This window comes from Hemibagrus wyckioides, linkage group LG27 (assembly GCF_019097595.1).
Source record: "Hemibagrus wyckioides isolate EC202008001 linkage group LG27, SWU_Hwy_1.0, whole genome shotgun sequence".
NCBI lineage: Eukaryota > Metazoa > Chordata > Actinopteri > Siluriformes > Bagridae > Hemibagrus > Hemibagrus wyckioides.
In genome coordinates this window covers 8,720,678-8,864,856 of record NC_080736.1, presented here as the reverse complement: position 1 = coordinate 8,864,856, position 144,179 = coordinate 8,720,678, and the positions used below count along the sequence as shown (strand labels likewise).

The 144,179-nt window shown below is 39.1% G+C and overlaps 1 long non-coding RNA gene across 3 annotated transcripts; it reads right to left on the bottom strand.

The window, feature by feature from the left end:
* Positions 1-56,598: 56,598 nt before the first annotated feature.
* On the bottom strand, positions 56,599-134,307 carry LOC131347860 (uncharacterized). 3 transcript variants are annotated; one of them, XR_009203843.1, is made up of 4 exons: positions 134,198-134,307; positions 70,256-70,440; positions 60,212-60,367; positions 56,599-59,625 (listed from the first exon to the last, which is right to left on the bottom strand). It is a non-coding gene; the product is annotated as an uncharacterized LOC131347860 (long non-coding RNA). The 3 variants fall into 3 exon arrangements; XR_009203841.1 differs by lacking the exon at positions 134,198-134,307 and adding an exon at positions 130,627-131,435; XR_009203842.1 differs by lacking the exons at positions 70,256-70,440; positions 134,198-134,307 and adding an exon at positions 62,325-63,642 and having other exon boundaries at positions 56,600-59,625.
* Positions 134,308-144,179: the final 9,872 nt, after the last annotated feature.

Sequence of the window (144,179 nt, the reverse complement as noted above, 5' to 3'; positions counted from 1 at the left end):
CAGCACAATGATTCAGCGTTGTGTAGAAAGACACAATTTACAGTATGTTACAGTATAGCTCTGATATTATATGTGAGGGTTAGGATAATCATAGGTTTTAGGTAATACCCTTGTTCTTATGTTATTGTTTTTATGTTAATCACTTACACATGGAGTTGTATGCAGATGCACCACAAAGACAGATTTAATAAATTGCAATTTTTATGTTTTCAGTAAAGTGATGGCTGGTCTCCAATGTAATGTACATGCTAACAGGAATGAATATGTTTTGTGGACACTGAGCAACATGAAATATAACGATGAACACATAAAGAGTGCATCAATAAATAAAAGATTGTTGCTGATGAAAGATTTCTGCAGTATAAAAATAATATATTTATTTGGAGCATGGTGTTCAGAGTGGTAATGGCCTAACCCTAACCTCACATCATTGATTATTTTCTTGTAAAAGAATGCAATGTATTGTTTGTCCATTACCTACATTTGTGATCAGATGCCTACAGACTATTTATTATCAACCCATCAAAATAGGGCATTGTCCAAAAAGTTCAGGGACACCTGATCATCACACTATTATGTGGAGCTTTATAAAACGTTGCTAAAATATTGGAACACCAGAATGTGTGCTGGATCATTATAATTTCCCTCCACTGAAACTAAGAAGCACAAACATGTTCCAGCATGAAGATGCCCCTTTGCACAAAGCAAGCTCCATGAAGACATGGTTGGCCAAATTTGGTGTAGAAAAGCTTGAGGAATGAAGCCCTGACCTCAGCCCCGGTGAACATCTTTGGGATGAACTGAAGCCCTGACTGCACTCCAGGTCTCCTCACCCAGCATCAGCCAGACCTCTCTAATGCTCTTGTAACTGAACGAGCACAAATCTCTTAGAAATGTAAATCCTTCCCAATAGACTGGAGGATATATTAACAGCAAAAGAGAACTAAATCTGGAGTGGGATGTTCAGAAAGCACATATGGCCGTGATGGTCAGGTGCCCACAAATGTCCATACTGTAAAGTATTTTGTAACCCAGTTTCAAAATTATTTTGAAAACCCGATTGTCCTGAGGCAAAACAAATCTGTGAAGATGCCAGATAGATTGGACCGTTAATGTGTATTTTTATGTAAAAAAACAAAACAGAAGGAATCCTGCTCCCAGATTAAACTATTGAGCTCTTTTTTTGGCAGTAAAGTAACACCGTAACAGACGCTTGTTCTGTGGGTGAGGCTGAAATTAATCTCCATCTCGTTGCCAAAACCGTGGGGACGAGGAAGAGCAGATTGTGCGCTGCTTAGCCTCCATTTATGATTACACCACTCTCTTTCTGGGTTTGGGATAACAGGGCAAGGCTGTGTTGGACTGAGATGTGTAGATGAAAGTTTAGAGCATACTGTATTTCAGATGAATTGAATTGGTACAGAAAGCCATATACACAAATCATTTACGAAACCAAAAATATCAGGGTACGACTTTAGGAGAGGATAAATAAACAATAAAAGATGTCTGTCTGTTATAGACAGAAAACAAAGCAAAACAAAAACAATCTCGCGGCATTAAAGTGGAGATGAGGTTTAGTGCATGCTCAGGTAGAGCACTCTGAGCAATCAGGTCCTTTATGAAGAAAAGTCGTGTACCTGCTGTAATTGTGGAATAACAAGAGAAACCTAGGGGGTGTAATTTGTCTTCCAGTGCATTAAGAAAGAAAAGGCGAAGAGGAAACAACATGTATTGCACTTTTCTTTAATGACCACCTCCATACCTCCCCTTCTCTCTCATTCCACTGGAGGAAGCAAACTTTGATCCTGGCTTCAGATTGCCTTGGTAAAAACATAAATTGCATTAAGAGCGAAAAGCATAAATTTTGCGATATGAAGCCGAGAGTTAATGAAGAAACAAGCCCATGATCAAGATTCGGGAAACCTCCATTAAATGACTTACGCATGAACTTTCATAGCTCTGGTGTTGGAATTCTAGCTTCTGATAATAAACGGCTGCTATTGAACACGCTCCCGGTAGAAAGGCTCGCTTTTTAAGCAGGAAATTCATATTCGATTCTTCCATATGAATTAGAAGAGGCCACGGATGAAGCTCATCAGAGCCTGCAGCACATGTATTATTAGCAATAATATAATTTCAGCTATTAGTCCTCCATCCTGAATATCCATCACCAACACCTCTGAGCTCCAAATTAATATTGTGTGTGAGAAAATAGAGTTGGACTTCTGACATATTTCTCGGCGAAGCTAGGACTAAGCAGGTCCATTTCCATCCAGATTATCCAGGGTGGTGTAGTAACATGGAGCAAATTAACATTCAACGGGAAGAGAAGGGGGAAAAAAAAAACGAATAAAAGAAAAGATTATGCATATCATACCTCCCTCCTGTTTTCTTGATTAATCTCAGTCGGGGTCAGTGTTTTATCAGAATAGGAAAATATTTTATGGAGAAAGCTCATGGCCTCCCTGCATGGCGTTCCCCGAGTTTGTGCCCTGCTTGTTTCTCGGAATGTTATCTGGCTGGTAAACATACAAGGATTATTTTCGACTGCAAGTGAATATGCAGTCGAAAAAGCCGGCACGGAAAAAAAAAAAAAACAACGCTGTTTGTGATGCACAATGTATACGTTCAGCAATTATACTACATGTCAACAGTAAATGGTGTCTGCATTCGCATCTAACAGCTAGAGCTTATGAATTAAACAACAGCTGTTCGTTGCTTCATATTCATCTGAATGGCTTGGTATTCATATTTTTTTGATAAAGTGTACCATCTAAAGTGAAATACTTTATGGCTGTACAAATATTTCCTGCAAAATAAATCTAAGTCTGGAATTATTGCCAACAACAATTTCTGCTTTCAGTTGAGAGTAATGTTATGTGTCCACTCGCCTATTTTGTAGTCTCATGCCGTTTCAAGGCCTCTATCAGTAGATGTTTCTTTTCTTTTTTTTTTTTTTTTTGGAGTTGGATCCCCTACATGAAGGGTTTGTCTGATTGGCTGGATTCAATCAGGTTTTCGCAGCATGGTTGTGTGGGCTAGCACCACAGCATCGCAAGTTGGAAGTGAACATTAAATATAATCTGACCAAGCATCCTTGTATTTAGCGAAAAATAAATAAAAAATGATAAATGTCATGTCAACATGCCACGCCTTTTCACAAACCTTATTTTTTTTGCTTTTTGTTTGTGTGCTTTTTTACTTTTTAATTAAATAATCAATTCAGTACCAAGAAATGTAAAAACCGGGTACAATGTGATCTAACCTCCGGCCCCAGGTGGACTATTACAGTCATAAGGAATTGAGAGACATTGCAAAGGATGTGGGAAAATATATAAACACTTCAACCATACATTAGAAAGACAAAACAAATGATTTGACAATTTGGAAAGCAACACTAAGGTCTTTGATCTTGAGTCTCTGATATCTTTGACTTGTACCATGTAGACAAGCTGTTGAGAGCACCACAGGAATTATATCCTGTAGATGTAAAGCCCATACACGTCTGCTCATTATATATAGAGGTTACAGCGAAAATCTTTTTTTTTTTTTTTTTTTGCAGCTGTGAAAGCAGCTAAAAGTACATTTCTCTGCTGTAAAAGACAGTGCCAGTCCAGATATGTTATTTAGGAAGAAAACAAACCAAGCCTTGATCATTTTTATTAGGTATTTAGGAGTATATGAAGTGGATGTTTGGTCAAATGCTGGTCAAATCAAGTTTATTTAGCATTTGAGCCGTGAGACTTAAAAAGTGCTTAAGGTGAGGTTCAAGTAAATTGAAGTAGAAGGTAAAAAACAGATACAGATGAACAAATAAGGAGATTTGGACCCTTGATTCTGTTTGATGGGATAAGCCCCAGATCTGTTGTGACTCTGATCAGGATAAAGTGGTTGAAGAGGAATGAATGAATGAATGAATTGGATGAATGAATGTATTGTATGTACAAACAGACATGTAAACAAACGAATAAGCCAATGAACAAATGAATTAATGAATGAATGGATGTACAAATGAATGAATGTTACTGACAATATGATTTTGGTATCCCTTCATCCCTTCATCTGCAAACAGCAACTATGCTGGAGAAAGTGACCCCTACTGAAGGGTGCAATTGTGGTTTTAGATGTCATTGGCTTGTTAAGGGTAGGTGTTTTACTTGGAATCCTCTCTGGAAACAACTCTTCTTGAAGGATTTACACATAGAGCCAAACCAAAGAAAAATCTAGAATATTTTTTCCTTTTTTTTTTTTGACAAGTACTATTCAACTGCTTTAGCTCTAACTATCTGAAACAGAGCAGTGTAAAAGTGCTGAATAATCCACTCTTACAAGCACCCTGGCAAAAACACGTCACATGACCTGAGCTCTGACCTCTGGAGGCGAAGATGAAAAGTCGGGAGTCTTGTGTTCTGAAAGAGGAAGCTGTTAAAATGGTAGCTAATGGCTGCTGCTGCTCGGTCATTTGGGAGCGCACTTGTTTTCATGTGGCCGCATGGCGACCTGCTCCTCTAGTGAAGAGTTAGTGCTCTTCCTTCATTCCCTCCTGATTATCTTGAAGCCTGTCTGCTTCGGAGAAGCTCGCCGACCCCCCTCACCCGGCCCCCTTCCTGCTCTTCCTCCTAATAGACACAAAGCACTCTGGTCAATAATGTTTTACTTGTCTGTCTTTCTCTCTGTGTCTCTCTTGCTTTCTCTCTGCAATCGGTTTGAGTGTGGTAGAGTCAGGAGGGAGGTTCACATCCGAAAGTTCAGCCAAATGTTATCAAACAGGGATGTTTCAGATGGAGAGGCCCTCAGGACCCCTTCCTTCTCTTCTTCTCTTTCTTTCTCTCCCTCTGCTTCTTAACCCTCCCCCTTTCCTGCATTTCAAACCTGTAGCCAATAACAGCCAAGTGTCTCTGATAACATCAACAGCTGTCAAAGACCCAAGCAACTGAGCTTGTCTCATAAACCTAAACACCTGTATTCTCTCAGTTCTTTGATTGTTATTCTGTCCTCTCTCTCTCTCTCTCTCTCTCACACACACACACACACTTTTTACTCTCTGGTCAATGTGATCACTCACATTGGTTTGATTTGAATGTCAAAAACAAGGAGATGTGGCAAGATGTGTGGAGCCTTTTGGAAGGGTGTGTGTGGGTGTATTGAGTGCATGCTGAAAGGGGGATGGGGAAAATATAAACGAAGAAAAAGGAAAACAGAGAAAAAGAAGGCATCTTATTAAGAAAAACAAAAAAAACAAAACCTCTGCCACTTTTTAAAACGCAGAGCCAAGAGACCAACTCGGGTTACAGTGTGGTATCCTCTTTGCGTGGGTTTCCTCTGGGTTCTTCGGTTTCCTCCCACCTCCCAAAACCATCCCAACATGTGATACGGTGGCTCTAAATTGTCTCTAGGTGTGAATGACATTAATTATGAATGTGTGTGAGTCCACAGAATGTAACTTTTACCAAAACGCATCTGTATAGAAATCCAGTCTAGAGCTCTAATTGTTAACAGTGGCAAAACTTTTTAAATATCATCTGATGTGAGTTTCCTCTGGGATCTCTGGTTTCCTCCCAACTCCTGGAAGTAGTTAACTGTCTACTCTAAACTGGCCCAAGCTGTGAATGAGTGTGTGCTTGGTGCCTGTAATAGGATTGGCATCCCATCTGGGGTAGATCCTGAGCAGGAAAAAAGAGTTTACTGAAAATGAAAGAATGAATGAAGTTGTGATCAAGTAGATCGCTGATATGCATTTTCTTTAAATGAACTACAATAATCTATAGATTATTTATTGCAACCTTTGATAGTATGGAAAATGGAGAATTGTTCGTAACCACACATGACAACACTTTCATGAATAAAGTAAAATAACCGTACATAAATATTTATAAAGGCTCAATCTGCCAGTGTTACAGTATATACTCACTTAAAGGTAATCATGTGACATTCTGTGAGTAGTGTAAATACTTCAAAAAATGTCAGCATGTGTGTATTTCTATGCCTTTTGTTTGGTTTCACGAATTATAAAATAGTCATGATAATGTCATGGATTTAAACATGCATATATTTATTTTTTTGTAGTCCATCAGTAGAATGAATTTAATGATAGTATTCCTGAGAATTTATTAAATCAACTTGCGCAACACCTTAATGACAGTAATGCATCTTTTCCTGACCCTAAATTAAAATTAGTTTGATGTTTGACACGTTAAATCATCGCCATTAGTTGTAATTACGTTCGAACATATTTCAACACAGAAAGTGTCATAACACAACCTTATGTCAACAAAAATCTGTCACTTGAAATCAAAATGAACAAAGCAGCTGATTTCTGTTGGGGGAAAAAAAAAAATGAGAGACTTAATTAATATTCATAAATGTAGGTTTATGTCAGGATTTCTGAAGGCCATGTGCAGGTTTTACATAGTTGTATGACTGCTCTCTTTACGTAATGTATTGGTAATTAATCAAGCAGTGCATCAAGTTTATTTCTTAAATATATATTAAATACAGTATTCATTTGTTGCTCATTTACTGAGAATAAAGAAGACACAAAAGGTGAAGCCCAGAAAAAGCTCAAACTGCATGCACAGAGACTTTAGACCAAATTAAGGTGTAGCTAATTAGAAGCCATAACAAAGCAGGAGATGTAAAGCAAGGTGATGATTAATTTGTCTAAATTAAGTACAATTTGTAAAAGTCCAGTAACATAAAGTTCTTTGCTTGGTTATGTTTCGTTTCACAGACCTGTTTCATGTTAACACTTTTGACCAACACCCTGGTGTCTGAAAAGACATGAGACACCTGGATTTCCCTTAAAGAACAGCCGCATAATTTGTCATTGTCACTACAAAGCACACCACAGACATCACATGGCCGATGACACAGACGCTCACATCCAGAAACCACCTGCACTCCCAATCATCATCATGCTAATTGTCATCATCTGTGTTTTAATTTGCACTTTGCAAAGTATATGTTATTTCCCTTACATTTCGGATGTATTGCTCTTATTAACCCAGATTTTAGAGTATTATCTCTGTTCGTAGGATTTCATTTGGATCCTGTTTAGAGCCTGTTTTGACCTTCTCATCTTTTAAGACCTCCGTTCTTTTAAGACTGACGTCTTTTGGATTGTTCACAAAGTCTAATTTCTCTCTCTCTCTCTCGCTCTCTCTTTTGGTTATGTGTTCCTATTAATTTTAACTGTTCCTAATTTTGTGACCTTTCGAATACTAATACACTCCTGCATTTGCATCCTACTTCAAAGTGTAACAGTTGTCCATTCATCTTTAAAAATTACACATTCATTAGCAATCTTGACAACAAGCCATGTCGTCAGATATGCTAATCGGACCAGAAAGAATCTAAATCTGGAACTGGAAAAAAAAAATCCTTTTATCCCCTTTAGAGATAAATGTATCTAGGTATATAGCTTGTCTCTGGTCTAATCAGATTCATACAGTTATGTAATCTACATAACTGCTTATGATTGGATAAGCTTTAAAAGAAGATCTGCCAAAGAAGCTCCAGAAAACTGGACTGCTGCGCTACAGCTATTTTTTTTTCTTCAAATGTTTATTGGCTCTGCTATCTGCTACAATGTTTTTTCTATCACTTCATCCACTGAAATATTTTTTTTGCTAGGTCTGTATCCGGATCGTGGTCTTTCAGTTTCAAATATCTAGTCTGTACAGTGTCTGGACAGTCTGGCGTATTAGGAAGGCGGACAGCTCTGATGTGTACATCCTCCCCTGCTCTGTGGTCATGTGGGTAGCAGGACCATGCCAGAGTATCCCACATCTCCCATCAGATTTTGAATCCTTCACTGGCTGCTGTTATTCTGCAGTACCATATCCATCATTGGGTCAATGAGGAGTAATGACTAAGCAACGCAATCTGCTTCGAGTTTGTGTTTGAGAAGAAACATGGCAGGTCACTATGAGACACATCTGGGCATGAGCTATAAGAGGATGGGTGGCTACTTTGGTAAGAGCTGACGTAAATGTCAGTCATCTCGTGTGAATATGAGGAGATGAAGGACGGTTTGCGACTGGAAGGGACTGCAGCAGAGACAGGAAGCTCTCAATCAGAGACGAGAGGAAGCATGGATACGTGTGTATGTGTGCGTGTGGGTGGATGCATGGTAGAGAGAGAGAGAGAGAGGTTGGAGGGAAAGGAAGTGTCATGTCTCTTCCTCCCTTAGTAGAGTAATGAGTATGTGTCTGGAGGGTTAGCTGCTCGTCCGTCTCTTGTTAGTCTGATTTATGTGTGAGGCACATTAATAGAAAAAATGGCATGCATGCAGAACTTGCACAGTGATAGAGAGATGAATATATATATATATATATATATATAGAGAGAGAGAGAGAGAGAGAGAGAGAGAGAGAGAGAGAGAGAGAAGAAGAAGAAGAAGAAGAAGAAGAAGAAGAAGAAGAAGAAGAAAGGAACAGAGAACAAGGGTGGAGACTGAGGTTGCCAAAAGAGACTATTACCACTCACACCATACCCTCAGTTCTGCCTCATTTAGGGTGCAGACATGTTCAGGGTACTTAAAAAATGTAGCCACAAAACCACCCAAAAGGTGTTTAAGCAACACGATGTGTCATTGTCTACTTGTAGTGAATTCGTACTGAAAATATCTCATTGCTTTGTGAGTTGTGAATGTGACATCATCCAAGTTTGAGCTTCACCACACATCAACTCAAAAGACCAAAGAAGAAAAAAAGGGAAGTCCAAAGGTCATCTTTACCTTGGTTGCAGTCATCAAAACCTTCATTAGATCAACGTCCACTTTGATAAGTGATGGCCTCAGCAGTCCTCGTTCCAATACTGAAGTGTTTTATTGCAATCAGCGGCCATGTCTGCTTGCACTGGGAAAATGTGGCAGAAATAATTATATAAAGGGATAGGGGGTCTGGATTGAAGTGTTCCTGTAAGAATTCCAGTGGTGTAAGCAATTTATTTCTTAACAGATAGTTCATATTGTTTAAGGCACACCGTATATCTGTCAGAGATGACACAAAATATGGCTTTAATACACCATCACACACAAAAGGGGGCATGAAAGAAATATTTCTAGCAGTCTATTCCTGAAAAAATCTAGGAAAAGCGGCGCTTTTTATTATCTCTTAAAGGGGAAACGGCAGATGAGTTTCCCAACAGGCCCCATTTTTCCCCCAGCCAGCTTTGTTTTTATGGTGTGTGTGTGCACATTGTCTAGAGCAAATACAATACAATGCAAACATGCAATCAAATTCGGAAGCGCTTAGGATTCCTCTTAAACGTTATGCTTTGACAAACCACCTTTTTTACCATTACCTTCAACTGATAGTGTGATAAATTTAATGGAAATGTAATGGGAGACAGAGAATTTGGGCTGGAGTTATTGGCAGCTTCAGGTTTGTGCTAAACAGCCAGACCCTTCTAAGCTAAAGGGAGATAAGAAGGAGGTGGGGAAAGGATTTCCTAATCCTGTCTCTATCCACTCCTGAAGAAATTCTGCCCACAATTCTGCCCCATCGGACAAACACTCTTGACCAATTCCTGCTGCTTCTGCAGGCATTTTGAACATAATCAATTTATTATATTCCGTGATGTTGTCTAAATAACTAAAGCTGGCTTTATACTGTATGATTTCAGGGTCCAAAAATCGCACATCGTAAAATAATTCTCTGGTTAAGATTTCTCAAATTAGTTTGATGTTCTCATGCATATAATACCATAAGTTGTATCAACGTCAGATGTGTTTGATTTTATTTATTATTTTTAATGAAGGTTTTCCCTGCTATTATGACACTTCTCTAATTAATAGGACAGCTTTGGATTTGGATGACACTAAAGTCACAGCTATAAATATAGCAGTGGGAATGGCAAAATGTAAATTAAACATGCTAACAAGCAGAAAAAAATATCTTATTACATCAGACTCACTTTGAATAATGTTTCTGTTTATGCGTCCACATTTTCTGTTCAATTTCAGATTACGTAAGCAGAACATATTCGATTTTTACTGTGTAAAACTGTGTAAACCTGCATTAGGTTGGTTCCATTTCCCAGAATATCATCAAATGAATAATTTAAACCACCGTGACCCTGACCAGGCTAAATCAGTTATGGAAGATGAATGCTGTAAATGTGTCCCACTATTCATACCTATTGCCCTCCCTTGTTAACGAACGTGACCGCCGACTCCCACCCGCATGAAGGTAAAACCCTAACCATTCATTTTTTGTCAGGTCCCGTAGGATCCCAGTCCTGATGCACACCTAGTATGGGAGCAGAAACTCACTCAGAATAATTGAAATTGAGAACTTATAAGAAGTACCAAGAAGGTAGAAATTCAGTTAGGTGTTTTTCCCCAAAATTCCATTCATTTATTTAATTTGTTATGTATATGCAATCAGCAACCAGTAGCTCCACCCACTCTTGATCTGTATGAAATCAAGAGAAAACCTAGATAGAATAGAATAGGATGGAATAGAATGTATAGAAGGAAAAAAGTCCAATTCATCTCATATAAATGAATTACTATTAAAAATCCAAACTCTAGCTCCACTTGTAACTTCTTATACACATTAACTCAAATTAATGGATATTGTTGTATTCAAACCTCATATCATGAAGCTTGTGTGACTATTGTGTTAACAAAAATGTTTAAAGACTGAGATTGTGATTCTCCATCAAGATCCCAATGAATGTCCATGTGACATGTTGCATTGATGTTCATCCATCCATCCATTTTCTATACCCGCTTTATTCCTAATTAGGGTCACAGGGATCTGCTGGAGCCCATCACAGCACACACTGGGCGAAAGGCAGGGGTACTCCCTGGACAGGTGCATTGATGTTCATGGGACATTAAAAATACCACTGTAGTGGATATGTCTACAGCAACAGCTTACTCACTCTAAAGGTTACTTCTTCTAAATACCAGAACAATAACCTAAATCAAAGGGCTGTATCTTTTTGGTTAAGCAGATCCTGGGCCCAGAGGGTTAACAGTAAAAGTCTTACTGAGTCAGCTACTGTTGCACTATTCTGTGTCATTGGGCTCCAAGATGAAAGCAAAATGACTGACAGATTTTTTTTCTCTTTTGTAAAATTCTCAGGTTTGTGCATAAAGAAGCCTGAGGGTGGCAGGAGTGGAGGTGCAGAGTAAACATTCACTAATTAGGAGCCCAGAATATCTCCTTTTAGCTCCACTTCTGAAGAGACAAAAATGACTCATTCTTTTGTCTTTTGTGCAACAGAGGCTAGGTAGGCCTGATTTCCAGCAGCAGTAATGTTAATTAATGGTGATTGCTGAGCCCCGACCATCCAGTAGCCATACAGATAAAAAAATAACTGCACCAAAGAGCCTAAGCACCTTCCAGACACAGAAGAACATCCTTATCTTGGGTCTCACCTTACAAAAGTACAGGAACAGTTCATGCTGCCTTAAAACAACAGATAGTATGATGATGTTTGTGATGTTAGTTTATTGACAGCTCTTAAAAGAATTAACGACGGCATGAATGTGTAAATAAAGGGATGACACGGACAGAGAACGCGCAGACACTTCCTGCTGCGGGGTTGCAGAAGGCACAAAAAAGGAAAAGCAAAACATAAAAGCAAACTCTGATAAATTCACTCTATATAAAGTGTGTATGTGTGTGTGTAAGAGCAGTGGGTGGTAGCTGGTGGCAGCATTGGCTGGTGTAAAACGGCGTGATTGTTTTAATGGTGGGGCGGGCCGTGGCTGGCTGTAATTAGCTTGCTGCAGGTTGCTAGGCCCAGCTCATTTGTGTCAGGCAGCGAGTAATTGTGTTGTAAAGTACGGGCCGGGTGAGTGATAGAGCGAGCTAGCTCCATGGCTGATTTGTGGGGCTGTGGCCTTGCTGTACACATTACTAAACCATCCTGATGTATTTATTTAGGCCATGCAAATATAAAAGGAAATCAAGAGAGGGGACAGTAAACGAGAGCGGGGAGGTTTAATTTATCCTTTGTGCACTGTGTGTATTTAAGTCAAGGTGTAGATAAATGTGTGGTTGTTTCTATCTATCTATCTATCTATCTATCTATCTATCTATCTATCTATCTATCTATCTATCTATCTATCTATCTATCTATCTATCTATCTATCTATCTATCTATCTATCTATCTATCTATCTATCTATCTATCAGATTGTGTATATCTACTGTATATCTGTATATATGAGTGGAGTAACACATGTTATACAGTTCAGTATATTAAATGCTTCTGTATTGTCTATTTTTCCTTCTTCCATATTAAATATCAACCAACGTCTTAACAATAGAGACGTCTAGTGTAATATTATAATGGTGGTAATGAGGGGATGGTGTCACTGCAAAGTTAAATAGCATTCTATAACAGTGTATCTGGGAGTGTGATATTATTCTCAACACACATATGCACAATATAATGCTGTGAAACATCAAAGTTCCTTTTTTAACTTGACTTGACAAAACAAAGTAGGTTGTCATATTATTGAGAAAGTGTGCAAAAGTTCTCTGTCCTGAAGACTTCCTGTGGGCAAAAAAAGACTCCTTCCTTTACTGTTAAATACATGTCTCCTTACTGAGAGCTTCAAGAACGATCAGGTTTTTTATTTGTTAATAATAACATGTCTATTTTTAAATCTTATTTTGTGAAGCATCCATCAGTCAGCGTGAATGAGTTGGCACTACAGGAATATAGTAACTGAACAAGCACATGAATATAAACCTGTGATTTGCCTGGCTGAAAGCACTATTGTCAGAGCTGCTGTTGTAGGAAATGAATCAACACCTTCTGATTAATCAGAAGTGGGTTTTCGACAACAGTGTGGTAGAAATGTAATTCCCTTAACCTTGTGACTGTAATGTTATTAAATACGGTATCTAGTACACATAGTTTCCATAAAGCAACACAAATATGTATGTAACCTACAAAAATATTAACATGTAACATCCTGCAAGAGTGAGTCAAAGGTAGTTTCATAGTTGAGAGTCAGCTGTAGTTATCCTTATCTGAAATCGTAAAGCTACAGTACTACAAACTACAGTGAAAATTTTTTCCATGTTCCATTTTTGTGAATTTCCAATAGAGTTTTACCTGTGTAAATGTGTCAGTGTGTGTGTGTGTGTGTGTGTGTGCGTGCAAGTTTGCTTCAGGGAAGAGTACTAGAGTGTTGGCTGTCTCCTGATGTGAGCTCTGTAAGAACAGGCACTGCAGGCACGCCTCCAGGCAACCCTCAGGGCCTTTGAGAGGGCAGGAAGACACTCATCTGTAACACACACACACACACAAAAGAATGAAACCGGCGTACTGATATTCAAAACAAATTTTTACAAATTTTAGCGCCATTCTGCAGAAGCACACACACAAACATAAATGCCTACTCACTGTATTCCTTCAGAAATAAGTAAATCATACACCTCACAGTCTCCCTCTGTTCTCCTCCTCTCCTTCTGTCTCTCTCTGAGACCACTTAATTCCTCCACATCCACTCCAAAAGTGGAACAGTACTTCAATCACAGATGGAAAAAAAAAGACAAAAGGATGTTAAAAACATACCTGGAGGTTAGTAAAGGCTGAATCAAAGCTGAACCCAAACTGAGGGGTAGCTATTAGCACTACATAAACCTTTATCATAAAATATTGTAGGCAGCATCTAATTACATGATGAAGTTGGCTGGGTGTATTTGTCTTCGTTTGACACAGTTTGGGGCAAAGCCAGTCATTATCACAGTCGGGGAGAGAAGCAGCGACGGCTTCGCATTTAAGACTGAAGGTGTCATTAGAGCTGTCTGTGACACAGCCGGAAATCTTCTCCATACCACAAACCCCCTGATAAAGCTTCACACTGCGGATAATCTGTATCGGCTCATGTGTCTGCTAACACAGACACACGCCTGCCTCTATATTTCTCTGAATTACAAAAGAACATAACATTACACCATGATATTAAGATCAATCGCTTTGAGCCAGTATGTAAATAAATAATAATACGCTTGTAGCTCTATCTAAATCCAAGCCATTTCATTAAAGATCTGTCATTTTTGCATTTTTACCATGCACATCAATTTTCAGATTAACTTCAAACAACTCCTTAATAGTCCATCACCAATCCTAAAACACATCCTCGGTTAATTTCAGGGATTTTGACCACCAGTTCATTAAAACTCCAGTCTTATGGCTTGAATCGGTGCAGATAAGACCAAAGCCCTGGCATCCAAAGGACTGGCAAAGCATTGCCTACCTGGATAGTATCCAAATCAAACAGCTGAAGGAGTTCAAGTATCTGGGGTCTCTGATCAGGAGAAGAAAGTGACATCCATCAGTGAGATTCACAGCAGGATCGGTCAGGCTGCCATGGCCTTCACAGAGCTCGAATTCTGCATGTGGAAGAAAACAAACATATCCATCGAGACCAAGATAAACCTCTTCTGAACACTAATCCTGACATACTGCTCAACGGATCTGAGAAACCGATGCTTCTCAATGTCAGACATGAATAAACCTGAGGTCTTCCAAATGTTGTTTACGACAAATCCTGGGAGTTTCCCTCCGTGATCGCCATTGAAACAAGACCATAAGTCAAAGATGTGAACAGCAGCTCAAGAAACCCCGAGATGAATAGTTCAGCCACATGTAAAGGATAAGTGACAACTGGCTCCCATACAGGCTTCCCTGAAGGCAGCCATCCACCCCAAAAACAGATGTGAACCAAACAAGTTGAAATGACCTGAGAGATCAGAGACTCAATCTCAAACAAACCAGGAATGTCACTCTTGTTTGACAAGCATGGAAAAGTGTTGTTCTTTATCCAACAGCAACACACTAGTTCTGAGGTTGCCCTCATCCAGACACTAGTAGGGACCAAAACAAATAGAAAATGATGAACAGTTGAATTTTGCTGGCATTAGAGTCTTTTGGGGGGGGCAGAAACAGTCGGCAGGCAGTCGGAGAAACAAGTCAAATGTAGGAATTAGGTAGTTGGCAAGACTATTGCAATAATACTGAGAGTTGTATATGTCTATGTATGGTGTGAGCAGGAAGTGATTGTAGAACATCTTTACTTTTCAGGACATAGTGACCCCTGTTGGAAGGGAGGGACATGGCCGGGGAGTTATTCCATAGAAGGTCACACTTGTTTGCACTTGGAACATTTTTCCCAATAGTGGAACAACAAATAGTGTTTTATTTTTATTTATTTGTATTCATTATTTCTATGATTACTGTACACTTCTGTCCTGCCTAATTTGCATAGGCCATATCAGGTTTCTCAAAGCTGTTGCTAATCTGGTCTACCCGCTAATGCTAGCAGTGTGTAAAGGAAGAACAGACCTCTGTATGACCCCCATTGCTGTTAGCTAAAACAGAATGTTAAAGCTTGATTTGATTTGCTTTCATAACAGTGATTTCCTCTGGTCAGCCTCTGCACAAACAGCCTATCCCACCGCTGCCTGAGGGCTTAATGGTAGAGCACGGAGGAGGATATATATCGCTCTGCCTTTTTCTTCCCTTTTCAGTCTGTCTCCCTTCCTCTCGATTTCCTTCTCAATTCATCTCAAATGACCCTTGTTTCTTTCCAATTCTTGTCTGCCATCCTGTTTCTTTTTTGCTTCTGTGTAGTCTGCCGGTAATCTGATGGAGTATGACATACTGTCACATAGACCAATCAGAGAGAGAGAGAGAGAGAGAGACATAAGGCTTATTGTGTCAAACATCTTAGCTGAAATTTTTGTCTTTCGTTTAACTCTATGTTCTCATTGCCGTTTCCATCTGTCTGCCACTAGCGCTAAGCAAAACAACACAAGCAAATGATCAAAACTTGCAGCTTTTTTGTCCATCTCTGTCTTTCTCTCTCTCCCTCTGTGCCTCTGTTTCTGTATTTCCCACTCAGCAGTGTAGAGCACTGGAACAAATCAAGGGCTCTTCCTCCTCATAAGACTTGAGTCTGCAAGTAAGCAGTGTGCAATTAACAATCAAACCAAGAGGAGACGATATAAATTCGATTTATCACCAGCCGCAGTCACTTTTACAGCTCTCCATAGCTCCTTCCCTAGCTGTTCTCCTCTGTCCCTATTTCTCATCACTCATCTGCTAACACACACACACACACACACACACTAGCAGCAATCCATTGTTCATACATTTTAAGACATTTTTTAAAAAAAAGGTAATGTAAATATCTGTTTCATTAACTGCCATTACAATGACATTCTGTGGGCATCAAATGATCAGTGGAAATGTATTCAAGATTACAACACAAGTCCAAAGACCCTTTCTTCAAGACACCAGCAAACACACGCACACACACACACAAAGAGTTAAGATAATTCGTTCACTTCTCTTCAGTAAGCACTTTATCCTGCTCAGGGTCACGATGGATCTGGAGCCTATCCCAGGAACAGTAGGCATGAGTTGGGAATACAATCTGGATGAGACACCCATCCAAGGCAGGGAGCCATGTGCCCACATATTCACACAAAACCCAGAGGAAACCCATGTGGACACAGGGGAAGCTGGAGCTGTGAGATGGCAACATTAGTACTATGCCAACCTGCCACACAGTTTGCCACCATATATTCCAAAATTCTATTCTAAATGACTGTTTAGTGACATAATTCAAACAACACATTGTTTCTGACATTACATTCAGGATATGGAAATATTAACCACAAACCAGAACACAACCTCTAAAATTTTAAGACCCAATGCACAACACTCAAGGTAGCTATGTAGCTTATTAGATAGCAAGCTAACATTCTAGCTAGCTAGTTTTGTTAGCTTGTAAGAATACATTAAATAGATTGCTAACTAGTGAGAAAGCTACCTATTTATTAAGCTAGCTACCTAGATAGCTTGCTATGTAGCAAGATAGGAGTAAGGTTATTAACAACTTAAAGTACAGTTACTAAGTACATTTATCTCTATATGAATGCTAGCTTACAATTTTTCCCTACACATATAAGTTTAACACAGATAACCTTGTACTTTTGCAGATTTTTGTAAACAATACACATTCAGAGTAGCTTTGTTGACGTAGTAATTTATTTTTTTTTTCTGCAATAGGGTGCTTTCATACTTTGGATTTTTTTTTTCCATTTCATGGGCTTTAATGTTTTATTATGCACAAATGTAATGAAATTTGGATTTGGAAGGTAGAAAGGTATGCAGATGCCACCTTAGACACTCTTATTAACATCAGGAAAGTCTCCACTTTTGAACTATATGTATTTAGGCATAAACAATGACACCTATGTCACTAGGTATCTGTTGACAAGGCCTGGAAGTGATACAATGTCAGTGCAGTTGCCCCTATGCCATGTTTATCTGTGTCCCCTGTTACCTGTCTGCGGGCCATGAATCGCTTTGGACAGTACCATTAAATGCCATGTCATTACCTGTTATGGAGTGATCCGCTCAGTCCAGCTGCCTCCTGCGACAGGTTTAGTGAACGAGCAGGATTGTGTTATTCGGTGAGTCTATGTGCAGGTGTATGTGTGTGCGCAGGTCTGTGTATATACTGGTCAAAGACCGGTACGAAAGACAGAATTGGCATTAAATTGTTGGGGAGTGCTGGATTGACTTTGACTGCTGCAGGAGAGGGCTGTTAGCGCGAGAAGGAGGTTGTGTTTGTCACTGAGCCGAGGGCAGACTGAGCTCTTCGGATAGGTGAAGACTCCCGGTGGGACATGCTGCCCGACTAGGCAAGCCAAGAAGGAGAGAGAGGCTAAATTGAAGGTTTATTTATCCAATTCGCTGTCAAGGTCGGTACATCGAAGAGAGCTGGCCTCTGCGTGTGCTCACCAAATGCCAAAAAAAAAAAAAAAAAAAAAAAAATCCAGCGAATTGTTAAGAGAAAGGAGAAGGCCCCAGAATCAATGACCTTTGTGCATCAGGCATCAACATGCCAGAGACTCTTAAGGCCATTCTTTAATGGCTATTACTGTTGCCTTTCAGAACGGAAGGAAACAAACAGTTTGCCCCTTGGTCAGCTGAAATAACACCCACACACACACCATCATACACTTACAGAAAGACACCACAAACTTATATAGCAGATTGACTGGGGCGAAAAAAAAAAACCCCATTCAATAACATTCTAATCATTATTCAACTGCATTCATTTACTTTTACTTTAATTACAGTTACGTGCGCATCCCTCGTTTCTTTTGTCAGATTTTTAAGCCTGAGACTATTTATAGAGCACGTGCATACAGTTCAACAGCGTTTGTCCCCTTGATTGCTGTTACCTGCTAATTGCAAAGGGAAACAGTGGGTTTGTGAGATAATCAGAGTGACATATGGCACACAGGTACTGTTTGTCTAAATTAATGAGAGATTAAAAGGAAGAAAGAAAAGAAAAAAAAAAAAAGAACAGCGTCACTAAGCTTCCTCCACATACATCCTTCAAATTGCATGCACGTAAATGTAATTAAACGGGTAATGTGTGTTAAAGTACAGAGCTTGTTTATAGTCATGAGCTTGGGCTTCAGTTGAGAAATTAACATGATATAATATGGTGAAAATGACAGACTGAGCCGTCGTCTGCGCAGAAACGTTTCAATTAACCTTGCCCTCAAAGTTCTCAGCTCTGAATTTCGGCTTGATGGCTTGATGTATGACATCGCCAGTGGTTTCCCCCTTTTTTTTTTTAACCACACGAAACACATTTCTGTATAATTCTGCGTCCTTGATCTTTGTTCCTCACGTCTTATTCAGCATGCTATGTAAAAATATCCAAGGTTCTTAAAGGGTCAGTTAGGAACAAAGCACCATGATGAATTTTACGGTCAAACAACACCTACAAATATACGAATTAAAGTAATGTAGTCTAATATTAGCTCGGTTAATATTTCATTGAAACATGAACATGCTGTTGTTCTCTAACATCAACGCACAAAATTCTCAGTGCATCTGTTGTCTCAGTCAAACGGAGGTATTGTGTCGGTGTTTTTTTTTTCTGCTTTTTCTCGCCATTCTAATTACTGTGCATGGTCGAGCCGACGCAGGTTTGATGGCAAGCTTAATTCTGTTTTTAGTGAGCAGACGGATGGAGCGCTCCTTCAGAGAGACCGCCTCGTCAAAGTTTCTGAGGGCCCTGTCAGCGTGAAAAGAACATGACCTTTAAGTTGTATCAGCATGTTTGCTGGTGCATACAAGGGAGTAGAGAGAAAAAATAAAAAAAAGGTTTCCACTACGTCACTATATTTAAGCACAGTTTCTAGCGTTCAAACGTTCATGCTGTGAATACTAACGCTCGAGTATTTTACAGCTTATTTTACATACTGTAACAGCAGTATCATAAGCCAAATCAGCTCAGATTCAGCTCCTATCTGAATTCAAAGCAGGACACAGTGTTTAAACAAGGCTCGGGTTTCTTCACCCCGGTATTTGGCTCGAATCTTAAAAGTGTGTCGGTCATGCAATCTCCATTTCTTAGATATTACACAGAAAGCCTGTGACTGAATCTGGCTCTTAATCACAGCCAGCGCATGAATCTACACTGGAGTTGATAGAAGCCAGAGACATCAGGATCAGACAAAGAGTAGCAGGAAGAGAAGATCAAGGTTTCTGGCCTTTCCTTTATAGGTTTATTAAACTTTTACATGATCTGTACTGCTGGCAAAGAAGCAACGGCATCAACAGCAAACCTTTCCATAAGGATCTGTCTCTTTTTTTTTCTGCCTGCAGGACAGAAGAGAGAACAAAAACAACAATAACAAGACAGAGCAAAGTGCTACCTCGATCTATTAGCTCTTATTATCTGAACGTATTGTATATACTGAATAATCCCTGTTGAGTGTGGGTATATACAGTGTGTAACTTTTCAGCATATGTCCTCCGCCTGGATACATTAGCATGCAGCACCCTGTAGCGTATCTGTTTCTGTGGGCCGTGGATTAGCCCGCTTTGCACTTTTATCAGCAGACTCAAAACTGCTGCTCAATGGATCGTTTCTTGCAGCTCATTTCCATTTTCTTACATGTATGTGCTAGGCAACGTCATGCTCAAGATGATCGGTGGAATGCTTTAGGAGACGTTCGGTTTCATTTATTTACTACATTTTTTTTTTATCTTTCCAACCTCTGAACATTTCAGATAGGCCTTATTAAACAAAAAAAAGTTATGCGCCATACTTAAACACCGTTTTTGTTGTATTTATTGTTATAAGTATCAAACAACTGAGAACGAATAATCCGATACACAAAAAAATTCATACAGATAAGGAAGTGAAGACCAAACATGAAAGAGAAGAAACAGGAAGTTACATTCACTGATGCCTCTATGTCCTCTACCATCTAGTATTTGAAATTTAACAGGGTATTATCTTCTCAGATGGAGCATTAATGTGTTTTTTACTAACTGTAAGTATAAGCAGTTTCCCAGGCGATGGCAAATGGCATCCAAGACATAATGTGACACCGCTAGCTTTAACAGAATACAGTGAATTTTTTAAATGTTAAAAAATAAATCACACAACGTGGGCTAATTTAAGACGTCTGTAAGATGTCTTGTCCACTGAGTTGTTATCAGCCATTTTTAATATATATTTTTCCTTATCTAGCATCACTGCCTTGTAGCTCCTCCCCTTTTCCTACATAAGTAAAGCTGTGACTATTGAGTACAAGTTTTTTTTTTTTTTTAGTATATAGTCCATCACTTGGATACTTAATGTGCACTTATTTTACACTACTTACACTATTTATACTACAAAATGAAATAAACTAGTGCATAAGAATGTGATTTAATACTCACCTATTGATAACTACTTGTATTTTTTGGATTGTTGGTTTAATGCAATGCTTGGGGTGGGTAAGATTCACACACACAGCATGTGTAAACACACACACACACAGTCTGAGTGCAGAGGTGGCCAGAGATGAAGCACAATCAGTGGACACTGTGTGGGTGTTGAGTGATGACCAAACAATAGCAGAGAATCAACTCACCATGAGACTCAATAAAGCAGCACAAGGTCACAGGAGCACTGTCCATCTGAACCTAGTCCTGTATGTGTGTCCTTGTGAGTGTGGGTGTGAGGCTGTGTGGGCCGTTATCACATACATAATACACTGCCAATCCATGTATCAGGATAAAAGCCATGAACTTTGCTCTTACAATGACCCTACACTTGAAACATCACACGGTCTGAAAGAAAGTCTAGATAGGTATAAATAATAGCCCAGGTCAATCGGTCAGTCCTGTGCATTTATTAAAAACACTCTTGATTATAATTATATTATTTTCAAAAGGTACATCTATGAAAACTAGCATTTGTGCTGCCAAAGGAATAGTTCAATCATATCGATCCATTCTTTTTCTCTGTGCCACTTATCCTACACAAGATACACAGAGAACCTGGATGTATCCCAGAGGACTAAGGATATCCAGGACAGGGAGCCAAAACATCACATAGCACAATTGCACACACTACAGACTAACAATTTTAGAGATCAGCCTAAAGGCATGTCTTTGGACTGGGGGGCAAAACTGGAGAGTCCAGAAGAAACCTCTGAAGCACAGGGAGAACATGTGAACATCATGCACACAGTACAGAACCGGGGCGCAACCCCCAAACCTGAAGGTGCGAGGCAAACATACTAAAATCTAAGTCACCTTATCCCCTGTAAAACCAAATATTACAATTGTTTTTACTGAAGCTATGGCTATTTTTGCTAGCAGTCTGCTGTTATAAAAGCTGCATCACTAAAAAAATGCATATGCTTGAATTGTGTATTACCATTATTGAGTATTGACTGAAAAAAAATACACAGTGATTCTTCCTGCTCCAGATTTTCTGTGTATGTGAACACTTAAGCATCACATCAATATGTGGTTCTTTTGAAGTTTATAAAGACATGGTTTGCCAAGGTTGAAGACTTACACATAGGCCTGACCTCAACACCTTTGAGATGAACTGGAGCACTGACTGCAGCCCAAACCTCCTACTACAACATCAGCACCCAAACTCACAAATGCTCTTCTTGTTGAATGAACACAACTGTCATGAAAATGGAAGGAACGCTGAATAAGAAGTACTGGAAAGCCTTCCCTGATAAGTGGAGGTTAATACGGGGGTAAAATCTACTATTAGATCTCCAAAGATTCAATTGGTGTGTTGGTCTGGTGTTCAAACTTTAGGTCATATTGTTTACTTTTGTCCAGTTTTATATCTAACTGTGTCCTACAGTGCTAGAAAATACATCAACAAGTCAATATAAGGTTACTTCATGGCTGAGGTAAATAAAAAAAAACATGTAAAAGAATAACATATACTGTTTATCTCACGTTAAAAAGACTAAAAAACTCAGCTTGAAGGAAGATTTGGAGTTACAGGTGTAACACCCTGAGAGGCTTTCAGGCAAATTGGTGGCCACCTACACCAGCTTTTATTACACCAGCTACACAGACCCGGCACTAGTTACTACACCGAGCCCTCATGCAGGTAATCAGACTAAACAAACTGCACCTGGACAAGCCTCATTATAACACCTCTGAATACCTCAGTCTGTGTGTATTATATACATCTGTACCATGTACCAGAGAGGCTGAACTGAGGAAGAAAAAAAGAACATTAAGAGAGAGAGAGAGAGAGAGAGAGAGAGAGAAAATTAAGAGGAAAGAAAGAAAGAAAGAAAGAAAGAAAGAAAGAAAGAAAGAAAGAAAGAAGAAAGGGAAAATTAAGAGAAAGAAAGAAAGAAAGGGAAATTTAAGAGAAAGAAATGGAAAACTAAAAGAAAGAAAGAAAGAAAGAGAAAATTAAGAGAAAGAAAGAAAGAAAGAAAGAAAGAAAGAAAGAAGGAAAATTAAGAGAAAGAAATGGAAAATTAAATGAAAGAGACAGACAGAAAGAAAGAAAGAAAGAAAGAAAGAAAGGGAAATTTAAGAGAAAGAAAGAAAGAAAGAAAGAAAGAAAGAAAGAAAGAAAGAGAAAATAAAGAGAAAGAAAGAAAGAAAGAAAAAATTAAGAGAAAGAAAGAAAGAAAGAAAGAAAGAAAGAAAGAAAGAAAGAGAAAATTAAGAGAAAGAAAGAGAAAATTAAGAGAAAGAAAGAAAGAAAGAAAGAAAGAAAGAGAAAATTAAGAGAAAGAAAGAGAAAATTAAGAGAAAGAAAGAAAGAAAGAAAGAAAGAGAAAATTAAGAGAAAGAAAGAGAAAATTAAGAGAAAGAAAGAAAGAAAGAAAGAAAGAAAGAAAGAAAGAAAGAAAGAAAGAAAGAAAGAAAGAGAAAATTAAGAGAAAGAAAGAAAGAAAGAAAGAAAGAAAGAAAGAAAGAAAGAAAGAGAAAATTAAGAGAAAGAAAGAAAGAAAGAAAGAGAAAATTAAGAGAAAGAAAGAACGAAAGAAAGAAAGAAAGAAAGAAAGAAAGAAAGAAAGAGAAAATTAAGAGAAAGAAAGAGAAAATTAAGAGAAAGAAAGAAAGAAAGAAAGAAAGAAAGAAAGAGAAAATTAAGAGAAAGAAAGAGAAAATTAAGAGAAAGAAAAAGAAAGAAAGAGAAAATTAAGAGAAAGAAAGAAAGAAAGAAAGAAAGAAAGAAAGAGAAAATTAAGAGAAAGAAAGAAAGAAAGAAAGAAAGAGAAAATTAAGAGAGAAAGAAAGAAAGAAAGAAAGAAAGAAAGAAAGAAAGAAAGAGAAAATTAAGAGAAAGAAAGAAAGAAAGAGAAAATTAAGAGAAAGAAAGAGAAAATTAAGAGAAAGAAAGAGAAAATTAAGAGAAAGAAAAAGAAAGAAAGAGAAAATTAAGAGAAAGAAAGAGAAAATTAAGAGAAAGAAAGAAAGAAAGAAAGAAAGAAAGAAAGAGAAAATTAAGAGAAAGAAAGAAAGAAAGAAAGAGAAAATTAAGAGAAAGAAAGAAAGAAAGAAAGAGAAAATTAAGAGAAAGAAAGAAAGAAAGAGAAAATTAAGAGAAAGAAAGAGAAAATTAAGAGAAAGAAAGAAAGAAAGAAAGAAAGAAAGAAAGAAAGAGAAAATTAAGAGAAAGAAAGAGAAAATTAAGAGAAAGAAAGAAAGAAAGAAAGAAAGAGAAAATTAAGAGAAAGAAAGAAAGAAAGAAAGAAAGAAAGAAAGAAAGAAAGGGAAAATTAAGAGAAAGAAAGAAAGAAAGAAAGAAAGAAAGAAAGAGAAAATTAAGAGAGAAAGAAAGAAAGAAAGAAAGAAAGAAAGAAAGAAAGAGAAAATTAAGAGAAAGAAAGAAAGAAAGGGAAAATTAAGAGAAAGAAAGAAAGAAAGAAAGAAAGAAAGAAAGAAAGAAAGAAAGAAAGGGAAAATTAAGAGAAAGAAAGAAAGAAAGAAAGAAAGAAAGAAAGAAAGAAAGAAAGAAAGGGACAATTAAGAGAAAGAAGGAAAGAAAGAGACAATTAAGAGAAAGAAAGAAAGAAAGAAAGGGAAAATTAAGAGAAAGAAAGAAAGAAAGGGAAAATTAAGAGAAAGAAAGAAAGAAAGAAAGAAAGAAAGAAAGAAAGAAAGAAAGGGAAATTTAAGAGAAAGAAATGGAAAATTAAAAGAGAAAGAAAGAAAGAAAGAAAGAAAGAAAGAAAGAAAGAAAGGGAAATTTAAGAGAAAGAAATGGAAAATTAAAAGAGAAGGAAAGAAAGAAAGAAAGAAAGAAAGAAAGAAAGAAAGAAAGAGAAAATTAAGAGAAAGAAAGAAAGAAAGAAAGAAAGAAAGAAAGAAAGGGACAATTAAGAGAAAGAAGGAAAGAAAGAGACAATTAAGAGAAAGAAAGAAAGAAAGAAAGAAAGGGAAAATTAAGAGAAAGAAAGAAAGAAAGAAAGAAAGAAAGAAAGAAAGAAAGAAAGAAAGAAAGAAAGAAAGAAGGGGAAAATAAATTGAAAGAAAAAAGAAGGGTAATCTGATATTGCGAAGTCCTTTACTTTAATTTCATTATTCTTTGGCCCTTTTCAGCAATTCCCTCCTCACTGAGCCACTCTTCGTGTTAAACCGAATATTTCTGAAACCGAATATATATATTTCTGAAAAATCCAAATGTCCAAATGTTAACTCTATCAGAGGAGCTAAAGAGTGACTGTTATGATTTGTAACTCGTACCTGAACAAAAGAGATGTTGCTACTATCTCAGAAGATTATACTCAGGGCTGGTTCTTGATCTCAGAGATAACAACAAACAAACAGGTGCTTAGTGCCCCTAAAGTCCCATGATGTTTATAACAGATAAGCATACTTTCATCTGTGATCTGAATTTCAGTGAAAATTCGACAGTCACATTGGGCCTACTTGTGGTCAGAACAGAAACTGAAATTTCCATACCTAAATGAAATAATTTATTAAGTAATTAAAGTCAAATAATGATGAAAGATCATCTACGTATCTGAAGAGGAGAATCTGGTGTAAAACAAGGAAGAAGTTTATGCAAATGAAATTCTCTTCATGTTGCTGTATCTGTAATGTGGGAATAGTTAGTGGCTGACTAGCTAACTAGTATCTAGGTTAGTGTAAGTGTTAGGGTAGGACATATTAAGTTGTCACCACTAGCTAGGACGTCAGTAGGTGTGTTTACATGGACACTTGTAATCCGATTGTAACAGGACTAGAAGCACAATCAGATTAAAAAAGTGTCATGTAAACACGTCAATCGGATGGAATTTGCCACATCCGATTAAAATTTCAATCGGATGGTAAGGGGTGGTTTAAACCATTTTTAGTCTGATCGAGGGGACATGTAAACACTTAATCGGATGGAATATGTTCCTGGAAAGTTCTGCGCATGTGCAATGACGCAAGAATGATGTATGACGTACGGATGTTGTCATAGGTAAAATGGCGGGTGCTAGTACGTCCATCCTGGAATGGCGGGAATCCTGTTTTTGTGGACTGTGCGCAAGTCAAAAGATCTAATCCGATTCTAATCATGTGTCATGTAAATGCGCATAACAATCTGATTACTTTATACCGCGTTCATGTAAACGCTGCTATCAGATTCGTCAATCTGATTGAATTCAGTTCGATCTGATTAAAAAGTGTCCATGTAAACGCACCTAGTAGCCTGTTGACTCATTCAAGAGAAGGAATTCCTGCATAGAAAGCAATATGACTGGTGTGGATGGTGGGCCCTTGAGTAAGTTGTCGCTTAGGGCCCCTGAGTGCTCAGAAACGGCCCTGATTCTGTCACTTTGGTTTAATGGCGAGTTCTCATACACAGAAAACAGGAATAAAGTGTTATGTTTAGGGAGTTGCATGAGTCAAGAGTGTCTATAGGTTTTTAAGCACTGCTTTGGTCTAATCACCTCTTTGACAGATGGCCTGTAAATCAGAGAGCGAGCCATGGCTGGTGCCAGCAAGTGTTTGATCTCATTCCAGGGCCTTGAAACAACTTGCTTATTTTCAGCTCAGTTTTGGCTCTCCGCTCAAATAAAACACAGAGAGATGAATGCGCTGACAGGTCATTGTGTGTCAAGCTGTCGCTCTGTAATGGGTACATCTTTCAGCTGGGGAGCCAAGATCTGCAGAGGAGGACAAGTAAAAAAAAAAAAAAAAAAAAAAGGAGAGAGGGAGAGAGAGAGCTGGAGATAGGTACAGGCAAACAAGAGAGAGAGAGAGAGAGAGAAAGAGAGTGATACAGGAAAACATGTAGACAGAAACAGACAAAGACAGCGAGTATGCACTGAGAGGGTGAGAAAAAAGCAAAAGAAACTAGGGGGGAAAAAAGCATAAAAAGAGGATAGGGAAAAAAAAAGAAGTAAAAACAAGCTTCTTCTTTTCTTAGCTCATGGCGCATCTTCTCCACAACCAAACACTTGTCATGTTGAGGGAGAAGTTGAATGAATTTTTAATGATATTGGGTACAACTGGTGCTTTGAAAATCCGCTGTACTTATTTTTTTCTCTTCGTTAGCCAAGGCTTGCTAATGCATCAGAAACCCTAGGAGCGTGTCCCGGGGAAAAAAGCGCTATAATTGTGTTGTTCTAATATCATGCCTCTCCTTAATGTTCGGCTGGTAATCAAGGCGAGGCTATTTTTTTCTATTTAATATACAGTATTCTCTTATTGCATCATATCTCATACAAATCTTGTCAATTACAATTGCCCGTGTATGACAGTTCAAATAATAATGTACATTTTCTTGAATTCTCTTTGCGAGCTTGGTTAATCAAGCTTCGGAAGAATGATTGCGACTGTTCATACGAATTCTGTCTGTTCGCTCGCAGGTCGCGTGCATCAGTTTGCACCTCTCATTTTCCAACCTAATCAGCAAAAGGAATACATTAAGGCTCAGTCGAATGTCCCTGATGCAATCAAAAACGAAGGCATGCTCTCGGAAGTCTAGAAAACAATGGCTGATGCGCCTGATAATGCTGACCATCTTCCGTATCGGAGTTCAACTGTGTGAAATTTCTAAAAGGCGAGCAGCACAGAAATTCAAATGACTGAGGCAAAAAGAGACACAGGCAATATTTTCATACATGATAAGTGTGAGTTTATGGCCCTTTGATTTGAATAAATGAATTGGATGCATTTGATATGATTGAAAGGAGATTAGTATTCAAATGGGTGGCCTAGGGCCCTAGTGCACGCCGCTCACTCCAAATCTCTTTAATGCTGGCAAAGCCGGCGCCGCCGTACGCCATGTGCCATTTGAGCTGGCGAGAAAAACGGAGAGAGACTGTTACAGCAATTCCATGCATTATTTATTTAGTGATATTAACTACTTCAGCCCTGTTATTAAAACAAGAAGCTTTTGCTTCGAATAGCGGAGATGAATGTTAACAATTCATGCGATTTAATTCAGAGCCTGTCTTTGTGGCACCGAATGGAAATCCGTGAATATTCTTGTCTGCGGCTGAAGCTCTTTTCTAACAGGGAGGTTAATTTTGCGGAATGAAGTTTCCGAAACCATACTGGTTGGGGGGAAAATAATACTGTACGTATATGGGAATAATTTCAACGATGACAGCTGTATGCAAATGACTTTTGAACGTGAGGATGAATGTGATTGGTTCGTTCTGCCAACCCTAATTATAAAGGGGAGTACAAACTTATGCAACTAGGTTATTGGCACTTTTCTATTTTTCCTATATTTCCCTTAAATAGTTTGTTAGTTTAATTTTTTACATCAACAAATCCTGCCATTTAAGAGGTGTGTGGAGACTGATATCCATTGTGTGTGTGTATGTGTGTGTGTCATTATTAATTATTTATTTATTATATTTTTGATAAATTATTAGCAGCTCAGATGTTTAAGCCACAGGTTTATATGTTTATATTAACACACTCATTCTAATGTTATTTCTATTTTATATTTATTGAAGGAGTCTCCAGTGTCAAGGCTTTGTACAAGTCAGCATGTTTCTTCAGGACAGATGGGCTTTCTGGTTTCTTGGTAAAACTGATTTTTTTGTTTGTTTTGTTTCCTTTTATTACCTTCAAGAGAGAGAAAAAGGAGTGGTTGGTGAATATTTATAGCTGCTTAAAACTGTTTGGTAGATATTCAGCAAGCATTACAACCCTGATCTTTCACTAATAATAAATTAAAGTATAACCAGTTGCCAAATGATTGTGGTATAAGAGAAATAAAACATGTGAAGTGAAGCAATAGCTTTGGGCATCATTCCAACCTGCTTTTGATTCATTTCCTATAACAACACGTCCTGTCATGTTTTATTCCTTACCTATATTATAAAATATATATATATATATTATATTCTACTGTACTAGATTTAATTGGGATGATGTAGTTACACTTTTCTAACAGGAGTGCTTAATAAATAAAATTCCTCAGCTCACAGAAAGATGTAGAGACAGAGCAAGCGAACAAGGCCTCTGAGATGGATAAAAAAGGCTTTTAAGTAGTAATTGAATTCATTTTGCTAAGTAAGCACAACTGAGTGGGAGTGTTGTGTTACCGACAGAGACTCCCATGGAGAAAATGAGCCCCTCATGACCCCGGGGTCACTGAGGTCAGGTCCATTCCAAAGTGGCCGAGATGTTAGCCACCTCAAACGCTTTTCATCCCTAACCTCCTGCCCATCTGAAACAAGCCCAACACCAATCATCTGGGTAGGTGTGTGTGTGTGTTGGGATTGAGAAGAGGAGGAGGGGGGAATGGGGGGTTAATCCTCAGCTCCTAGCCCCAGAGGTATGAAGGGAGAAGAGAAGCGGGAGGTGGTAGATTTGGCCAGGCCCGGGCTGCCCATAGTGAATGAATGGCTTTAGTGCAGCACCCAGACAGAAAAATCAATGCCTCATACGAGGAGGCTGCGGGGGTTAGGCTCCCATGTTCATGTCAACAAGGCTATTGGTTTTCTTAATACTCCAAAGTTGGCGTTTCCCTTGCTGCTGGAGGGAGGGTGGGCCGGCGTGGTGACTTGTGTGGTCAAAGCTTAACAAAGGGATTCAGCCTCCAACCCGCAACCCGAGTGCCAAGCTCGGCCAGCGCGAGCTGCGATTAATTATCAGCCGCAGCGGAGCGCCATTCGTTTCAGCTCTGTCTCCCGCCACATGAACACGCTGGACCAAAACAGGGAGCTGCTGAGAAGCAGAAAGGGCCAAGTCCTTGAAAAAGTGAACTGCTAAAGAGGAGGCTTAAATCCTGGATTCATTTCTGCATAATGTTAAATAAGATTTAGGACTTTGAAATGTGTTACCTATAACAAATATCTCATTTATTTAGGTAAAATCCCTTGTTTAACATTCCTACAGCATTAATTCACATTAACAAACCAATTTAAAATAAACACACCAGTAATAACATTAATAAAATTATTAACACGGGTATTACGTGATGCTTGTTTCCACTCCATTAACTAACGCTTATTTCACCTGTGACCACATTAATGATCATAAATTAAAACACATTACTAAATATTGATAATTAGCTCAACTGGGTCACCATGTGTAAATGTTAGCACACCCCCCTTCCTCGCCTTCTTCATCCCCTTTCAGCATCAGCTATAAATTCCACAAATTAATGATGAATATTACTTCACATATGCATTTATTATTTAGTTAATATTTAAACCAACGTCGAATAATACTAACGTTGATTTTCCTTCAAACATGGAAAAAGAAACAGTGCTAATTAATCAAACTTTAATTTTTTTGATTAATGTATTAATTAATTAATTAATTTACTAGTTCTTACTGGGAAAGTGTGATTTAACTTAATTTGATTTCTTTTATTTTATCAATTTTATTGAGGATTTTTTTTTTTTTGCAATTCCTTAAGAAGCAATCCACCACAAAGAAAGAAACAAACAAACATTTATTGTTATCAATTATTAACAATTTTTGGTATCTGTAAACTGTGTTTGTTTTGTTTTGTTTGTTTTTTCGTATTATTATTCTTATCTGGAATATTACAAAACCTCAGTGGCTTGCAAAGCCTTCTTAATAAACGTTTATATCTAGATTTGAGACCAACAGGTGCTGTAAATTATTTTCTGACTCAAATTTGCAATTAGCTTACTTCAAGTCACATACATAAAGATTAAAAATGCACTACTGGGTGGAAGAGTGAACGTCAGTTCAGATCAGGAACAGCAAACTAATTTGACCAAATAAGGGAAAATAAAGCACATGAGGCAATTTTTACATCAGTGGGAAATGTGTTTCTCAGAATAAAAAGGCTGCTTAAAAGAATTTCTTACACACACACACACACACACACACAAACAAACAAACACAAGTACCCCAATGTGCTTGGTTTTCTATTTTAAAAAAAATAGAAGAAAAGTGCTGTAGACCTAATTCCATTAGTGTTCTCAGGATGGTTGATGCACCACTGATATATTTTCTAATAAGAGAAAGGGGAAACCAGCCAGGTAATTACTGCTTTAGTACCTTACTGTGCAGAAACACACACTCACACATACACACACACACACACACACAGCGCCACACACACTTGCCCGCACCACCCTCGTCTCCCCTTCTTTCTCCCCTCTTCATGCCACATTTCTAATGTTACAGCATTGTACAGCTGTGGCTGTGTTGCAAATTTAAGCCTTTGTTTCTCTTAAGTACCTTTCTTTTAGTTTCCCCCCCATAACCCCTCTCATGTGGCGTGACTGAACACACACACTCCTTTAATCACAACTGCCCCAGTGCTATTGTTAGCGCTAGGGGCAGGAGCTTTGGAGGAAGGAGATGGGGCTCGACGAGTGGCGGGGTGGAAGGTGGGGTGGGGGGGCGGGGGGTGAACATTGCTCACCCGGAGCAATCGGATGAAAACGCAGTGCAGATGTAATTTGTTTTCAATGGCTGTTTCAAAAGAATAATTGTGGTGACACTGGCCGATCGATAGTATGGATTTTTGTTTTCGAGTGCACTGTGTGTGTGGTGCTAAGAGGAGGCAGGAAATACAACACTGCGGCCCGAATACAATAAAAATGGATGGCGGAGCTAGGAGGGTATTTGTGGGGCTGCTTGCCTTCACGTGGCTGGTGCACATCATCGGTGGGATTACGAAACGCGTCCTCTGGGCTCCGGGAGTTAGACCTGGATATGTGGCCAATGCTTCTTCTTCTTCTTTTCCTTCTCCTTCCTCTCTCTCTCTCTCTCTCTCTCTCTGCTGAGCTTTCAAGGGAAAAAAACATAGCCAATACTTGAATAAACTCACTTAAGATGAAACACAGATATGGCAGGAGAGGAAAAAAAAGGACTCGCAAACACAAAAGTACAGCAAATGTGCAGAGGGAGAACTTAGAAAAAATATCTTTACACACAATTTCACTCCTCATCTCATTGACTACAGAGGCTAATGTCGATTGCATATCGATATCCAACACATGCTGTAAAACTGAGCACTTCTACAATGTTTAAAAAAACATTTTATCTGTCTTAAATATTACACTGAAAATTTGAATAAAAATGTCTCTAAGAGGCTTCAGGCCAAAAATAAACAAAAAGACAAAAAAAAAACAAAAAAAAACATCTCCGGGTCACTTAGTATGCAGTCCAGCCGAACCCCTGTTGTCTGATGTTTTAAACAAGCCCGGCTCTTGTATAGATCCATGTCCTTCATTTAACAGATCCATAAACTAATGAAGGTGAATATGCAGCACCAAATTAATTTAAGGAATAAATAATTCAGGTGATTTTGTTCATTAGGGCAAATACAAACACCGCAGGCACTGATTTAAAAAACAGCGCTCAGGATTTGTCTTTCTTTTTACTTTTTTTCTTCTTCAGGGAGAACTTAAAATATTTAACAATAAAATGCAAAAAAGCAGCAAATTAACCCAATTTATCATGACATTAGAGCAAGTTGCCTGGAATTGTTGTTGCTGATGGTGGTAGTGGGTTGTGTGTGTGTGTGTGTGTGTAAGGAGGGTTGTTCAGGTTCCTTGCTCTCGAGATCGTCTCCCAAATCACCTTCCTATGAACCGGATAATGGGCAGTTTGCACGACCCCCAAATCAGACTTTGTTTTTCCTGCTGAGATGGTTCAGGGCACCTCTCATTTGTCTGCAAACATGAGGAGGCAAAGTGCTGGAGATGCTGGTGGACACATTCCCTTTCCTTCTGTAGCTTGTGAGAGTGTGTGTGTGTGTGTGAGGGAGAGAGAGAGAGAGAGAGAGAGAGAGAGGGAGGCCATCATTCTTTCTCAACATTCATGATCTCTCTCTCTCTTTCTCACTATGTGGTATCCCCCTGTGACCAGTGGCCACCGGAGGCTTGGGCCTGATTTATTAGTATAGCCCCAGCTCCTGTCCTCTGCCTGACTGCCTCTGCAATGGAGAAATTTCCTCTTTTTTCCCCCACCAAAAAAAAAAATAAAAACAGCAAACCTGGTGAATCAGAGTCCATCATTGTATTCCTGCTTACAGTATCTCTTCTAACCCCTATGCTTTCCCACGACGGTGTTATGGATTGATTCCCACTAACATGTTTCAGTTTCTAACTGACTGGAGGTTCTTTCATCGGAATATTATTCACTGCCCTCTTGTCCATCCGTAATGTCTGACAAGAATCCAGGCTTGTGCGCACTGCAATATCATTCCATCAAAACATCGCTCGCCCTTTAAATGAGCCGATTTTACGTTACGGCCTGCTTCAAAATGCACCTCATAATGGCACTTTTTTTTGCAGCGTTTGCCAAGCTCAAATGCTCTCTGAGTGTGTGTGTGTGTGTGTGTGTGTGTGTTCTGATGAGAATGGATATGGGATCTGGAGAAGATAGAGAGCAGAGAGTTAATGCAGATCATATAATTGAGAGACAAGTGCCTGGGTGTATTAGCCATTTTCCAGTGAGGAGCCGCTGGCATACAATCAAAATGCACAGGACCAGCAAATCTGCATTACCCCTGATATTAATCTGGTTATTGGTGTGTCTCCCGAACACTGACATTAAAAAATCATTCAATGTGCAATAAAGACAGCAGGATCATAATCATAACTGAACGGATGGGCTGATCTGCCTCTTAGAGCGAAGGCTTTTTTTTTTTTTTTTTAAACCACACACTCCTTTCAGCAGCAGTGGACAATGGCAGGAATCTTAAATAAACATAAAAATGATGGAGGGATAAAAATGGAGTCTGGTGCTACATATTTCAGCACAGGAGTAATGGTTGAGAATTTCCTCCACCACAGTGATGGTCATCAGTGGAACATTTAATGAAACTGAAATGCTAAGAAGGAAAGTGATATTGCTATTCAGCATTGTTTGCCTGATTATATGCTAAAAGTCTTTGGTTAATTGCATTGATATTTTCTCACATGTTGGATCTAATTGTTATGCTGCATTATGAGAGTAATTATGGTGCTTATTTCCAGTCCTCAACCTTAATTTGACTGATCTGCCAATCACATCTCACTGAATCCCCATGCACATACATGGTGATGGGTGTCTCTGTATTCAGTGCACATTCTGGTGATAAGTCACCCTGTATCCTGTGCAAATTGTCATGATGAGTCTCCTTGTATCCAGTGCGCATACATGGTGATGAGTGTCTCTGTATTCAGTGCACATTCTGGTGGTGAATCCTGTGCAAATTGTCGTGATGAGTCTCCTTGTATCCAGTGCGCATACATGGTGATGAGTGTCTCTGTATTCAGTGCACGTTCTGGTGGTGAATCCTGTGCAAATTGTCGTGATGAGTCTCCTTGTATCCAGTGCGCATACATGGTGATGAGTGTCTCTGTATTCAGTGCACATCCTGGTGGTGTATCCTGTGCAAATTGTCGCGATGAGTCTCCTTGTATCCAGTGCGCATACATGGTGATGAGTGTCTCTGTATTCAGTGCACGTTCTGGTGGTGAATCCTGTGCAAATTGTCGTGATGAGTCTCCTTTTATCCAGTGCGCATACATGGTGATGAGTGTCTCTGTATTCAGTGCACATTCTGGTGGTGTATCCTGTGCAAATTGTCGTGATGAGTCTCTTGTATCCATTCCACCTTCTGGTGATAAGTCTCTCTGTATCCCGTGCAAATTGTCGTCATGAGTTTTCTTGTATCCATTCCACCTTCTGGTGATAAGTCTCTCGGTATCCTGTGCAAATTGTCCTGATGCGTGTCCTTGTGTCCAGTGCACATACATGGTGATGAGTCTCCCTGCATCCCGTGTAAATTGCCGTGATGAGTATCCCTGCACCCAGTGCGAATTCTGGTGATTAGTCTCCCTGAATCCAGCGCAAATTGTCGTGATGAGTCTCCCTATATCCAGTGCAAATACATGGTGATGAGTCTCCCTGTCTCCAGTGCTCATTCTGGTGATGAGTCTCCCTGTACCTTGTGCAAAGTGCCGTGATGAGTATCCCTGGGTCAAGTGCGCATTCTGGTGATGAGTCTCTCTGTATCCAGTGCAAATTTTCGGGATGGATTTCCTCGTATCCAGTGCACGTTCTGGTGATGAGTCTCCCTGTATCCCATGAAAATTGGCTTGATGAGTCTCCAGTGCACATACATAGTGATGAGTCTCGCTGTATCCAGTGTGCATTCTGGTGATGAGTCTCCCTGTATCCCATGAAACTTGGCTTGATGAGTCTCCAGTGCACATACATAGTGATGAGTCTCGCTGTATCCAGTGTGCATTCTGGTGATGAGTCTCCCTGTATCCCGTCCAACTTGCCGTGATGAGTCTCCCTGTGTCCAGTGCACATTATGGTGATGAGTCTCTCTGTATTCAATGCAAATTGTTTTGATGAGCCTCCCTGTATCCACATTCTGGTGATGAGTCTCTCTGTATTCAGTGCAAATTGTTGTGATGAGCCTCCTGTATCCACATTCTGGTGATGAGTCTCTCTGTATTCAGTGCAAATTGTTGTGATGAGCCTTCCTGTAGCCGCATTCTGGTGATGAGTCTCTCTGTATTCAGTGCAAATTGTTGTGATGAGCCTCCTGTATCCACATTCTGGTGATGAGTCTCTCTGTATTCAGTGCAAATTGTTGTGATGAGCCTCCCTGTATCCGCATTCTGGTGATGAGTCTCTCTGTATTCAGTGCAAATTGTTGTGATGAGCCTCCCTGTATCTGCATTCTGTTGATGAGTCTCTCTGTATTCAGTGCAAATTGTTGTGATGAGCCTCCATGTATCCAGTGCACATTCGGGTGATGAATCTCCCTGTATTCTATGCAAATTTTCATGATGGGTCTCCCTTTATCCTGTGTACATTCCTGTATCCCATCCACAAGGGTCTCTCTCTGTAATAGATCCACAAAGTTCTGATATACGGTATCTTTAATGGTATCCTCTACAACTTTTGTTGAGTCATTTGGTATGAACTACAGTTTTTGTTGAGAAGTCTCACACTTTTTTATTCTTTTTCTTAGATATATAATTCCAGCGTCTCATAACTGAAGTGTTGCAGAATTGTTGCTAATGGATATGTTTGGGTGTCCAGGTATGAGTGTGAAGTAAGCCTGTGTTCAGGATGATGGAGAGAAAGTAGTGTAAGTGCTCCATTCCTATATGGATGGCTGTGTCTAATTGCATGAGGAATGAAATGATTCTGTGGTAGCTGACAGGTGAGAAACAGCTCTAGCGTAACCACAGAGAGATTTCTCCAATGACACCCCCCCCCCCCACACACACACACACACAATAATTCATTCAGAGTTTAGGTGACTACATTATCTCTACATGACTATAAAGTGATCTCATGCTCGCAAATTTGTATTTATTCATATGACTAAATACATATGTTGCAATGGCTGGAATTGGGGTCAACTTTAAGGTTAAAATTTATACTTTTCCTTATGGCTTTCCATATAAACAGTGAATCCCACCTGAGCAGAATTTTCTAAGGACCTTTGCAATAAAACAAGTACAAAATCATGTGTAGATATAAACATGACTTTAAACATATGACATATTCCATGTTTAACCAACACCAAGTGCTGACCAATCCAAGGGCCAATTAGGGCCTCAGCCTTTGAGCCACATCCCAAATGCGAGCTCATCCCTCCATCCTTTCCTTCATTCATTCTCTCCTTTCCCCCCACTCAGCCTGGTCTCTGGGCACTTCTTTCTAGTAAAACGCTGGCACATATAGTATTGATTTTCATTTAGATAACTTAATGCTCGCAGACAGCACACTCCCCACACCCCCACTGCTGGGGCCCAGGTTAGATCTACGAGCTTACCCAGCTGTAATCTGGGGCCATTTCTCTTTGGTCTGGTTTTTTTGGATTCATTTTTCCTAAACTTAACCGATTCACAATGGAACGGGGGGAGAGATATAAATGAAAAGCGCAGCTTGCGTCGATCAATCACTCCGAGCACAAACATCCCCCTACTGGCCTTTCTGCAGCATTCTATTACCACCTTGTAGTAGACCAGTCAAAGGGGAATAAAAATCACATGGAAAACATCATAAGTTAGGCTTGATTTGTTGAGACGCTTGACAATTCTGTGGGAATATACACCTTGGCTGGTGCTGAAAATCAGCCGTGTTATGGTCAGAGCACCTCTATAAAGATTGTTCATTTTGTGTAGGACAGCTACCTGTGCTGGAAGCCCATGGAGAAAGAGTTGTGTGAGGTAAAACTGCAGGGAAATCTATTAATCTAGCTCTGCATGTCACTGGATCTGGAGTTGTGTCGTTAGTTAGTAGTGGCAATAGCCAGGATCTGTGCTTGTGTATGTGTGGTAAGAGGTGTGAGGTTAGTAACCAAAGTACCAGCTATCATCTGAGATGAGATAAAGCACTGATGTGTGACCATTGGCACACCAAGCGCAGCATGCACCGGACGCTAGCGAAGCAAAATGGAGAAGGAGTAAAGGGGAGCTGAGGGTCTGCAAGAAAAGCAATGCGCTCTCTGCTTTAGCATTAAGTGTTTCCTGCCCCTTTTGCCCAGTTCCCCCCCTTAGGTGCACCCCTCCAACCCACAGCACCAGCAGCTAATTATCCCACAGAGCAATTGCATGTTGCTGTATGCTTTATTGTCCATTTACTCCCAGCACAAAAGCGAGCAGACTCTCTAATGCATTCCTGGCTTGCTACAGCGAATGCAAAATCAATTTGTCAGGTCAGACTGATTATTGTCGCACTGTAGAGAACACGACCCTTTGACCTCCCCGTGACCCTATACTGTGAGCCTGGATTATTGCCAGTCCCTGCATGAACACCCAAACGATCTCATTTCTCCCTCTCCAGATGCCAGTTTAATGATTTAATGAAAATTCTTTCATGTAATACCTCTGTCCAATTCTGTGCCGTTTTCAAAACTCCTTTGTTGTGATATTTCTGTGACTGCTATACTCACTATACGCTAAAACACACGATAAATCAAAGAAATATCACACGCTAATACTAGCCCAGAAAACGACATATTTTATAATTCTATTTTCTTATAACTAGAAGCCCAGAGCCTTCGTCACTGTGTCCCAGAAACATTATCAGATGTGTAGCTACTCGTATGATTGAATTCCTGGTTCATTACTGACCGTCTCCACATCCATCATCCAGATATTTCCAGAAACAGGATCTCAAGAAGAATGTTCCAGAGGCTTCTATAGATTTACCCAGCAGCATATGTCACATGAGCTCGGGGAGGCTTCGGTGATGTATTTAACGCTGGAGATGCTCGCCTCTTCATGATATTTATACAGCAGCATAGAGCGGGCCATTTCCTCAACCTTTAATTCCACATCTCTAGTCGAGTGTGACTGTCATTATATGACAATCATAAAAGCTCTGAGTTATGGTGCGCTGTGTTAGTTTCGCTGTGTTTAATGTGGATTTTCTCAGATGTGTTGCACGGCTGATGAGCAAGACGTGATTCCACTGTTTTTATATGAGCGATGGCCGAGGCAGCAGAGAGCTCCTGAAGAATTACAGTAGGGGTTTTGATTACAGTGAGAAATCCAGTCACTATTATTTATCATGGTGATAAGGGAGCCGCTCATGATGAAATAATGTAGGAGGGTTTCATAACGATATTAGAAAACTGTATGAGCCCAAGGATGGATGCTATGCTCCAGTCCACTAACAATTTCTACCCAATATATGTCTTTCTTTTACCATGTCTTCATTGTCTTCTTTGTCTTTAAACAAAACTGAAGTCTGCACCGTATGTCTAAAGGTGCAGTAGTCAATAGTTTTCATGTCTTAATAACATGTAAAAATGATATTATAAATAAAGAAATAATAGTTTAAGCCATTGTATCAGAACAAGTATATTAATTAGCTGGAAAAAATTCAGCTTGGAGGCCTGCATTTCAGTCTGGAATGTTTGTTTGTATATGGATTGGCCTCTTGTCAGTCATTTTATAGACACACCCACAATGACCCTTGATATCATCTTAAAATCATTTCATGTTCAAAGAGCTGTAACTTAGCTTTCAATGTCCAAGTACGCTTGAAAGTAACAGTCTTAGTCAATGGGTTCGTCTTCCTTGTACTTCTTTGTCTTTTTCTTCTCTTCCTCATACGATTAGCTACACTGGCGCACCACATCTTCCTGAGCCACCTCCTTGACAACCTTGCTAGTCTTGATCAGGGCACTCTTGATGTGATCATCTCCTCCATTACACGTCATGTCATTTTTGATTTCCTCCCAGAGAAGAAAGCAGAGAGAGAGAGAGAGAGAGAGAGAGAGAATAGTGGCATGGCGTGCCGTGATGTTGGCATGGGGGAAAAGGTCGCTTGGCTCATGTCTGGTCATCACCATGACAAATCAAAACACGAAGAGTAGAGTGATAGAAAAGATGAAGTGGGTCTATCCAGTGTGGGTGCTTGACTGACAGAGGCTCTAAACATTGCCTTGCAGGAGCTTGACCCCACACCAGGATGGGTATCTTTAAGAGCTGCTGTTTATTGTGATTGTTTCAAGTCACCTAGCACCAATGAAAAGTGAGGAATTAGCTTCGCATGTGATGGCTCCATGAACTGGGAATGGAGGATATCGAGAGAGGCTTTTAAGAGAATGGAATGCAGAAGTAAGACTGTCTTAATTAAGCTAAGCCTGGTCTCTGTTGGGCTGTTAGCCACTAGATTCTGTCATGCTCGGACAGCCGGTGATGGAATGGGGAGTATTTTAGGAGCTGTAGACAAAGGATAACCCAAGGAGTGCTTATGACTTGCAGGCACTGACACTAAAGTGAGAATATTACACTATTAGAATTGGCTTTCGTGTGTATGCAGTGTGTCTGTGTCATTCCATGAGGCTGAGAAACGTCTCAAGGGGGTTGTTACCAGACTTTCTTCTCGCCATGTGACATCCTTTCCAATCGGTGGAACCTGCAGGCTCCTCCCACATGTTCCTATTCTCACACGGTCAATAAAAAGCCCAGTGCACTTGTAGGAGGTCCAGCCTACAGGGGACAGCTCCATCCTGCAGGGAATACAGGTCTGTACATTAAGAAGTAGAGAGTAAATTAAGACAAATAATAGCTATGATCGCCTACTGTAACTCCTTACTCCTCTTAACCTCCTCTTTTTGTGCCTGTAAACCTAAGTACTGCTTCCTCTGTAGCTTCCTGTTTCTTTAGACTTTTTGAAGCCCCGTTTTCCCAGTTCTGTCCTCCTCGTCCTTGTACGTGTCTCACACTGTATGTGTCAGCACAGAAAGCCTGCTGAAAACCCCACAGCTGGTTGGTAAGGGAACAGGAACAGGACCTGAATAAGCTTTTAGCTCCCATGTAGAGCGCAGAGCAGGTGCGGTGATGCTGTCATGTCCTCACACACACACCTACTTTATTTACATATCCAGATGGGTTTTCACACCATGGTTTTGGGGGACGAAGTGTCACTGGTGTGAACACGCTTTTGGCAGAAGGTGTCGTAGAGGCAGGGGAGGGGGGACATGATCGGGCCTCCCACAGGGCAGAGTTTCCATCAGCAACAATGACATTTATTCCTTTTCCTCCTGGTCTCTCCTGAGCTTATTAAGCGCTAGTTTAGGTTGAGAGAGACGGCACACGCATTGTTACCCTCTCGTCCAATTCAGAGGTCTTGACAATGTGTTGGAGCTGTTCTTCTAAAGTTAAATAATGTTGCAGTACAGAGGAAGTCCAAAAAAAAACCCTCAGACAACAGTCAAGAAAAAAAGCACATGAAGAAGAAGCTGAAGTATACTTTTTCTAGAATGGTTTTTGGTTAATTATGGACAATTATGTCAACAGTTAATCAATTTATCTATTTATAGATGATACATACACATGTAAATGTTACACAATATCTATTAAATCAGATAGTTCCAGGTATCACTTACTTTATAGCAGCTAGAAACATTTATTAACTCAGCAGCCTCTCTTTTATTCTTTCTAATGAAGTTAATAAGACAAAAATGCATACCGGAAAGCATAAATTCTTCTCTCTTGAATATTTTCGCTGTCAATTATTGACAGTTACAAAGCACTGACACCAGAGACTCCTTCAATAAATGTTACATAAATGTCACCTAACAGAAAACTCAACCATACAAACAAATACAGATAGCTTTTTAAAGAACTACACAATTACTTTTATTTAAATCTTTTAATTATTAAGCATAGATTATGTGGAACATCCAACATGCAAGTCCCTGTGAATGAGCTGTTACTATAGATGTCTTAACATTACAAGAAGCTCAATTATTTAAAACTATACTATTTTTTTAACTGTAAATATTTCAGTATATAGAAATCAAGAATGATTCAAGAATCCAACCACAATTTAATCATATAATAAGCATCAATATACACCGATCAGCCATAACATTCTGAGAACTAACAGGTGAAGTGAATAACACTGATGATCTCCTCATCATGGCACCTGTTAGTGGGTGGGATATATTAGGCAGCAAGTCATCATTTTGTCCTCAAAGTTGATGTGTTAGAGGCAGGAAAAATGGGCAAGGGTAAGGATTTGAGGAAGTTTGATGAAGGGCTAAATTGTGATGGCTAGATGATCAAAGCATCTCCAACACTGCAGCTCTTGTGGGGTGTTCCCGGGTTGCAGTGGTCAGTATCTATCAAAAGTGGACCAAGGAAGGAACAGCGGTGAAACAGCAACAGGGTCAGGGGCGGCCAAGGCTCATTGATACACGTGGGGACCAAAGGCTGGCCCGTGTGATCCGATCCAACAGACGAGCTACTGTTGCTCAAATGTTGAAGAAGTTAATGCTGGTTCTGATAGAACGGTGTCAGAATACACAGCCAATGACGGGTCAGGGCTGTTTTGGCAGAAAAACAGGGACCAACACACTATTAAGCAGGGAGTCATAATATTATGTCTGATCGGTGTATGTAATTATTGCAAATCTTTATAAAATCTCTTTAATAATTTAATAAAAATAAATAAATTAATAAAAAAAAAATCCAATACCAAAATACAACCCTTATATCCCCTAAACAAATATCTTGTAATATTATATAAATAATATTACAAAAATTAAATTAAAAAAATAAAAAATATTTCCACACAAATGAACAAAGACGGTAGACATGTAGTGTCCCTAAATAGTTTTGTTCGCCATGGTCTTAAGATGGTTTTATGTTATTGCATAAATAATATAATAAAAAAATCATAAATAAATAATAAAATAAAGAATGTACACCTAAATAATACAAATACTGTTAATAGTAGTAGTGATTTGATGTGTTTAGGGATATAATGGGTATTTCTGTTGTGTGTTTTTGATTACGTTTAACAGAAGTATAAATCTAGTGTTTTAACTGAATGTGAATTTATATATAGTTTTCATATATTTGTGTGGTAAGTAAGCTAATGTATTCAAAATGCCTCAATCAAAAATAAAATTTAATCCCGTTGTAGCCGTTCAAAATTAGCCTAATTCAGGGGAAAGAAAGAAGAAGGAAAAAATAAAAAACGAGACCTCGTAACACTAGTATGCATTTTCCCTAATTAAGATTTATCCCACTGATATCATTTCAGTATATGAGGTGTTTACAAACACGGAAAACTCCCTGACAGAAAGAAGACGGGGTGGAGGAAGATGGGGGGAAAAAAACAGAAGGAGAAAAGGAGGCCGCCGGTTTTTGCATTCCGGCCATGCAGCAATTAAGATAGGCCACTAACAGATCCTCCCAGTTTAAGCACATTACTCTTAAAAAAGTGTTACACAACGTGCAGACATCTCTGACAGGCCAACATTATCCTCCAAGTTACAATTAATTACCTCCATGTCCGCCTCTCGCATATCATTTCCATAACTTAAGGGGAGCAGGGACCTGCCAGTGGAGAAAACAGGTTAGTTAAGCATGCCAAATAGCTAGCCTGCTGAGACTGAGAGCAAGAGATGCAACAGATAAAGAACGAGCACAAACGCAGCATATTAAGCTGAAAGTTTAAACTGTGACGGCTACTTTTAGCCCATAGAGATGCCTTGGTCGTTCTGCTCTGGCTAGATTGTTTATCTAGCTACAGTAGTGATGAAGATTCTTTTTCTTTCTCTTCCCTCTCAGCCAGGTTGGGGAGCGTTGGTGCATTTTTTTTTTTTTTTTTCCGTCCATTATTTTCGCTCCCTGTTCTCCCATAGCCTCTCATTTATAATGGGCTTGGGAAGCTGGAGATAAAGCGGCCAGGGCGTGGAGACAGAGTGAGCGGTCACATTTTGTGATGGTATCTGCTTCCCAGAACGCACTGCAAGTGGACGCCTGACATGTTCTATACATCTTTCCACAGGAGCACTCATTAAACAAATACACCCTGATATATAGCGCTCAAGAAATGAATTTTTACCTCTGTGTGCAGGAGCTGCTCTCTTGATCTCTGGGGCCTCTGGAAATGTACACACATGTACAAGCATTCACACACACACACAGATGTTTGCTGCTGTTTTTCTTGATTCTGTACAGTAGATATAGTCACCTCATATAACTGAGGTGAATATATCTACTGTTAAAAAAAAGAAGAAAAAAACAAAGGTAAAAGACAACCCTCTTATTTACTGCAAATAATATTTTAAATATTTTTAATACCTGATAAATAAACATTTTACCTTTACACAAATATGTGTATGTATATATATATATATATATATATATATATATATATATATATATATATATATATAAAATTTTTATTTTAAAATAATATATTTATTTTTATCCAGCTGCCGCAAAATATACCATATGTGTATATATGTGTATATATTGTCTATAGGTATGCATGTATAATGTGTGATATAATGTACATAACCCACTTTTTTTTCTATATTAATTATCATGCATCACATCTAGAAAATAAATGTGCGTCTTGATATTATTGCTTCAAGGCTGCAAACAAGGACATATATCAACCACGTACAAATTCTTAATTACTATGATATAAGGATATCCATATTACTTCTGCCATTTTCATTTGTTCAGATGTGGTAATTATTAGCACAGCTCTGTATGGAGAGGCTTTAATTAAAGTTATAATTTCATCTCACACAATCAATTGGTATTTTAATAAGAATGTACGAGAACATGCAATGAAAGGGAAGTTGGTTCTCATTTGCTGTTTTGACGGCAGTCTTACACAGGCACAGATCGATTGTATTTATAAAGGAAAGTGCCTGAACGCTGGCCGCAAGCATGTTCATCAACTAATTTCATGGCGTAATTCTAAGAAGTCGGACTGGTATGAGAGACTGCCTTGACTTCCTCTGGCAAAAATACGTGGAGTGTTGGACTCAATTAGCAAAGAGGAACTGAATTGCGGGTCTGAGTCACCTCAGCTACTCGGCTATGTGTCGGAAATGACCTCGGGAAAATATATAGCACATTAATAACCATAGCATCTTAGTATACATGTAATATTTCAGTTGATGTGTTATCCCTTTGCAGGCCATGTTATAACCGAGCATTGATAACTAATAGCTTGCTAATGCTAGCTAGACTCCCTGTAACCTAGCAAGATTAATAAAAACATCACCAAGCAATAAGAAGCCAGAAAATGTGACCCTTACAAGTGCTGACAAGTTTACAAAACGTTAGCAAGCACACAAGCTTGTCAATTCAGGTTGTGTAGCTGGCTAGGTAAGGACACTGTCACTTATGTTGACATGAAATGCTAATGCTAACATCAAACTTCAATTTATTACAGCTTTGGAGCGTTAGTACCTTGCTGTGGAAAACAAATTAGCATCATCTCAGCATTTATTGAGAACACTAAGCATTAAGAAGCTTGTAAAGGGCTAGAGATAATAAACATAAAAATGACATTTAGCCAGCTATTTTTGGAATGGTTAGCATGTTCGTGGTTAGCATTCAGGGTTGGGGTATGGATGCTATGGGGGTTTTCTTCAGGTACTCTGGTTTCCTCCCCTAGTCTGTCGTGTGAATGGACATTATTTAATAGAGTAATTGTAGATAGTTATCAAGCTAGCTCGCTGTTTAGTTATCTGTGCTTAGAGAATCCAGCTCCTCAATGTAACACAAGCTAGTGCATTAGCAATAACCTTGTTTGTGTGTGTGTGTGTGTTTAGCTAGCATGTGCTAATTGCAGGCCCTGGTTGCCTCATAGCTTAAAAATAGCTCATTTACTAGCATTCTGGCAACGCTTAGCTAGTTTTACTGAACAGTTCCTCGTAACTATAATGATTAAAAATATACATTTTATAGTTAATTGAGTAAGACCCGTGCATGATAGAAGTGGAACTTTGTGTACACAATCAACATCACGTATTACACCAGAACAATCTGGGCCCTAAAACCTCCTCAGTGTCAAAGTCATAATACATGTAATGTAATTGCACTGTATATACTGCAGCGCTCAGGGTGTGTGTATCCATACAGGCTGTGAATTCCCTGTAAAAAAATTTATTGTAAGTCGCATGTATCTCAAGCTGAAAGCACTGCTGAACATACCTCAGGCCAAACATGCCATAAATCTCGCTACTCCGACATATCCATATACAAATAGTATTTGGCTTTGACTCCCACACTTAAGTGAGGACCATGTTCGCATCTCCATACATCAGGGCATCAGATCCAAAGTGTACTTTGCAACATAAAAGAGCAGTTGAGTAAGTGGGCGTCTCTTGCCTTGCGCTCCATATGCATCTGTTAAATGACTTGCTGATCTCATTAAATAAAGCTAATGTACTTGTAAAACAGTCGGCGAGGGCAGTACATCATTGTAAGTGTTTCGGGGGTGGAGAGGAAGAGGAAGGAGGGGGTTGTGAAGAGGGATAGAGGGAAAGAAGAGAGGAGTGGAATGGGGTGAGGTGGTTGCTGGTCAGTGGAGATGTCTCAAGCCCATAAATCTTGGCCTCTTCCTGCCTAGTTATTGTGTATTTCTTTTGGCCAGAGATTGATTGTAGCAGGGGGGAAGATGAATTTGCCCATAGACCTTCTTTTCTTCCTCTCCCTCTCTCTTTTTTTTTTCTAAGCTCCTGATGCTTGGCCAAGGTGATAATGCTCTGGATTCTTTTTTTCTTCCTTTTTTTTTGTCAGCCCACCGAATCCCTCCCTCCATCCCTCCCACCTTCGCCCTGTACTTTCCTGAGATCATTTGTTTTGGATTAGAAACAGCGTGCTGGAAAGGGGGGCCATGTACGGGGGTCACTGACAGTGGAATAGAGCGTGGCAATGTACAAGTGTCCCTGGTGTGATGGAAGCATATAGTGTGCACATGTGCATGCACACACACATATACACACAAGCACAGTACATGCACATTCAGAGAGCATGCAGTGGACATACAAAGACAAACACGGATGCAGTGCAAAACCTTTCTTCCCACATAAAATCACACAAACTCACACGCCTCTTAAATCAACCCTGACTGCGGCCTCCTTGCTGTAGGTGAACGTGCCAGATTTGATCCTCCGGGATGCTTCCTGCTTTGGCTGCTTTGAGCCGGATGCTCCTTGAGATGTACGCACATCATAATTGAAGGCTTGCTATGTGCACTAGTGTCTGCTCCACTGCCAGTTCACACTGCGAAGGGACCATTACACACACTCTTTTAGCTGACTGGATTTAACCTGGAACTATCAAGACATACATACGTACAGGTATCTTAGAAAATAGGGCTCTGGCACCGTGTCAAAAGGAAATCATTGTGGATGTATGTGGGATTTGGGTTGAGGCCAGGAGTGTTCTGGAGGTCTATTTTTGCACTAAGTGCACACCAGGGATGTCATCTACAATATTGTAGACTCCAACATGGTCTTATGCTTGTGAAAACTCAATTATTAGGAACAGTCACATAGATTGTGTGTAGTATTTTTTCCAGAAAAGAAAACGTTACACGTGTGAAAATGCACACCTCATTATTTTCACATCTTGTGCATGTGTTCGTATTTTTTCACATGATTATTTTCACGTAATTATTTTTTTTTCATTATTTTGATTTAGTCATTTTTCTCTTGTATGACATATGGTTTTATTTAGCACTTATTAGGCATGTATATGTTTACTTCAGGTCACATGACTGAGCATAGCTTTTATTCTCTTCTGACTTCCTTAGCATAAAAATCTAATAAAGTCCAACTTGATCACCACTACGCTTGTCTGTATATTGACAAGCTACAAAGGGTTTATAATTATTATACACTATCTATCTATCTATCTATCTATCTATCTATCTATCTATCTATCTATCTATCTATCTATCTATCTATCTATCTATCTATCTATCTATCTATCTATCTATCTATCTATAGGTTGTGACTGAAAGAGAATTACACTTCCTGACAATTAATGTGCTATGGGTCTGAAGTAGATTAGACTGCTACACAAACCACCCTGGTTTTATCATACCTTTCTTGCTCTACCCCCTTCCACTCACTCACTCATGCACACACACACACACACACACACTCGCGTCCTCACAAACAAGCGCCAATGGAGAAACTTTGAAAGTCACGCGAGGCTCACTTTTTCCCCCTTTTTCTCTCTCTCCCCGGCGTTGACCTTTCTGCAACGTTGCCCCGTATTCACTGGTTGTCAGCACATGCTTTGTCCTGGGCCATCCGTCTCTGTCATCCGTCACTCCTACCCCGAATCCCATCCGTCCCATTAGCCTGGGATGAGGAGGGAGGAGAGGCCCATAGCCTGCGGGATCATTAACACACACAGTCTCTCTCTCTCACTCTTTCTCTATCTCTCACTCACACACACACCTCCTTTACCGGAGTGACGGTAAAACCAGCACACAGAGGAAGTCCAGGTGGCCTGTTGTTATTTATAACAAAGGAAACAACACAGCAGAACCATCTGACACCAGGCCCGTGTGGACTGGACACGCTGATTGTGTGTGTGTGTGCGTGTGTGTGTATGTGTGTGTGGAAGAGGTGGAGGGGGTGTCATCACTGAAGGACAGCTAAAAGTGGACCTCCTCTTCTCCTTTTTACCCCCTCCGTTCCCGCCGGGCGGAGAGCTGGGGACTTATTGAACAGATGTTAGCTACACCGTCACTGGGAAGATTGATTATTTTAATTGCCAACGCTTTGCTTTTTTGTAGCATCTGAATACTTAATGTCAGCTTTTGAAGGATGTTACACTGCCTGATCTCTCTCTCTCTATCTCCCTCCCTTCCATGATCTCTCTCTCCTCTCCCTCTCTTTTTCTCTCGCTCTTTCTGCTGCAGTACACCTTCACGCTCTCACATAATCTAACTTCTTTTAAAATGCTAGCTGCTTCACTGCCTTTTGGGCCAAATATTAAATCCTGTATGGCATTTTGCTAGCTGCCTGGCGATGGTGCTCTGGGAATGTGTGGGTTTTATGAATGTGCGTGTATGAGTGTGTGTGTGTGTGTTTGTGTGTGTGTGTGTGTAGTGTGTGCTGGATTATCTGTGGCGGCCCATCCTGACATCTGGGTTGTCTCTTTCCCAGTGGGCTTGTGTATATCCAGCCTGTTAGTGCCTGTCTTGTGTAATTAATTGTTAATGGCCATGCGCTGTCAGCTAGGAAGTTGATATAAACTGAGAGAAGGATCTCTTGGAGGACTCGTTTTGCAGCATGTGATAGATTTCCAGAGAGAGAGCTGTTCTGCTAAATGCCCGATGGAAATAAACATGGGCATATGCTTGACAGAACCACCCATCTCCTCATCCCCACATGGAATGTGTATGCTACTTATGAAAAGCTTGTTCTTGTTGTTGTACAACTTTAATACACAGTGATGGAGTGTCCAACTGTCCTCTGGACCAAAAAAGGTGTTCGCAATGTATGCTAAATACTGTGCTAAATACATTTATAGTACATATGTGCATGCAGTATGTCTGTTTATATCTTTTTGAAGGTCATGGTGAAGAGGCTTTGGAAGGTCTGATTACAAGCAACTTGGAAAAAAAATGTTTAGATGAAGGTATATTATTCCTTCATTCATTTCATGTAACTGCTTTATTCTACTAAGGGTTACGGTAGCCTAGAGGTGCAAAACAAAATAACAAATCCACAATTCAGACAAAGTGGAAAAGCTCAGTATAGTTTGCTGATTGGAAGAGACATCTGTCACTCACGATATGCAAGAAGTAGGAAATTGTGTACCTAACTTTATTTCTATTGGATATGCTGATAGCATATGGTGGCATAAAGATTAGTTTGCGATGTCTAAAAACACACCTAAAGAATGCAGGAATGTTTCGAAGACTGTTTCTATTCCAGATTAAACGACATAAAGAATGCTATAAGGGCAGAGCTGCATTCATATTCCTGACTTCCTGTATATCTTGAGTGACAGATGTGACAGTGGTAAGAATTCCATTTACAAAATTTACCTACCTTTTTCAGTTTGTCTGAATTGTTGTTGTGTTTTCAGATTTGTTATTTTGTTTTCTGATTTATTTTGTTTTCTGATTTGTTATTTTGTTTCCATATTTGTTTTTTGTTGTTTGTTTTTGGATTTGTTATTTTGTTTCCAGATTTGTTTTTTGTTTGTTTTTTCTTTTGGATTTGTTATTTTGTTTTCAGATTTGTTTTTTGGTTTAGGATTTACTATTTTGTTTTGCTCTTCTCGGCCACCGTGCCGGTTGATGGTGGATCCAGAGTCAGTCTCTGGAACATTGGGTGTGACTCTAGTCAATCACAGGGCATCATTCATACACACACATTCACACCTAGGGGCTGTTTTAGCATAACCAGTGCACCCACTGACATGTTTTTCTCTGGTAAACCAGAGAACCTGTAGGAAACCTGTGCAGAGTAAGACGCAAGGAGAAAATGCAAAAGTTCATACAAAGAGTAACTCGAGCTCAGAATCAATCCTGGATCTGTGAGATAAAGCTACATGTTATGCCACCATGCTGCCCCCTAGGTAATTTTTTATAAACAAACAAATAAATAAACAAACACACGTTTTATAAGAAGGCATATGTTGGTGTTTACCGATACACTACATTTTTCATAAGATCTACATGAAAAGATGAACTTTCTGTCATATTGAGTATTGCTGAGAAGGCAAATGAATGAATGATTGAATAAATAACTAACTAAATAAATAAATAAATACATTTTGCTGAAGCCAGCTGTTGTAGAATGCAGTCAGCTTAGTTCTGCTTTATTTTACAGCTCCAAGTTCTATATAGCACTTTTAGCTTGTTATGTCAGATAAAGCATTTAAATAGCTAAACAGTCTAATCTAATCAGACTGAAATGGCTGACAGAAAATAAAAAATAAAAATAAAATAACTGTCCAATTGTCCATATATCTAGTGTAATCATGCTTACTTGATTTTAAGTCCCTGGAGTAAGAGTTTCTGGTTTAAAGACCATGAAAATCTCCTTACAGTCACATCTTAACGGTATAGATATCCCTTAGCTACTGTAGAGTCATTAAACTTAAAACTGAACTGGAAAGCACTTAACAGGAATTCCCCCATCATGCCCAGTGTTTACGGGATAGTTTCCAGATCCACTGCTTCCTGCAGATAAATGAATGAAAGAAAGCATGTATTGATATACAAGCCTTCCCAAAAGTGATAAACTATTAATATTCTAAGTAACTAAAGCTTTTCTTCTAGCCGGACTACAGTATGTCCTCAGTGATATATGAGTGTGCCTCTTCTCTAGGACATCATGTCAATCATCTGAAATCCAACCAAATTCTTGTTCCTCTTCAAATTTGCATTATGTATTCATTGTAATCCCATATACCCCGATATGTTCACCACTGACTAAGGGCGTCCACCATTTTTTAATTTATTTATTTTGAAAGTTGAGTTTTGTTTTGCTTGTAAACAAATCTCTGCATACTTTAACAAGTTTTTTTTTCCAGCTTTAAATTGTGCATTACTGATTTTTAATAAGCTCATTCAGCACAACTACTGTTCTAATTATTACAGAATCCATCCATGCGATTTATACACTCTGACAACTGGTTATTGAATTAAAAAAAAACAACAACATATTGATATATTAACATGTGTATTAGTTGCACTGAGTATGTTTTATCCTGCTAGGAGCGTGTATTAAAATTGCGACATCGAAGACTAGATTGAGACTGAATATGAAAAGGCTTTGTACTCCCTGTCTAGGCATATTACATAAGGTATGATATATTTTACTACACACTTACCCTTTTGGTATTTGGTCCAAAGCATATACTCCAGGGAGAGAAATGATATATCTGAACATTTGCCCATTTTTATGAAGGCCAACAATGAATCTGGAGTTCAGTGTAGATATTAAAACTTCTTCAGAAATAACTCAGTGAATGTCTCTGCAAGGTAATGAAGTTAACTGCTGGGTTAGAAATCAAAAATTACATCACGTCTATCTGAACTGGAGACTATGAGTTGATTTGTTACCAGTTGAGGTGAGGTCGGCGTGGTATATCGAACCTTGGGGCAGGGTTTGGAGAGACAGCGATGTAAGGGTGGGTTTGTAGGTGCAAGGATTGATTGGCAGGAGAGATGAAAGATCTTTTACTTTCTCTTTATTTTTTAACTTTCACTTTTACTTCTTCTTTGATGGTCCAGTTAACAAAACTGATTTGGCCTGGTGGATCTGTTATCTGTCAATAGTTTAAAGGTTGAACCATGCATATAACAAGGTCTTTTAGTGCTTTGCTTCCACCAAATTCCAGCAAATGTTTGACATAAAATTTGTTATTAGAAATTCAACTAAAGTTAAAGTTCTGACCTTTAGTGTAACTTTACTCTGTACTCTGATTGGCGAACTTTGGAGAAACTATATTTTTATACAGCTTCTCAATCACTGCAGATGATGTTTTATTTGTGGGTCAATGAAGCAGGCTGAAAAATAGCAACCGAAACCTAGATCAAATTTAGATGATGTAATCACTTGGCATGACTGTCCTTACTTTGTGTGATCAAACCAAATATTACACAATATTATATAAGCAATTGATACTTGGGCTGATTTCTTTCTAGCCAACACTGTAGATTCAGACATCTACAGGCTACACTCTTGGCTAGAAAGAAATCAGCCCCAGTTTCACTTGTTTGTACCATCCTGTAAAACAAAACTTCAAAATAATATAGGATTTTTGTTAGCAGCAAATAATCTGATATGGATACTCAAAATGAGATTTTATGTGTATGTTTTTTTGTACTTATTTGCATTGAAAATGTCAACAAGAATCAGTGCATTGATATTATTGTTGCCAGGTCAAATTAAACCACAGACTCCACTTCCCATCATGCACAGCGGCCTACAAACATGGCCGCATAAGATTCCGCTTCCCACTACACCCGTGCACGTCTGATTGCACTCACTTGCGTGTGTGTGTGTAAAATTCTCAAAATATTTGATCAGTAACTGTGTGTTCTTTCAGTTGCCAAACCTATTGTTACTGTTCTTTGTTCCCAGGCTTGTTTCTTGCTCTTCCCACCTTTTTGTTGATCGCCTGACCTTCGCCTGTTTTTTGTTTTTTTTGTGTTTGTCTTACATTTTGGATCTGTCTGACTGTTCAAATAAATAATCACTCTATCCTGCACACCTGCATCCTCCTCCAAGTTTCTGTTCAGCTATCTCATTGCAAACAACTCATCAAACAAAGTTTACTACACAAGACAGAAAGATCCAGTCCTAATGCCTTTTGAGTAAAAGAAACAGTATTTGCATTCATCATGGATAGACATCGTCTTATACGCCCCAGATTTGTGTTATGCTACTGCGTCCATAATCAGAGATAAAGTCCTCTTTTCTACTGTAGGAGCTTCTGCTGTAGATTCTAGAGACCCTTTTAAAAAGGCTTTTAGAGTCTTTTAAAAGGGGAAAATTGCTATAACTTGTTGAAAATGTTCTTAAAATGCACTTGACAGGCCTACCATTTTCTGCAGAGTTTCACATTAACTCTGTGGGATGTTACTTAAATCTCTCAAGTAGCTAAAACAGGGCCAGAAAGCGCAGTGTAGCACAGAGTAGAGGAAAAGAGGACAGCTGTTTCTACTTCCTGTATGTCTCCTGGCAGACTGGAGTGCCTTAGAGAGGAAAGTGACCACAAATGACATTTTCTCCCCAGCCATAGAGTAGCTTGGCCACTGAGGCCAAAGTGTGCTTGAGCATGTGTGTGTGTGTGTACGCTAGGTGAGTGCAGTGAGGGGAGGGTTGTCAAGGCCAAAGGCAGGTGTCTGTGCACTCCTCCTCTCTGCATCCGTCACTGGGGAGAGGGGGAAGGAGGGAGCAGACAATTAATGGCAGGCTGGAGTGTCCAGGCAGAGTCGGCGAGCGGGAAAGAAGAGAGTGACGATAATAAAGTGGCTCTGGCCGGCATTAATCTCCCTCACACCGCAGGCCTGTCAGGCTAGCCAGCCTGTGACTAATACCACGCTTTGCATACACTGGTCACAGCACACGGCCAGCATGCTAGCACAAGCCACACCACTGAGATCCACTCGATTTGGCTCTTGCTGCATAAAAAGGAAGTGCTCCGATGAGTGAAAAGGGCCGGCTTTGAATCACACTTGTTTCATAAAACCACTGGAGCATATCATATCACAGTTAGATAGCAGGTAAAGTATGTAACACACTTTCTACCGACTCATCATGCTCATTCTTCTGCATCATTTTATGAAACTGGGCTTCTTTTCATACTATTGGTGTCTTGCTTAGTTAACATTGGAGCATGTGAAATTCAAAAATTGGCTGGTTTATAACCAAAAAGAGCTTGCTTAAAGGTTGATTGCTGGGTTGAATGCCATAACATAGTTCTAAAATGGTTATAAACAATATTCTTGATTTGTTATTAATCAAGATATAATAAGAATATTTGGCACATGACAGATTCTGCAGACTTTTAACAGACAACCCTTATTTTGTGTTAGACCACGTCAATGAGAATCTGATGATTCAGACACTTTAGCTATCGGTCTTGTTTCCTTTGGCATGGGAACACAGGAAATGAAATCATATCCAGTCCTGAGTTGACTGATGGTTCCACATCTTTTCTTCCTCGAGTGCTTTCTGTGTTTAGTTTCGATCCGCTTCTGTTTTCTGTCATCGCTGAACATTTAACATCGCAAACCTTTTGATTGCAGCCTCCACCTTGAATTAGTGTGTTTACTTGCTTTTCCCTATTTTACACTGCAAGCAGAAAAATGAAGAAAAATGAAGTTCCTGAGTTAATCCAATTGTCACCGAGTTTTGTTTTACATTTAAGACAAATGCTGTGTGCTAACAAGAACATCACGTTCCTTGCAAAGGTCTGAATATAAAGTGTCTGGCTTTTTCGCTGTTGGCCAGTGATGTGTGAGTGTCTGTCGATAACTTGTCCTGATCAACAGTATTTTAGGGCTTTAAGTGCTCCCATACATCCCGCACTAATTACATCTTCTCGCCCAGCTTCTGTCAATGACCTGCTAACTGACGTCCCTTCCCTGTGTAATTCTCTCTTAGCTCTAAGTGTAAATCAGTGAGGCAGGAGACCTGAAACTTAACACAGGTGAAGCAGGCCGATTGGGAAGTGAATTAAAAATCAAAGTTGCTGTTATTCTCTGCTACTATGGGTCAAAGTTTTAAGTCAGGTTCAGTGTTGTAGCAGAGCTGGTCCTGAATATACCAAAAACGGTCAAATAATTAATTCATTCCTTTGCCTTAATTACTTTATCTTGGTGAGGGTTGTGGTAAACTGGACCCTATCTTGGAAATACTAGATGTGAGGTGGGATTTCATAAATAGAAATAAATAAAGAGTCAATTTATAGCAGACAATGCACTTTATAGCATGTTCTTGGGAGGTGGGTTGAAACTGGAGATCCCACAACAACCCCATATAAGCAGTAACTTGATCTCAGGGTCAATTGCTAAGTAATGATTTCATTTATTCGTGGATATTTATTGCCATAAGTTAAAATGTATAGTAAAATGAATCTAGGGAAAATACACAAAGTATAATATGACCAAATTAGTTTTTGTGGAATAAAACTAAACTAAAATAAAAAGTCGGTTGATTCAGGTCTCATGATAGTTTAACATAAAAATAAAGAAATTATGCAACTTTTACAACAGACTTTAGACATGTTTATGTAGGCTGAAGTCAAGCCATATACAGTATGTATCTACACGGTAAAATATGTCAAAATGATTAAATCAAAGTTCACCTGCTCAAAATTGTGAGTAAACGTAACTTGAAGATAAGCTAGGTTTCAACTCACAAGTGTTCAAGACAATGGATAACTTTAAGTTTCGTATCAAACTTAAAAACCTGAGTTCAATATGCAAAACTTAAAGAGAAGAACAAATTTCACGTAATTTAATAAGGCTATCATGTTTTTACAGTGTATAGGGTATGTGTAAGCTACTGGGCTAATTCATAGAAACACCAAGCTAGTACCACAATTGTATATCACTTTGGATAAAAGCATCATAAATATTGTGAAGGTAAGTCAGGTGTCAGCTTGTGTATCTGTAGGTATCCTGTAGCCCCATTAACATTCCAATTCTGTCTTCTTATTTGCTAAATAAGATAAGAACAAAGAACAATATTTAAAAGTACAGCCCTCAAAAGCAAAGCAAAAAAAAATAAAAAAATGATCTAAAGTTGCTAGCAAACACATTGTGCTACAAATTATGTTAATAGATAGTATGATTAACAGCAGTTGGTTTGAGACGTGACCTTAAACAAACAATAGCTGTGAGGATATGACAAATACACAAAGAACTGGCACAGAACAGTAAGAGAAGAAAAAGCATTAGACAAAAGGACTGGGGTTGGGTTGCTGGGGTGGTGGTGGTGGGCTGGGGGTGCAGTGACACCATTTCTTAATGATTGGGATGTAGAGAAGCACAAAGGCCCCCTTCCATATCAAGTATGCAGCATTACTGATTTGTTGCCAGGTAGCGTACCAATTAGCAGCACTTGTTATTATTTACATTTTGCACTATATATCACACTAATCGCCAGATCAATTTATCACTGTGGGGGGAGCTATGGCGCTGATTTATTGGGCTCATGCCGGGAGTCCTGGGGATGGGACTGATGGAAGATGGTGGGAGCAAACAAAAAGCTACAAAACACTGTGTCTATATCTCCCTCAGGAAAGTCAGTTATTCACACTGTTTATTAGTTCAGTTTACAAATGAACCGAGGTGAAGGACGTATACGCTGGATTCTATTTGCTACTCACTTTCAGCTGCTGTATGTTCTAGTCATTTTCTTTGATTTCCTGTTCATTCTACCAGTGAAAATGGACACTAACTGGGATGAACAGCTTTTGGGCTGCTGATATAACAAGAAAGAGGAGTAATAGCTGTTACGGTATGCTACATACCTATTATATTATTAATAAAAAAAAGTAATGAGTCCTCCTAATATTGATGAGGTCCACTCTAAAGTTGTTACACTCACTGCACTCATCTACCATGTTTCTCATTAATAAGACTTAAGCGTAAAGCTTCCTGAATGATTCTGATATGGAAATGACTAAGAGATGGGTTTGTTCTTCGTTACTCATACTTGACCCATTATTGAAAAGGAAGACCTGCTATTTTACTTAATTACACTTCCACAAAATACAGTTTCCTAAACTTAAAACTTTCATTTAGCTTTTTTATTTATTTTTTTTTTTTCTTTCATGACATTGACCAGTGAACAGTTCAATCAAGCTATTTTTCTAATTTGATTTGAGTCATTATCTATTTTTTCAGACAATTAATATATGCAAACACTGACTATTCTTCTTCTTATTATTATTATTATAATTATTAATATTATTATTATTGACAATGCTACTAATACTACTAACTATAATAATAATAATAATAATAATAATAAACTGTCAAATATAAATATTCACTTTTTATTTAATCAGTAAAAACATTTTTTTTCCACAAACAAGACTAGTTAATCTTTAATCAATGCAAAGTTGTTTTTTTATATGTATATAAAAAAATAAAATAAAATAAAGTAAAGTAAAAATCTATTCACAGAAATATACAAAAAAAAAAAAACAATTGTTTTTTTATTAAACCAGTTTGTGGTAGTGGACTAAGATTTGGCACTACTGTGGGGTTTCAGGGGATTAAAAAAATAAATAAAATAAAAAGCTGTTTTCTTTGCTGTCAAGCAGTTCTTCATTGTGGACCTTTGTTGTTACAGCTTTTTTAAGGCTTTTTTTTTTTTTAACAGCAGCTGCTGAAAATGTGTCTTATGTGCGACAGTTGTTATATTATTGATATACATAGAACAGCAGAAGACACCTTTAGTTTCTGAGCACTGGGACTGACTGACAGCAGAGTGTCCTCTCTCAAAAACACATCTACGGCAGACGAGGCGTTGTAAGGAATTCATGTTTCTCATTCTCATCCATGATGCTCTGTTCTCCAATCAGCCAAAGCTCTCAGATCAATCCGGATCAGCCAGCAGACAGGGGAGAGTGTGAGGGCCGAGAGGAGAAAGCGCTGTCACCCTAGTTTTATGAAGTTTTCTCTCTCCCTGAGAGCGAATGGTGAGAAAGCAATATCCTCCAGCTCTTTTAATCGTGACGCCGTGCGGCCCGCTACGCCATGGTGCTGGGAACCATTGATCAAAGCCAGTGGGTGCCATGATGGGAGAGGGACAGGCCGACACGGACGCAGGGCGAAGTGATTCCCAACAGCATGCTGCTGAGCCATTCGTCAAAGTTTTATCTGATTCCAAGGGTATTGGATCTATCAGTCATTGCGTGTGAAAGGGAGATTGACCCCCAGGTGGACATTTTTCTATATCAGAGCCAGGCTGATGCGTGGCGATGGGTAAGAAGACTCTCAGTGGCTGACACATGTTCCCATTCCAGCCCTCGTTAAGCTCGGCAGCGGTGCGCTGGTTTAATTATGAGTGGGAGAGCTGAGATTTGACTGTTTTCCACATTAGAGCGCTGGTGTGAACTCCAAATGGCTCCTCTCCCCCAGAGGTTTAAATTGCTTCTCCTCTGACAAAGCACCTGCCAGGAATTCATCAGCTAGCCCATCAATCTGTCCATCAGCATGCGCCTCTGCCCTGCCATCAACAGGTAATGTCTGGCTGCTTCGAGTGCATGCTAATGAGAGGAAGAGAAAACATCACACACGCTGTCACACATCATTATGTCACAAATGCATTCTACTTGGCCGGGGTGTGAGCATGTGTTCATGTGTTTCGAGCCCATTCTGACTAATGTGTTTAATCTAGATTCCTTTTGAGAATCCGGACATGCTGTCCAGTTAGAAATCGACGTAGAAAACACAGCAATTACCGTTCTGACAGGATATGGTGTGCCCTTGCTGGGTTTGGTTTGGTCTCGTGCTTGAAAAAAGGAGTTGAAAATGATATTTCACTTCAACTGAATGTTAATTACTACGACCAAACAAATGCAAAAATAAGAGCAAAAAAAAGAAAGTGTTCTCCCTTCCACACATCGTGACAAAAGTGACCTTTTTTAGTTTACTCAGGGGCAGTGGTGCTTAATTGGCAGTTAATTATTATTTCTACCCAGTACATGCAGCCTTACTTGGGACAGGTCTCTTATTAGGGAAAAAATTATTACTATAAAACAAGCTATACTGAAATCCAACTTTTTAAACTTAATCACAGAGATAAGAAACTCTTGAGAACATATAATAATTGCAAGATATGTATTAAAATGGCTTTGATGTATGTGTATTTTGTGCCTTGCATTTTTTAAGTGGTATTTGTGCAATCTTTCGCCCGGCAGCCCAATAATTTGTGATGCTGCCTAAAATACTAAGCTTATTAACTTTTTTTTTGCAGCTAAACAAAGATAAGACGGGGGTGCTTATTATTGGAAACAAAGCACAAACGACCTATTTTGCCTTGCGGCCATCAAAGGGCAAAAAGTACATCAGGAACAAGAGTCATTCTTGAAAACAGCTTCAGTTTTAAAAAATACTGTAAGTAATGTCTGCAAACAGAGATCTACCATCTACATCACATCCACAAGGTAGGAAAATTCTCTCCAACATTTATACATGACTTCCGAACAATTCCACTGCATTCAAGTCGTTTACAGCAGGTGCATAATTCTTCTAATGCTAAAGTCATCACAGTGAGATCATTCAACTCATCATCATCATCATCATCATCCCAAATGCTAACAAATACCAGAATTCTTTACTTCATCATGGACTGTACTATGGCATATATAATGGCAAACTTCGATGAATGAAAAGATATTTACAGTAAAAAAAAAAATTCTATCATGTGACTTAAGGACATCGCATCAACAAATTTACTTTTTGTCATTAATCAAACAAGTTAATTGTTTACTTTCAGAAATACAAAGGCAGTCTTTCTAATATAATAATATTTTTTTTTAAATAAAAACAATAAATCTCCAATCTGTTTTTTTTTAACCCCAGCTTTTTAAGGCAGCAGATTGTCATGATTCATTTGAATCTCTCTTAATTACTAATAAAGTACTTAAGTTGATTAATAAGCTAAATAGTTAATAAGTTTAAATAGTTCAGATAACATGTATATTATTAAATACAATTAAAGCCAATACTGCTGCTGCTACTACTTCTACTACTACTACTACTACTACTAATAATAATAATCATAATAATCATAGTAATAATGTATACAAGGATACTGCTCTATAATAGTTCTGAGTTACTGCATGTCAGCATGAAAACCACATGCTCTTAACACGGCAAGATCTCTCTAGACATACTATAAATTCTGACTTTCTCAAACCCTTTGGCAATCATCAATATGCCCCCAAGTTTCTTACACACACACACACACACACACACACATTTTTTGTCTTTATCTCTTGCACCCTCAATCTCATGCACATCGACACACATTCACACTTCCATGGGCAAATTTTGATCTGCCGCGTCCCATCGGCCATGTCCAGCGCTCCCGTCTAGAAACAAACTCCTTTTTGTTGAATTGCTGCATGTTTGAGGTCAGAAGCATCTAAAAGATGACAGAGAAAATGTTTGTCTTTGCACAACATTACATGCAAACATGTTCATGCGCAAAAAGTCAATAATGTTCACGTTCGACATGTTCCTGTCCGTGTTACAGATCAGACATCAGGCAGTCTGTTAATACCACCCAGCGCTGGATCAGAGAGCTCTGCGTAGCAATTTTGCTCGGTCTGATGGGCCTTGTGAGAGTCAGACATGGACATATCGGAAGTGTGTCATAAGAATGAATGAGGCGCTCTCGCATCGGAGCTGCCAAGCTGTCAAGCCCTGGGCAGCCGGCATGACTGACACGCTTTGATTGGTCGATTTAATATAGAGAGGGAGAGACGAGCGAGGAAACTTCACACAGTGCTCACAGAGCAACGATTTCGAGCGGTGCAAGTCTATTTGTAAAAAGATGTGGAGCACTAACTCTCTAGGTAGCCTGCTTGTTAAAGTTTTTTTCCTCCCTCTCTCTCTCTCTCTCTCTCTCTCTACCCCCTTCTTGAGGAATGTGTTAAAGATATTTGCTTTGATGTAGTTTTACCACAGCTGTGAAGAGTGACAGAGCCACAGGCTGCCTATGTTCTTACCACGGGCTTGGGCTCATCTATTTATCCAAGGCTTTATCGACTGCTCGAGCACTCGGCTGTGGATAATCACAGATACACTCCGGGGTTAGGGGCCCTGGCTTCCACACAGGAGAGGTAAAGGCTTGAATCAAGGCTCCAGACGCTGCATTTGGCTCCCTGGGAGAGAAAACAAAATCTCTGCGCGTGAATTTCTCTGCAGGAATAACTACAGAATTGCATAGTAATGACAAGGCGAAGCAGAATTTAACACAGTTACCACTTGTAATTCCATGTTACTACAGATATAGCATTATTGTTTTTTCTCCACTCCAATTTGGAGAGAGATCAATATTCCGCTTTGTTTATCAAAGTGACGGGCTCTCGGATATTGCTTTTTTATGTCGCCTTTATAAGGGAGCATTAAAACACAATATATCTGAGGCTTTTTATGGAGCTGACAGTTGGAGAAGGAGATAGTGTTAATGGCATAAAATGGTTGAAAAATGACACTGCCTCTTATTTATCTCAGCTTATTATGTACAAATATCCATCACAGAGCTGCACTTTTCTGATGCACAATTATGAAGATGCACCCCAGGACAGACTCATCAATAAAATGAGAGGGAATGTAAAGTCTGTGTGTGTGTGTGTGTGTGTGTGTGTGTTCCTTTATTCATATATTTATGTGTGTGTTTATGGGTAGCACCTTTTTATATTCAGTTGTAGTATTTCCAAAGTATTTCTCAATGTGTAATGCTTTTCTAAATATTATAAATGACCCATAAATTATTTCATTAATTATTTTAATAAATGTTAATTCATTTAAATTCTAATGTTCTTGTTTTCAATAATAATAATAATAATAATAATAATAATAATAATAATAATAATAATAATAATTGTTATTATTATTATTATTATTATGCATGAACATATATTTTTATTTTTTTTTTTTATTTTAATGTGATTTTTTTTATTAGACACACATATATACACACGCACACTGGCTATTTAGGCAGATTTCTCTCCCTGCCTGTAGTGCATGTATAAATGTATGCACACAAATTGACACAATAAGAACACAACAAAACTAGACATAAGCAATGAATGAGCGACCACGATCAGGAATATAGATAATGCTGTGCAGTACACTTTTACAAGTAGTGAAGCTATTAGTTTAAGTACATTTTCCAATAGAAAGGTAGTAGCATCATCACTTTTTTAAATCAAATAGTGTGTAAGTAATAAATATTTCTGTAGTATCCAGCTTCAGCTCTGCAGACCAATGATACGAAGCTCCAGACTGACTGGAAGAAGCTCCTGATTAGCTGAAAGTAGTGAACTAACTCCCGCTGAAATAAAGATTTTTATTTAGCTAACAGTCTTAAATATTTCAAACACAATTATGTAACACAAGCAATGGCGCACTTTTATTTATTATTTATTTTTAATAAACTACCTGTCACACCAGAACTAGGAAATAAAGTAAGCTTTATGTTCCATTTACTGCAAGTTAGCTGGCTAATTTTCTGTATGTTAGCAATAGGTTTGTTCAGGTTTGCTAGCTAGCTAAATTTAGATAATCAAACTCTCTCACACCAATCTAATCGAACTAAATTACATAAATATTTGATGTATGATTCTTTAACCTGCTGACTAGCTTTAACCAACCTACTCCTTAACAGAGAACTTTATGATAGATTTATAATATCAACACACCTCTTTGCAGTCTCCTGTTTCACTAATTTATTGACCAAATAAGGGAGTAGTATTGATTAAAATATTTTGAGAGCCTTCTACCACTGCATTACACTTTTGAAGAAGTTTCCCAGCACTGGACATTGCTCTGTACAGAAGATAGTGACAGATTGCCCTGATATTTGGTCAGTTTGTAGTGTTTAATGAGAAATCAGCAATATTACAGAGAGGACATGCAGAGATATAAAGACGTGAGGGGTGGAACAGTGGATGTCTGCTGGACTTTAGAAAATAAAGTCTATTTAACTGAAAATTGAAACTAGAAAATACACCAGGAGAATTAAAAAAAAATGTTCAATGACCAAAGACCAGAACAGTGATAGAAATAATAATCCTCAGAAGCTTCATAAAGCAAAGACAGAGTGTATTTGCCTACCTTTGCTCTTGTTAAACACACACTTAGAAATCCCTTAATCATTTCTGTGATGTGCTCCAACCAGACAGCTGAGGACATGTACCTGGTGGCCTGTGGCTGTTTTGGAGGAAGACTTTTTTGTCATAATCTGTTTTTCTTTTTCTTTTCTTTCTCTTTTTTTGTAAACCTCCCCAGAAAGCCATGGTCTCTCAGGATTGTCTGGAGCAGATTGACAAATGTAACCCTGGGCAAAGCTTCAGATTAGATAATAACTCACATTTGGCACACAGACTGTGTGTCACTACTGACCACGGCTACAGTGTGTGTGTGTGTGTGTGTGTGTGTGTGTGTGTGTGAGAGACAGATGACACATACAACGGCTGTTTTTGGCATCGGTATCATGTGGGGTGGACCCTATCACAGTGCCCTTCACTACTCCCTACTATCCACACACACACACACACACACACACACACATATACCACTATCATGTAAGCTCTTTCAGGACAGTGTAATGTGTTTCACATAAATTGTATTATTAAGTTGTATGGACCTAACAGGGTGTGAGTTCTCCATCTTACCAATTTATATGTACTGTCACAGGTTCTAAGATGCATCAGATGTGAGTGCAAACTTTTATTGTGCACAGTGTAAAAATAACCAAAATCTAAAATAGCAGAATATACAAACTATGAGCAAGTCAATAGAAGGCAAGACAACAAACAAAATGCGACATCATCAGTAGCAGGAGAAAGAGGTATAAAGAAAGTAGAGCTTAATTAGTGGTGCAGATCAAACTGATTAGTGAAACATGTGACATGGAGACATGCAGAGGGCTGATGGGTAATGTAGTTCAGACACTTTCACAGTGCTTCTGTTTTAGCAATTTTACAAGCAAAAATCACAATCTTATTAATTCAATACAAATAAATTATGTTATGTCAATGTAAAAGCATCAAAACCAAACCATTAGCTTGAACACTTATTTAAACTGCTGCCCTCTGGCAAATGATTCAGATCCATCACTTAAGAAAAGCTTCTACCCCAGCATCATATGGGAGCTAAATGCCCGCTGGCTTGCGAACACAGACACACACAAACAAACAAACTGAAGGATCGCAAAAATCCAATCCAGCATTTTTATAGTTTACATTCTCTCTATACCTCAGTATGTGTCTATTCATATATTACTCAGTATGTTTAAATTCTGCCGCACTGTATATTCTATATTATTTGACATGTTTATGTCCTGTGACATTTTAACACCCTCTCATTATATGCAAATCCCTATGTTCAACTATTGTGCAGTAACTTATTTATATCTATATATTTCTATCTATATAAATTATCAACATGATTATTTATACCTTATACATCACATACAATCATTATGATTTACTTTTTAATTGAATTATTTATTACTGTTGCTTTGACTACAGTTTTTTATTATTTTTAAAATATTTTTTTAACATTTATTTGTACACTTATTAGACTGCTCTAATTTCAATAGAGTTAATATCAATAATTCATTAACAATTCCTTAGATCAATCCTACTGCATGTGAGCCTGCTCACAACTTTAATTCCTACCTGCAATTAGTTCCATTTATTGTTAAACTCATAAAAGTAGAAGAAAGCTCGTAACCATGGATTCATTATACAGCATAGCATTTTATTAAATACGTTTAGTGACATTATAAAGAAAATATAAAGCTGGGAATGAAGTAGCAGAGTTGGTTGGTTGCGTTGGTGATATCTTACTGTACATTCAAGCTAACACATAGTAAATAAACCAAACGGAAATACAGATAAACACAAGAGATTCCCCTAAGAGAAACTACAGCATGAAATGATGGACTTGTCGCATGCTGGTGCGAATCCAGCATAAGGACTTCGAGGTGCAAAGTTCAGACTGCACACACAGGAGTTTACTTTTATATTCTCCACAATGTGCAGTCTGAGATACTTTTCTGCCTTTTAAATGCTTTACGAAGTCATTACGCAGACAGAGACACACCACCGCTCAAACTAAATAGGATGATTCCCTCCCTTCTTTTTACGGCACTTTTATTAGCAGACATCTAGCGCAATATAACGTATTGTTGGTCAAACTCTAAGCAGATGTATATGCAAAAAAATTAGACCGTATGTCTATTTTTTCCTCATTTATGGAAGACAAACATACACAGGCAAATGCATTCTGCTGACAACAGGAGAATACGGACAGCCACAAATGAGTGCAGCAGTTTGTAATAGCCAATTAAAGGTGCGAAGACACAGTTGGAATGTATGTAATTACTGGGATTTTAATGAGTCAATGGGTAGCACTTAGCTTTGAAAAGGTTGCTCTGCTTGTCACAGTGCCACAGACATGTCAGACATGTCCCTCTTCTCTGCGTCTCCAGCGTGATCCATTAGTCTTAAGACTCCTCATTAATGACCCCAAAACACATCACTGCTGTAACAAGACAGCGCACAACACGAAAGGGACAGCAAATGAATAAAACCGACTCAAAATATCTATTGCGCTCTTTAAGAAAATATTTTAACTCCCGTTTATTTTAAAACCGTAACAAACTGACATTTCAGTTGCGTAGTCTGTAATAAAGAGTGCGGCCTTAAAACGTAGGCAGGTATGAGGATGGGGATTTAACCGGAAATGATTACAGTATTCCGAATGAAAAGATAATGTGCTGTAGATAGATACGGATACACATTTAAATAGAAGTTTCTTTTTGGTTTGTGTTTTTGGATTAGTTGTTTTCATGTAAGCAAAGATTTCCACTCAAAGCAGGGGACTTTTACTTTTTTTTTTTTTTTTTTTACTCATACGGGGACAAAGATATACCACGTTCGTTAATGTGAACATGAACGATGCATCTACAGCAATGCATTTCCTGTGTAAGCTCGAGCCTGATTCAAATTAAGCTATGAGTTTGTTTTAAATTGGTTGACCATTTTGCAGGCAGGGATGAATGAAAATAAATAAATAAATAAATAAATGAATGAATGAATGAATGAATGAATGAATGAATGAATGAATGAATGAAGGAATGAATGAATGAATGAATGAATGAATGAATGAATAAATAAATAAATAAATAAGGTGATTTAGTAAAGGTGATTTAATAAAAAATGTTCAGCACATGTCTCTTTAAAATAAGCAAATAAATAAATAAATAAATAAATAAATAAATAAATAAATAAATAAATAAATAAATAAATAAATAAATTTTTAAGGGTGATTTAATGAAAAATGTTCAGCACATGTCTCTTTAAAATAAGAAAATAAATAAATAAATAAATAAATAAATAAATAAATAAATAAATAAATTAATTAATTCTTAAAGCCACACCTATATCAAATTTCATTTGAATATATAAATAAAATTAAAATCCAGATACAGACAGCAGCATTGTGTTACACAGCTGTATGAAGAGCATGTAAAGTATGCAGGAAAAAAAGGCTAATTAGAGAAAGATAAATAGGAACATTTTTCCGACCTTTTTTTTTTTTTTTTTTTACCCACTTTGAATCTTCTGTCCCTAAAGACATGTTGCAGACTTCATGGCCAAATCGAGTGAGCAAAGTGAAGTAAATAGGTTAAAGCGCACATAAGTGACACCCTCCAGAGCCATTTCATCTTGGCAACTTTTCATATTTTAAGTGCACATACTGACACGTGTACTTCATGCCCTTCTTCCATGGAGGGCCCAGGGCCCATTAAAATTGCATGAGGAATGAATAATTAGGCGGAATATTTTCTCTCTGAGAAATGAAGAAATCAAAAAGGAGCACATTTGATTTCCATGGCCTTAAAATAAGATGAAAGGTAAAGCAGAGGGGAGCAAGGCTAAAGCGTGAGTCTGATCAGGGGCATTTTCCTTTTGTTCATCAAAACCTGCTAATTTGTCTCTCCGGCTATATTGCGATCTTATCATATATTCTTTTTTTAAACTTGCACCCACCCTTGGATTTGAATTGCTAATTAAACTTATTTTAATATATTTATAAGACTCATCAAGGCAGCGCTGCATATCAAAGTGCCCAAACTTGTAATAATGTGAGAAATCAAAGCAGTGATTACTTGTTAACATTGGTAGGTTTTAGCTCTTAATTGCGCCGCATGTCCGAGAGATTTGTGCCGGGAAGTGAAAGAAGGCCGTGGAATCACCGATGCAGATGGGGTGAGGGGTGGGGAAGGTGTGTGTGCTGGGGGGGGGTGGACAGGGGGAGTTGTATTGGGCTGCTGGTGTAAATATATGTCTATTGATTTGAGTCCAAAGTCTCTGTGCACTCATTACTCTACATCCATGAACGCAGGCCAAGGACTGATCTGGAAGCTGCTTGTTAGTGCAGGCATCATTTTGCTTTAAAGCGGCTTTCTGGAGATTGCATCTGTTTACGTTTGTTCCATCATGTTGAAATATCTGTGTCGATGAGAGGAATATTCCAGAGGCTGTAGCAATGTTTCTTGCAGACTTTTCCCAAAAAAAACAAAAAAAAAAAACGCAGCAAACAGATAAATAACTGCAACATCTGCTTCAGTGAAGAAGCATATGCTGCAGTCCCACAGATGCATTAGCAGGTGAATGTATATTAACAGCCAAATAAAGCAAAGCGACCGCGTCTACGATATGACTCATTGAATCATTAACGGCGGTTTATGTTTTCCCTTTCTTTAATGTCTCTAATTAGACCTGCAAACAATAACATACCAGACTCCATTATGAGAGGCAGAGAAGGAAAGGGGCGAGTAATGAAACAATACGTGAAGCGTTTGAATTTCTAGTCCTCTTTTTGTGCTCGTGGAAATGATACGCCGCTCTCCTCGACGTAGCATCATTAACTCCTCCTGCCACTTTCCAGGTCACTAATTTTTCAACCATGAGTTCATTCTGCTCAGACCGATATGCTGTCTTTTTAATGAGGTTATTTCTGGGTTATTACCTCGGTCCATGCTATGCCACCTTATGCGAGAGGCCTAATTGATGTAAATCAAATATGGTTAAGCAGGGACCAAGCTCGCAGGCGTTCTACGTTTATTTCCACAAAATCACGCCAGAGGTCCGTGCTAAAAAACAACTAGCGTACTGCATTGCGTGTCTATTCAACGTTGTGTCTCTTTTCGTTTTCAATTACCCGTCTGTGGATGGGAGTGAAGGATACGCAGAAGCACAATCCCATTCCAGGGCGTAAATGTGAGCGCATGTTCACAGATGCAGAAGACTGAGTCCTGAGGAGGGAGTGAGGCGCTGGCATTTGACTTTTGCTGAATAAGCTCAAGGTGTGCATTCTGCCAGGTTAGAGAGGTTATTCAAAAAGAGTGATGGAGGAAGAGGAGAGAGAGGAAAGAATGTTGAGAGTGCTTTAATAGTCTTGGGTCTATCAGGGACTGATTGGGGTGATGGAACATCACTAAAATGAGCTGGACCATAGCAAATGGACACACGCTTGCGAACACACACATTTCCAAATCTAGAAAGTTCTGTGTTTGATCAGCGAATGGAAGGAATGAGGAAGGCAATGTCACTGTTCTTTATCCTTATCAATAATTCTCTTCTTAAAGTCTGTTTTTAATTCTCATTTCTCTGATCTGAAGCGTCCAAATGTGCTACATGTTTACTCAGAGCATTATAAACGTCTACTCTAAATGCTGAGAACATGGTCTTTTGCTTTTGACAGGGTGCTGGTGATCAGAAGCAGGCCATGACATTGAGCATCCAAAGCCAGGCTCTGGAGACTTTCTCCTTCATGATGTTACAACATTTAACCCACAGTGAGTATTATAGGGCACCATCAAAGCTCTCTCTCTCTCTCTCTCTCTCTCTCGCTCTCTCGCTCTCTCTCTGGGCAGCTGGATCACAGACAAGACTCTAAGTGTATGTGATGTTTAGCACTTCGGTGTAAATCCACAGCTTTGTGTCACCGCCTCTTCAGGTCCTGTTCCCCTGCCACTCTGCTACGGTCGCCGTTGGCAAGTTGACAGATGCACGCGTCCTAAGCCGGATCAGCCATGTCGTCCTCATGCTGCACGCTCGCCCCTGCTGGAGCATTATCGCAATCAGTCCTCTGGAAGTCAACACTCCTCCAAAATCCTCATCCAACAACAGCAACACCACCATCATCCAACTCATCGTCATCATCAACGTCACCATCGGCATCATCATCAAAGGCTCCAGCTTGTCTGTCAGTAGTCAGGTGGCTGCTTACAGTGACTGAGTGACAGGAGAAACCCAGAGAGTGACTCTAAGCCCGTGTCCCGTGTCAGCTCTGTCTCCTCTCTGTGCCACTCATGCCATCCCTCAGTGTGTCAGATTAGTTCACTGGAGTGCCAGTGCAGTGCCAGTGTGCATCAAGAGGCAACGTACCATGTATCTAATATGCAGGACTTATAGATTTCTTTGTTTTAATGGAGTCCTTCATTTTTCATACATTCATTTTTTCCTTTTTTTTTTCTGTTTTTTTCTTGGTAAATTAAAATGACACCTAATATCAGAAAATTATAAAAGTAAATTTCTGTCAATCTTTTGAAATAATTATAAAATTGATTTATATTTTTGTCTGTAAATTTTTATTATTTATATTTTTGTCTGTATTAAATATATGTACTTATATATTGTTTTGTTTCCCCAATTAATTGTTGCCTTTTTAACCAGTGCAATTATTGCATTATTATAATTTTTTTTTTTTTATATTTCTTTCATATACTATAAAATATAACAAATATTACATGATTGTGAGCTGCTTGAAAAATAAATGGATATAAGGAATAAATAACTGGATGTATGTACAATTTTTCTCTTTTTTCCCCCAGTTAATTGTTGCTATTCATTAATAACAGCTAACATCCTGTGCATTATTTAAATAACATGAAAAGTCAAACCTAAAAAGTCAGTAGTGTTAATGATATATCTAAAGAAGAGCAAAGAAGTCACCTTCTTACTGAAAGTTCTTTCAAGTCACACAGCACTGTTACTGAGGCTACATGAATTATGTTTTTTCTTTTTTTACTTTTTCCACCAAAGATCCAATGCGTCCAGCCTTCTGTAATTAGCCAATTTACTTGATGTTATGCTTGCATTATTGACCTTAGCTATTGTATTGCAATTTCATACATGCACCTGTAAAAAACAAACCCTGCTATAGGAGATAATGATACGAAAAGAAGGAATAACTTTACCATGAGCCTTGAGAACAGCCAGGTATGTTTGAAAGAATAAACAGCACTCTCCACTGTGTGTCTTGCTCTTTTTTTTATCTTTCCTGAGAGTGTTTGCTGGGGTGAAGGTGCTTGATGCTCTTGAAGTGCTGGTGTTATCCCAACCGTTCTCGCCGTCTCTTCTTTAATTTAGTTGTTATAATTAGGCATTAACTGGTGTCAGTTTCTACGGCCACTAACAGCCCCACTCAGTTCTGCTTGTCTGCATTATCAGTTTGGGGGACTCACAGAGAGGGGGGAGAGGGAGAAAGTAAATTATAATGAAGGCCTATATAGTCCAATTACCGATAAAAGCAGCCAAGTGCGGTGCCGTAATGAGCTGCCACTACCCCCCCAACACCCCCCCCCCAATCCTTTCCCCTTGGAAGGACACATCCATGGGAATACCTAATCGCTAGTTTTATTACTTTGGACCCCCTTCGATGGGGGATTTTAACCCCGGTACCTTCAATCCAAGTAGGCTGTTCAAGACAAACAATTACAACGTTTGTCCTAGACCTGCTAAACAAAGTTAGTATAGGAATGGAAAGAGGGAGATTGAAGAAGAGATGGAGGCGATGGAGTGAAGACAAGCAGAGGAGGAGGAGGAGGAGGAGGAGGTGGGGAGAGAGGAGGAGTGAGGAGGAAGCCCATTCTCATGTTCTCACTTTAATGGGTCAGTATTTAATTATTTGGAATGGCGTAGCTGTCTCTTGTAGCCGGCAATGTAGTTCCTTGCTGGAGCACTTACAAGGCAGGCAGGTAATTAAACTGTAAGATCAACCGCTGGCCCTTCTCTGCCTCTTCTTTTTCGCACCCTCTCGCTATCCATGCCTTGCGCTCCTTTCTTTGTCAGGTGAGGCGCTACGCATCGGAAAGCAAGTAGAATTCAGGACGGAGGGAGAGAGAGAGAGAATGGCTCAGCTTGGACGGGGCCTAGACAGGAAAGAAAAGGAGAACAAATTAAGAAGTGGTAGGCAAGAAGCGTTCTTTAAAAGTCTCTTCAGAAGTGATAGTCGTTTCTTTTCGGACTCGGCCCTGCCTCAGTAAGGCATGTTTTATTCTCAGGGATGATTTTAAACCAATTGAAAACCATTTCCTGTTTCCAATTTATGCCGTCTAGTCTCCCTCAGCTCTGGGTTATCAAGTTGTAGAAAAAGATAAGCTCAAAATCTTTAGGGATGCTAAAGCATTTAGATTTCATATAGTTGAGCTCATTTCAATCATTTGTTATTAGTCCATAGAGGTCAGTGCAGAAAGGGCTCACTTAAATTGACTTCACGTTGTACGACTGTTGACCCCGAGTTTGCTTTCACAGACATAATTTGTTCATTATAAAGGAATGATTCGGTTGTGAGTTGAGATATTAGAAAGAATTATATCATATGCTGACTGGAGATTGATAGTGCCATTGTGACTAAAGAGAATGAAAGGAATTTCTGAGGCTAGAATGCTGCTATGACCCCACCAATAGGATGACAGCACCGGATTACAAAATACTCCCAGAACAGCTACAAGTATGGTAGTGACGATGGCAAAATGTTAACAATACATGCAAACAGACAAAGAAAAATGCTTCTGTTGACATTTTCTGCATGACCCTGGACCTCAGCACTGATTGATGACATAAGCACAAGATACTCAGAGATCTATTATTAGAGGATCTTCATTTTCTAATCTAACACGGAGAACATGTTATAGTGCAAAAACGTTTTTCTGATTTTATTCGGAACATCATGTTTTACTGCATGATAATCTAAAACTGCCTTTAGATACAGTTTAGGGATTTGGCCTTCGATTGTAGATCTTATGAATGAATATTATTAACCTTTACGCCGCTTCCGTACAAAATTAAAGATGTTCCGAGGTTTTCCATTGTTCTGGACCTGTCCTCTGGGTGCTGAGCTGATTGTGTTAGGAAAGGTGTGTGGAGAGGGATGGCTGGGCGTGCATTGTTTGCAAGGCAGGGCTGGAGACAGGCGATGGATTAAACGATGAATGAGTGATTTATTAGCTGCCGCTGTCACACTGCTTAGATGGATTACTACACAGGACCTTTGACCCCACTTACCAGAATCCTCACTGCCACTGTGTGGGATGGAAGGTGTTTGTCTGTGTGTGTCCGTATGTGTGTCCGTGTGTGTGTTGGTCCACTGGCCAGCTGTAGCTTGGTGACAGGATGGCACAGTTTGATCAATGGGCTAATGAAGAGCCCATTTCACAGGCCCAATGAAGTGACTTTGTGTTCATAGAGTGGCTGTGTTAAGGTTGGATGCTGGTCACCTTTACGTTGTCTTCAGACAACTAACACTACAACAAGGATCTTCTGGGCTTCTGCCGCAATGTCATCTTGGCATGTGTACAAGTATATTAATTTGCTATTTGTATAATAAGATTTGGAAAGAAAATTGGTATGCGGGGAAACTGATAAATCTTTGTTGAACTACAGGATGACAGATGAAGTGAGGCTGTTTTTTGTTTTTCCCTTTCAGATAGTTACGTGCTTTGTTACACCACACACAACAAGATATCATTAATATCCTCAAGAAAAGCCGTGTTGCTTGAAAGCAGCTTCAAATATGAAGAAATATGAGCAGCGTGAGTCGCTTTCTTCTGATTACACCAAATGGAGTTCAGAAAAATGGAACAAAAGACTAAAGGTGTTTTTAATGAAAAACTAAATCTGTAATATATCAGGCTCGTACCAGCCACAGAGAGAGCAGATGTTTCTCAAACAGTCCTGTACATATATGTCAGGAATAAAACACCGCACAGTGTGATGTTATGTGAATGACACAATGCCACGGTTTCCACACCGAAGCTGATTATTTTCCAATAACAGCTCTGAACGTCTCGTGTTTTATTCCCCTTATATCACAGCATTTTCCCAACGAGTGCGATTTTTCATTTATTAATCAACATGTCATACGTTTTAGATGTTTATATTTGCATTTAATATTGTGAAATATCCACAAATCATGTTAGTTTTGTAATCGCTTCTCTCTCTTGCAGGAAAAAAGTACCAAAAATTCTGTTGCAAATTGCTGACACTGAACACTCCTTCTAAAAATCCCCTCACAAAATTGTACCCCCTTTTTTTTTTTCCTACAATAAAAGTCTCAGTAGAAGTACTAAAAGCATAGAAACAATACGATCTTGCACCTGACACCTTCTGACCAATCAGAACTGATCTTTCAAAGCACTGTGGTATAAATCATATTCAAGATCATTTATTTGTCCTTGTCATATATCATTAGTCACTTTTTTTTTTCATTCGATCGTCTTTTCTTGCATTCGTACCTTTTTTCTTTTTAACTGTTTTCGGGCATTCCTGCAAACTCTTGCCCTGTGTCCCTTTCTTTCTCTCACTCCATCTCTATAACTCACTTACTGCACTCCAGCAATAAAGGGCAAAACAAAAAGAAGAGGCTTGTACCTTTGCTGACTTCAATACACGCTGGCGTAATAAAGAAAAGTAATATGCTTTAAACATTAAATAAGACTTTAATTGGAGCACATGAAAAACGTGCTTTGGGAAGATGTAATTGAATGTCGCCGGGGAGCCGAGGGAATTAAAATAGGTCACTTTATGCTTTGCTTTATTTTTGATTGAATCTGTGCCTAAGTGGCCTCGACAGTGGTATTATCAGTTTTAGATGGTATGAGAGCCAGTCAACGCCACTGTTCCCTCTGTAAGCTGAGAGGAGAGGAAAGAGGAGGGGGGTGGAGGAGTGGAGCGGTAGTATGGGATGACAGAGACAAATGTCGCAGCATTGACAGCTGTCCTCCATTTTCTCTTCCCACACAGATCCACAAACGGGTAAAAAGCGAAGCAAATGGCTACGACTCGCCTTCCGAGCCTCGGAGAATGAGGATGTTGATCAAACTCTTATTGTGTATGTAATTAAATCTGTTCGTGTGATTTACATGCCAATATTTGGATGAAAGCTCATTCCATCATTCAGTCGTTCATTCATCTCTTATTCAGGTTGGAGTTAACTGTAAGGGAGGAGTTAAACTTCATATCTTGTCACACAACTTTATTCGCTCGTTTAAATCCATAAAACTGACCCCGAATTCTTTTGACATCAGAGCACTAATCGGCCATGATTCAGTGTTTAAACAGGTATGTCTGCGTGTAACAGTGTGCTATAAAAAACCCATTCATCCTGCGCTGCTTTCAGTCGGATAACAGAAGGTGCAAGCTGTTAAGGAAAGATCCAAGGCTCTCCATTTGCTGAGTTTCTCTCTTAAGCCTCAGTGAGAAGGGCTGATACTAGGGACTTGAGGCTCTCTCTCTCCATCTGCCTCTGCTGCTTTCTCTCTGACACTATTTCTCCTCACTTTCTGTTTTTTTTTTTCCTCTCTCTCTTTTTTCCTTTCTTCTAAACTCAAATTAGGTCTTCTACTAGCCCGACTGGCTGTGCCCTGCAGGAGGCCTCGTGGGAGTAGAGCTGTGTATGTGCGCAAGAGTGAGTGTGTGTGTGAACGTGCTGTGTGTTTGTTCTGTGTGTGTGTGTGTGTGTGTGCAGTGTGGGCCACTCTCCTCACCTTGGCAGACAGGAATAAAAGAGGGCTAAAATGTGGTTTCTGAAAGCCTAATCCGACTCTGTGCAGTCTCTCACACAAGGTGGCGGCGCCCCATGCGAGGGAGTTTTACTACGCTCCACCATTCACTCATTTCCACTCATTTCATTTTTTTCAATGCAGTTGTGATATAGTGAATTTTTTTAGGTCACATATATGTCAATCAAATGCAGAGCAGCACTGATAAGGCCACCTAGTATATCATGCGTGAGCGACAGAGAGAACAGAGAAAGAGAGAGAGAGCGAGAGATGAAGAGAGAGGGAGCGAGACCGACGGAGAGAGGAAAAAGAGAAGTACTGATATGAACTAAGAGGAGTCTCATTGTCTTCTCTCAGTCCTTCGTTCACTTTTCCCTCCCCTACTCTCTCTCAAATGGATAATTCTGGTGATGGCCCTGACAGGCCATGGTTTAGATTTTGATTTATGTTCTTCCAAAGCTAAAATCAAAGAATCCATCTCGTGCTATTTTATGGCAGCTCGGATGATGAATGGTGCAGTCTCTCGGCCAAACGAAGCCGCTGTGTCTTTGCCCCGGATTTTAATTGTTAAAGTAGCCAGTCATTGCTCAGGATTCAACAGTGAAAAAGGGCTGCTTCTCTCTCTCTCTCTCTGTCTCTCTCTCTCTCTACATTGCAGTGGAGATGCTTCTTTGAACGAAAACTGAATTTAGTTTACTGTAACTTGCTGTTAAATCATTCATAGTGCAGCCAGAGCGAACACATATAACAAGTATAACTAATGACTCTTATAATGGATAAAACTTTGAAGTGTAAATTTTCAAATGTATATTTAATGTATGGAGACGTTCAAAAAAAAAGTCACACATCAGATGAAGGTTTCATATATCTTTTTGTTGTTGCTGTTTTTTTTTTTTTTTGTTTGTTTTTTTTCCTCCTCACCCTCTCGTTTTTCCTTCTTCCTCTCACATAATCTCAAGTTCCACTCTTTCGCTCACGCTGCAAGTCACTCTCGCGACTCATCTTTATTTTGTAACAGCGAAACAGAATTACGTTCGGGGGATGAACAAAAGCTCAGTTATCCCAGGGCTAAACGCCGCACTTGAGTAATTGGTTTTGTGAGCCTGAGAGTGACGAATAACAAAGCGAATGAGATGTTCATCCTCCAGCGTGCCTGTCATTATGAAAGCGCCTTGTTTAATATGAACTAGCGAAAGCAGCCCCTTTCCTAATTTTACGCCGGGCCCCATCTTACGGAGCCGATAAAAGTCATAAACGCATGTAAATAAAATCAGCTCCTGCCCGTCATTAATCAAATGGGACACGATGTCGTGATGCCCCCTTCAAAACAACAACAACAAAAAAAAAAAAATCAGAGGGAGTGGTGGAGCAAGACGAGTAATGACGCTCGCTGAACTCCGACAAAATCAATGATGCAAATGAGCACGAGGGGGGAAAAAAAACAAGCAGGGCAATAAATTCTTTTACATTTGCACATCCCACTGAGAGTTTTTTAATAATTTTTAATAAAGCAAGATTGTAGTTTGTAGCACTGAATAATTTAATCTCAGACAGGGAGGGAGAGAGAGAGAGAGAGAGAGAGAGAGAGAGAGAGGGGGGAACACACATACATCTGTAGAACGAATAAATAAATAAATAAATGAATAAATAAATAAATAAATAAATAAATGAGCAGATAAATAAAGATATACACCCGTTCAGTTTCATCCTCAGATTTGTTTGCTCGTATTTGCATGCATGTGTCTGAAGTATGTCTACACGCACACATACATGCTGCATGAGCCTTTCCCTTTTCCCATGAGTCTGTTCTGTCATGAAACTGACCCACTGATTGCCCTCAATGTGCATTTCAGGCCTGAAAGGATGTACATGTTGTGGACAGGCTGTCTTAAAAATATATACACATGTGAAGGAGTGGATGAGGCAGCCTCAGGTGAAACAAAGCCTTGGCAGTAATTTATAACAATGACACGGGAGCGAAGTTTCCCTAAATGAGGCATTCAGATAGCCAAACCAGTCATTTATCCTGATGATTAATACAAATGATATTCCTAATAATAAATATCGCTGCCTTGCAGCGAGCAGACGAGGGGAAGAGCGCCGCAAATCTATTCTGCCAAATACCTTTAGTGGACAGAATTTATTCTGTTTGAATCTGTGTGTGTGTGTGTGTTTATTACTGTACAGTAAGTAACGTAATTGGCAGGTGTGTAAATCTGCAGTGTAATTATTACAGAGAATTCATTCATTAGTATTACCTCCAATTTTTAAAACTTAATCATTCCTTTAGTGAATTCTTACAGGAATTCAGGTGCATAGTAAGTTTCATAGCAGTTCTGCACATATTAAAGTATGTGTGTGTGTGTGTGTGTGTGAGCAGCAAGCATGTACCAGGCCGACAGAACCCCCTTGTGAACATGTGTCACGCAGACATATTCAAGCCACTTATTCCCAAATATCGCCCCCTTTAATATTTATTTCTTTCCTCACTCCACTATAATAATGCACCAAAGAGTGCTATCATAATCAGAGGAGGAAAGGAACGGAGGGAGTAGGGGCCTTTTTAAACAAATGAAGCTGTCAGTGCAACACAAAGCCCCAGAGAAAAATTACCGAGCCGGACGCCACACTTATGCAGAGCGCTCCTCTTTTCTACTTCTCTCTCTTTCTCTGTTCAGTTGCCATCCTTCGTTTTTTTCCCCTCCTCTGTCCTCGACAGCTTGGTGGTGCTGAGCTGCTCGTTTACAACACACTCTCTCATGGCTCCTACACCCTTCTCCATTTCCTGTGCTAAAGCCTCGTGATTAAGTCGCGTCCAACTTCAAACATCCGCAGTCTCTCTCTCTCTCTCTCTCTTATACACACACACACACACATGCTCACACACACACATAATGCAGTGTGGCTCACATGTATCCCTTAGAGAGAAACAGATTTCTAAGAACTTCTAGGTCTTTATTCCTTCCAAATCAATTCTTCCACACTTCAGGCTGTAGTACATAATACACTCCTACCACCCACTGATGAGTGCAGCGAGAGAGAAAAAATACAACTGTATATCTGCAAATCAACATAAAAAGTCACTTCATTCTTAGAGAGGGATAGCGAGAAGAGAGAAGAATGCAGCCGTGTCAACCACCTGATAAAGTTTATGTCTTCCCACTATTTTCCAAAAGTAAACACCCCTGCGGGCTACATGACATCACTAAGTAGGTTAAGCGTAGTCTCGCGTCGCCATCGATCATTACGGAATGCGGCATATTCGGCGTGTCACGAGAGTAGAGGTAAAAGTTTTCCACTGTACCGAGATGACATTTAATTTTTCATATCTCCTCCGTAGTCCTGGAATGAATTTTGGCAGACCTGATGCAATTTAGCAGCTTGGCAGTTTCAAATTGGGCAATGAATCACGCCGATTCAATGGGCGCGAGTGGCTGCATAATATTTTCTCTGTGTCAGGAGAAAGAGAGAGGTGCTACGGCTTTGGACACCGGATTCCCTCCTTTTTCTCGCGCTCTCACTCTCTGCTAGGGTCCTTACAATGTTGACACGCCGTTCTTTGTAGCTGCGCGGAAGATATTCTCAATACGCAGATTGGCGGTCCAGACAAACACAAGTTCCCCTCTTTTCTTTTTCGCCAAGAGTATTCTGGCCAGAAGCCATTTCTCCAAGCCTTCATAATGATAAGGTCATCTTAACAGTTAGACAGAGTTTCCATCTTTGCGCTATAATTCTCTGGGAGAAACCGGTCCTATTCTATTAGTGAAATAGTAAATCTGTGAATGATTAGAAAGGTTGCGCTCACTAAAAGTGCTTTTAAATCATTGCAAAGTAACACAATCGTTAGACATAGTATATAAATGGAAAGACGTTCGCATCAACTCGCCCTTCCTACACTCAGGGAAAGTCCTTGCAGAAGCAAAGTAATGAACTGTGTATCACCAGTGATGCCAAAACCATAAAGTGCTGTAAGTCTGTCAGCCCTGAACAGCCATATTTACTCTCATCCACCCGTTACAACTGTTCACCTTTAACAAAGACCATCACCCTGCAGGCAACATAGAGATGCGCTACACACACACACCACACACACAGACACACACATGCCTCTCCACCCAGCTCATAAGACATACAGTCTATGTGCTTTTAAAAGGTGAAGAGGTCCAGAGGGCCCCTCCATATCTGATTTTTGACAAAGAGCAGCATGGCCAGAAATCGATAGCGACTGCTCAGGGTGAACGGAGCTGGAGCGAAGGTGCCAGCGAGCGCACCCCGGACACTCTCCAGCCCATACCAACCCAAACAAGCAAAGAATGGACTGACAACGCTTTTGACACCAGCCGTTTATTAGACGCCCGGCCCAACCCGGCCCCGCCGCATTCGCACGATGACCAAAGCAGCATGTGGGACACTCCATTTATCAGGGTCAGCGTCAGGAAAATTAGTGTTTATTCTTGTAGAAAAGAAAAAAAGGGCAGGTGATAAATTGGTTTATTTGTATGCTAACGGATTTTTGGATCATGCTCTTTTCATTCGCTCAGTCTTTCTCTCACATGCGTGCACTCACCTACAAGAGCGATAATTTCACCTCTGTTGTAGGTTCCAGGTGTCGAGGATTGCATATCTAAACAGCACAGAGCTGTGGAAGTGCTGCTCGACTCAAACAGAACAACAAGGTTGCATATACATATTAACCTCTCGGGTGAAGTAACCCCATTAGTCTATTACTGTCCTCATGTTAAACAGAGGCTTAATAGCCTACATCGACTCGCTTACAGAATTATAGTAGCAAATGTGTGTGGGGTTTTTTGGAAAAAGCTGCAGATTTTTTTTGGTTTGTTTGTCTTAATATTTTGCATGTAATTTATGACAACATGTTGGACACACGGTATATTCCATATATATACCATGTGGAATATACATGTGGATCACATGATCTATAATGAATCATAAATAAATTAATAAATAAATAAATAAATAAATAAATAAATAAATAAATTAATTAATTAATTAATTAATTAATTAATTAATTAATTAATTAATTAATTAATAAATAAATAAATAAATAAATAAATAAATAAATGTATTAATTAATAAATTTAAAAAAATAATTTATAAATAAAAATATCTAACAAATGTGTATGTGTTTGTCCTAGAAAAAAAATATTAATTATTAATAATTTATTAATATATATAATTTATTATATAATTATATAATTTATATATAATATATATAATTTATATTAATTCATTAATATATAATTATTATTAATTATTAATTTATTACTAAATATTAATTCTCCAGTTTATTTCCTTGTATGACTCTAATGCAAACAGCATTTTAAAAACAAGGCCATGTAAATTGCACTACTGTAAATACTTTTATCAGAAAAAAAAAAAAAATACACTGTGTCCAGTGTTACAAAATTAATTACAAAACAGAATATGTTTATTTTTTTTTTAATTTTCTTTTTGTACATAATGATATTTTACATATTTACATATTTTCCATACTAGCTCACGTTCCTAAACTAAATTTTTATCACAACTTTCTGCCTAGAAGAATATACAGAAATCAACTAAAATACTTCCAAGAGTACAAAACATGCTCCATGGTCCTACTAGAAATGCATAAATAACTCAGAACACAAACAGTTGAAATACAAAGTGATTTCTGACAATCAGGCCGCTCCACTCTCATGCTGACCTGAAAGGGTCATTACTATTAAACATAATAATGGCTTTTAAGTAGTCACATTGTGCTTTGATGCGGTGAATAATTTAACGATTTTCCCGCTGCCTGCGTCCTGTTTAGCATCCAGATGCCTGGTCAGGTAAAACCGTACCTGAGACATCAGCCGGCAGATAAGCCGCATTTCTGTGAATTATTTATTTATTTCCTTCCCGCCTCACGTTTGTTTTCGAGCGGCGTTAATTACGCTCACGCAAGCTGTTAAGCTGTCGTCTGTGACAGCTTTTGTTAGCTCGAACGGAGGGCCACGGAAAAGTACGGGCCGCTTTTTAAAGGTGGTATGAGCCAGCAGTTTTAAGTTCTCGTTGTTTGTGTGGAACGTCCCTGCTAATTAAAGACTCCATCGCGCTCAGCAGCAGTGCATTAAAAGTTGCTCGTCGTCACGTCATAATTTGACTTGAGTCCCGAGATTCCAGCAGTTTCCTCACTGATTGCTGTCCTACACAAGCTGCATGGAGTTTTTATGTTACCATTCAGCGATAATGCTTGGCAAGAGGACATAAACAACTTCTAATATCCCTCTGGAAATGTATAAGTGAATCTGAGACTAGAGCGTAATTGTTGAAACCACAATAACATTCTAAACGAGTATGTGTATTGTAGCACTGTATAAAAATTGCCAATACACAGGCCATAGCATCCTATATAAACACTTTATTCTCTATCTATCTATCTATCTATCTATCTATCTATCTATCTATCTATCTATCTATCTATCTATCTATCTATCTATCTATCTATCTATCTATCTATCTATCTATCTATCTATCTATCTATCTATCTATCTATCTATCTATCTATATGGTCATATACACAAGAATCGGCATCAAAGTCCTTCCCCAGAGCACATGCAGGTCACCAAACATGGCCACTATAGACACACCAATGAATCCCAACACACACTCCTTTTAATGCTCAACCTCACAAAATGACTGATTTAATACTCTTGGTTTCACCCTCACACTCTATACCGTATATAAAGACTCATTTTTTTTGCAGAGTGTTGCTCAAGTTCTGTGAAGTCACCTGACATACTAAGACTTTGTTTACTGTGTATCTGTTTTCTGATCTGGTTTGTAACTCTGTTTTTTAGCACCGGTTATCCTGCTTGATAATCAGCTGACCTCCTACCTGCCTCAACCACAAATATCATCTCACGTTTTGGATTTGTTTCTGCCATTTATCTGAAATAAAAAAAAAAACAAACAAAAAAAAAAAACACTTTTGCATCTGCAGTCATTTCTGTGGCCTGCATTGAAGCAATATCTCACAAGCAAGCCAGTGGTTATACATCAGCACAGCTGTGATTTAGCCATAAGCACAAAACTGTAGCGTGCTGGAGCTAATAGAGTAGTCAGTAGAACCACATGATTTGCAAGTCAGATATTGTTTTCATACTCCAGTTCTAAATTTCATTTCGAGTAAGTAACATTTCAGACACATTGTTATGTTTATTATTTTTTCGCTCCGTTAGTGGAAATAAATATAAATTTCATTTTAAACTTCTTTGTTTTTTGTTTTTTTTTTTAGATTTCTGTAAAGCTTCTTTGAAACTGTCCATTGTTAAAAGCACTATACAAATAAAGTAAATCAAATTAAAGAAGCCACACACACTTTGTAGCATGTCAGCTAGCTCGCAGTTATTTGTTCATTCCTGCTAAAGGTGTTTCTGGTGAAACCGGCTTCCTTTCTTCCTTTCCATCTGAGCTTTCATATTTTAAGTCGGAAATTATATTCCTGTAAATATTCCTAATCATGTCTGGTGTTGTTGTCTCTGATGATGATGTGATAGTGGCAGCTCATTGGTTAAAATGTTGGACTACTGATCGCATGCTGCCACTGTTGAGCCCTTGAGCAAAGCCCTAAACCCAGGGATGTTTAATCTTATCCATAAAGGGTCTGTGTGGGTGCAGGTTTTCATTCCAATCAAGCAGAAGCCACACCTGATTCCACCAGTTTAATCAACTGATCTTGCTTTTCAATAGGCTCAGGTGTGGCTTCTTCTTGGTTGGAATGAAAACCTGCACCCACACTGGCCCTTTGTGGATAAGATTGGACACTCTGCCTTAACCCTGATCTGCTCAGATTTACAAAAGGGATAAGTGTAAGTCGCTCTGGATAAGGGCATCTGCCAGAATGCCATAAATGTAAATGTCTCTAGCAGCGTTGTAGTAACTGCTTAGAAATAGGAAGTGGAATATTATAGAAAAGTGGAGTTCCAGTGTGTTTATAACAAATATAGAAGCCACACATCACATCAAATTAGTGGACATGAACTACCGGAATTAAATGCAGCATTAATATATACACAATGTTGTATAAATCCATAAATTAATGTTGAATCCTTGATTCTGATTGGTCCAAAAGTTGTTGATTCTTTTTCTAGAGCAACAGCTCTGACAGCAGTTTTTTTTTTTTTTTTTTTTTTTTTTATCTGCGAGGTTTATATTCAGGCACTTCTTCATATACGTACAGTGGTGTGTACAGAAACTAATCACACATGTGTGATTAACTATACACATGCAAGACTTTTCGAAAGACGTGAAGAGATATTTACCAGTCAAAAGTTTGGGATTACTTGGAAATTTTATTGTATTTCAAAGAAAAACCCATTTTTATAAAACAAATCAGATTTAGGTACATTAAGGTGTACACAGAGGCTATCAGCAACCATCCTTCATGTCAGAGTGAAATGTTTCACTCTCATGTTATGTTTGCTAATCCAAGTTTTATACATTTTATAATTTCTTTAAATTGAAAACTGAAACTGAAAACTGTTGAACTGATAAAGGGAGCAATAAAAGTGGCTAAGTATCTAAAGCATCAGGAGTTGTGGGTTTATTTACAGGCTCAAAATGGCAAGAAAGAAAAGCTTTCTTTCTTTTTTTTAATGCTAAGAACTTATCTTCCAATGCTGTGAACTACTCTCTTCATAGAACAGCATAAATTGGTTCTATCCAGAACAGAAAAAAGGACTGGGAGGCCTCAGTGCACAACTGGAAAACAAGGAAATTTCTAAGTGAACAAACTTAGACACAAAATTTCTTTAGATACTTGCATTTATTTGTACAGTTAATTTCTCTTTATTTCCATTTAATATTCTTTTACTTTTAAATTTCATCCATCCATCCATCCATCCATCCATTGTCTATACCCACTTTATTCCTAATTAGGGTCACAGGGATCTACTGGAGCTTATTCCAGCACACATTGGGTGAAAGGCAGCCTGGACAGGTCACCAGTCCATCACAGGGCCACATATAGATGAACAAACACACACACTCACAGGCAATTTAGAATTACCAATCAACCTAAGGTACAGAAACTGGAGTAAACCCACGCACGCATGGGGAGAACATGCAAACTCCACACAGAAAGGCCCCTGCCTGTTCAAACCCGGGATACAACCCCAGGACCTTCTTGCTGTGAGGCAACAGTTCTAACCACTAAGCCACAATGCTGCCCCTTTCAGATTCCCTTTTTCATTAGTTTCTTGACTATTTTATAACATGGTCAGGTATTAAAAGCATTTCACTGCATGTCAAACTGTGTAGGATTGTGCATGGGACAAATAAAATTAGAATTTGAATTCAGCTCAGTTATACTTTAGTATTTTTTCCAGCATTATGAATAAGGAAGATTACAAAACCACAAAAGATATTAACCAATCCTTGGGATAATAGCGCTAGCATTTAACCTCCAGGAGTTGACTAAACTTAGGATGAACCATAAAAAAATAAGGAGACTGTAAAGGAAACAGTATAAAAGCATAAAAATGAAATGAACCACACAGTCAGAGGTAAAGCTGTAACTTTAGGTTTTAAGACATCTTCAGGATAGAGTGGTGCAGTTTCTTGGTAACATAACAAGCTGCTTTTTTTTAATTATTATTAACTTTTAGAGAGAGAAATCAAGAGGCAGGTGAAGAAGTAACTGCTAACCAGATCTAACTAGATCTTATGTAAACAACCTCCATGTAAATGTTATATATTATCAAATGCCAGTTATCAATCATGTGTTACATGATTAAAACTGTGTTATAAACAGTTAGAGCTGCATATGCAAGTCTTTAAAGACAAAATATGTCTCTCTGGAATGCGTGTCATATTGAGATTACTAATAACATATGCCCTTTCTTCTCTCAGCCATGTCTGAATGAGCATCAGGATTTATTAAATATCTCTCATCTGATTGTATAAATGCCACAAGTTCTTGCTGTTCACTTGAGGTTCTTCTAAACGCCAATCACAGACGTGTCGTCCTCGGACAGAGCTGCACTCCCATGAATAATTGGCAGGCGTTTGAGGTCAAGATAGCTAAAGAAGAAACTTCATTCTGGCACTTAGTTACATCACATTAGCTAAATGAGAATGAGATTGGAAGCATAGTGACACAAAATGGCGATGGATAGCATACAATGTCAAAAATACTTTTGCTTTTTACACATGGGGAATGAGGATGTGGAAAAGAGACAAAGAGAAAGGCAAAGGAAACGATGGAGTCGTCTTCTGTAGAGTTTCGGGCTCGTGGCCAGCGCGGAAGGCGTTCTGACTCCATTGATATGTCACTCTGATGTTTCTTATTCAAAACTGAAATAAAAGAGAGCACAAATGTATTGACTATTGATGCATCCTAGAGGTTTTTTTGTCTTCTGCCAAAAAAAGAAAAATTAAATTAAAAATAAAATAAAATAAAATAAAGAATTACACAATTGTGGCCTAATGTTTGTATTTATTTATTTATTTATTTAATTATTTATTTGTTTATTTATTTATTTGTTTTTTGTCTAGGCATTTTTATTTTATTTTATTTTATTTTATCTTTACCAATTGTTGTGGTTTCAGCGAGCAAGTAAGGAAATAATGATGTCAGACTGCAACATTATTCCTCTCTCTACCTCTCATTTTAACCTCGGTAACACTCAAGTTGAGCAAAATTGTTTTGTATTTCAAGCATGTTGATACAAATGAGTCACCCAGAGATTTCCATCTATCTATTTTTTGTCTTCTTACACTGCACAGGGTCGAGGGGAGTCTGGAGGACTCCCTGGGGACTCAGTGCACAAGGCTGGAGACACTCTGGAGGGGTTGCTAAACCATCGCAGGGCACAATCACACACTCACTCACACTCCACAGACAATTTAGAGATGCCAATCAGCCTGAAACGCATGTCTTTGGACTGGGGAAGGAAACCAGAGTACTTATAGAGGAAACCTCCAAAGCACAGGAAGAACATGCAAACACCATGAACCCCCAACCCTAGAGGTGTGAGGCATACATGCTGACCACTTAGCCACCATGTTCCCCACTCAGAGATTTATTCATTTCTATTCTAGATTTACTGCCCTGTATTCTTACAGCAGTTGTAGCTCCTAGCATGCAAATTCTCTTTTCGGATGATATGCGATATGAAAACTTCTCTGCTTTGTAAAACTTTTTGTCCTTCCGTATCTACTCAGATACACTCACACCCTCTGAGCTCTCCAGTAAAAGGATGGCGGTTTAGAAGGTGAAAGTTTATGTGGCACATCGGCTGATTAAAAGCCCACAGATCCAAATGTAATGGGCCCTTTTTACTTCATTTTGCTGCAGATTTATGAGTGCACCCAGGAATGAGTGGCAGGGTGCTTAAAGCGGTCCGACACACCAGATCCCTGCACCCTCTCTCACCCTCTCTCACCCTCTCTCCTCTGCTGGATAACATTGATGGTAAGTGTTGGTGGGTCAGCGTAATAATGTGTATGTGTGTGGACTCATGATGTAATTCTGCATTCGCTGCTGACTTTGTGCTAATAGTATCGGCCTTGCAAACGTGCACAGTTGAGGTTGATACGCAGTGCCAGTGGGCAGTGTGAAGAATGGCACATCCGTGCACAGATGTCAACTCGTAGCACCGAGACTCCACCCTGCTGCTTAGAAACATTTCTATCTTTCTGTAATATGCCGTTATTCTTTATATGCCACGGCCACCCACAGCACAGCACCTCACCACCCTAAACTGCAAGCCTCCGAAAAGAGGCACCAGACGAGTCAATTATTCATCAATACCCCATTTATTAAACCTTTAATGTCATTTATATTACCCTTTATAAGTGCTGCCTCATGTATAATGAACCACGCACACACACTGCACATAATTTATCATGTTTATGGTGCGCTGAATATATTATTCATCAAGAGGAACCAATCATTTGGAGCCACTGTGCAACATTAGCATCAGATGTGGAGGGGTGCTGGGTGGGCACCGTGTGCCATCTTCTTTAAAGAGCACAATGAAAGCACAGGGGTTGAGGAATAGATAATAATGGACAGAATGCAGAAGTGGTGCAAGTGTAGCATTAGCAGGCACAGCTAACACACTGAGAAAGGCTACTGCAGTGATCAGATTAGCTGAAAATGTAACTGTATGTGTGTCTATGTGTATGGAAGAGGCTGATTTGGCTTTTTGGAGCTGCATAGGAAGCATTAGCCTATGAATTTTATGAAATGTCTTCATGTACTAAGGAAAATTGCCATTAAATTTGTCCATGAGTTGCAATCCTAGGAAAAATATATCCAGAATACATAAGCCTTTTGCAATTTCTAAACAGTCATCTGTGAGCAAAGTGGCTTACAGTAGATAGTCTTTTGGTCATTTCAGACAAATTTTCCAGGCAGAATGGATAACCAGTCAAACAAAAGTTTTTTCATTCCACATTTTTACTCTAGAGACAGCATATGGACCCTTAATTTATTTTTTTATTTTTAGTTTTTTATTCTGAAATGAAGAAGCTCTAAGTAATAAGTTCTGTACTGTTTGTAATACTATATATTATATATTATAATATCATATAATATAATATCTTGGGGGAAAGATGGATTAGTGTTTATCATGTTTATTTTGTTTATCTTGTCTGTAGTGTTAAAGTTAAAGTCAAGAGACTTTTATTGTCTTTTCGACCATACATAGCTGATGCTATAGTGAAATAAAACAACATTCCTCCAGCACCCTGGTGCTACATCAATAGACAAAGCTACATTGTTTAGAGTGTGTGATTGTGCCTTGTGATGGTTTGCCACCCCAGCACCCTTTCCAGGGTGTCCTCCACCTCCGAATCCCTTGGGATAGGCTCCAGGGTCTCTGTGACTGTCTTTGTAAGTAATATAGCTCTCCATCCATCTGTCCATCCGTCCGTCCATCCACTATACTGTACCACTTATCCTACACAAAATTGAGGTACAAATATATTCATAAGCTTTTCTGATTTCATGATTGCTGGAGGAAGAAACAAGCGTTTTATTTATTATTGGAACTGTTGTATATGATCTACATTACTAAATATTAAGCTAACAACGGTGCCTTTGAGCAGCTTTATACTAGCAAAGAAAAACGCTAAAATCTACTCAACTATTCACTATCCGAGAACTGTAAAAATTTTTCACTCCTGTCACGCTAAATGTTATGAAACTCGTAAATCTGATTCCATAAACGTTTGGCACCAACACCAGCACTGTGTCAAGGAGAAGAGTTAACAAAGATTGAATCTTGTCTTTATTGTACACCTCCGCAGCCTGCATGCTGTCTGCCCACGGTTTGTCTTCAGAGTCTGTCCGATCACGGTGACCAGCCGCCTTTAACAACTCACAGTTTGGTTTCAATTATTCATATGGTACTGGAGACCATTCGGGATGGCCTTTTGGTAAAATGCCACAAAGACATTAGCCTATATATCTGCATGATGAGAAGTGGGGGCCTTGCTTTCCAGTAAAATAATGGAGAAAAGAATCCATTCTAAAACCAAATGTTACCTTTGCATTAGAATGGAAGTCTGCAGAGATGTGAATTACGAGCAGATTTGCAACTGTTGCGCTCATAGGGCAGCTTGTAAATCGCAGGCAAAATGCCGATGTCAGAAAGTGTATCTGTCTACGCTGCGCCGGCCTCGGAGCCTTTCTCAATTTGTGTGTCAAGTGCATTGATGTATGTTTAAACAAAGAACGCCATTGTTAAGTCAGGAGCTCACCTTGTTCGCCGAGCTGAAAAATAAAATTCTCCAGTGCATCTGTAAAACTGACCTGAACTGTAAATGCTAAACAGAAACGGAACAACACCTATGCAGATAATATCTAGCACATTGCATTCTCACTCTTGGTACAACTCCAGGATATTCTCCTTTGTTCAGCAGGAATCTATATTCCTTTGGTGATAAGCCTAAACACATTAGTCATTTCAGGGTCGCTCTGTAATAAGCTTCTAGCACAGATCCTGCAGTGAGGAAAATCTATCTATCTATCTATCTATCTATCTATCTATCTATCTATCTATCTATCTATCTATCTATCTATCTAACGTTTATAAAATTCCGGTGAATCAATGTTGCTAATGTTATAGCAACAAAACCAGTGGGTATAACACCAATCTGTAATTCTGCACTTCCTATATATATATAGAATACACAGGACGTTTAGGGTTAGAGATTTACAATAACATCTTATTTTTTTACTGGAAAATCAGCAATTCATGCAAAAGTAATCGTTCTTACAGTATTATACCTTACAGGACAAACTAAAGTTATGCATATGAAGTTACAGACGTTTTAGTGTATTTCCCTTGTAACTCTTTAACCTTAAAAATCTTATTACTTATGATACAGTTGCATGTTAATATGACATGGTGCCTTTATTTATTTATTGTTTTTTCAGAAAAATGTGTAGTGACGTACACATCATAGGCAAAGGAAATAATATTTTTTTTACCATTTCTTACTTCTTCTTATTACAAAATGTAAGACATTTTTTTCTAAACATTCCTCTGTGAAGTTATGACCTCAATCACATCTGCAGCAGGATATTAAGCATTCTTTCAGCATGAAATACTTTTCAAAGCTATCTGACGAAAACTAAAATTAGAAGACGAGGAGTAAAGCGGAATAAAATGTGTAACATTTTAGTGAACTGAACATGGTCAGGATTTGTACTATTTTCTTTTATGGAGAGGGACAGGGTGAGGCAGAATGATTACTGTCACTTGCTTGGGCCATAATAATAAGCAACTTTACGTATGACTGGAAATTTATTAGAATTTCGAAGTTAAAACAATATAGGGCATCGTGTTGGGACAGCAGAAGCACTTTTTACATCCATGGTGAATAGAAAAGCATCTCAGCATACACAATATGTGAAAAACACATTTCGGCTTTCACTTCTGTCAGTCAGGAGCAGTAATCTGAGGCTACACTGGGCACCGACTCATCAACACTGTACACTTAGAGATCAGATGATAATTTTTCCCAGCATTTTCTGGAATACCCCCATCACCCCTTCTGTCTCTGGCAACCATGCCACAGCCAGAGATCACATTTGTTCCTCGTTCTGATGTTAATCTGAACATTACCTAAAGCTCTTGACCTGTATCTGCAACTCTATTTAGATAATTACCTGAATGAGCAAGGGAACCGGTGTTCCTATTAAACTGGCAGGTGAAAGTATACGGTTTCACCTCCTACAGCTTAAAAAGCACAGCTGATCAAGCTGATCTTATTAGGAATTTGTTACAATTCAAACAAATGTGGTTGGATATTGTTTGCTATCATATGAATGAAGTTGCCTTAACCTTTATATCTGTTCATATACCTCGAGGCAGGCAAATTGTTACAAATTTGCAAGCGTGAGTCCATGTTGGTTTTTTAGGCCTTTGGGACATGAGACCAGTGTCAGTTTGCTGCAATAACTTATTTTCTGTGTTATCATGCTGTTCAGATATAAAGCTGTTTTACAGACAAACACCTGTGGCACTGTCGAATACGATCTCTGCCTCCTCTTATTTTCATTTAAATCACAATAGGGAGAGAGAAAAGACTGAGCAAGCTATCTGCTCCCCTTAACTTATGAATACAGAAATGAAAGGAAGCAGGAGGAAGGTAAAATTGACTCCCTGCTTCCCTCCATCCTCTGCTAGCTGCCACCTCATACAATACACTCTTATCACCTGCAGCTACTGTCATACGTTTGTTCTTGTAGTGACTGGTATTAGGAAAGTCTCGGTTAAAATAACCAATCGTACAGTATGTCTTTATGTTATTTTCTTTTTATTTTCCTTACTATTTAGGTACATCTTTTTCCAAAGATGCTTTATAGATACTGTAGCAGGGCATAATGGAGCATGGATTAGTGTTGCTGCCTCACAGCACCAGGTTCTGGGGTTCGATTCAAAGCCTATCATGCACTCCGTGTGGAGAGTCTGTGCATGTGTCCACATGGATTTCCTCTGGGTTCTCTGGTTTCTTCTCACCTCTCAGGATTGGTGTTCCATCCAGAATTACATTCCTGCCTCTACCAACAGGGATAAGCTACTGCCTTAACAGACACCCTAAATGGTACCCAGTCTTTTGCACGGCATCCATACACAGACATATTCACACTTAGCTATAATTTTAGTGCATCTGTCAGCACATTTTTAGGAAGTCTGAGAACCTGGAGTAAATCCACAAGGACACAGGAAGTGCACCATGACAGAGTAATCTGAGCTCCGGATCAGCCCCTGAAGTGTGAGGAGGCAATGTTACCCGCTGTAACAACCCTAATCTTTATCCTTTGTAATTTCACATACATATGAATTTTTTTAAGTATGCAAATGTGAGGAGGAGTTACCAGGATAGGTTTATTTCGGAGATATTATAATGATCCAGAAGAATTAGGGTTAATTAACTCTAACTGTATGTACTCATGGGAATTGATAGATTGGTTAAAGTTAGGGTTGGGGAAGAGATAGTGTTTCCTCTCCTTCAAATTCAAATTCTCTGAACAAAACCTGGGTCATTCATATAAATTCCTTTTTTTTTTTTACCTACATCCACTTTTTCTCATATACACTATATTGCCAAAAGTATTCGCTCACCCATCCAAATAATCAGAATCAGGTGTTCCAATCACTTCCATGGCCACAGGTGTATAAAATCAAGCACCTAGGCATGTAGACTGTTTTTACAAACATTTGTGAAAGAATGGGTCACTCTCAGGAGCTCAGTGAATTCCAGCGTGGAACTGTGATAGGATGCCACCTGTGCAACAAATCCAGTCGTGAAATTTCCTCGCTCCTAAATATTCCACAGTCAACTGTCAGCTGTATTATAAGAACGTGGAAGTGTTTGGGAACGACAGCAACAAAGCCACGAAGTGGTAGGCCACGTAAACTGACGGAGGCGCATAGTGTGAAGAGGTCGCCAACTTTCTGCAGAGTCAATCGCTACAGACCTCCAAACTTCATGTGGCCTTCAGATTAGCTCAAGAACAGTGCGCAGAGAGCTTCATGGAATGGGTTTCCATGGCCGAGCAGCTGCATCCAAGCCATACATCACCAAGTGCAATGCAAAGCGTCGGATGCAGTGGTGTAAAGCACGCTGCCACTGGACTCTAGAGCAGTGGAGACGCGTTCTCTGGAGTGACGAATCGCGCTCCTCCATCTGGCAATCTGATGGACGAGTCTGGGTTTGGCGGTTGCCAGGAGAACGGTACTTGTCTGACTGCATTGTGCCAAGTGTAAAGTTTGGTGGAAGGGGCATTATGGTGTGGGGTTGTTTTTCAGGAGCTGGGCTTGGCCCCTTAGTTCCAGTGAAAGGAACACTGAATGCTTCAGCATACCAAGACATTTTGGACAATTCCATGCTCCCAACTTTGTGGGAACAGTTTGGAGCTGGCCCCTTCCTCTTCCAACATGACTGTGCACCAGTGCACAAAGCAAGGTCCATAAATACATGGATGACAGAGTCTGGTGTGGATGAACTTGACTGGCCTGCACAGAGTCCTGACCTCAACCTGATAGAACACCTTTGGGATGAATTAGAGCGGAGACTTAGAGCCAGGCCTTCTCGTCCAACATCAGTGTGTGACCTCACAAATGCGCTTCTGGAAGAATGGTCAAAAATTCCCATAAACACACTCCTAAACCTTGTGGACAGCCTTCCCAGAAGAGTTGAAGCTGTTATAGCTGCAAAGGGTGGACCAACATCATATTGAACCCTATGGATTAGGAATGGGATGTCACTTAAGTTCATATGCGAGTCAAGGCAGGTGAGCGAATACTTTTGGCAATATAGTGTATCTTGCTCATTTGACTGGCATGAGTAGCTAGTTCTGGGAATCTAGACGGTATCAGGATATTTTGTATGCATTCTCGTTCTTCCCTTCCTGATAAACTAGTGACTATACCCCATGAGTGTTTTGCCATTTACTTTCAAGTCGAAATTCACACTCATAGCTCCGTCACGTTTCTCGGCGCAATGCAAGCCATCACTTGTGACATCTTGTCTCATTAGGGAGATGGTGGATTTCAGCTGCACTTTGGAAACAGAGAGAAGGAGAGCGAGGAAGAGAGGTATAGACATCGCTAAATGCCACCACACTTACTTGATATTTCGAGTAGGATTTCCAATCTACTTCTGCACGAATAGTCTCAGTCCTCTAAGTGTGTGTGTGTGTGTGTGTGTGTTCCTTTCCTGCTTTACTGTTTGTACACCCATCTCTTTTTCACCACTTCTCCCATGTCCGCTGTCTTTGCTTTCCTCCTCTGGCTCTAAAAGTGTCAGTTTATCAGTGTATCGCTAACGTACCTTAATTCAAAGGGCTCAGCACATTGTACCCCATTGGACTGGAGTGTCACTGAGACAGACACATGTTGGAAAGGGGACAAGCACTGTTTTGTCCTGGGGACCTGTCCATCTCTGTGCCAAAGGAAAAAAAAAGGAACCAAGAAGGAGCTGCTCTTATCATCCAAACATTGGCTGGTGAATTAGCAGCTCTTTGAGTGATAAGGGCTAGGAGGCATCTAGGGAAAGAGACAGAAAGAGGAAGCAAGGAGAATGGGGATTTGTGGGTGACAGCCAGGCTGGCTGGGGTCTTGTCGTCTGTCAGTCACTCTCTCACCATCCTGTGCGCTCTTTATTTATGCTGGATGGCCAAGCCATCCGCCGGCCACTCTGACAGCCTGCAGCTGTTTGAATGGCACTGCTTTGCCATGAATGAGAATGTGGCAGTAACAGGGGGAAAGGAAAGGATGCAGTCTGGATGTTTGCAGGAAAATGATAAAAATAAACATCCTTTCAGTCTCCAATTTTGAGATAACAGGCCTGCCTTCCCGCTGTCCGAGTGGATTATCTGTCTCAAGTCAGAGTGTATGAACACTCCATTAGTAATGTCTTAGTAATGGGGGATGGAAGGGTGGGATTTAGATGTAGGTGATATCGCAGTCCTCTTCTGTTTCAACCCCATCACATTCAATTTTCCTAAATTTTGTTCCTTTGTCGCCTTCCCATCTGCCGACAAGAATTTCACATTTTCCCGGCGATGTGTGTCCTCACAGCATGTACATGGAATCAGATTGGATTTCCCATTTCAAGCAGGAATGGAGCTCTGTCAACTTCGATCATGCCAGATAGGAATAAATTCTTCTATGGGAATCAGACTTGTCGGAGCTTGTGATGCTTGGCCGTCACCTCACAGTGACATGATGTAATGTGAGATGATATTAAACAACACTAGTTTAGCACTTAGATGCTGGATGAGGTTTCGGGGCTGACAGCAGCCACTTTATTTCTTTAGTCCCAAGGTCTTTTAACCTGGCTTGATGCAAATTGAGGCTGGCTTTTGTAGAAAAGAGGGGGGAAAAAAAGATAAGCATTGGCTCTCCATCTCCCTTCCGCTGTACCTAAAACTGCTATTAACAATTTATAGTGGTGTGTCAACTACTCAGTTTGAGTGACATGTGAGCGAGCGAGAAAGCAAGGAAAGAAGAGAGGACCATTTGGTACCTTATTGGCTGACGCCTATTTAAAGGATATTAAACCACTGGCAATATGAAGAAAAAAAAAACATGCAAGACGGGCTGATAAAAAGAAGCATCATATTACATTAGTGTAATCTAAAAAATGAAACTGCATCAGATGTCAGTTGTGATGTCAATAAATATTAATTCTATTTTAAGTGACGGTACGGATTTGATTATACACCTATGTGCAATTTCATCAAATCTGCACAATATATCACAACACTATCGAATGCTCGATTCTGATAGCTCAGAAAGTGTTGGTTAATGAAGTTTCTTAAAAATAAATAGTAGTTCTGGCTAATGATGCTCTTATTTCTATAATATGTTACATGGACAGTAGAATAGTGGAAATAAACAGAAACATTTCTACCTCATTCAGCAACTTTGAAAAGAGTTTCTACTGTCAGAGGTAAAGCTGTAGCTTTAAGTTTTCCATCATGGCAAAAGGATGGAAGGTTTTGCACTGTCTGGTTTCTCAGTAACATGACAAGCTGTGCTTTTTTATCTTATTAACTTCAAGACAGAGGAATAAAGAGGCTGGTGAGGGAATGACTGGTCATAGCTGTAAGAGGAACTATATATTTTTTGGACCTTCTGTAACATTAAACAGAATTTTAAACAAATAAAAATTACAAGAGGTAATTCTTGAATTAATAAAAAAATGTTAGCATAGGCAGAAGTTGTGATTATTGGAAAATCTTAAAGCTACATGCTAACACTACCTCCGCTACATGTTGGGTTGCATCACACATCATTGATCACATTCTGTACATCACTTACAGTTGCTTGAATGTACTGCAATATAAAATCGGACTGTATTCATAGTTGAAGGTTAAAAGCTTAGTTATGAAGCCAAACAAATTTGTTTATAGAAATTTACATAACTATATATAGCATACATTAGATACATACACATTCAAAATGCCATCTTTACAGTCTTTTTGTTCTTCACATTTATTCAATTTCATAAGAAATAATACCTCATATAACCTTTGCTAAAGGCCTCTTCTACCAGACACCCTTGAGGGTCCTTGAGGTCTAGTGAATATCTCAGAGCCTCGGGTCTTCCCCCAGGCACTATGGAGATCTTTCTCCCTTAGGCTCAGAATAAGAGAAACTCAGTCAACAGCTGTCTATGTATTCAGGTCAGTCAAGCCTGATGCATCATAACACGCTGCCCATCATGCATCTGTCATAAACTCATCTCTAGCCATATACATGCCCTTAATAATAGTCCCTGTCTTGGACATAAATTAGAGTATGAATAAAACAAGTATATACATAAATATGAGATTTAAAACTGTCAAAAGTCTCTCAGAGTGATGAACAACAAGCTTCAAAGCAGCTCATTCCTGGTGTTTCTAGGGAGTGGAAACTTTTGCTGGTCAACCTGGCTCGATCTGTCAGAAATGATACTTTACTTTCATGGGACTTTCTTGCAGATGGCCAATAAAAATGACTGATAGTTGTAGGGCTTGAAGACGGGAAAGGGGTGTCAGACATGACCATAACTTCTAGCTTCTTTTTTTCCAGGGGTGGTCCACATGTGAATTAGATCAGCCGTACACAGACCCCAACAGACACGCTGTAAAGAAGCAGATAGACTTCAGTACTCTCTGGAGCATTCATCGTTATCTCTTCCCATAATACCGTGAAATGATCTCCTACTTTTCCTCCATTCTACCCACCCCGTAAATATATTCCAGTTACATTTGGACTATTTTTCTCTTTAAACGATCGAGAGTTTCACTTTGACCGTGAATTGGGGGAAGGGAGGAAGGGGTTGTTTTATTAAGTAGTTATTGATTCTGATTTGATTAAACTCGCACTAATTTGCTGTGAACGAGCAGACGTTTAATCAAATGAAAATCAATGGTGTCTTAAGAGCTCCTTGCACATCTCTGGAATAGAAGAACACAGTAGCCGCATGATAAATTATCACTCAGAATGCCGCCAATACAACAAGGCATGCTGGGTAGTGGGACTGAAGGGGAGGGATCTAGGAGATATGTCACACCCACCAAGTAGAGGGGGATGGATTTGTGGCTTGGTGCCGATACTTGGCTTTGGAGTTTTAGTTCTTCTGGTGTGATTAATATACAGCAGAACTAGAATAAATCTAGGTGGTGTTTTTGTTGAGGTGTTTCTGATAGGCTTTTAGGATGAGGTTGAATATGTTTTAGCTTAATGCATTCGGTTTTTTGGTTTTGTTTAGTTGCTTATTTTTTGCCCGGCTTTTACAACCTGGAAAAAAATGAACGAATTTTGACTGGCAGATTAATGCTCCTTGCACAAACAAACAGAAAAAAATGGCAACGAGGTCAGTGCACCATTTTCTGTTCGTGTGAGGGCTAAAGTGCACTTTTCTTCCTTTTCACTGGCACCTCGTCTCCATGCCCACATTTGTTTAATTGCATCTGGTTCCACAATGAGTGACCTCTGGGAGAAAAGAGCTCTGTCTCTCCCCTAACGCACATTGTTCGCCTCTCGCTACTCCATTATAGAATTAACTTACATGAATGACTGCGTACTTTCCGATGCCAATTAAAAAGGCCTATTTTCCTGAAGGATAGACAGATAGATGGGCAGTCAAATGTTTAAAATGCGAGTCAGAACCGCTGACTCTCGGCACGTCTAATGGCAGCGCACCCTGTACGGTTCGAGGTGGCGACATGGTGGATTTGAACAGGAAAGGCGATTAGAGGAGGGCTTGTTCAGGCAATTATGCAGTAATCTGTTTTTAAGCAGTGTTTGGAGGCAGCAGCTCTTTGCGGCTTTTCAAAGACCGGGAAGATTTTGCTCAGAGCACAGTAAGGGATTTAAGAGTAGGATGTAAACAGAGCGAGTCCCACAGGATTCAGCGGAGCATTGCTTCAGTGCAGCTTCGCACCAAAGACAAGGCTCTTCTGTATTGACACTGATGTAAACATTACAGAAATGCTCATTTGCTTACCAAACATCGCAGTGCCGAGTGTTTAACTTGTGGGGAGCACGGAGTGAAGGAAGACGTGCGGAATTCTTTGTTGACACATTTCGCTTCTCCTTATTTGGGGAGCAAGGAGTGATGTGTTCTCCGGTGATTTATCACTCATGACTGGAACACAGCATGTACTGCTTTCAAAGATGTTTCAGAATCATACTTCTCTGAATAGCTGCTCGGGAGCATTTTTAGATGATTGTTGAACAGCAGAAACTATTAGCCTGATATGAAAACTGGTAACTATTTACTTAAATAATATCTATAGGCTCCTGGGAGGCAGAACAGAAAAGCATTCACGCTATTGTTGGGAGTTTGAACCCCAACAATGTGACAACCATCTGTGTCTGAGAGCCAAGACAACAACTGACTGACAAGGGATGGCCTATTCTATCCCCTATGTCAATCAGAAACTTCGCAGTCGTAAGCATCTGTGAGCTCCTGTATGCAGAAGACGGTAGATAGTGCACTCATATTCCTCTGAGTGTGATATACTGGTCTGTGATGCAGCAGGTGTCATACTTCCTAGTTGGTAGCTGTTTGTATGATAGACAGCTGACTGAAAGAGACCAAAAATGGGAAGATGGTGGGCTTGCAAGGCAGGGAAACACCCTGAATGGGACACCAGTGGATTGTAGGGCACCATTTGCATGCTTATCCAGACCTAGATGCAATCTAGGGATGTTGGAGGAGACAGGGAGAACCTGGAGAAAACCCATACAGAGTTTGTTGTTTTTTTCCTAGCCTGAAATAGGAAATATTTGAGCATGCAGCGTTCCTCAAACACAGAAGACACAAACAGCACACTGGGTCAAGAGCTTCTAGCTTTTGAACTATATCCACAAACTGAGCAGCATCAGAAAGCAAAGAGGTTAAATATCTTGATGAGCAATTTTAACTGCCATATTTATTATTATTATTATTGTATTTTTTTGCAAGTAGTAACTGTAAATTAGTTTTAGACCAGTTGACACTTATTGGAATAAATATTTCTAGATGTTTATGCCTATTGTAATTAAGACACATTAATATCACAGATAGTCTTTATATGTTTGCTTTGCACAGCATTAAAAATACATTCAAAATCTTTACAATAAGTCTGTATAATTGGTTATACCTGTTAGAAGGTGTAGGTGCATGCTTAACACTTTATAATGCATGAATATGTCATATTAGAACACATGTGCACAAGACATTATAGTATGTTGACTAATGCATAGCAACATAATGCTAATGTGCAAAATGTGCTTAATTCCAATGTTTATGAAAGTATATAACACATAATTATACATTATGGCAAGTCATTACAGGATGTGTTTAAATTGTTCTTATGAACCTGACACACACACAATGCAATGCATGCAGCTATAGACATTTATGAGTTTTTTGCAGCTACATCCCAGGCATCATGCTGTATTATGTATTCCACAAAATATTTTAATGGTGCTATAATTTGGTAGTCTGTGCTAACCTCAGCATCAGAGGGTCAGCTGTGTGTTATATGTTAGATGTCAATTATACAACCTCCTCACACCACAATTCATCTTCATCCCTCTTTGTCCCAACTCTGACCCCCAGTGTCCCATCAGGGAGAGCTGGACACCAAGTGGCACTCTCTCTGTCCAGCTTTACAGTTTGGTAATTAACAGCACAATTTACTTTTTTTTCTGTTTGCTGAATGTGCAGGTTCCATACCATTACTTTGACTATGAGAAATGAAAAAAATACTATAAGATATCATTCTACAACCTTTGGAGAACTCTATAAAGTTCTGGCAAACGGGTCAGCACACATCCTGTAAAATGTACTTCCATAACATTAACGCTAGCTATGAGAAGTTTTAACAAAAGTGGCAATGATGGTAATGAAACGACTAAAATGAAATTAATCCCAATAAAGAGCATCAAAGAAAAAAGGTAACATAATAGGCAGTGGTGGGCTGCTACCCCATCTGGCGAAATGGCTATTGTGCCTCATTGTCTAAAAATAGGATGAAGACAAATTGTTATCATTTGCGAAAGCCCCTGACAATAATGATGAATGAACATTTTTCCTTTTTGGTTTGCCCTCTCTGAAGTCATTGCTTAAGGCTCTTTCTCTAACCCCCACCCCACCCCACCCCAGCACCCTCCAAGCCTCTCTATCCCTCGGTGTGCGATCAACAATGTTAAACTGCTGAACTGGCCTCATCTGCATGGGCTGGGCCCTTTGCAAATGGCCCTGTGCGTTAGCAGAACCCCTTTCTGTAATCTGGACGACAGACGCGCCTGATCTGATGATTGATTAGCAATTTCAAATGACAGCGAGGACCCCCTTTGCCCAGACCTGAGCCAAACTTTCCCATGACTAATGTCCCCACTGACAGGAAAAGATAAGGGACATCCTTCAACCCACTCGCAGCCTGTTTTTGATAAATAACACTGCTGATGGAGTGCTTTAAGGTCATTATTGTGTGAATAATACAATATCAGACCTTTCATCCTTCCAAACACACAGACCTTCTAGCTTACATGTTACACAACCCACTTGGTTTGAGCCAAAAACAGCAGATATAACTGATTTCATAATGGCTTTTACACACCTATGTGGAGTTTCAATGGATCTGCAAATGTCTGATAACACCCTTATACCACAGCTATTTTGATTCTTCAGAAGGTGTTGATTCATTTCTATAACAGCATGGCTTGGACAGTAACTCTGGCTACAGGATATATAGCCATGTGCCTGTTCTAATATATCCTTTCTACTGTAATAACCTACACAGGGATTTGTATGGTGGATGTTTCACATTAGCATTTGTTTTAGAAATGTGTGTAATCGCTGATGAGGTGAAGAGGAGATGTTTATTCAGCATTCATCTTTTCTTAAGGAGTCTCCAGTGTCAATGTTTTGTAACAGTCAACAAGTTTTCTGACCTGGGAAATTCTTCAGGACAGATTGCTTTATAATTTATGTATCATGGCTTTTTGTCTTATTACCTTCAAGATACATGAGGGATGAGGGAAGGATTGTTTATAGCTGTTTTAATACAAGTGATAATAGCACCTAGCTATTTTCACAGGCTTTTCATGGTGTAATTGTGAAACAAATGCGATTCTCGAATGAATAAGAAATTTTAGACATGTACTGTTGTATAAGAGAAATATAACTCCTTAGGACATGCTGTTATTGGAAAACGATCGTAACTTTTGGGCAGAAAGGTAACACATCACACTGTGCTGTCATTGATTATTTGCACTCCATTATGGATTATTCCTCACTTCTTAAAGATGTGTTCATCATCATTAATATTAGGACAAAACATCTAAAATGATGATAAATTATTATCAGGACCAGAGTGTAAACAAACTGCTGATTACTAATGACTTAGAAGTGAAATCTGATATAACATCTGAGATAACATCATATGGTTTCTTATTAATCTATCTATCAGAAGGCACAGCTATTCTGATTTCCCCAAGGGGAGATTTGTGAGAACTTGGAGACCTATTCTGACAGTTCAGAGTGTTTGAAAGCCTTTCTTTAGCTCTTTTACTTTAGGAGAAAAAAAAACATTTAAGTATTCTGACAGAAGTTAAAAAAGCAAATCAATTCTTTGTTGCTGTTCCCCACAATTTCCCATTAATTGTCAAGAAAAAGCTCATGCAGAATAAACAAATCCCAGCAAAAACAGACAAACCATTCGGGAGCTACCGTAGTTGGCAGCCGCTCAAGCCAGTGCTGTAAATCCATACAAAGGCCTTCAGTGTATTCATGCACAGCTTTCTCTTTTAAACATGAGTAAACAATAAGACTCTTGACAATATTAACATATATTAGTATATACCGGATGTAAGTGACCTAGCCGAATTAGCCAATAAATTCAAAAACCCAATCAGGTGCTGTCATGCTGTAAGCTGCCCATCAGCCCGAAGAGCTCATTTGCTCTCTTAATTTCAGCATGATTGTTATAATGGTGATCACATCCCTCATGCTGGGAGCCTGATGAGCTCTTTTCGATGATTTTCTGCTTTTTCAGCAATGTTGAGGCTCGAATCTTGCTGTCCGCTGCTGTAAAAGGACGACTTTATTAAGTATGAGTGTTATTTTATTCAGTCTAAAGTCACATGACACTGTAACCTTCCTGTAATGAAAACCACACTTAGTACAATAGAGTGTAGATTTCCACCAGCACTGAATGGCCCAGATATTTTCCTCTCCACTAGAGAGAGAGTGAAACAAAAGGAGAGAGAGAGAGAGAGAGAGAGAGAGAGGAATCAGGTCCAGTGTGGGGGTGTGTATTTGAGGGAGAGAGTGAGAGGCAGAGGGTTCAGAGCTAGTTCAGCTGCACCACTTGACAAATTATTTGTGGAATTGTTGCATTCACAGTCACTTAAATAGGAATCTGTCAGAGGCTGCCTGCTCCAGAGCGTGGAACAGAGCAGCTTCCACATTGTCCCGCCGCTCTCTCTCTCTCCTGCGCCTATGATGGATTGAGCCTAATGCAAATTTACAACCATTTTATATGTCGATGCCTCCTCTGCCCAAGCAGGAACATAGCTCAACATCACGCTTCAAGATGTCCGCCTCAGAACACCCTGCATCATTGGCCCCCTCTCAATCTCGCCTTTCACAAATCTCAGCAGAATAAAGATGAATGCCCCGGCTTTGGCCGCCTCAACAGGGAAGAAAGCTTTTAATATGATGCCCTCTGCCTGAGTCAACACACAAACACTGATATTTTGTTGCCACCGCTGTGCTTCTATATGTTACTACACATAATGAAAGTCAATTAGATGCAATAGGAATGGAGCAGAGCTCAAAATCTCAAAATCTTTTTTTTCTCCCGAAAAAAAAGACACTGGCCGGCTCAAGTGCAAATGGATTCAAAGGTCTGGAGGACAAGCCCATTATCTTTTACGTCCCTCATATATACAATGGAGACCTTTATTTTCATGTGGCTGAACCACTACCATTATGAAGATCACATAATTCAGCTTGTGTCACAATGTGTAAGTGGGCTTTGAGCACCATATGGTGATGGGAGTGAACTGCACTCCAGTCCTGCAAGGGAAAAGTCTTCATAATTCTCAGCTTTTTTTCTGAGGGAGAGAGAGAGAGAGAGAGAGAGAAAAGAGTGTGTTTTCCATCCTATCAGCTAAAAAAGGCAATGCTGTGCCCTTGTAATTGAGCAGGTATCCCATCTATCAACTTTGCCACCCAGGATAATAAAAACAGAGTACACGTGAGCTCCTCTGAGATTTAGCAAAAGGAGTGTGTGTGTGTGTGTGTGTGTGTGTGTGGGTGTGTTGTTTTTGTCCATGTTTTTATATAGTGGTGGGGACCAGATTTCCCCAAGGGTAGGAATATCTGACAGGTTTGACCTTGTGGGGACATTTTGTTGTTGTTGTTGTTTTTTCTCCTTTCTCCTTTTGTTTACTGTTTTGTTTACATTTTATTTGCTGAGGTTAAGGTTGGGGTTAGATTTGGGTGTAGAGATGACATTAATTAGCTGTGTTAATAATTATGTCAAAAGAAGATCCTCACAAGGATAGTAAGTCAAACGTGTGTGTGTGTGTAGAGTTTACAATGGTTAAGAATAGCTATACCACAGCACTGCTGAATTCTCAATACAGATAAATGAAGTTTCCATAATAACACAGCTGTAAAAGTATTTCAACTGGGAGGTAAAAGTCGTTTTAATGTTTTCATTAATGCACTTCAATTTAATTTCTGTTAGGAGGGTTATTCAGCATTTTTGGAAGGAGTCTCCAGTGTCAGAGCTGGACATTAGAAAGTCTTCAGGACAGAGAACTTCGTACTTTTCAGTTTCTTATAACATCTGCAGTTTGTTTGTTTTTTTTTTTTTAAATTAATGTATTTATTACTTTTTATTTCTTTAATTTTTTACTTAAAGAGAAAAACGACAGGCAGGTGGGAAAAATTAATTTTTATTTAATTTATTTTTATTTTAGCTGTATAACATAAATGTTAAAAGGTTTGTTCAGATAAAATCAGATAAAATATAGCTATAAATAGATGCAATGTGTGACATACACTATATTGCCAAAAGTATTCGCTCACCCATCCAAATAATCAGAATCAGGTGTTCCAATCACTTCCATAGCCACAGGTGTATAAAATCAAGCACCTAGGCATGCAGACTGTTTTTACAAACATTTGTGAAAGAATGGGTCGCTCTCAGGAGCTCAGTGAATTCCAGCGTGGAACTGTGATAGGATGCCACCTGTGCAACAAATCCAGTCATGAAATTTCCTCGCTCCTAAATATTCCACAGTCAACTGTCAGCTGTATTATAAGAACGTGGAAGTGTTTGGGAACAACAGCAACAAAGCCACGAAGTGGTAGGCCACGTAAACTGACGGAGCGGGGTCAGCGGATGCTGAGGCGCATAGTGCGAAGAGGTCGCCAACTTTTTGCAGAGTCAATCGCTACAGACCTCCAAACTTCATGTGGCCTTCAGATTAGCTCAAGAACAGTGCGCAGAGAGCTTCATGGAATGGGTTTCCATGGCTGAGCAGCTGCATCCAAGCCATACATCACCAAGTGCAATGCAAAGCGTCGGATGCAGTGGTGTAAAGCACGCCGCCACTGGACTCTAGAGCAGTGGAGACGCGTTCTCTGGAGTGACGAATCGCGCTTCTCCATCTGGCAATCTGATGGACGAGTCTGGGTTTGGCGGTTGCCAGGAGAACGGTACTTGTCTGACTGCATTGTGCCAAGTTTGGTGGAGGGGGGATTATGGTGTGGGGTTGTTTTTCAGGAGCTGGGCTTGGCCCCTTAGTTCCAGTCAAAGGAACTCTGAATGCTTCAGCATACCAAGACATTTTGGACAATTCCATGCTCCCAACTTTGTGGGAACAGTTTGGAGCTGGCCCCTTCCTCTTCCAACATGACTGTGCACCAGTGCACAAAGCAAGGTCCATAAAGACATGGATGACAGAGTCTGGTGTGGAGGAACTTGACTGGCCTGCACAGAGTCCTGACCTCAACCCGATAGAACACCTTTGGGATGAATTAGAGCGGAGACTGAGAGCCAGACCTTCTCGTCCAACATCAGTGTGTGACCTCACAAATGCGCTTCTGGAAGAATGGTCAAAAATTCCCATAAACACACTCCTAAACCTTGTGGACAGCCTTCCCAGAAGAGTTAAAGCTGTTATAGTTGCAAAGGGTGGACCGATGTCATATTGAACCCGATGGATTAGGAATGGGATGTCACTTAAGTTCATATGCGAGTCAAGGCAGGTGAGCGAATACTTTTGGCAATATAGTGTATTAATTAATAATGTAATAGATTAATTAATGGAAAACATTGTGAACAGTGGTCAACAAATTCTGTTGTGTAAGCAGAATAAAACACAGGAAGTGTTATAAATCCTCAACTTCCTGCTGGTATCATTAACTTCTTATCAGGCTGGATCACCTTATTGTTTATTATTTTGCATGTGAACCCGTATGAATGAACATGATCTCAGGTGTTAACTTGAATCCACTTATGCAGCATCATGGTATGTCATGGCTAAATACACTTCAGGTATTTTACGATTTTTTTGTCTCCCCATTTTCAATTCTGACACAGCAGCCATCCTCAGCTACCAACCAGGGAGTTTGAAGACTATCGCATGCTTCCACTATATCCAGAGAAGCTCATTTTTACAAACTGCTGCTCATGCTGTGTCACAGGGCAGCATCATACACTCTGCGTGCTTTCTGCCTTCTTCCACATACATGAGCTCACAGATGTTCATGGTGTCGCACTGACTGACACTAAAGAGAGAAGGTATGCTCCTTCCAGCCCCAACCAAAGAGAAAGGCCAAATTTGCTCTTTTTGGCTCCTGGAAGCTGTGACCTGTTACCCTTGATCACATATTACTTACATAATCACACATGATCAGATGTGTTTTATTTTCATAATTGTGTCTAGTAATCACATTCATTGGGTTATAACTCACTTTTCTTTCAAACACTCAGCAATATATCCAGTTGTTCTTCTTTGTGGAAGTCAGTGTTTCAGTTAAAATGTGTCTTTGTCATAAGTAAGACTTGGTTATAAATCTGTTTTTGTGCTTCAGTGAATTCATCTGGATTGGACCATCTGTAATGCATTATGTAAATGTTATATATTACATAAGTGTAATAATGTATAATGATGCCCTAAATGAATTAACAGATCTGCAGTTGTAGTATCTTGGTATCGCCCAGCTCACACTTTTTGGTTTACAGGAAAATATTCTAACGGTGGTCATCGAGTCTCAGTTGAATGAATGGATGTTATTTTTCATGGAGAGTGTGTGTGTGTGTGTGTGTGATGTTTGCATGTGCGTGCGAATGTGAAATTCTGTCAATCAGCTACCATACTAGCGCTGGCTTTTCCTTGTCAGCGCCCTCATTAGCACCATTAGACTAATTACCACGGGTTATGCTCGCCATGACAACAAACGCGAGAGTGGTGTAAACACACAACATGTCATACAAGCATTTGTCATACAGTGCTGAGTTTCACAGTGGTCATGTCAGCGCTAGTAACGCACTGGTAACAGCAACACACCTAGCAAACTTCACACTGTAATGCAAACCCAGATCAGATCAGTAAACATTCAAAATAAGCATTAAAAGTCTGTTATTACTAAGTCCAAGAAGCAGAAGAAGACATCACCTTTCCTGACTTGCCTGACTCTGTCTGTGACTCGGAGAGAGCTGAAATATTAACTTATTAAATTTCCTCTTCATTTAACGAGCCCATTTGGTGAATTTGCATTTGATCCTTACCCGGTCCAGCCAGGCGCAAAGACGGTAAGAGGATGTGGATCCGTCAGGGAGCGTGTCACATAAATATCTTATTATCCACTGATCTTATCATCATAAAGCTGTCCATTTATACACTTAAGCATGTCATGTTGGTCAATTTCACAAAAAAAAAAAAACGCATGCGATAGACAATCTCCAAATCGTATGCCAAGTCCATTAGCTTTTGTCCTGTTTTTTTTTTCCTTCCCCAGTTGTACCACGTCTCTATTTTGACATTTTCTTGTCAGCATTCTTTTTTATGTGCTGAATTTGAATTTACTGAATTCCATCAAGATGCAGTAGACACACTAGTAGATCTATCTATCTATCTATCTATCTATCTATCTATCTATCTATCTATCTATCTATCTATCTATCTATCTATCTATCTATCTATCTATCTATCTATCTATCTATCTATCTATCTATCTATCTATGGGGTCCTTTTTCCTAAAAGGACCCATTGTATCAGTGCTCGATATGACTAGCTGGTCCAGGTTAGCATATAGCTTAATGCACTGAGAGTTGCTGGACGAACCCTAATGTGAAGCGAATGCCAGTGAAAAGAGATGAGATAATAGATAAGAAGCAAGTGAGTGGAGTGTTCCAGTTGATAGGTGAAATGAGAGCAGAAAGGAAGTGCTATGTGTGTGTCTGTGTGTATATGAGAGAGAGAGAGAGAGAGAGAGATAGAGCATCGGGATTATTATTCAGTTATCACTGCTCTGTGGAGCAGAACTGACATGAACAGAAGCAGATTTCCTGCTTCTCACACATCCATCTGCCACCTCCCCATGCAGAGACAGTGAGAGAGAGAGCGAGAGAGAAAGAGAGAGAGAGAGAGAGAGAGAGAGAGAGAGAGAGAGAGAGAGAGAAAGAGGTAACTTCCACACATTTGCATGTGTTTGTGTTTTTCCAAAGATTTTGACCAGCCAGTTTTGTCCCCTCAGATGAGTGATTTCACACATTTAACCCCAGTTAGACAGGTGCAGTCTCTTAATATCAAGGTTATACAGTTTTCACAGTATATTAGCTCCAGTAAATTGCCTTTAAAAAAAAAAGAAGAAGAAGAAAAATAGCAGCACAATATTAAAGGATCGCTAAATCCACTGTTGACACCAACAAGAAAGGCGATCACAGGAGCCGCCAATGCGTATGGACATCAATTATTTTTTAATTGTAGGAGAGTACAGTACACTAATTAAAACTAGTATATCTTGCCATGCCTAGGGCGAAATTAATAATTAATATTTTTTATTAATATTCACAAGTAGCTCTGGGAATATATTAGAGCGATTTTGCGGTTGTAAGGCTGATCTGGTGCTGAGACTTGCCAGCCAGTACTTGTGCTAAATTAACCGTCTCCGCCTTCTCGACCCCCCCGTATGACCCCCGCGCTCTCGCCACGCTCAGCCCGCATCAGGCCAACACCGGGGCTGCTGGCTGGAGATGCTCTGACTCCTGATCCATGAAGAGGGGTGGTATGAGGAGTAGGGCACAGAGGAGAGGAGTTCGGCAGAGCAGTGAACCTGCACCGGTTCAAGTGGGACTGAAAGAGTAAACGCATCTGTTCTTTTGCGAGAGGCCTTTTCACCTAGATAATAGAACAGCTATTTCTCTACTAACGATGAGTTTTCCCTGATTAACATGCTCACATTTTAATTTGTATAAAAATTATAATGGTTAGAGGTCAGGTTAGGGTAGTACGGCTTTATCTGAGGGAAAGAAAAATGCAACTGATATCGCTTGTTCAAATTCAGATTCATTTTTTATCAAATTAGGTTTGGGTGAAAAGTTCCAGATCATCACAATTTAGATTTTGTCCCTTGTTAGCTCGCTTGATATTTATCTGTAAATGTATATATGTTTTATGTTTTGTGTATTATTTAAAGCATTATTAATTGAATCAATTAAATGAACCTACATGCACACATGGGGGCACACGCAGCCTTACATAATGTTAAGACATTATCAGTGACACTTATATCTCTGCTTAAGATAACATTAACCAGTAACATACACACTAATAGCAAATAATAAATTATTGCATGCAGCGCAATTAATGTGTACCTAATATCATAATATCTGATAAATAAGAGAGAACGGATAAACCCCTTAAAGGCCTCATGATACACTGTCTGATCATTGTGAGCCTCTAATTAAAGCAATATTTCCTCGGCTCCACGAGAGAGCAGCATCATTTTCAAAATGATATCTCTTCTTTACAGGTATCATTTTTCATCTTTCATTCTACAAAATCACTACATCCCCGACCCCCCCATACACCCCCCCACCTAAAAAAATAAAAAAAACTCTACACACACACAAACACACACGCGCAATACATTCATATCAATTTCACCTTCAAATCCTCAAATAAAGCCTCCACCTCAAACTCCAAAACAAAAAGATAATGACTTTCTTCTTGCGCAATTTCAAAAGGATTTTTTTCCCCCCTCAAACAGGGCGCAGAGGGTGTTTAGTGTTTTAATAAGCATCCTCGATACCATTGAGTAGGCTCTCTTTGTTCATATGGCAAGATTAATTATACTGTCAGGCATTCTCAAGGCCTGCTTAACAAAGATTCAGTGATATAATGGGCTTGGCCTGCACTTGGCAATCAGCATCAGACAGTTCCACATCCTCCCCTCCACCCTGCGCCTCAGACAAACAGCCTTTTCATCAAAAAGAGAATCATTTTTGCCAAACAGACGGAAAAGATCACTCTCTCTCTCTCTTTCTTTCTCTCTCTCTCTCGCTCTCATACACACGCTTACTCACATGGTTTCTTTGGCTGTGTGCGATTGCAGTGTCATTTGTTATGGGGTGAGAATAATGCACTGGAGCAGAGGGGCTTCCATCCAAGGACAGGCGAAACAAGGAAATATAATTGAGCGACACACAGGATTTGAACCCTAGTGTTGTCACTGGTCCTTTATCGCACTACTCTCTCTCTCTCACTCTCTCTCTCTCCCTCTCTCTCTCTCTCTCTCTCTCTCTCTTCTTCCTCCTTCACCTCCTCATTGTTGCCCCAGTGTGCTCGGATTAAAGTGAGGTTAATTCTGCATTGCAGATGGAAGTCGCGCTGGAGAGAGTGAGAGATGACTTCTATCTTCGCATGTGTCTCCGATTGCCAGGCGATGAATTGGCTCCGGAGCAGGGAGCAGTGTGTGTGTGTGTGTGTGTGTGTGTGTGTGTGTGTGTGTTTGTTTCTGCTTCACATACTGCCTGGATGCAGGCCTGCAGGTTATCACTACTACCTGTACCTTCTAATCTACTGTATGAGCACTTTAAAAGACTAAAAATAAGTTTCATCCTGAGATTGAATACTAAATGTTGGTGTGAATGTGCGTTATTTACAGCATGACGTAGGATTATTCAAATTTTGATGTTTCTTCTCCATACTTGGTGACAATCCTTCTTTAAGGCTGCGTCTCTGATCCCTCAGCTGATTTTGAACTTGTTTGGGACATGTATATTTTATTTGGTTTCTTTTTACCACTGCACTAACCGGCTAGGATTTAAGCTGCACAAGTGACCAAACCTTCATTTCGTCCATCTCTGGATTTCCTCTTCAGTCCTGACCTGCGGTTAAAATTTTCATCTGATGATCTTGTCACAGTACAGTATGATAATATGAAGATAATTCATATTGTTCAGGTCTATTTGATTCTAGGCTTTAATGATATGAAAGAGGTACAGGTAAACATTGTGCATGGTTTTCATCATTTTGAAACTAGTGCATGTGTGTGTGTGTGTGTGTGGGTGTGTGTGTGTGTGTGTGAGAACTGGCGATTAACACAGTCTCAGATAAACATGATGCAATGCAAGAGAGTCTCTGTAAACAGCCGTTGCCAGTGATTTGTACACTCTATAACCCATAGATGTGTGTGTGTGTGTAAACATCAAGCATCTTTCTCTTTCTCTTTCAGCATTATTTTTAATAAATTAAATTCTACTTATAAGATAAGGGATCAGTGTTTAATATTACTGAAAATAATGTAAATATATTTTTTTAAAAAAAAGAAGGAAAAATGTTGGCTCTAGAATTTTAGTAAATAAATAAATAAATAAATTATTTTTAAGTTACCGTACTCTTCTAAAGCCATGTTTACTAAACCTTTTTTAACTTGAGATCGTTTTACGGTCAAATAAGTTTATTTATATACATAATCCAAATATTCAAATATCAGGCTTATTATTTAAATTTCTCACAATAAAAGTCCTGCTATTTATTAGAGCCATAGAGCTTTCTGTTCATGAACTTTCCACTAAACCCTCTTTAGCTCCACGCGTACATTATTTATAGGCCTAGTTGTTTTTGAGTTATTGAGGTTTAGGTTAAATCCATTTAAATCAAGTGATCAGTCAAACAAGCTAATAATTCTAAAAACTCGTTGCTAAATTTAAAAACTTTCATCGTTTTGATGGTGATGAGTTGTTATTGATGTTCTTTCCCCTCAAATGGTGTCCAATTGTGTCCCAGTATGATTCCAGTCTAAATCCCACACCAGTCTTGTACAATTATTCTTGTTCTAATAACAAAGCACTAATGCGCACAGAAAAGCGTGTAGTTTTCCGTCAGTCACAGCAAGAAAGCTAAGAAGCGGATGAAATCGCTGCAACATGGCCCCAGACACAAAATGAGACTGATCACTCCATAATCATGATGAATGGAAGAGGGAAGGCCTGTCAGCCCCTCATCCGCAGCTGATGAATGGTATCATATACACTTATTTAGCCAAAGAAGGAGAACAATAGATCATTTGAAATACTATAATTGTTCATATGAGCACGCATATAAAAATCTATAGGTGATTCTTTTTTCTTTTCTTTTTTTTTTCTGTTCATTTCTAATTAATTTCAAGCAAATTCATTTGTCGGCCCTGCTTGTACTTCAATTTCGCTCTTTTTTTTATGCATCATTTATAATTTCTTAAAATACATGCAGATTAGACTCGAACTGGAATTGAGCCGCGTGTTAACTGATAACGTGAAAACTAATACTCAGGATCAAAACTTAAAAGGTCATGTGCACTTGGGCGTGTGGAGTAGAAAAAGTCCTGTTATCTTCAACCGAGCTTCTTAGCGAACAGCGTGGAAAAAGAAACGCTAAAAAAAAAAGCTTAATTGTGACAGACGACAGCGACGGAGGTCTACGTGTGATATTTGCTTATTAGTCATTGACCCGCTCACTGCAACATCACAAGGGTCATTAGGTGCTGTGGCGCCGTAGTTTGTCATCCGGTGCAGACCAAACCAAATTTTTTAGACCAATAGAGTTCAATTGTCCTTGAAACCTGTGCTGTATTCATTGGTTTCATACACAAGACATCTAAGTTACGGTCAAGCACCAAAGCAAACAGAGCAAATTCAAAGATTTTAAAGAGCTCGGATGTCAGAAGTAATCTTCGTTAAACCGGATGTTGCAAATCCCAACGACGTGCCATGTTAAGATAAATGCTTCGCTAAGACGTTCATTGATTTCAAGCAATTTATTAATTCACTATTGCCGTAGTAATTGCACTGTCCTTCTTTTAATAATGACAAGTTGGAATAAGTGTAATGTCCTTGACCCCCTGTTCAAGGAGCCCATACTTAAACATACTATGTACTATATACCCATTTTAATAGATCAACTGCACAGGCTGGAGGAACATGATGAGAAGTGCAATTACCTGTATAATTCAATCAACTGGCTCTCGTTTTATAGCGGAAAATATTTAAGATTGTCTTGATTGAAGAAGCCACGTGGAGGCGGCTTTGGATTCGTTTGTCATGCATTCAAATGAGTTTTATTACTATGCATTAAACAGTACCGTTAATGCTAAGGTCAAGGTGCTCAGCTCCGTATTACTGCACTGTTTGAGCTTGTGCTGATATGCGAGGGTCCAAATCTCAGTCGACACCTTTTAACCGCTCATATCATGCAAACCTTTATAACCCGATAAAGGACAAGTCACTGGGGTCCGACGTTGAGAGGAGACTGGGACAAAAGAAGAATGAAGTATATGATAATGGCCAAATATAAATAAGAATTAAATCAGGACTAATCCTTTTACTGGTCATTTTTTTCACCGCACTTGACTTCTTCCATTTGTTTCCCCTTGTTTCTATTTCTGCGTAGCGCTTGTTGAACACCTTTATACTCCTTTTCATAAATGAATCATAATGCCACGTTGTGACGATGAGCCCCAAGCGTTTGGGTGAAAACTAAGTAATTCACTCACTAACATATGCGGGAATCCAAATGTCCATAAAAACACAGAGCTAATCCATTACCTATAATACATTCATGGGCATTTTTATATAGTCTAACTGCAACAAAGAGGATATAAAGAAAGTGATATTGTCATTCGGAACATACACTCCCCCCCTTCACGCAATACATATTACTGCTTCATTCTTTACAAGCATGGCCACTGGCGACATTCACACCTTGCTGAGATATTTGTAGCATAAGCCATAACATCAGTAAATTCAGATATAATGGGACTTTTATGAAATCGCTCAGATTCATAAAATCTTTGCAAGTGAAGATGAAGCGGTGCCTTGCAGCGTACAAAAAAAAAAAGGCACTCTTGTAATACATAGAATGTCTACTAGGTTAGACATAATTTTATTGAAGAGATGGGCTAATTGATACCTGGGACACAGGCCACCAAAATGAATGGACTGAGTTCAATGATTAATAAAGTTTAATTATTAATATCTGGAGCAGTATTTAACTGTGTTAAAGGTATATAGGTATCTGAAATAATTCCCTTTATACGATATTGGTGTGCGATTTCTCCGTATTAAAACTTCCTATGTTTGTTCAGCATTTCTGTTTTAATTGTCTGTTCTTTAAGGACTACTTGATATGGGTTTAATTACGAAACAACTCTAAGCCCATAAAGGTCTCAACAGCTTCCACAGGCTTTTAATGAGCTTTTTGTAGTCCTTTTATATGATCCAATACATCTGACACATATATGTTGTTTTTTTTTTTAATCATTATAAATCGCATTATGACATTAAGAAGAAAAAGGCAGCGTGATGTGCCACAGTTTGTGGTGCAGATCAGAGTAATTACTGGTGTGACATGTGACGTGGGGCTGCGTTGACTGTAAGGTCATTAAGTTATAGTTATGCCATAATGAGGGAAGTGCTAGAACGACAGAGAGAGGAGGAGTGTTGTTTACTGAGCAATGAGAGGTGGCACAGTGCAACTTGACCATCACTGAGCAAAGGAGAAATCTTCTTTAGGGAACGAGAGAGAGAGAGAGAGAGAGAGAGAGAATGCGAGAATTGGTGATGGTGGTGGTGGGGGTTGGGGGTCTCGTGCGACACAGGGGAGCTGTTGGGGTGGTGCCACTGGATGTGACAGTTTTAAGAAGTCTCAACATGTAAATCAAAAACACTTTGGCCTTAATGGATGTGTTTTAGCAGATGTATCCAAGGCAGCGGCAGCCATGTCGACTGGGATGATGTTTACAATAATGGGGAGAGGCAGTCCAATTTCAAGAAACATGGAGGCGCAAGGAGCCACCTTTCTCGCCAGCCTTGCGCCAGATTTGAAAAGAGATGAGCTAGAAAACAACACTAACTCCGTTGTACGAGGATCGGGGAAGAAGGCGAGCGCCTCAGATGCGCATCAGACACAATTTCACCTTGGCAGGGCGCTTGTCAAAACCAACAAATATCACACGGGGGCCTTTTCCCACTCTTGTTTTGTATAACTGTATTTGTTCCCTTGGGGTGTCAGTCACACACACACACACACACACATACACATGCACTCTATTCAGGGCCCGAACTGACTGCTGGTACTCTCTGACAGAGCGGAGATAGAGTGAGTACACACCTCCGCAGACACACTCAGACACAATAAGGACCTGAGGGAACACTTTATGGACTTGGATATATTTCCTGAATGACAGAAGTTTCAGTCTTGGTTTTATTTTCTGCGTTTTTATTTGTTTGTCCTTGTAACTCACCATCATTTAAAATGCTGGGCTGCTTGATTAATGCCTAGTGACAACATCTACACTGGACCGCTTTGTCTGCTTTCTGTCTCATTCCATCTTTCTTCCTCTATTATTTGACTTTTGGTCCAATGTGTCTATTCAATTGTGGAGATTTTGTTAGTGGCCATGAGATCCTTAAAAACAAGCTGTCACCAACAGTTCCAGATAAATAGTCTTTATTTAGTTATTTTAGTTCTTATTCTTTTGTTATTTGTTATTTGTTTGTTTGATGAGACTGATTTCAGTAAAAATCTGTCACTAATGGTTTCAACCTAACGGCCTCATAATTTGTGCTTTCTTTCTTTCTTTCTTTCTTTCTTTCTTTCTTTCTTTCTTTCTTTCTTTCTTTTAATTCTCCCATTTTTTCTTTCTTTGAATTCTACCTTTCTTTCTTTCTTTCTTTCTTTCTTTCTTTCTTTCTTTCTTTCTTATTTTTATTATTTTTATTTATTTATTTTTTTAACTTAATTTTCCACTTTCTTTCTTTCTTTCTTTTGATTCTACCATTATTTTTTTCTTTTAATTCTACTATTCTTTCTTTCTTTCTTTCTTTCTTATTTTTTTATTTATTTTTTTTATTTTTATTTTTTTATTATTTTTTTTAACTTAATTTTCCACTTTCTTTCTTTCTTTCTTTCTTTCTTTCTTTCTTTCTTTCTTTCTTTCTTTCTTTCTTTCTTTCTTTCTTTCTTTCTTTCTTTTGATTCTACCATTCTTTCTTTCTTTTAATTTCCCTTCCTTCCTTCCTTCCTTCCTTCCTTCGCTTGCATCTTTTCTTTCTTTTGATTCTACCATTCTTTTTTTTCTTTCTTTCTTTCTTTCTTTCTTTCTTTCTTTCTTTCTTTCTTTCTTTCTTTCTTTCTTTCTTTCTTTTAATTTCTTCCATTTTTTCTTTCTTTCTTTCTTTCACTCAATTTTCCCTTCCTTCCTTCCTTCCTTCCTTCCTTCCTTCGCTTGCATCTTATTTATTTACAGATGACTTGCTTTCAAATAAACTACTGACAAAACAGCAATATCAACCAATCTAACTATTATGCACCGTATCTCCTTATTAGGAGACATTATGCTTCCTAAGACGTAATGAGGACTTCTTAGGCTCACTCCTGTAAGGCAAGGAGCAGCACCACAGTGTTGGTGAACTCAGGGGTGAGTGCTTGTCTGCAGGAGGTAAGGACATAACGAGAGCTTCTGCACCTCTCTGTCTCAGATTAGGTGATGCTTAAGCTACAACACAGCTGAGAAAAGAGCAAATTTACAGTTTGGTGCAATCTGCCTCACCTCCCTGACCTTTTGCCCTCTGACCTTTTTTGCAATTTAAATGCATTCTGTTCTATTCAACATCATTTAAAATGGGGGACACATATTTCTAACGTTAAACAGTATACATTGAGTGTAATATCTCTAATTGGTCATTTTAAGGACAGACGCCACAGAAGAAAATGGCGATTTTGCTTTGAATTGTCTGTCATGTGTCATATATTTTCCAGTAATATGTAAAAGGAAACTGACAATGTTTACGTCAATTCTTTAATTGCAAGTTTCCTAAAATATAATGTTATATACCCCATGTAGACATATTTGCTCAGTAATGATTCATGAAATTGAATTTTCTTAAACAGCCTAGGTTACTGTCTCCAAACAAGCTTGTGAATGTTCTCCCTGTGTCTGCATGGGTTTCGTCCAGTTTCTCCAGTTTCCTCCCATCTCCTGTTCTCATGCTGATATGTTGATTGGCTGCTTTATAGTGTGTGTGTGTGTGTGTGTGTGTATGATGCCCTGCAATTGATGGCAGGGTGTATTCCAGCCTCATTCCAATTGTTTTCAACCAAACAAGGATAAAGTGTCCTAATAAAATTAAATTAAAAGTAAATTAAAATTATTAAAAGTAAATAAATAAATAAAGAAAGAAAATTCCAATAATTTACATCATGAATAATGTGTTTAATATGTAAATGATTGCCTAATAAAAGTTTCTTGACTTGGTTTGAGTAATATTTTAAATTGTAATTCCATTTTCATTAAGTAAATTCTTATACTGATGTATTTTCAACAGTTATTTTATATAAATTTTATACAATATTATATATAAATAAAGGCAGTTTTTTAAAAAAAAAGTTAGTGTTTAATCTATATATATATACACACTGGTTAGTAAAATATGCTGAAATATTCTTATTAAAAATTTGACAGTTATCATGATATAAAATCTAAAGTGGCAGGCAGGATCAATGAGAAATCCATTGGCAAGTAGTAATTACATCAAGAAGGTTATCCTGGACTCCATGCGTCCTACACATCATATACTCTGCTCACCTTTTGTTCCCCTGATTACACACATGCTTAGCAATGAGCATCAAATAGACAAAATGGCGGGCAACCGTATAGCACCTGAGAATTTCATCAGAGCAAGTCTTTCCTTTATCTGCCTGGTGTTCAGTGGAGGATGATCAGACCGTGTGATCTGCGTCTGAGCCGCTTCGTAGCGAGGAGAAGTTCATTTCATAAAAAGCCCCTGTAAATTGTGCTGACGGGAGGAATCTGAAAAGGTTAATTGGGCCATTATCTGCCTGTAGAGTTTGAGGGATTTATGGAAGGCCTGGCTACATCTCAGCTCATCTCTCTCTTACTGGTGTGAAAAATAATACTGCTTCCATCTGCAAGGCTTAAGCTCTCTGATTCGACCTTCTGTTTATCTGTTTTTAGAAGAAGGTCATAGTTTCAGGTTGAAAAGTAAACGATCTTCTGCATCTAAGGGTTTTATGTGTTGATGTTTATCCGAGCTAATGGATTCAAAATAGTCATAAATCACACAAATATACAAACACATTTTCACATTGGCACATTTCTAGCAATTTCCATGACTCAATTCCTGTGAAAAGTTATAAGGCAGCAATTTGTTTCTCAAAACATCATTCAAATAAAATATAAAACTTTCTCATGAAATCAGGTTGGAATGAAATTGTAAAACAGGTTCACATGCAAGCCCCACTCCGAATGCAGGCAAACAAATGAGCTGCTTCTGCTTTTGAGGGTTTGCATGGCCACTGCTAGCACTGCCACTTGTGGGAGTGTTTTCCCCCCATGTTCTCCCCAATCGATTCTTTCCAATTCCCATCCAACAGCTTGTTCTCGCCTATCACATGACAAATACCAAACAGGAAGAGTGAAGGCTAATACATGTTTCCTCTAAGACACGTGAAGCCAATTACTGCATCTTTTTTTGACTTGTTCATAGTACGTCACTGGGCAGCATAACACACGCTGAGGAAATGGCTTCTAGAATCTGCCCTTGAGCTCACAGATGTCTACGATTGGTTAGTCTCACTCTGATGGCATGTTTCCCACCCAGAGAGCACAGACAATTCACAGACAGTCTCTAGCTTTGGCTGTGCTGTTGTTATTTTGTCTTGCGTTTTCCTGACAATAGGTTTAATGTTGCACCACTTGCGAGCGCTTTCCGCAGTGGACAGGGATCAGCATGGGCACTCTGACCGGTCTGCAGCTACTTAACTCCAGACACAGCAAGCTGTGATGGACTGTGTGTTCAGACACCTTTCTATCAGAGTCAGCGGAAGTATTTCTCCTGTGGGATCAGACCAGAAGAGCTAGCCTTTGAACTCTATGAGCATGAATGAGCCTTGGGTGCTCACAGGTTGGCTTTTGTTGGACCATTTTTGGAACACCTCACAAGACCTGCCTTACACTTGCCCATTTTTCCTGCTTCCCACACATCAGCTTTGAGAACTGATTATTCGCTTGCTGTCTAATATGTCCCACTCCTTTGCCAGGTGTCATTGTAAAGAGATAATCAATGCCAATCACATCACCTGTCAGTGGTTTTAATGTCATGGCTGATCAGTGTGTATATACCCTTTAGTGTAACCTTTACAGGCAGCACAGTGGTGCATTAGGCCAGCCACAGAGGCAGCTGAGTTTTGCATGTGTCTATGCAGGTTTTCTTTAGTTTCAATGGTTTCCTCCCAAGCCATGAAATAATGTGGATTGCCTTTAGTTGTGTGTGTGTGTGTGTGCATGTTTAATATCATGAGTTAGCCTCATATCCACCCCCACCTCACAATAAGTGTTCCAGAGATCAGGGTTGACCATTTTACTGACCAGAATGAAGTGGTTCCTGAGGATGAATGAATAAATAAATAAATTTGAAGTTTTACAGACAGCACACAATGCATATTACAGCTGAACCCAGGAAAAGCACAAGATTACATTTGCAGCTTGTCATTCCAACTGAGTCGTGTGAATTGCTATGAGTTTGCAAGCCGGAAACCATGTTAGAAATTAATTAGGAATCATTAATTTATTCTTATTCATCAGATAATTAAGTTCCATCTATAGTGAAGTACCATGTCACGGAAAGACACTTTCTTGGGAGGAAATGTAACCGCCATGTCCTTCACCTGACCCTGTTCATCAGCCGATCTTATCTCTCGTGTTAAATGGCCATCTTATCATCCACTTCATGATCGCTCTCTAATCCTGAGATCATGATTGGCCTAATCTGTCAGCCACCATGATCTTCCCTCCTCTAAATGACCGAGCAGATAAGTGAATAAATGCATCAGTGAGGAGTTAAGCGAATAGGCGGCTCTGTGAGAGTGCAGCGAGGGATGCAAACCGCTGGTATATACAGAGGCTGGAGCTGTGTGACCTTTATGCCCTGGAAGTGAAAATGCGGTGTTCATTTTCACTGCACACACATTCCAGCATCACCTAAAATATATATGTAAAACACAACCACCCACTTGCACTAACACCACTTTCTCCGGCATATTTCTGTCTCCCTCACACACACACACACACACACACATGCATGTATGTTCATACCCGTGAGTGGCCTCTGATTACCAACCACTCATTTGTTATGCTCACTGGCAAATCAGCAGCGATTCTTATGACAAATAAGAGGGAAAAAAATTAACAGCTGTCAGGGTGTGATGTGTTAATTTCCTGACAGTCTCAGCACTGAAACCAATTACTGATTTAAGGGCAGGGGGAGAGCAGCCCTCGGCTGCAGCTAATTAGGCTCCTTCTAGACTAAAGGGACAGAAGCAAAACAAGAGGAGGATGGGAGAAGCAGGCAGGTAGTCATGAGATCTCCAGAACAGAAGACAAGTCAACCCCAACCTGTCTGTCTCTCTCTCTCTCTCTCTCTCTCTCTCTCGTTCATCCATCGATCTCTCTTTTGACGTGGCTTTTTTACCTCTTGCACAGGGACCCACACTGATTTCATGCATAATTTGAAAGCACACTGATGACTGACAGGAAATTTGATGAATTTCCTATAAATAAAGTTCTAAGATGAAGCTAATTGCCTGTCACTGTAACCTTAAGGGGAAAAAAATCCCCCACGAGCGACTTGCATATGAAACTTTAACTTAATTTGATCTTCACAGATTTATTTTGCACTGGCGGTTTTAGTTTAATCTTTTAAAAACTGACATTCTGGACTATACAGTAGCTTTTCTACAATGTCATGTCACTCAGCTGTCTGATAACGGTAGAAATTCATGCTTTATAATTGCCTAAAGAGAGCGCTTTAGTCTGTAGTGTGTCCAGCTCCTTCTCCTCCTGATCTGTACACTCTGCTCCAACAGATTAATTCCCAAATCTTCAACTGAAAAACCTTGCCTGGTCTCTCATCCCATCTGTCATAACTCGTCCCAACTGTGTGGTATAATAGCATTGTGTTCTGTCCAGTGCCTTATGTCGCCATTAATTCTATATAGGATTTATCATTAATATAACCTTAATTGTCATTGGAAAAGAGGGAATGAGAGAAGAAGTTATGTTTTTAGTAGCTAACAGAAAAACCTGTCCATTATCACTGTTTGTTTGCAGTAGTTGCATTAGCAACATCCCTGAAATGTCAGAATGGCATAAAATCACTCACATCTCATGGGAACAACAAAGAAAGCAATAGAATCATTAACAAATATGTTTCATGGTGGATTTTCCCTATAAATCTGCCTTCCAACATAGTATTGTGCCTTACCTTATCACAAGATTTGATTCATATCACAAAAGGTTGATGCGCAAGACTTTTTTTCAGCATTTTATTTAGAAGAAATCAAACAATGTCATCCTTGTTTGTTTTACTTCTGATTTGATTATATACTTGTACGAAGTTATTGCCATTTATTTCAATTCAATTGAATTTTATTTGTGTAGAACATTTAACATTGGACGTTGTCACAAAGCAGGTATACAGGAATATAATTCAGGGACATAAACTGTAGGGCAGTGGTAGCTCAAATGGTTAAGGCTCTGGGTCGCTGACCGGAAGATCAGGGTTCTAGCCAAGCTGCCACCATTGGGCCCTTGAGCAAGGCCCCCAGCCCACACGGTACCAGGGGTGCTGCATCATGGCTGACTCTACGCTCTGACTCCAACCCCCAAGGATGGGATATGCGAAGAAAGAATTTCTCTGTGCATATATGTGACAAATAAATAAATAAAGACAATTTAAATTATACGTCAGAGGCAACGATGGCAAAGAAAAACTCCCTGAGACAATATGAGGAGGAAACTTTGAGAGGAACCAGGCTCAAAACCTATCCATATTGGACAGTGAGATTATAAAATAATTTCCTTATATAATACTTTTTTAGTTAGTTTGTCTGACAAACAATGAGAGGCACTTAGATTACTTGATCCTACTTTAATTTTGATTGAACAGTTTAATTCAGATTATTGTCAAATAAACATGAAGCGAAACCATGTTATTATGGGTTTCACTGTTAAAAAATAAAGGTGGCTTTTTTCTTTTTTCTCCATTTTTTTCTAATTTATTCCCTTTTATTTATTTATTTATTTATTTGTTTGTTTGTTTGTTTGTTTGTTTATTTTTATTTTTTTCTTTGGAAACCCCCCAAATTAAGCATATTTTGCTACCTTTATGTATGATTTTTAACCACTATTTTTAAATTCTCACAATAAACTAAAAAAAATACCCCCCGGAACACAATCTCCCAGAATCCTTTGCTCGACAGCCAAGCTCTCAAACTGCTCAAGTGCAACATTTTACTAATCACGCTCACCTGAACTCATTTCCTAATCACCACTTTATCCTTAAATACCCTGCAGTTTATTTTGGTTGTTTTAAAGACTGTTTTCAGTGACAATCCCACTACATGTAGAGAATTATTTCCAAAGGATATATAATAATTCTTATTTTTTAAAACTCATTTCAAGCTTGAAATACTCTTAGTTTATTAGCAGATAATGTATTCTATTTTTAAGTGTTCGTGTTTATAAAGAAGCAAAATGATTTGCTAATAAGAAACCTGAGTTGCATCTAAAACAAGATGAATAATCTTCATTTTGTCTTCTAATAATTTCCTAAGAAGAAATAGTAGATAAATGAAGATGCTTTTACTTACTTACTTACTTACTTACTTTATTTATTTATTTATTTATTTATTTATTTATACAGCACAGTGTTGGTTTTAGTAGAATAATAAGAAAATGCTTAGGAACTAAGAGAATAACTCCATAAGTATAAAATACCAGTCATTTTGATTACTAGAATTTCTTATTAAACAACTTTCTGGACAAGAAGCAATGTACCTCAAAGGTACTTATTACCAGTTCTAGCTCAAAGTCAAAGGCTTCTACTAGGAACATTGCATCCCTGTGATGAAACAAAGTACTTTTAAGGGTGTTTGATGAAGCCATCACTGATGTGTCACTTCCTACTGTTAAAGCAGGGAACCTTCTAACCTTTACCAGTTCATTACACTATGTAAGACCACTATGTTCGCTTGTTCTCTGAGCCGGAACCCTGAGGTGCATGTTGGCGTGTTTACGTTTGCTACTGATATAATTTCAGCTACATTATCCACGTTTCGTACGCAAGTTTCAGTCATTTGCGGCTCCTTCAGCTTTTCAGCTCTTCTTCGTCTCGCAGCAGTGAAGCTCTTTAGGATCTCGTTTCCAGGCTGCTTCACCTAATCTTCTAATAATACCTTAGTCTAATGGTGTCAATGGTCATATATCATAATAGCCAGACAGCACTGTACCATTTCCACTGCAGCGAACAGAGAGTAGGGCTCATTTTTAAGGTTGTAATAGGATTGTGCAAATGTTGTTAGAGGGTTACGTAAAGCCTTAGCACATGGTATTTAGTTAACAGCATGCTCATTTGCTGTATTGTCTTTGGGGTGGTGCGTTTGTGTATACATTCTCATGATGTGTAAACTGAGCTTTGTTGCTAAGAGAGTTAACTGGGGAACAATAGATGCACAAATGAGCCCATGTGACTTTGTCTATTCACTGGCACTCTCACTCAGTCCCTCCCTCCAACTCCACACTCCATTCACACACTCGCAAGCTTGCACACACACAGACATGGGCAAATGCATTTAATACACCCAAACCTGCACCAAGCAAATTAGTATCTCCCATGTTAGCTATCAGAACAACTGACTGCTTCCTATCACTGGAGAATATTATAATGAATTCTGTTTTCTGGAGGAAAAAAAAACAAAACAAAAAAAGAATACCACCATCAAAGCTGAAAATAATGTATTTTGTTCATAATGAGATAATTAGCTTTCATTTCTTTAGATCAAATGCAGATAGAATGTTAGAAGATTTTTTTTCTTCTTTTTTATAGCCCAAGTAGCATGAGATAAACAAAAATATCGCGTTACTATACGTTGGATATTCATGCAAACAATTTAGGTTGAAGTTTCTGCGTATGAGACGTATTTTTGCGATTGTTCGGAAAAGAACTACTGATGGTATAAACATCTGGCTCAAACAGTACCTGAAACCTCCAGGTATGCCTCTGATTCTTAAAATTGTCATTAAATGCCAGCTTATTAGTTAAAGTACAGCATCATAAATGTCACAAATCACCTTTTTTTTTTTTTTTTAATTTACGCCAAATGCATATTGCAAAATTTCTTTAAATCTTATACATATTTTTTTAAAACATTCTCAATTAGTATAGAACAAGTGGTGCATCATTCTGACACTCTGTGGTGTAAATGCTGTCTCTTCAGCTCTCCCTGGTCATTAGTTGCTCTCATAATAGCTCTTAAATTGTGTCTTACGGCTTCCATCATTATCTAGATTCGCAGCAAAGAGTTTAGGAATTAGTTCGTGTGTATTTAGATCTATTTTTTTTTTTTTTTCTACATATGCACATTTCCCTCCCACACACACATTCATTTTTGCGTATTTGTATACAAGATTGCTTTTGATAATCTTTCATGTAAATCAAACTTTATGAGCATAAATAAATTCCATAAATCTATATGGAAAGTTATAACTTTCAGACACCAGATCATGTTGTAGTCATGTTCATCACATCAGTAGAGTTTATATTAATTATCATTTTATTGTCGAATTTAATCACAATGTTGCACCAGAAATTATTGTGGTGATTCTTAGAATTAAGAAATTAGTTCAGTGGGATCTGTACGTGTTTGTTCGCATTATTCTCCTGCTCATAACAGAAGACATAAATAAGTCCAGAGCCCATATTAAATCTTTCTCGCTCGACGATGGAGGAAATGATTTTTTCCCTGTTGTGCCATTGTGCCATGTTGGGTGAAAGGGTGAGCTATTGACTCTTATCTCTCTGGAGTTTCAGGTCGCTGGGTCTCTGCCATCAGTATTGGCATCAAAGTAGCCAGAGTTGCGAGCCATTAATCCAACGCTCGGGTGCTCTTTAGGGACAGCCGTGTTGCTCCACATCTGGGCCATAAATATACAAAGAAAACAAAGCGTTTCAAAGGGCGCAAGCTAGCACACTAACCTAGAATGGCACTAATAAGCAAAAGAGGCACTTGCTCTGATTCTTTTCTGCTCTTCTCTCCAGTGTACTAATGCGTGCGGCTGTGCAGGGAGCCGTGCTGCCTCGCAGACAGGCCGATCATCGCTTGATTTATGGCACTGACCGCTGCCTGCATCTCTCAAGCTAATGACACATACACTAAAGTCATTGATTTGTATGAATGGCCTCCGTTCTTCATCTATCACAATTTAATGTAAGGGGCTTTGCAATGCAGAGTTGCAGAGTTGGAGTGGAGTGTGGGGATCTGCAGGGAGGAGGGGAAAGAGGGATGGGGCCTCCATTCCCCCCCAAGTCATGAGTCATTTGGTGCTTCTTTAATATATAGACTCCTCCGTTTATGTAAATGGCCCTGGAAACGGGGTGCTATGTTCAATAAAGCAGATAATAGCAACAACAGGGACTGCTCTGCAGAATTGCCTCCATTCTCTTGGGCAGATTTAGAACTGAAGGGGAGGGCTGACCACAGTTTTAGTGCACCACGTGAAAAGGGACCTGAGCTTTAAGGATTTTTAGTTTGCAGATATCTCTCGAAGCTTTTGCACTGAAGTGAATGACATTCTCAAGTGAATAAAAAAAGTTTGTGCGGTGCTAAAAAGTTAAAGGTGTAGCATGTGCTATAAATAATCATTAAAAGCCTTGAAAAATAAAGTAATTTATGCAGCTTAAAATTTATTCGTGAAGAAATAAACTTCTACTTGGATTGTTGTTCAGAAGAGCAGCCTGCATTACAATGCTAACACACAAAAAAGGAAAAAAAAGGCATATTCCTGCCACATAGATTTATTTATACATTAACATCATCTTTTTTTTGTTTGATGCCAGAATTATAAAACTGATTTTTATTGGACTTTTGAAGTTTTTCTCTCAGCAAAAAGCTTTATAGGAATAACAGACAAGTGAGATTAATAAAATGTTCATAAATAGAATTTCTACAAAAACAACAAAGACAAAAAGAAATCTGTCTCAAATACACTTGAAAATAAATATTTCTCTCAAGTCAGTAAAAGTTTCTTGCTTTTATCTGTACTATAATGCAGAATTAATATGCAATGTCTCTAAAGTAATTTTTCTTCAGCATACCTAATGGCCAAATAGAAACAGACGCACACACATTAACACACCTGCATGCCCTCCTGACTTCCTCTCAGACAGGAAGGAAGCAGTGAAGTTTGACCCGATAGGTTTAAATCAGTGTGCAAACAGGAAGTGAGCCTCCGGGAGGGAAGCCCAAGAGATGCATGCCTTGCAGAACACTCTCCACGCTGAAACATGAGTGAGCAATTTTCACGCCAGCCATCAACCTCCAAACAGAACTTGCATGCACACAAACACACACACACACACACACACACACACACACACACACACACACACAGAGAGAGAGAGAGAGAGAGGGGGACATATGGCATCCCAGTTCATATTTCCTAAAAAGAGGCCAGGATAATTGAGATATATTCATGAGAAATATATTACTGAAATGTTATTAATATACATTGTATTTTTAATATTTTAATATATAATATTTTTATTATATATATATATATATATATATATTCAAAAAAATTCATTCTTTAAATAAAAATTAAAAATTAATTATTTTAATTCTAATATATATTTTTCCGTTTAATTCTTTTTCTTCTTTTTTTAGATAATTAATTTTAACTTAGTTTTAATAAAAAAAGGGGGGGGTAACACTTTATATCTTTTGTATTTTTTCAGCTGTACATGACATAAACCCAGCTAAACATATACAAAAGTTTATTCCCATATGCACCAGATCATACAGTTGACATAACACTTAAATAAAGTGACAGGGTTGTTAACTTAACCTTGTATTATTACACTTTACATACAGACTTGTATCAACTACAGACTCTTGGAAAATTAGCCGTTATAAATATTTACGTAGATTTGCAGTAGGTCAGAGGTCATGAAGGCAGAGCTGACAGCATCTACAGCTCAGTGGTAGCATTTATCATGTTTGACCCCCTGCAAGGGTGATATGAGGGAAACATGAAAACTAGGTGTTTCTGCTTCATCAGCTAAAGCAGTGATCAAACTGAATACAAATAAAATTCACCTTTTTTTTTTTTTTTTAGAAAAGACAGTTCACTGAAGGGGAAAGGATGCAAGATGTGAACAGTGCTTTTGTTAGCTGTACTTCCACATTATGTTAATTTTTATCTTAGATTTTACTTTTGCTGGATGAAATAAAAAGTTGCCCCCAAGTTCCTTGGGGTTTGTTTGATTAGCTTAATCTAATCATTTAATGGCAAAAAAGATATTAATATAAAGATATAAAGATAAAAATAAATCAGTTATTTTTTCTAGTTCTAGCAGTATTTTCTAGTTCTAGACAATTTATTTTATATACAACATATAACATTATGAGCACTGACAGGTGAAGTGAATAAGATTAAATATCTCCTCATCATGGCACCTGTTAGTGGGTGGGATATATTAGGCAGCAAGTGAACATTTTGTCCTCAAAGTTGATGTGTTAGAAGCAGGAAAAATGGGCAAGCGTAAGGATTTGAGTGAGGTTCACAAGGGCCAGATTGTGATGGCCAGACGACTGGATCAGAGCATCTCCAAAACTACAGCTCTTGTGGGGTGTTCCCGAGCTGCAGTGGTCAGTATCTATCTAAAGGAGTCCAAGGAAGGAACAGTGGTGAACCGGCGAAAGGGTCATGGGCAGCCAAGGCTAAATGACGCAAGACTGGCCGGTGTGGTCCGATCCAACACACAAGCTACTGTTCAAATTGCTGAAGAAGTTAATGCTCATTCTGATAGAAAGGTGTCAGAATACACAGTGTCTGTCTTTCTTTCTTTCTTTCTTTCTTTCTTTCTTTTTTTCTTTCTTTCTTTCTTTCTTTCTTTTCGCTTGTTACATTTTCTTGATGGAGCTTACGCAGGTGTCCTGTGTATATCCAATAAAATACATTGTGGACATTTTGTACTGTATATGTCAGTGTTATTTTAAGGTGCAATCTCCCAATTCTGTTTTTAGACTCCTACAGTAATTCAAGCTAACCAGCTTCTGCGTTGCACTGCACTGTAAATTCCGGTGCTTTCACCTTTCTCTCACTATGATGTTAACAACTTTCATCCAACTTTTTTCATGACAGCTCAAAGTTTGTTTTCAGAACTGCACTTTTCTCCTATTCTATTTTTTTCCGCCTTCATCAGAGTCAGAATCGTCTGGTGATGCCGTGCTAATTATCCCGGCTCCATTTTGTATGCGGATGTAAAATGGCTCACACCTCTCGCCTTGTGAGGTTGCCAGGTCTCTTCTTTCCCTCTGACACCTAATCAGCTAATAATGGCAGCAAACTAGCATGGGCCACTCTTAATAAATCCACTTCACTCGAAAGCTCGTTCTCTCTTATACACTTCCTCACCCTTCATTTTAGTGCCTTCTACATTTTAATGTTTCATGCATCAGTGAATTAAAGTAATGTTCCAGCCCAGAATGAGGGAGTTTAAATCACCCCCTGAGTTCTGGTCTGCAGATGTGAGAGATCAGTCCACTTTCTTAGTGTAGTTTGAAATAACTGTATGGAAAGATAGGTAGCGTCCAGTTTTATGCCTGCTTTTTCTCCTTCTGTTCAGCACTTGGTGTGCAATGAACTTGTATCCCAGTACAGGTCTCACAATCTGATATTCCCACAACACATTATTCTTCATAAACAGCTGGGTTAAATAACAGGATGAGAGCATTTCTTTTCCTAGAAAAGAATTGCAACATAATAACAGCACAATATGTCTCCCTGCAACACATGATAACACGAAATACAGGCATGTGGCAATTTACTGCATATGCATATTTCCTCACACACATTCATTTTTTCTTCTCTGCACATATATATATATATATATATTTTTTTTTTAATCTACAAAGATTATCTTTGATCATCTTTACTTTAAATCTCTTCAGATATATGAAAGCATCATCATATAGTACATAAGCACTTGAACCCTAAAGGAAATTCCCCTGTGTGATAATACAAAACCCGTCATATTTGTATGCGTGTGGTGGATAAGAAGAAAGACTGCGTTTTGCTGCCATGGTTTGAGGTTTGAGTCTTCCTATTCCCTTAGATGGAAGCAAGTCAGCATAAAGTTATTCTGACTGATCACATTTATTCTGTAATAAAACATATCTGTTATGAATAGAGTTGCCACCATGAGGCTGAACCCAATCCCCATCCAGAGTGAACCAGGACCCACTGAATGGTTTGATGACGGACGGCTTTCTCTAAAACTGTCATCTCTACAACTCTAAGCACAGGAATATACTACTATGTGGCTAAGAGTTTGTGGGAAGCTGACTATAACAAGTCATATAACATTGCATTATAGATTTAGTCCTACTTTGTTCTTATGTTAATCTCCATTCTTCTGGAAAGGCTTTTCACTAGATTTTAGAGCAAGGGTATTGGGAGCCACAAGAGCTTTAGTGTGGTCAGGCATGATGTCAGGTGAGGAGACCCTGGGTGCAGTCAATGTTCCAGATCATCCAAAAGATGTTAGGATTGAGGTCAGGACTTTGTACAGGCCACTCAAGCTCTTCTAATCCAACCATGGTGAGCAATGTGTTCATAGAGCTCACTTTATCTTGTGAGGACATTGCTCACCATGGTTGGATTAGAAGAGCTCAAGTGTCCTGTCCAATGGACTCAAGTGTGTAGTTCTGTGGACTTGAAGAGCTTGAGCGTCTTAAGGTGATGTGGTAGCTTAGTGGTTAAAGTGTTGGACTGCTGATTAGAAGGTGGTGACTTTGAATCCCAGATCCACCAAGCTGCCACTGCTGGGCCCTTGAGCATGGCCCTTAATGCTCAACTGCACAGTTGTATAAAGTTATCTGCCAAATGCCAGAAATGTAAATGTATGTCCAGTGTCCTCTATGAGGACATTGTCTTGTCTACCAAGGCTTTGTGGAACATGTTTAGGTTTCTTTAGTTCCACTAAAGGGAAATTAATACTACAGAAACTTTTCAAAAAGAAAACACACTGAAGCCGTTCTGGTCATTCTGTTCACTGAATGGTAGCCTGACACCTTATTAAGATTCTTGATGGTTCTTCTTTTAATTCATCCCCCACATCTGTATAATTCATACAAATATATTTTCAAGTGCAAGTATTCACAGAGGTTGTTGTTGTTAGTTAGTTAAAGTATGAAGTCATAGCTTTCTCTATTATTTTAACTATTCTCAGTACCCTGTGTTTGAGACTCTGAAATAAGTTTACTTAAGCATAGCTATGAAAGAATATGAATAAGGCTAATCTGGAAATCAAATTTGATGAAGCTTTCAGTGCCTCTAATGACGACGAAATGAAGCGGGGCTTTCTATAACAGTGAGGCAAAGAGATTTTAAAATATAGAACTGACAACAAAGTTACAGCAGTGAGTCATGTTAAGATAAAGAAAAAAAGTGTTAATGTCAGCATCCAATTAAGCTAATCACATCAAGCTGGCTAAATTATATACATAAAAAAGTTGCTGTAGCAATTTGTGTAATTTGTGTTTGAAAGCAGACGAGTAGTTACTATGGTTACACTTTTTACCCGCAACAAACCACCCATCGACCATCAACAACATGGCAAGTGGCTCAACCAATATAGTGCATTAACTCATTTTAAACAATATATCAAGTTTAAGTATGTTGATGTTAGTGGATAAACATATATTTTAATTTATTTGGATTGTTCTGTTTCAAGCTGTAATAGACTAATACAATAATTGATTCGTCCCTAGGGTTCTGTCAGAAAATTTCTAATTCTGTTAATATCAACACTGCTTATATACCGATCAGGCATAACATAATGACCACCTGCCCAATATTGTGTTGGTTCCCCTTTTGCTGCCAAAACAGCCCTGACCCTTCATGCACCGTGTATTCTGACACCTTTCTATCAGAACCAGCATTAACTTGCTCGCTCAGACCACACGGGCCAGCCTTCGCTCCACACGTGCATCAATGAGCCTTGGCCACCCATAACCCTGTCGCCGGTTCACCACTGTTTCTTCCTGGGACCACTTTTGATAGATACTGACCACTGCAGACCGGGAACACCCCACAAGATGCTCTGATCCAGTCATCTAGCCATCACAATTTGGCCCTTCATCAAACTCGCTCAAATCCTTACACTTGCCCATTTTTCCTGCTTCCAACTTTGAGGACAAACTGTTCACTTGCTGCCTAATATATCCCACCCACTAACAGGTGCCATGATGAGGAGATCATCAGTATTACTCACTTCACCTGTCAGTGCTCATAATGTTATGCCTGATCATTGTACATTCTGTGACCTATTACTGCACCTTTAAGGAATTTTCACAACAAAAGGGTATGGAGGTATAGATGAACTTTCAGGTAAAACAATGGACTTTTGCATCAGTAAGTTAAAAAGTGAATATATAGCATGTTAGCATGGGGAAAAAATGTTAAAAATAAGCAAAAACTAAGAGTTGTATACAAATGATCGACATTTTATAATGTATGTATTATGACATTCATTAACATTTATTTGTGTTGTATCGATTTATGCAACTTTTCTATCAGGTGCTCAAAAGGTTAAAGTATGTAATGATGAACAAACACAAAATATCATTGGCCCATTACAGGCTAAAAAATTGTCTTGTTTTGGCTTGTTTCTAATGATGATGTAAACACGACTATTACAGGTGCAAGCCAGACTTCTTCCAATTAAAGACAGTTCTGGGGCACTGTGTAATTGTACAAAGGAGCAAAATTCTGCCTTACTTAAGCATTATGGCAAATCAAGTGAAATTTATTGCTCTATATTTGCTAGTGGTGCTGTAATTTGGTGCAGGACTAAGCACTGGATTTCTTCAATATCGGGTCCATGACTAGACAGACAGGTGGTTTCATGTGTTTTGAAACATTCACCATGACTGACCTAACTCGGAACACATTCCAACCAGAGACTATGACTCACACATTGTGAATGACATGACGTCGTTGTGGAGGACCTAAACAAATCCCTGATTTAATCAAACTCACCTTGCGTTTCAATAAACATTCACAAGTCACCTGTGTATGGAACGTCTACGCCGAAACCTTGTCGAGAAACAGATGCTTGGCTCATCCATAAAAACTCCCGCGCTCTGTCTTCAATTAGTCTGGATGATAAGGCAAGCTCCAGTCAAATGATTTCGAACGTGTTTGTCTCATCTCAAGAATGACAGCGATGAATTTGTGAAGTCACTCACATTTCCAGCTCTGATCGTTTCATAATGACACATTTTCTGCATGCTTCAGCGCCAATTAGCCTCAAAGTGAACGCTTATTTGTTGCAAACACGTTTGCTAAACAGGAATCAGAAGAAGCTCTCTGAGTTCAAATCAACACAGACAACCTTAAGTGAAGTGATTCTCTTACTCATTGCTGGAGAGATTGCCCGAGTCTTCAAACTTGTCTGCAGTCCTAATAACGAGACGTCATTCCTTTAAATGGTCATCATTCATAGATAGGTAGAACATTTGTCATTTATGCAAGCCCTAGCTATGAGAGCGTCTGTCTGCAGCTGGAGATGGATCCAATTATGCAGGCTGGACATCTCTAACAAGGTGGGAGGAAAAGGCTTCCTGGACAAACAACATCCTGCAGTAATGAGCGGCCCTCGTTTCAGCAAACCCGTCCGTCTCTCGGTGGATTGATTCCACCACAAACTATGCGAATAGACAGTGTTTCTTTCGCTTTAAAAAGACACAGAAGAAGCAGGGAATTATAAGTGAGACCCCCCTCCATTCCCTACACCAGTCTCACAGCTCACAAGTATGTGTACTGAAGCTGGAAACTTTCTTCAATCAAATGTATGAATGTGTATTATTAATCATGCCAACCTGTTGACACAGAGATGCGGATAAAGGACTCGGAGATGCCCAGAAAAGAAAAAGCATTAAAAAAAATCACCAGAAGCTTGTTTTAGCCCTTTCGTACACCTAGATAAACAAGGCATGGGTTGTCAATGCAGAGGAAGGCATGATCAATGCTCCAGGGGCCAGAGGATCTGCATTGATTTCTGCACTCCCAGATTTTCGAGCAGGCTCTTCATCAACACAAGCACTTTGTCCTTCCCAAATAATCAGATCGAACGGCGATGCCAGCATCCCCAGAGATCAGGAGGTCTCTGACGTTAGTGTAAGCACAGACCAACTAGGGGCAGCTGTAGCAAACAAGAAAAGAGCTTTGACCCCTACAGGTAACAGTAGTAAAAATGCGCTCCTTCTCCTTCTCAAATCTAAACAAATGATGCACTAACATGGATATTTATTACACTAACGTTAAATCTATTTGTCCACCTCCTATCTCTTTCCTCCTGGTGAAATAGTTCGCTATGTCTTTAATTTTTTATTCATTCCCTGACAAATGTCCCGAAACATTTTACAGCCAGACAGGTAATCCTGAAAATTGACCTTCATTTGAATTTTTCATAAAAATGGAGGGAAAATATGAATAAATCCTTGTCTACTTTTGTTCCGTAAAATACATTAATCTAAGTGTTTCAACCCCCTACCCGGTGTCAGATTACACTCTATCAAACTTCCCCTCCGTCGCACTCACAGAAACCAAAATTTCATTCCTCTTTCCAGAATGTGTTTCTGTCAATATAGGAGATATAAATAGCTGAGGGAGACAGTGACCATTCATAAATCTAGCTGAATATTTAAAGAGGGTCTTTGGGCAAGAGAGTAAGAGAGAGAAAGAGAACCAGAGAGAAAGTGGGGGGAAAAAAAAAAGGTGGCTCAAGTTGCTCCTCAATTTGATCAATCGTCTGAGTCCTACCTCTACACTTGGAAAATTACAAATTGGAATCAGGGAATCAGCGGCAGTTTATCATCGCTGGGACGGGGCTCGAGTGCCTACTTTCCCCCCTGGTGAGGAGAAGGTGTGAGACAGATGACAGGGTGGAATTAGAAAGAGTTGTAAGGTTAAGGTAATGTATGATCATTCACAAGGGAATCCAAGTGAAGGCTGTAAAATACATAGTGAAGGTAGTAATAGGAACTTCTCCAGTCATTTTAGATGAAGATCTCATCATATAGATATTTTGATTAAAATTGTAATAGTAGGTCTAGCCCATAGCTGTATTCTATCCTTTTATTTTTCACTGTTATAGCCAGGATAGTATTGTGACTCACTAACACACACACACACACACAAACTAATATTGCAAAAATATGATATCATGTGTGAGGTTTGTTCGTTCTCTCTCTCTCTCTCTCTGTCCAGAGAAGACAAGGCCAGAGGAGAGAAAAGACACTCAGAATGTCTGCAGCTCATTAGTGGGCTATTTTAATAAGCCAGCTCCAGTCTTGATGTGGAGAATTTGGATAGCTTTAATTGTTTTAATTAGTTGGAATAATTGGTATACTTTATTGAGCTACAGAAGTGATAGTAATATTCTACTTTCAGGCAGGAAAACAGTTCGTTTTTTTTTTGTTTTGTTTTGTTTTTTTTCTCTCACATTAGAGCAAAACCTTGCACAGTTGGAACAATGGTGCACATGTAGAGCAATATTGAAGAAAAGAATACGTGATTTGTTTTCAGCTTTGGTACAGCTGGAATAGGAATGAATGAATGAATGAATGAATGAAACAACAAAACTACTTGGAAAGAAAGAAAGAAAGAAAGAAAGAGAAAGAAAGAAAGAAAGAAAGAAAGAAAGAAAGAAAGAAAGAAAGAAAGAAAGAAAGAAAGAACAGAATTCTTGATAATTATCCATGTTCTTCCTGCTGATATTATATAATATGACATTTTATTATTATTATTATTATTATTATTATTATTATTGTCACTGTAAATAATTGTTATAACTGTAAATAATAATAAGAATTTTCAGCTGAAAATTCAGATATTACATTATTATTATTATTATTATTATTATTATTATTATTATTATTATTATTATTATTATTATTATTATTATTTATGTTATGATGTTAATTGAACAATTCCACTCCATGCTCTCACCTTACCCATGTCTTGCATCTTGCTTTATAGAGCAAACATAACTGAGCTGTGCTTCACTCCACACTTAATAATGGCTAATGCTGAGCATAAATTGTTGACACTTTGACTTTCCTAGCAATCTAACTTGGTAAAAGTTATCTTTATATGGAGATCTGCTCTTCTGCTGTTGCCCCCCAGCTTTCATTTCAGCAATTAATACGCCACACAAGAGTCTTCTGACATTTGTCTATCAAGCACTCTATGAGCCAGAACCCCTAATTAGCATCCGTAGAGAAAAAGAGCGCGAGAAAGAGAGTTAATGATCAAACCCAGAGGGCCTAGACTTGGTGACAGGCGCAGAAAATAACATCACTTTATAGAAAACATTCACACATTAGCCCTATAGACCTCCAACTTCATGACAACTCCTCTATCACAGCAACGAAATTAACACACAACACAGAAACACAGTGTAGTAGTTAGTGTTGTGCCATAATCAGCTATGACTGATTACACCGGTTTAGCATGTTGTACCTCTGCACGTGTGACAAAGCCTGGAGCTGGCTTTCCTTCTTTCAGTGTTCACTGCATTATTTTACATAACAAGCGCTGCGAGTGTGCCTGATGCTCCACATTTAGCATTCATTGCATAATCCCAAACATTGCTGCCAATCTCAGCTCTGTCTCCTTTTATTTCACAGGAAGCTTTACTAACCATTCTTTCAGGGCACTGATTGTTTGTAGTATTCTAATCTGTTTGTGGCCTCTCTCCTTTTGTATTGCTTTACGCAGTGCTCATCCAGAAGAAGCAGTATCATGCAATGCTTCAACTGTTTGAAGAAAGCCGGGAATAAAATATGTATTAGTTTTCCACCGAGAATTTCATTTTTTACCATGCTAAAAAGAAAAAAAAAGAGGGGAATGCGACTCTATTCAAAGCCTCCACCACAGAAACGGAGGAACACAACAAAAAAAAAATGGTGTCTGAGTTACTTACTTATCATTACCAGGCTCAGTTTTCAAGGCCTCTTGTAACATTCAGCCATTTCCACATTCCACTTCCTCTCCTTATTTCTCCCACCTTCGCCTCCTCGCCACCACCACCACCGCCGCCGCCTCCGCCTCCCCTTCTTCCCTCCTCGTCTCCTGACAAGCCCTGGGTTTTCAGCAAAGAAAGCGAGCATTAATTAAGACAGTGCCAGCTGTAATTTTCTTGGGAAGTAAATTTCTGCACAACTAAAGGTTACGGGGACCTTTTCACTGTCAGAATTTACTACAGCCGCTGAATGTTAATGCAGCTAATGAAGACATGCTCTCAGTCTCTGAACTTAAAAAGGTACCACTGCAAAAGAAGAGGAGAGGAGAGGAGAGGAGGATGGGGGTGAAAAAAAGAGAAAGAAATGAAAAAAAAAACAAGGAGGTGAAGGAAATCTGCTTTGATGAATGCATTCAGATTGTCCATGTTCACTGGAAGCCAGTGTGTGTTGCAATCTGCATTCAGGGACTTTTTCTTTTTTCTTTTTTTTTCTTCCTCAGGAGCACCAGTAATTCCAGTAAGCATATGTTCTCATAAACACTCCCACAGACAGATGTGAAGTCAATAAGAATGTATAATATTATTTGAACACCAACCTGAATAACAGCTGCACCATTTTCTCAAACAATTGAATGTTGTGATAGGATTAAAGCAGCGGTAAGTAATTTTTAGGTCACTTATTTATTTATTTATTTTTAAATTATCCTTGGCAGATGTCAGTAAAATATCCGTCAGTGGAAGACTTTCATTGGTGCCCCAGGCTGTAAGGGAGAGACAAAACTAATGATGTGGACCACCAACGTTCAACCAATCAGAATAGAGGTGTTGCACATTTCCTGTTAATCTTGTTGCCTGTCAAATCAGAAAGGGCACCCATGTTTCACCAGAATTCAGGCATTCTAGCCTAGGCATGTTTTTTCAGGGTAACACTGAATCGAGGGAGTCTATTTGTGTGAATTTTTAAGTTTCAAAAGCTTAAAAACATCCGCGAAAATATACCTGAATATACTGTAGCTTTGATATGTACTATACTTATGTATTAAGTACACAGGGTGTAAGACATAGACACTATCTGGATCAGCATATTTATTCATGTTCTCTTTTCATGCTCCAAATGTCAGTAAATGGAGTCAGATACAGAAACTTTTTTTGATGACTACCACTATGCCCCTGTATAAAGTGGAAAACACTGGGGAAAACCGAGAGGTGAAAATGCCAGCAATGTCAGCCTGTGCTTTAAATTTGGGCTCTGACAGTTCTTCAACCTCAGCTACATCACTCAAGTTCATAATTGGCCCTTCTGGAGATGTTTGCAGGACTTTTTCTGGCTATATTTACTAATGAATTTAGCTGGATTTGTTTCTTATGATGTAAAAAAAACCTACTGTAAAATCACTGCAACACTGACCAGGCAGATACTAAGGATGCTGCATCATATAATGCCATAAACATTGTCTTTCTTTGCTTTACCAGTTTCATATCAGACTTCTCTTCATAATGAAAGTAAAAACAGGGTTCTGATACATATCTCTAGCCTCAACCAGATGCCACATGAAGTTATGGAGGAAGAGTGCACCTTCTATTCATGTTCATTATGTTATCATACGTAGTGTATTCGGATTTCATTACATAGCTACAGAAGATGGCTGTGTGCTTACTTAAGTTTACAAGCCTGCTATAATTACAGTGTAATGACGGTATAGTAATGTTATCATAGGTAATGTATTCGGATTTCATTACGTACCCACAGAAGATGGCTGACTTGTGTACTTACTTAAGTTTATGAGGCTGCTATAATTACAGTGTAATAACACAGTTATGTATATTTTGTCTGCCATGGAAAATGTTATAACACAACCCAATGTTGACTAAAATCTTGACTTGTCAACTTGATGTCAGAATTTATTAAAGCAATTTCACTGACACACACACACACACACACACACATAGACAAACAGTGAAGATTACAGATATTAACTAAAATATTAGCACGGCCCAAGTCATATAAATAAGCCCTTGTTTTGACGCTCTAATATACCACCTTTGAGAATTTAGGCTATGTGATTAAACCAATTTAAGGAAGCTTTTAAATGAAGCAGAGATGGCTGTGAAGGACAGTAGTCACGTTGAAAGCCGAGAAGCAGAATGGACTAGTTGTGTTGGTGTGCTGAATTATTTAAACAGGGCAAAAGCACTAAGGCCAGAAGACTGACACGTACCATTAGCCACTGTTATGAGCGTTCACTTAATGGGCTGCTTTAGACAAAAATAATAATCCAATACGGCATACTTGCATAGAGAGACGCCAAGCACACAGGTTCTCCCAGCCCACCCTTTCTGCACCACACACACACTCCCATTTGTCCAAACCTGGCCTGAAAGGTGATTTGAAGATAGGCATACAGAGCAGGTCTGTTTCAGCAAGGCCTTGAATTTTCACACCTCAGCTCAGGCCTCGTCTCTCTGATGGGACGCGAGACGTGGTGGGTGAGAAAGCAAAGCAAAACAAGCCTCCCCTTTGCTTCAAAGCAAGCAAGATGAGTCTGAACACAGCAATCAAAGGCAAGGTCATAAAAAAAAAAGAAAAACCACACACAGGCGTGCTGTGAAGAATTCCTGAAGAAAGTAATATTTAACCTGAGGCAAGAGAATAATTTCACTTTCTTCTGATCAGTTTAAAAAATCTCCCCTGTCAGTGGCAGCAGCTTTATACAAATTAATGGCCTTTAGTGAAAATCTCCTGCGCTTGGGTTATTAATTGTTAAAGTGCATACATTAAACAAAATGAGTAAAAAGTAATTTTAATAAGTTATCTCCTCTGAAAACCTGCCTGGAAAATAGTGGGAAAGACAGCGCGCAATCTACATGAAGTGCAATATCTCAAAATAATACAGTATAAATATGAGAGAAAAAAAGAGACGCGTCGACAGAAACGAACTGCTGCTATATTCATTATTTCTCAGCATTCAGCACAATTAGCTGAGCCTGCTACTCCTTCAAAAAAAAAAAAGGAAAAAAAAAAAGAACTCTAAATCTTGTTGTTCTTCCCGCACCGGCCGTAGTTTGTGCGCATGGTCCAAGGTTAACTTCAGTTCATTCATCAGGGCAGGCAGCGGTTTAATTACAGGACTTTCTGGTCAACTGAGCACGCTGTTATCAGAAAGACAGGTTTGTGACGTTTCTTTTTCGCCGTCTCTGTCTTGACAAACACTCAGAAGCCAGACGATGAACTTTTTGAAACCTTGAGATAATTAGTTTGTGCCTAGGAAACACATCAAAACTGCTATCATGCTCAAAACATGACTGTAAGATGTCAACATTCGGGAGACGAAATTTTTCGAAATCTGTCCAAAACCTTTCCAGTTTCCAGCAAGCCCCAAGAATATTCTAGACGGAAATCTGAGTTCAGCTCATGAAGTTGCTATTCGGTGTACTCGGTGTGCTCTGTCTTGCTGAATGCTTTTTCGGGATGCTGTTACTTGAACCTGCATTTTGTGCCGTATTTGGTTTCTATCCTCTTCACTGTGCTTAGAATCCTTGAATTTTACTGTGGCCATTCACTGTACTCGTCGTTCCTCTGTGCCTTGTTGGATAAAGATGTCACTCCGACGTTCATTTGAAATGTTTAAAATGTACTTTTTTGCCATATTATATTGTATTTTTTAGTGTTTCCTCTCCTTCTTCCTCTAGCCCCATTAATACTTCCCATGGAGTTGTGGAGGATCGTTCAAAGTAAAACTCTAGTTGAAGTATTGAAAGTTTGATACCTTTTGAATACTTAAGTGGAGTAACCACTTATTCTGGTCACGGCTGAGGTGGATCCGAGGCAAATCCAACGGAAATACACCTGGAATGTTCATCACAGGACACCACACACACACACACACACATTCTTGGGACAATTTAACATAGCCAATTTTCTTCCTGGGATGACTGAAGAAACCTAAAGGAAACTCACTTGGACTCTACACAGACAGAAACCCAAGCTCAGGATTGAACCAGAGACCCTGGAGCTACCTGCTGCACCATCAAATTGCATGTACTAATTTGACTCGGGTGGGCAAGATGGTTTCAGCTCAGTAGTTTCAGCTCAGTGGTTCCAGCGGCAAGATAACTGGATCAAGAAAACAAGTTTTACTTTCAACCTGAAGGAAAAGACATGCTCAAAGAACAGGCATGCAAACGATGTTACAAATTCACTACACAGCATCAAAATTTTAAGATTAGATGTCTACAGTATTTCACTGAAGCTTATGACACTGTCACCATCACTAATGAATTGTCTACTTTTAGGAAGCTGGAATTTGCATGGCTATCATAAAATATTGGTGTTTTGATCAGATCTAGATTTTAAACAACTATGCAAAACGCTGTAACCTTAACCTGATGCTGTTTTACAGTTCATGCAATCTGCATACCGTATAAATACCAGCCTCGGCTCTCCGTGCCTTTACACTCGAGAAATGCTAATTTTAGCCTCTTAATGATGCAGTTTGATTTCATACAGCATTGAGGTATAATTATAACCGCTCTGTCAAACATCTCTGTGCATGTCTTTTGAGAAACGCTTATAATATTAACATTCAGAAAACATCAACTTGTCTACAGACGGTCGGTCAGATCGCGACTATGCTACACTTGCATATTCACAGCATATAAGATAGAATAATGTTTGAATTATTTAGCTGCTTGTTTTTATTTAACTTGTGAACAGCTTAGAGGATGACCTAAGGATCTGAATTATAGATTTTTATACTTCATGTTATTTTTTTGTTTTGAGAATTGCAGTACCATACCTGGTTTTAGCATTAAAATACAAAAGAAAAACTGTTACCATGTCCTCTCTTGTTCACCGAGCAACATGAAGTCTACTTAAACTCTTCCTGAAAGCTGACATAAACCTAGATAAACATTTAGAAAGGCTTGATTCCAACAGGCTTCATCTGAAATAAAGACCGTCTATCCTGATGTCAACCTAGCAAATCAGAGTAAAATGACGAGTTCGTGTTGATCTAAAGCTGTGTAATAACTTTTTGAGGGCTCAATTATATAAGAAAATAATGACAACTGACTTTGTAATTCAGTGCACTCATGTTCTGCCCAGGTGATATAACCATGATTGATGTGACGTATAAAACACCGAATGCGAAACTCGCTCTAATGTAGGGTCAGAGAAAAATACACATAGCCCTGTCATTACGGTGTCAAAGCATTGTCATATGATTTTATTTGATTGTGACATTAAGTACACAAAAATACAAAGTGTTTGAAGGTCAGCTGTCATGATATTCAAAGTTAACTCAAGCTGAAAATTTGCTAGACATACAAAAATGACACTTGCTGTAATGAGACGTTTGAAATAAAGGAAAGGAAAACAGTTTCTTTTCATCTCCGTGAAGAAAGGTTTTGGTATCACAGTATGTCGATAAGCTCAGTATTGAAACTAGCGAGCTTTCGGTGAACTGCTTGGTACCACCATGCTCATACAACCATCTCAGACTGATCAAGATTAAAGTTCATAGTCTAATACGGGCAATTTAAAAGGCCTGTGTTCTGGCAATGTTCTCTGTTCTGCTATTCGCGTCCCTTTGCGTGAGCTTTGTCACTCTCTTCCTCTCACTCCAGCTCATTATGGAGAGGCTCATAAAGCCAGGCCGCGTAGACTGAGTGATAGCTACTTGAGGTGCCACCGTTTTCCACTCCAGGGAGAAGAGCAGGGATGTTATTTCCCAAATTTGGCCCCAAGGACGAAAAAAAGCCTGTTTGATATTCATCGAGCCGGGAGTAGCAGACCAGGCAGCGAGCAGGTGAAAATCTATTCACAATGATAATGAACAAATGTCATCCATCGGGCTTTCTCGCCTTCCGTCTTTTTTCTCTCTCTCTTTTCTCTTTTTCCCCAACCTGAGAGTGATAGTTATCATAAGGGCTGTGCAAATGTGGGCTGCGTTTGATGCGTTTGGGGATGTAGTCCCTTCTGTACAGGGCAGATCTGACTGAACAAGAACCCCGTGGCGCGGTTCGGTTCTTACGTGAGCGCTTCCGATTAAAGAAGCTGTCATATCTGGTTGAAAAATCAGGTCAGTTATAGCTTTCCTTTGCTTATATCCCGTCGCTACATCCTTAATATACCCAACTCTGAGCTTGCCTATTACTCCTTTCCTTTCACCTCATCAACAAGCGGGTCAGTAATAATAACGGCTATATTAAGCCGCACTCCGATCGCACATTTAGCCGCTGTGTACAGCGTGTCAGCCCTTTTTTACTAGCTGCTGTGCCATTAAATGAGAAGGTTACAAGGTCAAACGGTGCTGTCACATTTATAAGTGTGTGAGAGAGTAGATGGGTAATGTGTTTTTTTTTTTTTTTTTTTTGCTCCCTTCATCTCCCTGCAGCCACACCCTGGCACTGCCATCACTCCACTTAATGTGTCAGTAGGCCATCAGAGCTCTGCCATTGCCCAGGGTGAGAATACGAGAGGAGGAGGAGGAGGAGGAGGAGGAGTGGCGATGAGGAAAACTAGGATATGTCTCAATTTAGCTATACACATAGGAGGGTATGAATGACAAATGGGTATCTTGTGAGAAGGATGACAGAGGCAGGGATATGTTTCTAGGATTAGAAAGCACTAGTCAGAGCAAATCTGAAGTGCTGTGAATGGCATAAATACTCCCATTGTGTTTTATGTTTGATGCCATATATGGCTAGCAAGGCCCGAGGAATCTACAATTAGCATTAATCCTCTTGATGGTATCACTATCCGAGCTTTGAAAGAGCTTGGGCAGGAAAAAGGTCAAAGTTTAAAACATTATCTCTGGTCCAATTTAAGAGTAGAAGTGGGCATTTAGCTTCCAAAAAGGTAAAACTCTAACATTTACCTCAGTCTCTAAGGCCTTCCATTAAGTACTAGTGCTGGAAAAAAAAAAGACAAAGCAAAAAAAAAAAAAAAAATCTCTTTAATTCGCTTGCGTTCCCGTACTCCAGGGTTAAATGTCTGCTGTCGTTTCCATGTATTAGCATCTGATTAGCATAGAAATGCTCACAGGGGCTAAAGCAAAGTAGTGGAGACAGGGGGAACCTGTAATTTCATTAGGTCACATGTCTAAGTGTTTAAGCTGGAGCCTACGATAATGTATTCATTGTTGTCATACGGCCGCAGAGAGAGGCCAGCAAGATATGCCGAGTCTATTTGCCTGGGCTGGAAATGTTATGTTTGTTCTGGAGAGGGAGAGGAAAGAGAAGAGAGAGGGAAAAAATGGAGATTGGTTTATGAAAAGCTGCCCTGAACCCCTCTCTCATCCCCCTCCCAATCTGCTGCTTCATCTGCAAAGAGCCGGCATTTTTTTTTTTTTTTTTTGTAAGGAAGGAACCAAAGCTGGGCAGCAGGATGCTCCATTTTGATCATTAGCACTAGCCTAATTAGCAGCATTATCACATGGACTAACACCAGGCCAGCGTCTAACACAGTAGTCGGCTACTAAGAACACCGCTGTGCTGTTACAGCCAGTCAGACTGTTAGATCTTAAAAAGATGGAGCATCTATACCCACAATCATGTCCTTGAAAGAAGCCCAACATTAGAGCGTGTTCTCCCAAGAGCATGCAGTAAATTACAAAGAGGGAAAAATGTATTGAGGAGAAACAACAGCAATAAGGCAGAGGTTGAGGGTAGCCTTTCCAATGGCTAAGCAGGTCTGTTACATAAATCATTCTAATGTTCACCTAAAGAGTATACATATTTTAATGAGGCAGAATGAAGAGGCTAACTTTATTTCTAAAGAATTAGCAATACACTGTGAGTGTGGGCGTGTAAGCCTTTTCACACAATACATACTCGGGCAAAATTCGGGGCTGGTTTGGAGGCTAGGCTTATCATCACAGGTTTCTTTTTACATAAAAGAATTCCTTCCCAAAAATTTTCCGTTCCATATGTGTGCGATTTTAGCCATGTAAGCCTGCACGAGACATGCGTTTTGATGCCTCCGGTGTAAGCACTTGCACCAGGGTGAGCTGATTACAGTGCGCCAGTCCTATAAAAGTCTGGTTTTATGTATCAATAAGATCTTCCATCTCCTCTGGAGACAATAACAGCACTTTTCCTGCCATCACAAAACTTTTGAGACAGGAAGAAACATGACACGATGAACCAATCACGTTTCTCAGCATGCAGCGCCGAGTGGATTGTTTCCACACCTGACACCTGATGCAGACCAGCGTTGCTTCTCTGGACCACTCCCAGGCTCAGGAAATTGCTTTTATACTTCAGCAAATGTACAGAAATCTTGGGGCAAGTGGTCCAGACTCCTAAAAAATGAAAATATTAAAAAAAAAAATACATAAAATAAAAATGCCACACCGATCTAAATGTGTTGTTTTTTTTATATTAATGAAAAGAAAAAAATCCTGAAGGCTTCAGCTCCACTGATTTTAACCGCCACATCAAAACACATTAGATTTCCTCTTAAGACAACAACCTGACTCACCACTAAAAAAGTATAAAAATTAAAAATGACAATTTCCTGGCATTTACCTAAATGCTGACTTGTTGAGTTTCCTGTGAGCAAACGTTCACAGTAAATATTCAAGTGAAATTTGTTCTGCAATGATGTGATGTGCAAAAGCAACCTTGTCGGATTCCTATCTGAAATTGTTCTGCCATTATAACTGACTGTGTAAGCGATTCTTAAGTATCTCCAAAGTGCAAATAAACAATGTCTACGCGGGAGTAAGCGCGGCCGCAAGCGGTTGGGACGGACTGCATGGCGTCAGGGAAATTTGTCACTGATATACATGCTGTGCCCTTAAGAAAATGACGGCGCTGTCAGCAAGCAGAGGGGGCCTGCGACACTTTGGATATAAATCCAAGGAGGAGATAAAGAAAGTACATGATAAATTAAGCAGCGCATATAAATTCTTAAGAGTCTCCATTTTAATGCCGGTCATTATTCAACAAATTTTTCTAAGAAATGCCACATAGGCAGGAACAAGTAATTAGAGGGAGAAAAGTGAAACTGTCATCCTTAATGGTTTACTCCGGTGCCTCACCTTATCCTACGGAGATCCGAGTGAGGCCAAAGCAGAGAGGGGCGCGATGAGGGGAGTCACAAAAGGGCAACAAGCGGCCATTACGGCAGCCCTTGAAAAGTACAGGAAGAGTTTTAAAAAAAAACCTTAAAAGATCTTTAAGTTCTTCAGATCAGTCCACAGGAGGAGGGGGTGAATGTCTGGTCCACGTTCGTGACTCTTTCTCCTCTCCTCAATAGTCGATCGCTCTCAATAAATCTGAAGCCACTGGAGATATTGTTAGTGTTGGGCAAGTACTATTAAAATTTATGGACGACACTTTGTAACAATTAATCAGCATGTGTTGATTAATAAAGTTGGTTGGCTATTCTCCTGAAACCTGCGAGGCCATGAGCATTGTCAGATGGATCATTTTATTCATTATTTTTGATTAATGCATGTGCATTGAGAGAGAGAGAACTTATCCGCTATGAAAAATCATAAATAGTAAATGAGCATGTGTACGGTTAACCTTGGCCATGGAAGGGGGGGTGGTGGTGTTGGGGTGAGAAGGGGGGGATGTGCAAATTCAGCAAATAAATTGCTGCAGGGATTAAAAAAAGCAAATTGGGGGAGTTTGATGAACATCACCTCCCCGGACCTGTCCATCTTTCACCAACGCTAGTGATTAATTAGTTTGTTTAGATACTCAATTAGTCCAACCAAGCAGAGAGAGAGAGAGAGAGAGAGAGAGAGAGAGAGACTGTACAAGGGAGGGAGGGTAAAAGAAAGAGAGGGTGAGTGGACTGATAAGGACAAAAGCAGAAAAAGGAAAATGGAACTACTTTTTATTTTGCTTTTTTCCCACTATCTCTTTCTACCCTCTGCTCTCTCACTTTTTTCTCTAGGTTTCCTGTTGGATGCCTTTTTATCATGCTGCG